The sequence below is a fragment of the Stenella coeruleoalba genome (assembly GCF_951394435.1).
Source record: "Stenella coeruleoalba genome assembly, chromosome: 12".
In the NCBI taxonomy this organism is placed as follows: Eukaryota; Metazoa; Chordata; class Mammalia; order Artiodactyla; family Delphinidae; genus Stenella; species Stenella coeruleoalba.
This window is the reverse complement of record NC_137158.1, coordinates 4,142,614-4,286,792: the sequence shown is the minus strand read 5'-3', so window position 1 is coordinate 4,286,792 and position 144,179 is coordinate 4,142,614.

Genomic DNA, 144,179 nt, shown 5'->3' with positions numbered 1-144,179 from the left:
AGGGTTGGTTTAATACTCAGGAAATCCTATATTATAGAGCAGTTGAAGAAAATTAAAGTGAGATTTGTGAGGAAAAGTAAAGATCTCTATCATCAGGTCCAAGCTGGCAAAAGTAGAATCATGGACAGGAGGTGGAGCCTGGAGCCTGGTATCAGACAGATATTGTCTTTCCTTTGAAAGGATTGAGAACAAATTACACAGTGGTGGTTGTGGAACACAAAAACTTAAAAATAAAAAGTTATGTTATCTTTATAAGAGGTACTGTGCTGAGTTTATAGAATTTTATAGTTATTATGAAATGACAATTCAGTTAAAAGCTTTGATTAATTTTAATTTTTCATAATCCCCTAATATTAATAATTGGAAAAATATTGTCATAATCGATAACCTTAGTGATTCGGTGAAACTAGTTTATAGAGTTTAACTTCAATTTAGTTTAATAGAACCTAAGGTAGAGAGCTATACCTGATGAAAGAACATTCCATTTCTTTATATTAAGTATCTTTCATCAATAAATTTGTACTTATGATCATGTTATATTAGTTATTTGTAGAATGTTCTTTAGAATATTTTTACTTTTGTAGTTTGTCAATAATAAATAACAATAGTATTTTTACAATTTATAAAAAGAATCAGTACTCTACCAAAGAGAATGTGAGATCCTTAATGATAGAATCAATAATTAGTTGATCAAAATGATATTATTTGATTATCTAAACATCATTAAATACATTTACTTTCACACTTTAAAAATATAGAACTGACTTTTTTTTATCCTATTTGAAATATAAAAGACAAAGCAATAATTTCTAAATGCTCTTATGCTTCATGCATCTGATGCATAACATGGTTTGATTGCAGTTCTACTGAGATTTCCCTACAACTCAAGTTATGTGTCCTTGATACTGTCTATATACATAGTAATAAAATATATGTGTAATAAAATATTTTTATTAAAATGTATTTTATAAAATAAATTTTATTTTAAAACTTATTTTTGAATAATTGTTATAAAAATGTACAAAATATAAATATTGTAAACAAAATATATCAGGACAACTACAAAAAAAAATTTTTAAGCTCTTTATTTTTGGCAAATGACTGGCAAAGAATTAAGTCATTAGCTACTCAGTATTTATGGATTCTGTTTGTCTAAACTCTTTGGCATGAAGGGAAGCAAAATATACCATCCTTAAACGTAGCTCTTTAGCATAATGATTATTGTGAGCTGGTTATTAAAAAAAAAAAAACTGCAGACATGGGAGAATTTCTGAAAAACCAAGTAGAAATTACCCTTCTGTAAGATACACTTACATTTGTTAGGGAAATTTACATTTGTAAGGGTGCTTCTCTTATTGTATGGGAAGAAGAGGATGAATGACTAAATCTCTGGAAGCTTTGATCAATGGAGAAGGCAAGGACTTAAATCTACACCAGACCCATACCCTTGGTGATTGTGCTTCCCTGGTAACTGCCCAGAACTGCCTCATCTCCACAGTGTTTTCTTCTGTCATTTGCTGGAGATGGTGTGAAGGCGATGGTTCGGGCCATTTAGAGAGTTATTCAGTTTTCCTGACTCTCTCCCAAGTGTATAGGAGGTATACTTGGTATTAAACTTCGGTTTGTTTTTCCGTTGTTAATCTGTCTTTCGTTACAGGGAAGGGTCTCAGACAAGAACCTAGAGGTGTAGATAGAAAATCATGTTTCCTCCCCTACAGTCATTTGCAACTAGTAACTTTTCCTGAGCCACTTGTCTCCCCTGTTAGATTTTCAGTTCCTTAGCAATGAGAGCAGTTACATCTCTATCTCCTTCCCTCCTGTCTGGAAGGCCTGCATTTCTTACTGGTTTCCATAATGTAAGTCTAGTTCCTCCTGAGGTCCCAGTAAAATAAGAGGATATCACGCCTTCCTTCTGTGCCTCTCCCCATAATTCACTTCCACACAAACACACAGAATTGTGTGACTATATATGAATATTCGACTAATATGTGTTTATATATATATTTAAGGTATTTATTTAGATTTCTTCGACACTTATGCGTTAGAATATTTAAATTGACCTTTAATTTTTTTTTAATTATTTCACTTTTTAGATAATTGCCATGTGATTTCATCTGCTCAAATAAAGTTCTATAAAGTAATTTTTTAAAGATAAACATGTAAAAAATTAGTTAATATCTAAATACTAATTTGGAATATACACTGGTATACTCAGTTCCTATGAACATTCATTCATATATTCTTTTTTTTTTTTTTCCTTTGCGGTACACGGGCCTCTCACTGTTGTGTCCTCTCCCATTGTGGAGCACAGGCTCCAGATGCACAGGCTCCACGGCCATGGCTCACGGACCCAGACGCTCCGCGGCATGTGAGATCTTCCCAGACTGGGGCACGAAACTGTGGCCCCTGCATTGGCAGGCGGACTCTCAACCACTGTGCCACCAGGGAAGCCCATCATTCATATATTCTAACTAAACCATCCCTTATTTTAAAGCTTAGAGGAACTTTTTTCTCCCTACCATCTTATACTTTCTTTAAACGAATGCATGTCAGAATACTGAGAAGTCCATTTTCCTATTTATCTTTCCAATAAAATGTATTTTTTCTTATAATTTCTCAGGTAAATTTAAATTCAATGTCATTAATATGTTTTTTAAAATAAAACAATTGTTTTTCTCATACAACTTGCAAATATTACTAATTTACCTATGATTATCAGTTATTTTAAATTATTCTATTAAAAGTTTTTTGAAAACATTTTGATTAGGATAATGTGTTGTGTAAAAATTTTGTTTTGTTAAAATAATCATATATTAGTTAATTTTTGCCTCAATGAGGCACCAAAGCAGAAATTTCTCAAACTAATTGGACCACTTACATGGAATCTCACATTTAAGTTTTGATGGTTTTCATATTTTGCTTATATGAAATGTTTACTCAGTATTTACAAGGTCTTTTAATTTAAAAAATAATTTGATCCAAAGTTATCTATCAGATAAAACTATTAAATTGGAAAATATATATTATAAACAGACAGACATTCTGCAAAGTAAAGTAGAGTTAAATAAATTTGAAGAAAATAATTTCTAGTAAGCACTCCACATGTTTTCATGAGTAAACCACTTGCCTAAGCTACTGCTATAAAATATAATGGGCAACAAAAAACCATATCAAATTTCCAAAGCAAAGGCCACACATGCAGCCATGAAAGAGTCCAATGAAAACAAACAAACAAACGCTCAAATCTTCCTCCAGGTAGGGTCTGTCAGCAAGTCATCCTCTCTCTCATTAATGAAGTGGAAAATTTGATTCAGCGCTTCTACTGACATTTTCCACACTCTACCTGAATCTCAGGTCATCTCTACCAAGTCCTCACACCTTTCATTCCATCTCTGTAGAGAGAAGTAGACCATTTACTATTTAATGCAGCAGAGAAATTTAATAGAATTAAGGTTGTTTTTCTGAAAGTCATCTCTTGTTTTGTCCTAGGAAGTAGCAAATTGTGAACCACAATATTAAAGCAAATGAATATATATATATATATATATATATATATATATATATATATATATATATATATATAGTTATGATTCTTTAAGGTTGAACTTTAAGCAGATTCCTGTGGGGGTTCATGCTGACCTCACTCTTGCATGAGAGGGAGAAGATTAAAAAGAACACAGAATAAATTAATTAAAAGAAAACAAAATATTGAAAAGATCTATACTGAGAGATTCTGTTTGCTAGAAAAAAATAAGTATTTTTATTAACTCCCAGTTAGGCAAAAAATACCTTATATTAGAATGATAACATAATTACATATGTATACACACATACATATGTAGCAAACTAAGGCGCAAAACATAATTAAATAGAAAAATACCAATGCAAAATAATATAAAAATAAAACAGCAAACTCTGATTAGGTTCTAATTATATAAGTGAATGCACAATCTAATTTTATGTGTAATAAGTGTAGTTAGTTCAGAAAAAGGAGAGATTGTGCATTTTGGTTCTTGTATTCATATTATCAAAATTACAGGTGAGGGGCTTCCATGGTGGCGCAGTGGTTGAGAGTCCACCTGCTGATGCAGGGGACACGGGTTCGTGCCCCAGTCCGGGAGGATCCCACATGCCACGGAGTGGCTGGGCCCGTGGGCCATGGCTGCTGAGCCTGCGCGTCTGGAGCCTGTGCTCCACAGTGGGAGAGGCCACAACAGTGAGAGGCCCAAGTACCGCAAAAAAAAAAAAAAAAAAAAAAAAAGTGAGGAGAATAATCTCTTGTTTACAAATATGCCTGAGTGCTAAAATATCTATGCCTTTACAAAAATTAGTACCCTCATAGATTTACTTGTAATAGTATTTACCATCATCTTTTTAATGTCAATGTTAAGGTTTTGCCAGTAACAGGCATTTAGGTCACTGCAATAGATTTGGAGACACAAACCATGTGAGACTTTGCACCTTCCTTTATGTACTGTAAAATCTAGTTAATTACCTTGTAGTCTTCTTAAAAGATAATAACCAAAAATGGAATATAGAATATAACCAAGGGTATAGTCAAAACCAGATTCTTCACTTTTTATAAAACCCAATTGTGATTGATATTGAAAGATGTATTGTGTTTCAAAACATGACTACATACACATATACACATTCTGTAGCTACACTTAACCACATTTTGTGATAATTCTCAATATGAATTCCTATTTGAAAAGAATATGAAGTATTTTTAAATTAGAGTCCAACAATTATTTTTTAAAAAAAGCTATTCAAGTACAAATGCAATGATGTATTTAAAAATATTTTTTAATCTAGGAAGTCTGAATCAAATGCTAGTTATTGGCAGATAGGTGTCTTTTCTACATCTAGTTGGTTTTGTGATATATGTTTTGCAATTTTTTAAAGCCAATTGGGAATAAAAATGTATCTGGGTATAAGCAGATAGTTGGAAATGACTTTAGAATTCATAAACTACTTAATCAAAACAGTTAAAGGTATTCAAATATACCTAAATTTAGAATAAAGTTAAATACATGCAAAGTATGTAGTACAATTCCAGCACATAAACATATTTATAACAAGAATATTAATATTAATTGTAAATATGCTTAATTTGATTTGTATAAACTCTGGTTAAGCTTTCAAACCATGTTAGTCTCTCAGATTTTATGCTCTACCAGCCTTCTAGCATATTAGAAAATCAAGCTCCTCTATCTCTACGTTCCAGGGAAATTACATTCCATCCTCCACAGCACTAAGCACTTGGTCAGTATGAAATCATGTGGATTTTCAATGCTCTGTAGGTTTTCATCAAAGAGATCTTTTGGGGACACACTTTCATTTTGAGGGAGGAGATAATTTATATATCTAGTTGAAACAGTATTGTTGGGCTGCAGCCAAACTCTGACTATGGTTTCTAATAAATATACTACTATCCTCATGGGACAGGGGCAGGATCATTTATAAGACAGCTTAAATCAATCCTTGGGAAAAATTTTTAATGTAATTATATCTTGGAAAGGGAGATAGGGTTTTTTGATAGGAAACTCAGTATTTAAAGTTTAAATTAAAAGAACAATTAAGATGAAAGATGCATTAAAATATAATATGGAGCATACAAAATAATAGGTGAATTTGTTGTCATTTTAGAGCACAAAAGGTGCAGAAACAGTTGATTGTCTCATCCCCAAATTCAGTTTTATTATCTTTTAAAAACTACAAATTATATGACTTAATATATATTCTTCCACAACTGTCAGTAACTTTCAATAATCTTTGAGAATCAAACTCGTTTACCTAAAATAAGATCTTACTTACCTGTGGTTAAGTAATAGTGGTGATTACTTAAAAATCATAGTGGTAATTTTTAAGTTAATTTAGAATTTCTGATTTTATATATACATATACACGTGTGTGTGTGTGTGTGTGTGTGTGTGTGTATAAATATTTTAGATGAAAGAGACATTATTTTGTATTCAATGTATGTGTGATCAGGTAGTACAACCTAACTTAAAGGGATATATTCCTGGAAATTTTCTAAAGAAATATGAGGCCAACAGAAAAAATATAGTGATAGGGAGATTGAGGCCATGTAATTAATTATACTTATTCAAATGAAAGAATAAATATATGTACTAAAAAAATAATACAAATAAAACATCTCAATTTTGTAGTACTGGGGATTTTAAATTATTTTTCTTGTCAATTTAAAACATAATATTGCTGTCTGTTCTATATAAAATATGTGCTCACTTATTAATCTTGCTTTGCTAATGGTAACATGCATCCTTAGAAGAATTTTGCCTGTATTTGGCATAAGTTTAAATAATTAATTTACTTCTAACATTATGTCATTCACATCAATAGACTTTACAATTCTCAATTCTAGAAACACAAATAGACTTGAATATTGGACAGGTTCCAGTTGACTTTCACTTAACAAATATGGCAAGGTTGAGGCAGTATTAAAACATCAACTCTGACGTTTGAAATTTCCCTTCCTAATCACTTTCCTTAGCTCATTTTATGATGCACAAAGAATTTACACCACAGAAACGAGACCTTGAGCAGCTTAGAGACTTTGCTCCATTCCTTTAAAGCATCATGACCTTGGTGTTATTATTGGAACAATGGTTTGGCGGAGAAGGCCATGAGTTGGAGACAGGAGATTTCCTATCTAGCTCTTCCATTCCCAGCTCTGCTCTTGTGTCCCTTCTGGGTCTAGGATGAAAATACGACTGTTTAAAACCCAAAATAGGACTCCTATTCACTACTAATGTCAGTGTTTAGAATGTGAAAAGACACAAGAGTATATCAACTTGAGCTTCCTTAAGCAAACCTCAACACCCACTGAAGCAACAACGTTATGATGAGGCTGCACAGATGGCTGTGAGCTGCAGTGGCAGCAAAGCTTTACCCGCTTCACCCCTTTGGTTTGCATGGTCTTGGGCTCACACACCTGGTTGGATCGAATGCATGACAGAAGTGTTTGAAGAACTATACTTCAGAGATAATTGAATCAATAGATAGTTCATGAATATTGTTAATGCTTTCAAGAATTAAATTTTAATTCAAATCGATTTTACTTCAAAGAACATATATTTAATTTTTTACAGTAAACTGCTTTAATATTTATTTTTACTGAAGATGAATCTTCATCAGACTCTATTTTCAAACATTACTTTCATGTTATTCTTAGTAACTGAGACCCTTACACGTGACAATATATATTTGGCACATATAAGCACAACTGTAATAGTATATGCCTTTCTATATAAGTTAACATGGTGATTTGAAGTATTATAATGTACTGAATTGCAAATATAATTCATTATAAATTATTTCATGTATGACTATTTTGTTTGGTTTCACTTACCATTCTCTATAATTCAGTCCATTATATTTGTGTTGCACATAATGAATTTTAAAGTCCCTTTACATGCATCATGTTATTTGATGTTTGCAAAAACCCTGTGCAGTAGAAATAATATATGTTATTCTGTACTGATGAAGAGCCAGCTCAGAGTGGTCAAAACACCTGATCAGGGACACACAGTTAGTGATTGACTGACCAGGATTCCAGCACACAAGTTTGTCCTTCATACTAAAATTCTTGAAACAAGAACACTAAAACACATTAGTACAGTGTTTCACTATTTTTGTATTCAGATGGAATCTTGAGTTTAAAAATGTATGACTCTAAGTGCACTTGTGTTTGTGTTTGTGTGGACAAAGATATAGATTAAATACACACAAATTAGAAAGACATTTGAAAGAAAGACTGGGAAAAAAAGCTTGAGAGACATGGCTTATATTCTTGGACCAAGCACAAGGAATTGAGACCTTCAAAGTTGGTCGATCACTTCAATGCTTTAAGCCTCAGTTTTCTCATCTGTAACAGGAGCTCTTTGGACTATGTGAGTGCTAATGTATCTTCTTATTCTACATGTCTATATCTTTCACTCTATGTCAAGGATGAATAAATGCCAATGACCAGACAATCAGCACTTGTTTTCATTGTCTCAGGCCTGAATTGTAACATATCATTTCATTAAAACTCATATTAATAAAGATTAAACCAAAATTTTATAGCATAGTTAATTTAGCCAAAATGATGTTTGTTGTCATGTGGATATTTGCAATGACTATTTGGATTTGATTACTATAGTACCTAAAGGATTCATCCTTTAATAAGTATTGTTTGACACCTATAACATGTGCCAAATTTTTTATAGTATCCATCTAGACTGAATAGATTGAAAGTTTCAGATTGATTATTCAACTAAATGTCATTGATTGGTCAGTTTTTCCCATGCTGGTAGTATCTTTAATCATAAATAACTAAATTTATTCAGGATTTCTCAGAAAGTGTCATCTGATTAACCAATCTTCTATAAGCTGTTTGTTTGTTTGATTGTTTAGGAAATTTTACAGGATATTGAGGTTATGTTCTTCACTTAGATAGTACCATAATTTCAAATCAAAATAGGGAACAGAGAGGGAGAAGTACTCTTTCTCCTGCAGTATTTCCCAAAATGGTTTCTGGGAAATATTTCTCCCATGAGATGTGTCTAAGGTCAAATAATTTTGGAAAATGTTAAAACCCCTCAGTGATGGACCTGCTACCATTTTTTTTTTTTTAACATCTTTATTGGAGTATAATTGCTTTACAATGGTATGTTAGTTTCAGCTTCACAACAAAATGAATCAGTTATATATATACATATATTCCCATATCTCTTCCCGCTTGCGTCTCCCTCCCTCCCACCCTCCCTATCCCACCCCTCCAGGCGGTCACAAAGCACCGAGCTGATCTCCCTGTGCTATGCGGCTGCTTCCCACTAGGTATCTACCTTACGTTTGGTAGTGTATATATGTCCATGCCTCTTTATCGCTTTGTCACCGTTTACACTTCCCCCTCCCCATAGCCTCAAGTCCATTCTCTAGTAAGTCTGTGTCTTTATTCCTGTTTCACCCCTAGGTTTTTCATGACATTTTTTTTTTTAAATTCCATATATATGTGTTAGCATACGGTATTTGTCTCTCTCTTTCTGACTTACTTCACTCTGTATGACAGACTCTAGGTCTATCCACCTCATTACAAATAGCTCAATTTCGTCTCTTTTTATGGCTGAGTAATATTCCATTGTATATATGTGCCACATCTTCTTTATCCATTCATCTGATGATGGACACTTAGGTTGTTTCCATCTCTGCTACCATTTTTTAATGCTCTAACTACAAAAGTAGACAAGCAGAAGTTACAGATTTCCCATTTAGATGTACTTTAATTTGCAGAGTATCTTGCAATACAATAGAAAAATGAACACTTTAAATACAATGGAGGGTAATTTAACTTAAAGATAAAATTATTTCAATAAGCTCACCATTTCTTTTCATTAATTTCCATTTAGTTCACTTATCCTTTAAACTATATTATACATTTTGCCTGAATTGTAAAAGAAGCTGTACTTTCTGTCATTGAAGTTGGAGCATTCCCTTGCAATATTCAAGGTGTAGCAAGATTCTCGTGTGTCTGGGGTCAGTGAGAGAGAGGAGAGCAGCCTGAGTTCAGAGACCTCACAGCATGCCAGATCATGCAGGGCCTTGTAAGCCTTATTACAATATGGGGTTTCAATTGCTAGGAGAGGTCATGGGAGGGTTTGGAACAAAAAAGTGTTATAATCTCTTCATACCTTGAAAGGATTTCCATGGTTTCTGTGTCATAAATAGATCACAACTAATATTGGAATGGATGATGGTGAGACTACCTTTTAAAAACTTTTTTGGGGGTCATTCTTAATAATCCCCTTTTTTTGGGGGGTTATACTTTTTGCGGGGGTTATTCCAAAGTTATAGTGAAAACAGGTAAAGCTGTAATTATTTACTTTTTACATAGCAATTTGTTTTGAGAATTAATGATGATATATTTTTCAATAGTTTAACAACAATTCCTGGTACAAAGGGAATGCTAAATATAAGTATATATCACATACATGTAAAAATCATCTCTTCAAGTGGGCAAGTATGGAGACACTGTATCTAGACAATTTGCTAAACTAGAGATATACAATTGCCAGCCTCGAATGAACTCTTGGAATTATCCAACAATTAAATTATTTATTATTCCTATTCTCTTTTACTCTTCAAGTTTTCTTGCTTTCTTAATTCTTCTAAAAATATTTGATTAATCCTTTGTCAGTTGCTTCATTTGCAAATATTTTCTCCCATTCTGAGGGTTGTCTTTTGGTCTTGTTTATGGTTTCCTTTGCTTTGCAAAAGCTTTTAAGTTTCATTAGGTCCCATTTGTTTATTTTGTTTTTATTTCCATTTCTCTAGGAGGTGGGTTAAAAAGGATCTTGCTGTGATTTATGTCATAGAGTGTTCTGCCTATGTTTTCCTCTAAGAGTTTGAGAGTTTCTGGCCTTACATTTAGGTCTTTAATCCATTTTGAGCTTATTTTTGTGTATGGTGTTAGAGAGTGATCTAATCTCATACTTTTACATGTACCTGTCCAGTTTTCCCAGCACCACTTATTGAAGAGGCTGTCCTTTCTCCACTGTACATTCCGGCCTCCTTTATCAAAGATAAGGTGACCATATGTGCATGGATTTATCTGTGGGCTTTCTATCCTGTTCCATTGATCTATATTTCTGTTTTTGTGCCAGTACCATGGTGTCTTGATTATTGTAGCTTTTTAGTAGAGTCTGAGGTCAGGAAGCCTGATTCTTCCAGCTCTGTTTTACTTTCTCAAGATTGCTTTGGCTATTTGGGGTCCTTTGTGCCCACACAAATTGTGAATTTTTTTGTTCTAGTTCTGTGAAAAATGCCATTGGTAGTTGGATAGGGATTGCATTGTATCTGTAGATTGCATTGGGTAGTAGAGTCATTCTCACAATGTTGATTCTTCCAATACAAGAACACGGTATATCTCTCCACCTGTTTGTAACATCTTTAATTTCTTTCATCAGTGTCTTATAGTTTTCTGCATACAGGTCTTTTGTCTCCTTAAGTAAGTTTATTCCTAGGTATTTTATTCTTTTTTGTTGCAATGGTAAATGGGCGTGTTTTCTTAATTTCTCTTTCAGATTTTCCATCATTAGTTTATAGGAATGCAAGAGATTTCTGTGAATTAATTTTGTATCCTGCTACTTTCCCAAATTCATTGATTAGCTCTAGCAGTTTTCTGGTAGCATCTTTAGCATTCTTTATGTATAGTATCATGTAACCTGCAAACAGTGACTGTTTTACTTCTTCTTTTCCGATTTGGATTCATTTTATTTCTTTTTGTCTCTGATTGTTGTGACTAAAACTTCCAAAACTATGTTGAATAATAGTGGTGAGAGTGGGCAACCTTGTCTTGCTCCTGACCTTAGTGGGAATGGTTTCAATTTTTCACCATTGAGGATGATGTTGGCTGTGGGTTTGTCATATATGGCCTTTATTATGTTGAGGAAAGTTCCCTCTATGCCTACTTTCTGAAGGGTTTGTATCATAAATTGGTGTTGAATTTTGTTGAAAGCTTTCTCTGCATCTATTGAGATGACCATATGGTTTTTCTCCTTCAATTTGTTAATATGGTATATCACACTGATTGATTTGCATATATTGAAGAATCCTTGCATTCCTGGAATAAGCTCCACTTGATAATGGTGTATGATCATTTTAAGGTGCTGTTAGATTCTGTTTGCTAGTATTTTATTGAGGACATTTTCATCTATGTTCATCAGTGATATTGGCCTATAGTTTCCTTTTATGTGACATCTTTGTCTGGTTTTGGTATCAGGGTGATGGTGGCCTCTAAAAACGAGTTTGGGAGTGTTCCTCCCTCTGTTACATTTTGGAAGGGCTTGAGAAGGATAGTTGTTGGCTCCTCTCTAAATGTTTGACAGAACTCTCCTGTGGGGACATCTGGTCCTGGGTTTTTGTTTGTTGGAAGATTTTTAATCACAGTTTCAATTTCAGTGCTTGTGATTGGTCTGTTTCTATTTTCTGTTTCTTCCTGGTTCAGTCTTGGAAGGTTGTGCTTATCTAAGAATTTGTCCATTTCTTCCAGGTTGTCCACTTCATTGGCATATAGATGCTTGTAGTAATCTCTCATGATCCTTTGTATTTCTGAAGTGTCACTTGTTACTTTTCGTTTTGCATGGAATATCTTTTTCTGTCCCCTCACTCTCAGTCTGTATGTGTCCCTATGTCTGAAGTGGGTCTCTTGTAGACCGCATACATAGAAGACTAATACAGGTCTGTCTTGTTTTTGTATCCATTCAGCCAGTCTATTTCTTTTGGTTGGAGCACTTAATCCATTTACATTTAAGGTAATTATTGACATGTATCTTCCTATTACCATTTTCCCAATTGTTTTGGGTTTGTTATTTTAGGTCTTTTCCTTCTCTTATATTTCCTGCCTAGAGAATTTCCTTTAGTATTTGTTGTAAAGCTGGTTTGGTGGGTGTTGAATTCTCTTAGCATTTTCTTCTCTGTAAAGGTTTTAATTTCTCCCTCGAATCTAAGTGAGATCCTTGCTGGGTAAAGTAATCTTCATTGTAGGCTTTTCCCTTTCATTATTTTAAATATGTCCTGCTACTCCCTTCTGGCTTGCAGAGTTTCTACTGAAAGATCAGCTGTTATGGGGAATCCCCAACCTTATGGGGATTCCCTTGTATGTTATTTTTGCTTTTCTGTTGCTGCTTTTAATAATTTTTCTTTGTATTTAATTTTTGATAGCTTGATTAATATGTCTTGGTGTGTTTCTCCTTGGATTTATACTGCATGGGACTCTCTGTGCTTCCTGGACTTGACTATTTCCTTTCCCATATTAGGGAAGTTTTCAACTATAATCTCTACATATCTTCTCATTCCCTTTTCTTTTCTCTTCTTCTTCTGGGACCCCTGTAATTCGAATGTTGGTGCATTTAATGTTGTCCCCGAGGCCTCTGAGATTGTCCTCAATTCTTTTCATTCTTTTTTCTTTATTCTGCTCTGGAGAAGTTATTTTCAATATTTTATCTTCCAGGTTACTTATCCATTCTTCTGTCTCAATATTTTTGCTATTGATTCCTTCCATGGAATCTTTAATTTCATTTTTTGTGTGTTTTTGCTGTTTAGTTCTTCTAGGTCCTTGTTAAACGTTTCTTTTATTTTCTCCATTCTATTTATGATTTTGGATCATCTTTACTATAATTACTCTGAATTCTTCTTCAGGTAGACTGTCTATTTCCTCTTCGTTTGTTTGGTCTGGTGGGTTTTTACCTTGCTCCTTCATCTGCTGCTTATTTCTCTGTCTTCTCATTTTGCTTAACTTACTGTGTTTGGTGTCTCCTTTTTGCATGTCACATGTTCATAGTTCCCATGGTTTTTGGTGTCTACCCCCAGTAGGTAAGGTTGCTTCAGTGGATTGTGTAGCCTTCTTGGTGGAGGGGACTAGTGCCTGTGTTCTGGTGGATGAGGGTGGATCTTGTCTTTCTGGTGGGCAGGACCACATCCGGTGGTGTGTTTTGGGGTGTCTGTGAACTTATTATGATTTTAGGCAGTCTCTCTGCTAATGGGTGGGGTTGTATTCCTGTCTTGCTAGTTGTTTGGTATAGGGTGCCCAGCACTGCAGCTTAATGGTCATTGAGTGTAGCTTGGTCTTACCATTGAGATGGAGATCTCTGGAAGATTTTCTCCCATTTGATATTACATGAGGCTGGGAGGTCTCTGGTGGACCACTGTCATGAACTTGGCTTTCCCACCTCAGCGGCTCAGGCCTGACACCTGGCAGGAGCACCACAACATTTTCAGCTACTTGGCTCAGAAGAAAAGGGAGAAAAATCAAGAAAGAAAAAAATTAAAAAATATAATGTTATTAAAATAAAAATATAAAAAAATTATTAAAAGTAAAAAATAAAAATGTAACAAAAAAATAAATAAGAAGAGAGCAACCATACCAAAAAATAAATCCTCCAATGATAACAAACACTAAAAATTATAGAACAACAACAACAAAAAGAACAGACAGAGCCCTAGGACAAATGGTAAAAACAAAGCTATATAGACAAAATCACAGAAAACATACACATACACAATCATAAAAAGAGAAAAAGAAAAAAAAGTATATATATATATATATATATATATATATATATATATATATATATATATGAAAAAGGAAGAGATCAACCAAGTCAATAACCAAATCTACTAAAGATAATAAGCTCTAAATAGTAAACTAAAATAAACATAAAACCAGAAAGAAATTAGATGCAGAAAGCAAACCCTAAATCTACATTTGCTCCCAAAGTCCACAGCCTCAATTTTGGGATGATCCATTGTCTATTCAGGTATTCCACAGATGTGGGGTACATCAAGTTGATTGTGGAGATTTAATCCACTGCTCCTGAGGCTGCTGGGAGAAATTTTCCTTTCTCTTCTTTGTTGGCACAGCTCTTGGGGTTCAGTTTTGGATTTGGCCCTGCCTCTGCATGTAGGTCTCCCGTGGGTGTCTTTTCCCCAACCAGAGAGGACGGGGTTAAAGTAACAGCTGATTAGGGGGCTCCAGCTCACTGAGACCGTAGGGAAGGAGGAGTATGGGATGCGGGTCAAGTCTGTGGCAGCAGAGGCCAGTGTGATGTTGCAACAGACTGAGGCATGCTGTGTGTTTTCATGGGGAAGTTGTCCCTGGATCACGGGACCCTGGCAGTGGCGGGCTGCACAGGTTCCCGGGAAGGTCTCAGGCTGGTGAGTGCTGGTCGGCACTGATCCTCTGTACAGGAATCTCTCCACTTTTGCCCTCCACACCCCTGTGGCTGTGTTCTCCTCCATGGCTCCAAAGCTTCCCCCCTCTGCCACCCACAGTCTCCACCCACGAAGGGGCTTCCTAGCATGTGGAAACATTTCCTCCTTCACAGGTCCCTCCCAGAGGTGCAGGTCCCATCCCTATTCTTTTGTCTCTGTTTTTTCTTTTTTCTTTTGCCTTACCCAGTTATGTGGGTAGTTTCTTGCCTTTTGGGAAGTCTGAGGTTTTCTGCCAGCATTCATTAGGTGTTCCACATAAAGATGTATTTTTGATGTATTTGTGGGGAGGAAGGTGATCTCCAAGTCTTACTCCTCCTCCATATTGAAGGTCCCTCTCTACATAGCACATGTTTTGATATGTGGTAACAGATACCCATATCCGTCTGTTTAGTTTAAAAAATTGTTTAACAATTCTTTGCTCATTTGTTTTGCCATATGAATTTAAGAATAAAATTTTCAGCTTCCATGAAAAAAATCCAATTGCTGTTTTGATTTTGAGTGCATTGTATTGAAATTTATAGATTAATTTAGGGACATTTAACAACCTAAAAATATTGAGTCTTTCTGCCCACAAGCACGTTGTGTCTCCCTAAGGAATCATGTGTATTTTACTTCCTTTATAAAGGTTTATATCTTTCTCTGTTAAGGTCTTACACAATCCTTGTTTGGTTTCTGGTCTCTATGACTTCATTCTGTTATACATCTTCTTAGCCAAGGACTTGAAAATATCACATTTTTAAAAACAATTTTAGATATTACCCACCCATAGCCAGTCCAACACAGGATCAAAACCAAAAGTTTGCAGGCATTTCAAACCGCATGAGGTTGGTATGCATTTGGACCAGTCTACAGAAATTGCTCTTGACATGACCAGTGATGGCCACCATATTGCAAAGCATAGTTGATAATGTTCATTCATCTTCCCAGTTCCATTTGATACAGATGATCTTCCAGCCTTTTAAAATACCTTAATCTGCCATTCATGACATTTTATTCTGACTTTCCTAAAAAAGAAAAAAAAACTGCCTCTCTTTGTCAGTCACTGTTTTCCCATATTATTTTACCATCTGGTCTGTAAGTATTAGAACTTTTCAGAACTCAGTCCTGGGAACTATTATTTTCTCTAACTGTAGTCTTTAAGGAGGAATCACTTCTATCTCCATGCTTTACTTTTCATCTATATACCATGACTGAAATTTATATCTGCAGTACCTTTATTTCTCTTATTATTCACAATTATACTATGCACAGCCTCTTCCCTGTATTCACTTGAATACATCACCATACCTTAAACTTCATGTATCTAAAGTTGAATTCATCATTACATCACCACATTTCAGTCCCTCCCACACTCTCCTCCTTCACGTCACCTCAGATGGTTCTACTTTGTGTTGATGCTCAGAACGGTTTCCTCTCTTCCTTGTGCTAGAATCCTGTATGACACTGTGATGATTAATTTGATGTCAACTCAACCAAACTACAAAGTGCCCAGATATTTGGTCAAACACTATTCTGGGTGTTTCTGTGAAGGTGCATTGGATGAGATTAACATTTAAATCTAAACTGAGTAAAACTTATATCCCTTCCTCATATGAGTGGACCTCCTCCAAGCAGTCCAATGACTAAATGAAACAAAAAGATTGACTCTTCCCTAAGTAAGAGAGAATTCATCTTGCTTGACAGCCTTATGGCTGGGATGTCAGCTTTTTTCCTGCCTTTCAACTCAAAGGGAACATCTGTTCTCCCTGGCCTTATGCTTTCAGCCTTCAGAGTGGAACCACACATGTGCTTTTCTGGCTCTCAGACCTTCAGACTCAGATGAAAAGTAAGTCATTGGTTCTCCTGGGTGTCAAGCTCAAGAACTTGACTCACCTGCACATCTTGGGACTTGCCAGACTTCATAATCATGTGAACCAATTACTTTTAATAAATCATATATGTATATGAAAATCCATACCAATATACATTCTATTGGTTTCTTAAGAATTCTGACTAAAACAACCACATTTCCCAGACTCCCTTGTCAGCATGATTTTTTATTCTACCAATAATAATAAGCATTAAAAGGAGATTTGAAAGGGGGAAACAGAAACATCGTATTTTACAGAAGCAGCTAAATCAGGTATGAAGGTGGAAATAAACAAAGGCCACCGAAATAAGAACAAGCAAAAGCTATTTATTCAGAGCTTGTTATAGCAAGAGAGTCAGAATCCTTCCATGCATTTGGCAGAGACTTAAAAACAGGAAAAGGAGTGGGGAAACTCTCTAGTGGAAAAAAGAGAAGGCTTCAGGTTTGCTCTCATTAGAAGCTGTGAGCATGGGAAAGCTGCAGTGTTAACTGGAACTCTCAAAACTTTAATATTTTTCATAAATTGTTCATTATGATCACAAATACAATTTTTTGTTTAATTCTGGTAATTAATTACACATTGATGAAGCTCTACATTTCATTAAGTAGCTAATATTATTAACTTTTATATATCTTTTTAATTAAAAACATAGGATTTCTCTTTTTTAAGTGTTTTCAGCATAAACTATAAAAATAGCACCTGTAAATATTAACTTGAGGGGGTGAATGCAATTTATAAATTTCTGAGATTCATTTTTTAATCCAAAACCAAACTCTACCAAAAAGGAAAGGTATTTGGAAATCTGAGAAAATAGAGGTAGGAAATATTTGTTGGTAATGTTGGTTCTAAAGCTTACTAGTACACATCCATCTAGAACTGTGGGGAGAGGATGCATTAGAGTCATTCCTGATCATTCTGTTTGTTAGATCTGTGCTCCTAGGCAGCATAATTTTATAAATAATCCTGACTTTCTCTTTTTGAAATCTGGGTTATTTTGCTGGAATTTTCACTTTTCCACATTTAACTGTAAGGTGTTCTTGATATATAGCTTGATAAAACAAGTGACAAATGTGATATTACATTGCTTTTTTAACTAATGCATCAGAGATTGTAGCTGTAATACTTCATGTTTTGATCTAATCTTGAAGAAAGGCTAAATCAGAAAAAGAAGAATTAGAGATAATTAATTCACCAGAGCATGGCGGAACAAAGCAAGTACTCTCACACCATGTACCATAGTAGGGATATCAAACAATTTAGGATCAAAGAAAAATATTATGGCTTTAGATCATTTGATTTAACAGGACTATGAAGGTCTTAAGATACATACAAGAATAAATATGAACACCATTATATTTTGAGTTATAATACTGACTACAATCTCAGGATTTTTATTTTAAATTATTTTTTGAATTTGTTCATTTTTTCTTAAGCAAATCATTATATATAACAAATTTTTTTAATGTTTTTATTTTATTTATTTATTTTTGGCTGGGTTGAGTCTTTGTTGCTGAGTGCAGGCTTTCTCTAGTTGTGGCAAGCTGGGGCTAGTCTTCATTGTAGTGTGTGGGTTTCTCATTGCAGTGGCTTCTCTTGTTGCAGAGCACAGGCTCTAGGCACATGGGTTTCAGTAGTTGTGGCACACATGCTCAGTAGTTGTGGCACAGGGGCTAGTTGCTCCATGACATGTGGGATCTTCGAGCTTGAACCCATGTCCCCTGCATTGGCAGATGGATTCTTAACCACTGTGCCACCAGAGAAGCCCTGTAAGTGAGTTAATTAAATTGAGTTTTATTTTTTTCATAAAATCAAAAAAATACCAAATTTTTAAGTCTTAAAAAGTCTAATTTTGTTTCTTATGAATTTTGCATAAAATGGTAACAGAAATAATATTAATAATAAGAAAAATGTACTTATATAGAGTGCTTAATAAGTGCATAGTATAGTTAAGCATTTTTTTTACATGTATTAATTCATTTAATATGTCACACAACACCTTACACAAAGTTAACCAGTTCCATCCTAGGTCATGATAAATCATACCATCACATCAGATCTTATTAATTGGGTTAATTAAGGTATAAAAATCAAGATGTTTTCAATGTTATTGATGAAACAAAATGTTAGCATATCATTTGGTTCTGATGGTGGCTCTTAATTCGATGGCTCGAGTCCATTTAGCCTCCTTGTCTTTCAGTCAGAATCTGGTGGCACCAGTGGGTTCCCACCCTTGGCACAGGTTCAGGGTCCACAGGTGCATGCCAACCTGGGTGCCAACTCTGAGCAGCATGCATAAGACCAAGAGTGAGTAGATCCTGTCCTGGCTTTAATATTCATGCTGGTTTTTACTGGTTATCTTGTTTTCCCTATCCATTTGAAACTGTGATATAATGCTCCTATCTGCATCCTAGAACTTGATTGTTTCCTCCAACATAATCTGAATTTTGAGATTCAAGCCTTCAGGTAGCTCCACCTTTCTGGTTCTGTCAGACTCTAGTGAACTCCCGGATGCAACATTTTATCTTCCTGTTTTCATCCAGTCAATCACAGAAGCCCAGCTCGAATGCTGAATTCAGTGCTGTCCTTTGTTTTTCACTCACTCATTCAGCTGCTGAGAAGCATTTATGAAGCATCCTTTGTATAACTCACACATGTTAAGTGTGGCAAATGCAATAGTGATAACATAGTCACTGTTCCATGTCTCTTGAACCATATAATGGAGAAACTCCTGCTCATTTCCCCTTATATGGAGGGTTTTTATTTCTGTCAGATTTCCTATCCTGAACTCTACTAGCATTCATTGTTTTTTCCTGATCAAGGGCCAATAAGATGCCACAAGGCTAAGGGTTTTAAAATAGCTGAATCAAATTGTAGTAAGTTATCCACACTTTTCATTGTGCCATAAGAAACACAGATTGGCCATGTATATTTCTAAGGCAGAGGAAATCTAAAAAATCAAAATTCTATCTTTCATTAGTGTTCCTAAAAATGGAGAGGCTGAATATCTTAACTAGCATATTGGAAGTTTGGAGGCAATCTAGTTCCTTTATTTCTCTAGGAAATATATTTATTGGAATTTTCAAAAGGAAATACGTGAGACAGACAATTTTTAATTGTGAGCAAAAAGAAGAAAATTTGTTATTGCCTTAATAAATTTTGCCCTTGCCCAAGCACTTTAAGTATACCATCTCCTTTAGAATGCAATGGGAATGTATGGTGTTTTTCTAGCCTTTCTTTTTCATGTACCAAGAAACAGAGTTGTAAAGCAGATACGTAACAGGGCTGAGGTTAACTAAGTGATGCTGTCAAGATGGCACATATATTTTATTACCTGAAAATAAAGTCACGAGGCATGGGAAACAAGGAGCAAGAATCCACTTTAATTCTTGGAGTGACATAAAAATTCTAGTTCTATAAGCTTCTTTAAAAATGTCCATTTTGTAACTTACAGTTTAAACCAAGGCTGCATTAACTCTTCTTAGAGAGTATATGTCGTAGGCTCTGTGCCATGTGTCTCTGCCACAACATTCAACTCCTGCTTGTAGCTCAAAACAGCCCTGGGCAATAAGTCAAGTACTTGGCTGTGTCCTGAGAAACCTTATGTACAATACAAGTGGTGGGCTGGATTTGGCCCAGGGCCCATGTAGTTGGCCTACATCTGCTTTGGAGCTGGATCGAATATTATGGGAGTTTAAAATTTGATAAACATTGAGAAATTCTTCTCTCAAAAAACTACATCCATTGGCCCACCAAACAAAGTGATTTGCAGCCTCTTCACATTTTAAGTGTCACCTGGCAAGTGATGAGACTATTGCCGATAACCTGATTATATTTGTTTTAGTTCCTTTGTAAAAACAGAAGCCTCAGTTAAAGCTTAGGTTTTAATGATTTGGGTGTGAGACACAAACACAAGGCAGTGAGACTGAGGAAAAACGTAAGGCAGGGGAAGGTAAGAAGCAAACACAAGAAGGTGTGATCCCAAGGTGGCTTCTCCATCATAAAGAAAATGTATTTCAGACTCACAAGGACAAACCTGGAGAGGGTGTACAGAAGAAATCTTTGCTTTGGTGTATTTCTCTGGAGGAAGTAACAGAAAACTAATTTATTAGTCAGTCCTGCTTTGTATTGTATTCTGTTGGTCAAAGTTTGTTACATAAGATTTTCATTTTCCTGGTCTTCTGAATTGAATTGCCCAGTATCTTATGCACCTTTTGCGGAAACCAGATTCTATCTCATGTTGTCTTCCCTTGAGTTTAGCCCATAGGTTTTGGATATTAGCCTTAGTTAATAAAAGCTAGTGATCTTAACAGAGTTGGTCACAGAATTTAATCAGAGCTAAGAGTAAGTGAACATCCAAAAGCAAGATCATGGGTCAGGTTGAGATCATTTTAAGTATAGCATAAAATGTGTCTAATATATTTCACTCCTTGAATTATTCAGACAGAATTGCTTATAATGCCATCTCATTATGCCTAGTTCCTGTACTACAATTTATTTTAAAGAAGAGTTACTTCCCCAGTAGGGAAGTTAACTGCAATGCCCCCTTCAAGGTGATGGCTGATTGTGATCTTCTAAATAAAACAAAAATGCCAATGAAACTATAATCCTTGCTTCTGTAGCTCCTCCGGAGTGATTAATTGATATTTATCATCTTCCCCCTGGATCATCCATTCTGGACTTCCCAAACTCTTGCAGTAGTATGTCAACTTCTCTGAGAAACTGGCCTAGAAAAAAAATCTAGAATTTAATCTCTTAAAAGCCTGAACCTTTAGAGGTTGCAATTTTATATTGTTATTGCTGAAATTTCCATAGAGAGATTTAAAGGAACAAGGAAGAAATGATACCGAGTGCATCTTCCACATCTTAGGTGTAATTGAGTAGTATCAAACATACTACCTCAACCTGCATTGTAAACACACTTTGTCTGCTGAATCTAATGGCACGAGAAGTCAAAGTGGTCAGACTATAATTACAGCTTCTATTTCAGTTAACTTTTAGTGTCCATAAGGGAGAGTACTGCTCAAAAACCAGAAACAGTCCATGTTTGTGAGGACAGAATTCCAGAAGTGGATTGTTTGGAGAAATATTTCATTTCTACTTTCATCCTTATTTCCTGGACTCACGTCAATTCACAATCTCATATATTGGCCATTATTTTAACATATATGGTACAACTATGCTGATGTCTCACCAGAGATTTTAGTAATCAATTACCAAACAATTTTCTTAGCCTGATTCTAGGTTACTGCACATGATACAACCAGTGAATCTCCTGGTCATAAACTCAATTGAACGAACACCTTTGTGTTGTAAAATTAGTCTCTTATTCTGAGATGATGTTGTATGAATTATCATGTTTATAGATAAGACATTGTGTAAAACTTCACTTGGAGCTGCTTATGCAGGTACTATGTGCCGAAAATCAAACCCAGATGCAGAGTAGTTATCAGTTCTGGTATGGATTAATGGCTTTCATCTAAGTTAGATCCAATGTATTTGGATTGCCACAGGTATCTGACTTTCCTCCCTGAGAGACAGTGCCATATCAGGGCTCAGATCTGATTATGCTCCTGTCAAGTCAAGCACAGGCCAATGGGAATCACTATATCAGTCCTGATGAGAATGTGTCAATATTCTTAGGCCATGAATAGCCTCCATCACTGCCACCAAGAACTCATGACCTTCCTGTGCTAACAGTGGGGAGATCTGAAGAGAAGCTGGATAACTTCTGAGAAATGTGTCATCTACTCTCTTTGAAGTTGAGAACAAATGTAGTACTTAGGGTTCTGTCTATTGAGAGGACTTCTGTTTATCATTGTCCTGTGTAGAGCTTTAATGAAGAAGTCTGCTTCTGAATAGCGCTGTTGCAAGCCAACCCACGTGTATTACACAAATATTTTCCTCTACCGTAAATTTGTCATAAGGAAACTCTCACTGGCCCTATAGTGTGAGTTAAGGAAGAGGCTTTAGTGAAACAAAGGAGGTTATTTGTAAGGCCTTCTCAACCTCCTGGAGTCTGACCAGAGTGCACTAGGACTAATGCAGAATAGATTGCTGCTGGGATTGCCCAACCTCAGGACTTTACATACCTAAAGACATCCATCTCATTGAAAGGCACTCAGTCCCATAGCCTGGCACTTATTTTTTACTATGGTCCAATAGCAGACATGGAATATTTTTTTAAGTGCTGAGAAAGAGAAAATGGCATAGCTGTTCTCCAGAAACCTAGGCATAGGTGCTCTCCAGAAACCTAGGGACATATCTATTTTGTTTTACCAATGACTCCACATACTCCTATTTCAATAGATGCCTGTAGCTTTATAAAATATGATGAATCATTTGGCCTGAGTGCCAGGGAATCTTGAACAGCCACACAGATATTCAAGTGGATATTCAAGTGCATATATGGTTATGCAGTGCCCTTTCTTCACTGGTATTCCATTTAATCCCAAAATGAGCAGCCTTCTGAGTCAACTGAAAAGTAAGTTGGGTCAGTGTTTCAAAATATTTCCTACCTACAAATCTGAACATCCTTATCAAGTGCTGTGCATTATGAACAGTGATGAGAGCTGAGAGGAGTGATGACACTTTTTCCTGGAAAAGGAACATTCCAGGATGCCCCAGGCCAAGAGACTGCCCCCCAAAATGTTACTAATAATTGGTTCCCAAATCTTCATGGTTTTCTCCTTCTCTCTGTCATGCATGGAATTATTAGAACATTTAGGGCACTTGCTATTTCTTTATCAGTAGTCTAATTAACAGGATATAATCTATAAATGGATCAGAGTGCTATTTTATGGAATGCCAAAGTAATTAATATTTTTGCAAACTACTTAGTGAGTTAAAGTAGGAGAATTAACAGTCTCAATGCAAGATTGTAAAGATATACTGTTGTCCATGTCATGTACAGATGAACTACTTTCGATTCTTCTAGCTTATAGATATGGAGAAGAAAAGATTCACTAATCAGTTGCTTCATATCAAATACCAGAATCTCTTTTGCTCCTCCAGTAGATACTTTTGTGCATTTGAGTCATTTAAGAAGCACACAAGAAACATCAAAGACTAATTTGGGGGAGATGTGGGAAGGTGAGGAATGCTGTCAGACAATGATATAAGTTTTTGTGACCATGTCTGGATAGATGGTCAGGGACTTGGAAGGAAAATGATCAGAAAGTTGGTGACAAGGAACTTTGGGGAAGAGGTATATGGATGGACCTCTCTGAATAGGAAAAATAAAAAGTGGTCATACTTGAGTCCCATGTAGATGTTTGCCTAAGGGTGACTTCAGCAGAGGAGGAGTATAATAATCAAGTGGATAGGATAACCTATTCTATGCATAACAGTCAGTCTCTGTCCCAAGCCACTTCAGTCATTGCCCCACAAGTTTATGAAAAAAGTGACTGTGGTGGCAGGGATGAAGGTTATGAATGGGCTCAACAACATGGACGTCCACTCACTGAGGCTGACCTTGTTACAGTCACTGATGAATGTTCAGTCTGCCAGCAGTGGAGATCAACACTGACTCCCCAATGTGACAACAATATCTGGTGATCAGCCAGCTCTCTGATGGCACATTGATTGTACCAGATCACTTAAATTATGGAAATGACAGTGTTTTGTCCTTATTGGAGTAGAAAATTACTTTGGATATAGATTTGCCTTCCCTGCCTGCAATGCTGCTGGCAAAACTACCATCTGTAGATTTATAGAATATCTTTTCCATTGTATATTCCACACATCGTTGCTTCTGATCAAGAAACTCATGTCACAAGAAATGAAGAGCAGCATTGGATCCAGGCTCATGGAATTCATTGGTCTTACCATGTTCACCATCATCCTGAAGCAACTGGCTTTATAGAGTGGTAGAATGGCCTTTTGGAAAGTCAGTTACAGTGCCAGCTAAGTAGTAGTACATTGAAAGGCTGGGACAAGATGGTTAGAAGGTTGTATGTGCTCTTAATCTGTGTTTAATATACTGTGCCATTTCTTTCATAGCAAAGATTCATGGGTCCAAGGATCAAGGTGTAGAAATGTGAGTGGCATTATTACCATTAGTGACCAACCAGAAAATTTTTGTTTCCTGTCTCCATAACCTTATGCTTCACTGGTCTAAAGGTCTTAGTTCTAAAGGGAAGAACTCTTCCACCAGTAGGGACCACAATGATTCCATTAAACTGGGAGCTAAAATGGCCAACCAACCACTTTAGACCCCTTATACCTCTAAATCAACAGGAAAAGAAGAGAGTTACTGGGCTGGCAGGGCTGATTGATTCTGATTACCAAAAAGAAATTAGGCCACCACTTCACAATGGAGCTAAGGAAGAATATGCCTGGAATACTAGATATCCCTTAGGGCATCTCTTAGTATTACCATGCCCTATGATCAAAGATAATGGAAAACTACAACAGTCCAATTTAGGTAAGACTACTAAAGTCCCAGATACTTTAGGAATGAAGATTCAGGTCAACTCACCAAGTAAAGAGCCACCACCAGCTGAGGTGCTTGCTAAGGAAAAAGGAAGCACAGTCATTCCCCTTTATCTGCAGGAGATATATTCCAAGACCCTCAGTGGATGCTTGAAACCATGGATAATGCCAGACCCTATATATACTCTTTCTTCTTATACATACAGACCTATGATAAAGTTTAGCTTATAAATTAGAAATAGTAAGAGAATACCTGAAATTCCAGCATCATTACTCTTGTGCTTTTGGGCCTTTATTAAATAAAATGAGGGTTACTAGAACACAAGCATTGTGATACTGCAACAGTCGATCAGAACTGAGAAGGTTACTAAGTGTGTAATGGGCAGGTATATATGCTGGACAAAGGGAGGCTTCATGTCCCAGGTGGGTTGGAGTGGGATGGAGTGGGACTACATGATATTTCCTCACACTACGCAGAATGACACACGATTTAAAACTTATGATTATTTCTGGAATTTTCCACTTAATATTTTTGAACTCTAATTGACGGTAGGTAACGGAAACTGATGAAAGCAAAATCCCCCATAAGGAGGGACCACTGTATAAAATGGAGAGTAGAAGAAGATAGTTATAAATACTACATAAGTATGGATGACACTAGCGCAGACATTAGGGCTTCGTTATGATTTCTTCCTTATTTTGTTGTGAATATGTTTGTATATTGTATCAGTCAGGTTCTCCCAAGAGAACCTGATATCCTCGTTCTCCAGTATATTATTTATACAGTGGGGCTGACAAGTCTGACATCTATTTGAGGGGCTGGTAAGCTGGAAACTCAGGCATGACTTCTGTGCTAGTCCTGTCTTCTGGAAACTTCAGTATTTTTGCACTTAAGCCTTTCAAATGATTGGATGAATCCAACTTATATTACTGAGGGTAATCGTCACTTAAAGTCAGCTGACTGAAAATGTGGATCACAGCTATAAAATACATATATGTGTAAATATAATATAATATAATATAATAATAAAATATCTTTAACTCCAATTTTTATCCCTTATCATCTAACATAAGCTATATTAATAACAGTTAAATTTATATCATAGTATTCAAGCTATAGGATTTCAAGGAGAAGATTGAACAACACCCAAGGAAGGATTAGTGGATTTTTAGTTGTATGCATCATAGTTGTATCAGGACTGAAGTAGGACTTTGTTAATGTCTTTATTTGGGGATTTAGTATAGTTTAAGAGATACATATGGATGCCAAGTTGACAAAGAGTAGACTGGGATGGTTGGTTTTATGTGTCAAATTAGCTAGGTTATAGTACCTAGGTATTCAATCAAATACTAATCTAGGTGTTGGTTTATAAACCTATATATGTATATACCTGTATCTACTTATCTATATCTCCATATCTATATCCTTATCTCCATTTCTATATTGTTCTACTTATAGATATATAGCTATATCTACCTATAGATGTATCTACATATCTATACCTATATCTATATCATCTCTCTATAAATATCTGTAAGTACAGGCACACCTCAGAGATATTGCCGGTTTGGATCCAGACAATTGCAATGTCAAGAAAGCAAGTCACACAAATGTTTTTGTTTCCCAGTGTAATGTACAAGTTATGTCTACACTATAATGTAGACTATTAAATGTGCAATAGCATTACGTCAAAAAATGATGTACGTAACTTAATTAAAAATAAAGGCTAAAGAATACTAACCATCATCTGAGCCATCAGAGAGTCATAATCTTTTTGTGATAGTGACAGCAAAGATCACTGATCACCATACATATATAATAATAATGAAAAATTTGAAATATTGCAAGAATTACTGAAATGTGACACAGAGACACAGAATGAGCAAAGACTGTTGGAAAAATGGTGCCATCAGACTTGCTTGACAGAGAGTTGCCACAAAGTTTAAATTGTAAAAGACAATATCTGCAAAGTGCAATAAAATTAGGTATGCCTATTTATCTATAGAGATAGAGATAATGAGATATACAGACATAGATATATCTCCAACTGATTCTGTTTCACTAGAAAACACTGACAGATACAGATATTGATGAAGAATGAAGATAAGGTGGAAGAATCCTAGATCACTCTAAAATCAAAGCAAGATGTAGCAAGGCCACCAGGGAGCCCTCAAGCCAAAGATGGCCATCAGAAGAATGTTGTGTCTGTCAGGAATGAGTCTCCGCTAGTATTTCTACTATGCTCAATTATTGGCTGAGAGCACCCTGCTAGAAGCATAGCCACAGTGAAAAAGCAGTGATGAATTTCAAAGCTCAGAGGTTGTGGTCTTTTTTCAATTAAGCTTCCTAGACTTAGGATCTGTGAGGTACATTGTCACAGCTGCTACAACACTGCATGTGGCACAGCAGGTATGATTTGTGTTACCACCTAATTCTATTAAGGTAGGCCATTCTTACTCCCCGTGATTTATAAAAATCTATCTATTCTAACCTCTGTGAGTAATTATATTGCTCTATAACAGTAGAATACCTTCTTTATAATTATGAGTTAAATGAGAAATTAAAGAATTTTATGGGGATGTTCTTAAGTTTTGAAATATATATACATATTTTTATATAAAAATACATGTAATTGTTCATATTTTAAGAATGTATATCCATCTTTGCATCCAAATTATACACTAATTTTTATTATCACTTTGCATATTTCAATTCTGTTACCCTTCATGTTTAATTGCATCTGCAATTAGAAAGAAGTAGCATTAAAATATGTAGGAAAAAATGAGACTGCAATATATTCAGGTTATGTCTAGGAATATTTTGATATGCAATCAAGTACTAAAATTTGAATACCCTTTGTCTATGAAATTATTTTTCTATAAAATTGGTGATCCATGTTCCTAATTGTAAGAGGATAGAATATTTGTGAACCAAGAAATTGGACTTTCTTAGAAATACTATAAATTGATTAGATACTACAATAATTCACTATGGTCAGTCCATCCTTCTCACCTATTCTTGTATCCTAAAGAAAATATTCTACCCAACCCATGACTTTCTAGATTAGCAATATACATGTTATAGTCATTACAAAAAGACACCTTATTTAAAAGTCTATAGTCATGAATTTTGTAAAAATCACATTGGATTTACCTCCTTTTTTTCATTGTAAATTATTCATGTATCCAAATTGATAAAAAAGTACAGTAGCTAAATTCAAATACTGGCCTGTAGTTCTTCTTTTTCAAAATATGATAATTTTCATACAACCCTTTCATATCAGGTTTCCAGAGTATAGTGATGCATATCAAGTACTATTCAATACCAGAAAAGTGCAATCAAAAAGGTAGCAGAGTAGGAAGATCCAGGCCCTTCTTCCCCACACAAATATATTGGTTTGGCAATAATTCATGGACAAATTACCTTTGTGAAAACTCCAGAAACTATTTGACTGCTCCTGCACTCCAGAAAAACAGGAACCTAGACTCACTGAAGCTGGTAGTGAGATCTGGGACTTCCTCTCACCAGCGTCCCTGTTCCTGGTACAGCATCATAAGATCAGAAAGAGACAACCTAGTTCCCAGCTTCTCCTAGGGGAAGGAAGGGTTTTGTTCACATGTCCAGTGCACAAACTTCTGAGGGGAATCCCCAGAAGACCAGCATCTGTCTTGCCAGTCTTGGAGTTTTGAGAGTCTAATTACCTAGGAGATAATGGAGATGGTAGCTTCAGCTGATAGATGCCTTAATCTTTTCTCCTACTCAACAGAGTGAGCAGATGAAAAATCCCACTTCTTCCTTCCCCCTGGGGAGTGAGAGACTTGAGTGTATCCAGTGCTCCAACTTCTCTGGGCTGTCCAAATAAATGACATCTGATTTTCCTGTCTTGGAGCTCTGACAGGCTCAGCACAGTGTGGCTGTATTGGGGGAGAATAGACATGGCGGATAGGACTGGTAGATGCCATAGCTACCCCTACTCCACTAAAGCTCAGCACAAAGTGAGGGAGGAAAAACACAGCTGCCTGGTTTTTCCTGGGTGGGGGTGGTGGGGACTAGTAGAGGCCCCTGGAATCTCTGGACAGGCTGATTTGTGGGGATCTTCTCCTTTGTGAGACTTGAAGACTGGGAGAGGTGCCTGCTTTGTCTAATGTAGAGACACAAACACAGAGAGTCAAGGAAAATGTAGGATCCAAAAAAACAAACATAAAAAAGATAAATCTCCAGAACCTAATGGAATGAATTTATATGATTTACATGACAAAATTGAAAATACTCTCATCACATCACATCTGATCACTTTGATCAACAAAGCCAAGAGAACAATGCATGGAAAAGAAAAAGATAGAAAATATAAAAAGTGTCAAACAGAAATCATGGAGTTGAAGAACACAATAATTGAACAGAAAAATTCACTAGAGGGGTTTAATATAAGAGTAACCAAGCAGAAGAACAGATCAGCAAACTCAACGTCAGGTCACTGAAAATAATTAAGTAAGGGAAGCAGAAAGAAACAAGATTGAAAAAGAGTGATGGTGGTTTGAGGGACTTATAGGACACCAACAAGCTGACTAATTATTGGAGTTTCAGAAGGAGAAGAGATGGAGAAAGCCCAGAAATCTTATTCAAAGTAGTAATGCGAGTAAACTTCCCAAATCAGTGGATGGAAATAGGCATTCAGATCCAAGAAACTCCAAAATCATCCAAATATTATAAATCCAAAGAAATCTGCATCAATGCACCTATAAGCAAATTGTCAAAAGCCACAGACAGAGGATTTTGTGAGAAGCAAGAGAAAATTGACTTGTTACATAGAAGGGAACCCCCTTATGCCTAAGAGCAAAATTTTCAACAGAAGTCTTGCAGGCCAGAAGAGAGAGGAATGATATATTCAAAATGCTGGAAAAAAAAAACAACTGCCAACTAAGAAAACTACATCCAGCAAAACTGTCTTTTAAAACTGAAAGAGAGATAAAGGCATTTGAAGACAAACAAAAACTGAGGGAGTTCATTACCACTAGACTTACCTTAGAAATGCTAAATGAGTTCTTCTTGCTGAAACAGAAGGACTCTAAACAACATACTAGCATAAGAAGATATGGAATTTGTTAACAAAGTAAATATATAGACAATGAATACTGAAATACTGTAATGATGTTTGATGATCAATTTCTATTCTAGTATACATGTTAAAAGATAAAAGTATTAATAATAACTACCAAGAATACACTAAAAGATACACAATATAAATAGATATAGATTGTGACAATATATGAAGGGGGAGATTATAGAGTTTTTGTATGTGAGTGAACATAAGTTTTTATCAGCTTAAAATAGACTGTTATGAGTATATCTTATGTAAATCCAAAGGCAATGGCCTCCCAAATACTTATAGCAGTTACACAGAAGAAAAAGACGAAATGTCAAGGCATATCAATATGAAAAATCAGCAAAACAAAAAGGAAAACAGCAAGAGAGAAAAAGACAGATGAAAGAACTACAAGAAAAAACAGAAAACAATTAACAAAATGGTAATGCTAAATCCTTTTCTATCTATCCATCTATGTATCTATCTATCTATTATCTATCATCTCTAAATATAAAATATATAGAACACTGAATGGATAACTGTATACTGTCTACAAGAAACACTTTATATTCAAGCACAAACATACAATAAAAGTAAAGGGATGGAAAAAGATATAACAAGAATATTTGGTAATCGAATGAATAGCTACACTTATATCATACAAAATAGACCTTAAGTTAAAAATATAACAAGAGACAAAAAAGGACATTATGTAATGATAAAAGAGTCAACCCACGAGGTAGATTTAACAATGATAAAAATACAGGCATACGTCAGAGGTATTGTGGGTTTAGTTCTAGACCATTGTAATTAAGCAGATATTGTAATAAAGCAAGTGACACATTATTTTTTTGGTTTCCCAGTGTATGTAAAAGTTATGTTTGCACTATAATGTAGTCTATTAAATGTGTAATAACATTATGTCTAAAAATACGATATACATAACTTAATTAAAAATATTTCATTGCTAAAAAGTGCTAACCATTATATAAGCCTTCATTGAGGCATAAACTTCCTGCTGGTGGAGGATCCTGCCTCCATGTTGGTGGTGCTGACGGGTCAGGGTTGTGGCTGCTGAAGCCTGGGCTGGCTGCGGCAGTTTCTTAAAAGACGACAGTGAAGTTTGCTGCGTCTATTGACTCTTCTTTTCATGAACAACTTCTCTGTAGCATACAATGTTGTTTGACAGCATTTTATCCACAGGAGAACTTATTTCAAAATTGGAGTCAATCTTCTCAAAACTTGTCACTGCTTTATCAACTAAGTTTACATAACAACATTTTGACTCCTTTATTGCCATTTCAACAGTCTCTACAGCATCCTCACCAGGAGTCCATTCCATCTCAGGAAACAAGTTTCTCTGCTCATCCATAAGAAGCAATTCGCATCTGTTCAAATTTTATCACGAAGTTGCAGCAATTCAGTTACATTTTCAGGCTCCACTTTCAATTCTAGCTCTCTTGCTATTTCTATATCTGCACTTCTTCCACTGAGGCCTTGAACCCCTCAAAATCATCCATGAGGTTTGGAATCAACATCTTCCAATCTCCTGTTGATGTTGACAGTTTGATATTTTCCCATGAATCATAGATGTTCTTCATGGCATCTGGAATGGTAAATCCTTTCCAGAAGGTTTTAAATTGACTTTGCAATTTAAGAATCCATCATAAGAATCACTATTTCTGACAGCTATAGCCTTACAAAACTATTTATTAAATAACTAGACTTAGAAGTTAAAATTACTACATGATCAATGGACTGCAGAATGGATGTTGTGTTAGCAGGTATAACAACAACATTAATCTCACTGTCCATCTCCAACAGAGCTCTTGGGTGACCAGGTGCATTGTCAATGAGTAGTAACATTTTGAAAGTAATCTTTTTTTTTTTTTTTTTTCTGAGCAGTAAGTCTCAATAGTAGGCTTAAAATATTCAGTAAACCACGTTGTAAATAGATGTACTGTCATCCAAGTTTTGTTTTTCCATTTATAGAGCACAGACAGAGTAGATGTGGCATAATTCTTAAAGACCCTAGGATTTTCAGAATAGTAATTGAGCACTAGCTTTAATTTAAAGTCGCCAGCTGCCTTAGCCCCTAACAAGAGAGTCAGCCTGTCCTTCAAAACTTTGAAGCCAGGCACTGACTTCTCCTTCCCAGCTATGAAGGGCCTGGGTGTTATCATTTTCCAATACAAGGCTGTCTTGTCAAACTGAAAATCTTTGATTACTGTAGCCACTTTCATTAATTTTCTTAAGTTGATTTTCTGGATAACTTGCTGCAGCTTCTGCCTCAGCACTTGCTGCTTCACCTTGCACTTTGATGTTATGAATATGGATTCTTTCCTTAAACCACATAAACCACCTCTGCTAGCTTCACACTTTTCTTCTGCAGCTTCCTTACTTCTCTCTGTCTTCACACAATTGAAGAGAGTTAAGACCTGTCTATGGATAGGCTTCAGCTTAAGGAAATATTGTGGATGGTTTGATCTTATCTCCAGACCATTAAAACTTTATCCATATCAACAATAAGTCTGTTTTGCTTTCTTATCATTCTTGTGTTCATTGTAGTAGCACTTTTAATTTCCTTCAAGATCAGTTCCGTTGCATTACTTGGCTAATTGTTTAGTTCAAGGGGCCTAGCTTTCTACTTATCTCAGCTTTCAACATGTCTTCCTCCTTAAGCTTATTCATTTCTATCTGTTGATTTAAGTGAGAGACATGTGGCTATTCCTTTCACTTGAACACAATAGAGGGCATTGTGGGATTATTAATTGGTGTAATTTCAATATTGTTGTGTCTCAGGGAATAGGGGAAACAAGGGATAGGGGAACTCCTGAATGGTGGAACCATCAGAACACAAACAACATTTATCTATTAATTCTTCAAAGAATTATGAAAATGTGACACAGATATATGAAGTGAGCTAATGCTTTTGCAAATTTGGTGCTGATAACCTTGCTGGATGAAGAGTTACCACAAAATTTCAATTTGTAAAAAATGCAATATCTGCATAGTACAATGAAATGAGGTGTGCCTGTTTATACACCTAACATCAGAGCAATCCTCTGTAAAGCAAATATTGACAGAACTAAAGGAAGGAATGTACAGTAATACAATATTAGAGAACTTCAATACCCAAAAGAATCATTTGCATTGATATGGGTATTCTATAATTTGAAGAGTTGTAAAATAATGAAAGAGGGAGATATCCCTCAATAGGACATCTCATGAAATAGAAAAACGATGAAAGATATTCCAGATGTGCTAGACAGGACATGCAGTAACCATTTTTTCTCATTTTAAATTCTTCCACATTTTTTTTCCAAAATGGGCTTTCAATATATAGCAGTGAACAAAATCAGACAAAAACCCTTGTCCTCATGGAGTTTAGATGCTAAGATTAAAATGTTTCCACAGTATTTTCTGCACCCTAAAAAAAAAAAATCAGGAAATAAACAAAATAAGCACTACATTCTCAATTAGATGTTATATTCACTATATATGAAGCAAATAAATTTGGAAATATCTATTTCCTTTTTAATGTGCATGGGACACTGTGATGTTTCAACAAAGATATAATTAAATGTTTACCATATATTTGCCAACTTGCTGTATATTGGTGAAGCACACAAAAAACATTCTTGCCACTTTAGGGAAGAGTTAAATGTGGAAGAATGGAAGTGGAGAGCAAAGTGTTCATAATGTATGTGTAGTTATACATATTTTCATGTGCTTCTTAATTTTGCAAAATATTTTTTTTCAAATTAATCTACTGTAGAATAGTGAATTAAAACCCAGGCTCTTAAAGATAAATGCTTGGATTCATATTCATACTCTGCCAAATCCCAGCTGTCAGACACTGGGGATGCTACTCTGGGACTCAGTTTCTTCATCTATCAAATGGGGCTAATAGTGCTGTCTCTTAAAAGTCCTGTGAGGCTTAGATAATTTATATATGTTAAGCACTTCAAAGAAAGATTAAGAGCCAATAATTGTTAATTATTATCAGTTCCCTCTTTTTTTATTGGTTTTCTTTTCTGATATCTATCTAAACAGGAAGATCATTGAGTACAGGGACCACTTCTACACGATCTGGAAACTCAAACATGGAAGTTGTTTAAGTTGAATTTTAACCAACTTGACTCAAATTTATACTCTTTCAACTTGTATGTTCTTGGATATATATATTTTTGGATTGCCTTCATGATCAACTTCTATAATTTACAACAATGATAATAAACTTCCATTGGGGCTTATTTATGCTATAATTACCTGTACTTGGTTGAAAGAAATAAATTTTACTTTGATGCCACTATACTTTAATTGTTAATTTCCAAATGTTAATTCATTTAAGCCTTTTTATTTTAACATATTAGTTTTCTTTAGGTTGAGTAAACTCACAGAATGCCTAAAATGGGCTGCATGGCTATAGTCCTGAAGAGAAAGTAGCAGTATTATTTAGAAATAGTTTTTCTTTTAACCTCTTTACATATCATTTCAAATGTAACTTTATTAACATACACGTAAACCCAAATTAATTCATTGTTAAAAATCCTTAAGTGACAAATTCATGTAGAGTAAGAAATATTGATTTTAGTGCTTTCAAAAATAAGATTAGGTTTCTATTTTTAAGAAAAAAAAAACACAGGTTTAGACAAACCTTTATCACTGATTGTTACTGTGATTATTAACTATGTCTCATGGAATGACAAGAAGTTATTAAAAACACAAGGTATAACATCTTTCCTAGGTTTACAATAGAAAAAAATAATATATGTTAGATATGTAGCACTTCTACATACGGTGTTTCCTTTGGTTTATAAGCCAATTTGCAAGGGCTAAGAGCAATAATTTTGCATTACTGTTGCATTGTAGTTAAGCAAACTGGGATTTAGAATACTTTGCAAATAAAGAAATCAATTCATATAATAGACACTGAGAGCACTGAATATAATGGAGCTGTTTTCCACAGAAGCTGAATATGATCTGGAATAATTGTATAATTTTTAGGGCTCTCCAGAGAAAGAAAGCACACACACATGCGTGCGCGCGCACACACACACACACACACACACACACACACACACACACATGCATAGGCCACTCTCCTTATCCCTGGGTTTTGCATCCACAGATTCATCCAACCTCAGATTAAAAATATTTGAAAAAATGATTCCAGTAAGTTCCAAAAAGCAAAATTTGTTGCATTCCAACAATAATTTATATAGCATTTACATTGTATTAGGTATTATAAGTAATCTACAGATGATTTGACGTGCATTGGAGGATGTGTGTAAGTTATATGCAAATACTACACTCTTTTATATGAGGAACTTGAACATTTGTAGACTTTTGTATCCTTGGGGGTCCTGGAACAAATGTCCCAATGATCTTGAGGGTTAGAGAGATGACACACTCTTTCTCCCTCTCTTTAAATATAAATATATTTACATATATATTTATAAAAATACATAAAGGGATTTATTATGATAATTGGCTCAGGTGATTGTGGGGGCTGAGGTGTCCCATGATTTGCTATCTGCAAGCTGGAGACCCAGGAAAACTGGTGTGTAGTTTAGTCTGAGTCCCGAGGTCTGAGAATCAGGGAGCATATGCTATAATTTTCAGTCCAGAGCAGGAGAGGACCAGTGTCCCAACACATTCAGGCACACAGCCATCCTCTGCTTGCTCTTTTCAGGCCCCACCAGAATAGATGAGCCCCACCCAGTGCACTACTCCCAGGCCAACCTCTCCCAGACACACAATCAATAGATATATTAAATTAATGATCATAAATCAAATCTTTAATTATTTTAAAGAAAGTATGACAGCAGCATACAGTGTGAACTGAAAGGTGTATGAAAGTTTGTTGAGTCTAAACTTTTATCCTCAGTGAGGGAATAAGTTCTCTAACTAATAAGTGCAGTGTCTGGCCCGGAATCTTGTTCTGCTGTTTTCTCATGAACTATTCTTCTTTTATACTATATTGTCTCTAAGAAAATTATTTTTGATGCAGAGAATTTTAAGGGAATTTATGGTGAAAAAGCAGTTAGTAACAACATGCATCCTTGTACATTTTCTTACCATTATATATAAAATGAAGGTAAATAGTTGTACTAATTTCAAAGGTTAAAGATTAAAAGAGTACTTGCCAATAAAATAACTCTTGTTCTGACATCTTTAAGAAATTGTTTCACTCTATACTAGAATTTCCATTTCAATATTTATTCACATTTTCTCCTGCAACATAAATTATCATTCATGCTTCCAGGACATTTCATCTGTCCTAATCCTAAATGAGACACCAGAGAGTTACTTATTCTTTTCTTTGCTAAGGTCTCATTTCTAGAGACCTTAAATTCACCATTTTTAAAAGTGCCTTCATGGCTGTGAGGATTAGCAATGACCTTTGTCTAACTACAGGCCTAATTTCTTAGAAGTAGATACATCTACATGAGAAATATGTACTTTCACATATAGAATGGGTACATCTATATGTAGAAAAGTCCTCATATTTGTAGGCAGGTTATGGAGTCGATCAGTCACATCTTACAAAGTTTAACTGAGACTTAGTTTGTGTCAGAATTTTGCTAAGGATTTTAATATATATCATCTCATTTAATGGTTCCAACATCCTTATGCCTTAATCCTTCCTTCTTTATTAGTTCCTTCCTTCCTTCCTTCATTCTGTCTGCCTTCTTTCCTTTTCTTTTATTTTTTCCTTCCTTCTCTTGCTGTAGCCTTTCTATAAATATTTTTCAGACTTAATATGCTAGGGAATGATCATATAGTTTTAGATTATTGCCTAAAGATTCCTACAATTAAAATTAATCTGCAATATATTTATTTTCTCATTTTGTATCTGTAGAAGTACTTGTAAGTCAGGATGGTAGAATTGTCTAAAAGTGCCAGGGGAAGTAGGGAAAAATTTCACAGAAATGGTGACCTGAAGGTGACCAGTGTGTCAGAGTGATTTTGAACCCTCAATTTATCAACACAAAGTGTATCATCTTGGATGAGTTATTTGATCTTTCTGACATCAGTTTGGTTCATCTTTAGACTGGAAAAAATAATATCCACCTGGATGACTAAGTAATAATTGAAAACAGTTTGTTTGATTTAGCTTCAAGCATGTGGTTTTCACTATGTAGCAAATTATGAGAACTCTGCCTATTAGATTGTGTGATAAGGCATACGGAGTAACATGTAGATGGAAGATGAAACAATCAAACAGGTTAGACTGTTAATTCCAGGTCACAGAAGGGTGAATATCTAAGTCTGATTTTCTGTACTGAGAGTAATACTCCTTCCACGCCAGCACAGCAATCTTAATTGTAAGGAACACTGGTCAGCTGTTGTCTTACTAAAGTCTCCTGAATGTAGGATTGAACTGCAACACTCTCTTTTCATACACACACTCACAAATACATGCAATAAGCATACTTTAAAAAGCTAATTTTAATTAAATATTTTCTCTGGCTTAAAATGGAATTATTTACATAATAGAGGAAGATTTCTCTCTAGAAGATAAAAATATCATATACCGTTAGTAGGAAAATAAGCAGGTGTGTTATTTTCTTAAAGCTCTTTTAAGTAATGTCGGGCATAATATATTATTATTGCAAACAATAAAAATAAAAGAAGCAGAGTCTAGTTACTGTTTGTCAATTTCATTGCCTGACTGTCAAAATGCAATTGTGATCTTTGTATGTAAGAAGTTAAAAACATCGTTAAAGAATTGATAAGAAAATGTCTCTTAATCACAAATAAAAACATTAGCTTTAAAGTATTTTAAGTACAGTCAGAGATGGTTCTGAAGTTTAGCTTCAAAGAAAGGTGAGGTAAATGGAGACTATGTGGATAATTAAACATTGCTTGCACCATAATTCTCACTGGAATAAAGAAGCCATTAAATTGAAATAATTACCTTGAGTAATATTATTTTACAACTAAAAGAATATACATTTCTAAATTGATAACACCAATGTGCACACACACACACACACACACACACACACACCTTGCTTTGGTAAGTATGATAAATGACACAGTTCAAATCTTATTATTGAAAAATATAGAATATCAGAGACAAAGGTTTGTGAGAGAAAAATAAACCAAGAAAAATCATATACAAAGAATTAGAAATAAGAATCTTATTGTACTTTTTATCCACAAAAATAAAGGAAATTAAATAATGTCTTTCCTGCAAGAAAATGATCTTCAGTCCACAACAGTCAAAAAAATATATATCAAAAGAGTAAATCTAATAATATTTTCTGATATTTCAGTTTTTACAAATGTGTCTCTCATTCACCATTGCTGAAAGGACTATTGGAAAATAATCACCAACAAAATAAGGAATCACATTGAGAAATATATGTGTTGTCCAACAACCAAGCATCCAGCAGAGAAGTAAGGTTAGAGGAATAGGCAGCATAATTTTGATAGGAAGTTCCAGAAAGACAGCTGGGCTTCCATCTGGAAAGAAGTCAGTTCAGATTCCTGAGATCCCAGATGGAAATTTACAGGGGAGAAACAAACAAGCAAACAAAAGTGGAATTACTTGCTAGACGTCATCATATTGACAAGGGTTTAATATTAAGTTCAAGAACTTTGAGGAAAAGTAAGACCTGCTTTTAAAAAATCCCCTTAAGAGAATAAAAATTTAAGCCACAGCCTGGGAGAAAATATTTGCGCATCATACATCCAGCAGAGGATTTGCATCTAGAAAATGTAAAGTGCTGTCAAATTTCAATAAGAAAGCAAACAACTCTATTAAGAGTAGGAAAAAGATTTGAACACATAATTTGCCAAAGAACATATGCAGATAGAAAATAAGTATTGAAAAGATGTTCAAGATTATTCGTAATTAAATCACAATGAGACACATGTTAGAACAACTAAAGTGTAAAAGACTGCCCATACCAAGTGTTGGAGATGATGTAGAATTGAAACCTCAAAAACTGTTGATGAAAATGTATAATGGTAAAACAACTTTGGAGAACATTTAGCATTTTCTTAAAAAAGTAAACGTGCACTAATCATGTGACTTATTCATCTCTTAGGCATTCATATATGACCAATAAAAATGTATGTCCACAAAAGCCTTGTAGTTGAATGTTTATAGCAGCTTTATTTGTAATAGACAATACCTGGAAACAACATCAATGCTCAACAACAGAAGAATGGATAAACAAATTGTGGTATATCTATATAATGGTTTATATATGTAGTAGTAGCTCACTCATGGTGAAAGTATACAACATCCTTTTCTTGCCTATTAGACAGATACTAATACATCTGAAAGTCCGGGAAAAAAAATAGTAAAATTCAATGTATAAATTGTGTTACAACTCTGATATATTGTCATTTCCATCCTCATAACAAGATAAAGCTGAACAAAATGAAAATTAGTGAGTTTTCTTAGGCCACCAGAAAACTGAGGTTGCAGGGCAAAGTGCCACCCTGAAAACTGAAAAGGTAAGTGAATAGAGAGAGTCATAGTAGAGATCTCTTATTTAGAGCAGAAACCACTGGAGGTATAAACTGGTAAGAACACTAAAATGGGAATTTCAGTGAATTGCTGAAGGCTGAGTATAGACTCATTTGAGAAGGAGAAACTCTTAGGAGCTGCAGTCTCAGGTGTGTCCCCATACTTTCATGAGTTGTACCTTTAGGAGATCCACCATGTTCTTACTATAAAAATTTGAAAATAATCCACTAGGGACACAGGCACGGGGATGGGAAGAGTAATCTTTTTGAAATAAGCCCAGATCTTCTTTATAATAAAAACTTACTCTCCAGGGAATAATTTACTGGGGTCTTGTCCCAGAAGTACAGGGAAAGACATTCCTTACATTCAGGACCCCTCTTGCCTTCCTTTCTCACATAAGATGGTGAAATTATATAAGAAGAATCTTTTGTAAAAGCTAAAGACTCAAGACACAGACTTAATAAAAGACTGAGATTTAATTGGAAGATGATAGAATTCTTGTCCTCCCTTAAACCTTGCCACTAAACCAACGGGGTCGAATTTAATAACAGTAGATTACAGCTAAAGAATGTGCCAGATACTTCCCTGTAGAGAAACGTTCCCTGTAGAGAAAGACTTAGAAAAAAAACAAAATAAAAAGAGAAAATGAAAACAAAGACACTAAAAGAATTTTAAGTCTTTGACAACTATAGGTACAGCAAACACTAAATAAAGCCAAAGTTCCAGTCAGATTAATATAGATTCTCACACTAAAGACCTATTTACCTCAGTCCCTGTAACTCAACACAATATGTTTAGGTTTCAACAAAAAGCTGCAAGGCATTCTGAATGGCAAGAATGAACACAGTCTGAAAAGACAAAGCAAGCATCCACAACCAAACTCAGATATGACAAAGATGTTGTAATTATCATACAGAGAATTTATAATAGTTATGAATAATATGTGAAGAACTGTAAATAGAAAGGAAGAAAGAATTCAAGAACAGATGGATAATTGAAGCAGAGAAGGAAACTCTAAGAAAGAATCAGAAAGAAATGCTAGAAGTCAAAAACACTGTAACACAAATAAAAAATGCTTTGATGGGTTCATTAGTAGACTGGAAACAATTGAAAAACTGAGGAAAGATCAATGAGCTTAATAATATACGAACATGTATATGTATAACTGATTCACTTTGTTATAAAGCAGAAACTAACACACCATTGTAAAGCAATTATACCCCAATAAAGATGTTAAAAAAAATTAAAAAAAAATTACAGTCTCCTAAAAAAAAATGATAATAATATACGAACAGAAACTTCCCAGATTAAAATACAAAGAGAAAAAAATGAACAAGAAAAATAGCAGAGTATCAAATGACCATAGGACAATTTCAAAAGCTGTGACATGTGTTTTGGAATATCAGAAGGAAAAGAGAGCACAGAACTGAAGAAATGGTTGAAGAAATAATGGCTGAGAACTTTCCAAAATTAATGACAGATGACAAACCACATATCTAGTAAGCTCAGAGGACACCAAACAAAATAAATACTATAAACAAAAATAAAACACCTCTATCTAGCCATTGCCATATACAAACTGCAGAAAATGATAGGGAAAATTTTGAATGAAGCAAGAGGGGTTAAAACACCTTACCTATACAGGAACAAGGATAAGAACTAGTTTCTCAACATAAACCAAAAAAACAAGAAGAGAGTGCTGTTATAAATTTGAAGAGTTAAAAGAAAAAAATTATTATACCCTAGAATTCTATACCCAGTAAAATTATACTTTAAAGGTGAAAGATAAAGACCTTCTCAGACCAACAATAATGAAAGACTCAATGCAGGTAGACTTGTTGGGCGAGAATGATATAAGGAAGTCTGTTAGGGAGAGTGAAATGATGTAGGTCAGAAACTCAGATTTACATAAGGAAAGGAAGAGGGTAGAAGAAGAAATAAATAAAGGTAAAACTTAAACTTCTTATTTTTCTTATTCTTTCTTGATCTAAAAATAGCTATTCAAAGTAATAATGGTAACAGTATATTTGGTGATATGGATGAGTTAAGTGAATGACAGTAATGTTGCAAGGGACAGGAGGGATACATTAAGACTACTCTGTTATAAGGTACAGGAGCTACCCATGAGGATTAATATTACTATTTAAAGGTGGAATTGGATTTGTTGAAAAAGTATATTGCAAATTCTGGAACAAGCAATAAAATTTATTACAAAAGTATAATTGATACTTTAAAAAGGAGACAAAAAGAATTATATGAAATACCCAATTAAAATCAGAACATATCAAAAGGAGACCTCTGAAAATGAGTGAAAAAAAGCCATTTTATCAGAATGGAGAAAAAAAAATTAGCATCATCTATATGGTGTCTACAAGAAGCTCAGTATAAATATAAAGACAAAGATAAGTTAAAAGTAAAGACATGGGAAAAGGTATACTGCACTACCACTAATCAAAAGAAAGCTGGAGTAGCTATATTAATTACAGATAAAGCATTTTTTTAAAAACAAAGGAAATTATCAGAAACAAATGTATTAGATAATAACAAAGGGATACTAGATTAAAAAAAGAGTCAATTCTCCCAGAAGACATAAGAATCCTTAACATATGTATCTAATAACAGTGTGTCAAATATTTTAGGCAATAACTGATGAAACTGAAAGAGAAAGAGTGAATTCACTATTACAGTTGGACACATCCAATACCCCTGTCAATAACTGATTAGTCAAGCAGGCAGAAACCTAATAAAGATATTATTGACCATTTCAGCACTATCAATCAACTTGATCTAATTATCATTGACAAAATGTCCCATCGGTCAACAGGAGAAGACACATTCTTTATGAGTACACATGGAACTTTCAATAAAATAGACCACATTCTAGACCCTAAAACACACCTGAACAAATTTGTAAAAATAAAACCATGCAAAGTATGCTCTTGAATTACAATGGAATAGAACTAGGATTCAGTATCACAAAGTTAGCTGGAAAATGTCCATATATTTAAAAATTTAACAATTCATTTTTCATCAAAGAGGAGTTCTTAAGAAAAATTTTAAAAATGATTTTGAACTAAATGTAAATGAAAATAGAACTTATCAAACTTTTGGGGATGCAGCAAAAGCAGTGCACAGAGGAAAACTCATAGCATTAAATGGATATATTGGAAAAGAGAAAAGTCTATGATCAGTAACTTAATCTTTTATCTTAGAACACTCAATAAAGAAGAACAATTTCAGCCTAAATGAGCAAAAGAAATGAAATAAAAATTAGAACAGACATCAATAAAATTAAAAACAAAGAAAATCAACAGTTGAAAAGCTCATTCTTTGAAAGACCAATAAAATTGAAAAAGACTTTAGCCAGGCAGGTAGAGAAAAAGAGAATAAACAAACTGTTAAAATCATAAATGAAATAGATGTGAACATTATTGTTATTATGAACATTAAAAGGATAATAAAGGGACAATAAAAACCACTTTATGACCCAATATCTGATAAGTTAGAGGAAATTAACCAAGTCCTTGAAAGATATAAACGCTCTAAACTCATGTAAGAAGATAGGTATAATCTGAATAGGCCTATATCTATTAAATATATTCAGTAATTAATGTCCTTCCACAAAATAAATCACCAGGCCCAGATGATTTCGCTGTTGAATTCTATCCGCTCTTCAATAAAAAAATGATGCCTATGCTACAAGATCTCTTCCAGATAATAAAAGCAGAGGGAACACTTCCTAGCTCATTCTCTGACTGGTGTTAACCTAATTCCCAAACTAGACAAGGACATTAAAATAAAGGAAAACTACATAATAATAGCTCTCATGAATATAGAAACAAAGTGCTCAACAAAATACTAGCAACTTGAATCAAACAATAAATAAAAATAATCATAAACCATGAAAAATTGGCATTTATTCCACATATGTAAAGCTGCCTCTAGATTTTAAAATTAAATAAATAGAACTCAACAGTCAGACAAAAGAACCCAGTTAAAAATGTGCAAAAGATCAGAAATCTGACCAGAGAAGATATACCTGTGAAAAATATTAAAAAGTACTCAACATCATTCATCATTATTGATTTCAAAATTAAAGCAACAATGAGATACCACTATACACCTACCTGAATGATTAAAATCCAAAGAATTTACAATACTAACTGCTGGCAAGGGTGCAGAGTAATGGAGACTCTCATTCATTGTTGGTAGGAATGAAAAATTGTACCACCACTTTGGAAAATTGTTTGGAAGTTTTTTTATAAAACTAAACACAGTCTTAGCCCATTCCAAACAACACAGTATGGAAATAAAAGGCAGGGGAAGGTGTGTGGGGAGTGTGAAACAGAGTAATTTTCAGCAGAGAAACCTGACAAACACTACCTCAAGCCAGGTGGCCAAGATTAACCTTAACAGTGATTAGTCATATTGACACTATGTACCTTCAACATGATGTGATGACAATAGAAATAGTGGAAACTGGATGCTGTGTTGTATACAAGAACACTGCACTCTTCCTGTAATTCTGTAAACCTGAAACTCTTCTATAAAAAAAACCTCTCTGTTAAAAATTAAACACATATATGTAAATAATGTGGCAACATAGAAGTAATTTCTTGAGGATAAAAAGATTAAAGAGTTGAATGTACAGTCTATGGGGTGTTGGACAGGCAAGTATTGATTCTGAGAGTGGAGGACTGCTTTCACTTCATTAAGTGCCTCATGAAATATCATTCTAATAATTTAAATTATTAAATGTTTTAACTTTAGTGATAATAAAATACAATTTGAGCATGTTCAGAAAACAATTTATTCTACACTTTTGTCACTTTAATAGAAGACACTTTATTTTGGCTATGTTAGGGTCACATACAATAGTCTGCTGTCTATATCATTTTTCACTGTCTTTGTGTTTTAATTCTTCTTTTTTTTTCACTTTCACAATATCTTTTTTAGTTCATTTTCTTTTTTTCCAGCAGTTTTGTTATGGCCCCTACTTTTACCCTTTCTTGACTGGAGTTTACTCTCCCTTTAACTTCCTTAAAACATTTAATAAGAAAGAATTGTCTTGAGTTTGTTTCTATGACAGTATTTTTTGTTTTATTTTCACACAAATTACATTGCAAATAGAACCACTTTTTCAGTTTAAGAGTGAGCATCCCAAATTCCGTACTCCTGTTTTGGTTTTCAAAGAGTAACTTATAAGCTTTATTTTAACATATAAGGTAAAACAGGATTTTCTTGATTTTATATATTTTGGTCTATATCTGAAATGACTCAAAGGAGGCCTTCTGTGGCCCTGTCCAGGTCAGTGTCATTGTCCACCATAGCCCCAATTTTTTTCTTTAGACATCTAGATATTCAGATCCTCAATGAATAGGGGACTCCAGCAGATTTCACTAGATTTAAAAATCATTCAACTTCAACAAGGGGTAATTATATTTCTAGTACATACTAAAATATTTAGGAAAGTCCAAGACTTCTATGGCATTTAACATTGCCAAGAAACAGATTTTAGAAAGAAAGGACTAGAAAGGTAGTTTCAACTCTCAAAACATTTTTGGCTATAAGTCACATATAGCTTCTGTTTTTTTTCATGTATTTTAGCTATATATTTCAATGAAAGGTCACTATTTTTAATTTTTATGGAAAATAAAATGCATAGACAATGGAAAGAAAGTTTCATTTAATTAAAAAGCGATTGAAAAATAAGATAATATTCTTAGTTAAATGTGAGGAGAAAGGAAGTCTATCATAAAGCATAATTTAACTAATTTTAATTTCACAAAAACTTTTCTGTTTCCTAAAAGCAAATAATTACATTGGTTAAATGCATGGTGTTATTGTGTCATCATTTTCTGTTTAACTTTAATATTTCAGCCTTCAGGAAATGGCAATCTTGCTGAGGTAGTATTTTAAAATTAGGATTAAATAATTTCTAACTCCTCAGGGTATATTCCAATGTGTCAACAATAATCTCTATAACTTTTAACAATACCTTATATGAAATGGAATGGTTTATACAGTTTAACCAACCACAAGACATAGAAAAGTTAATATAAAATTCATAATTGTAAATAAAATGATAGTCCTTAAGATGGTGACCCCTTTATACTTTATATTCTGTTAGTTACCAAGTATCATGAATTCTTCATTAGAAGTAAAACACATTGATTTTTCTTTCCATTCCCATTCCCATTTGGGGCTCAGGTATTATATATTAACTAGATTATGGCAGGTATAATTTACATGGTTTCATTAATTGTAGCTTTTCCTCATTGAAATTTCCTCATATCTAAAATGAAATTTTAATTCTACCTTGGTGACTTCTTTATTCACTCTCCTTTCCTCTTAAGCAATTTGTTTTTCAAAGAGTTTTCTACATTGAATTTTTCTCTTAACTTTTATAAACCCACCATCTAACTCTAACTTTCTTGTTCTTGTTACACCAATTAAGCTGCATGTAATCATCAAATTTAGTAAACTCACTACATCATTTATATAAATACTCACTCAATAAAAAATTGGAAATGTTTTCCTCCAAAAAGTGCAGTTATCTTGAAATATCTTCTTTCACCAATCTCTTGAACATTATTGTTATATTATCTGCCATCTTTCATCTGAGCCCCTTGGCTCACTCTTGTCTTCTATTTGTAACCAGGTTTTGAATATTCTTCTATGGTGGTTGTGTCTTCTCCATTACTTCTATCTCAACTTTAATTTTAAAAATTTACCATTCTTGCCCTTTTCTGGACTCCCTGCTAGGATTTTCATCCTCCATGCTGCTGGTAGCTATATTGGCATTTCCAAAACACATGAATTTTTCCCCACCCACAGTTTAGTCCAATCTGTGGTATCCCAAATGTGCCCTGGACACTCTAAATGTCAGGTACAGAACATTAGAAATTTTATATCTGTTCACTTATTTTCTACACTTCTAATTTTCATTTCTGTATATGTTTTATCAAGTATAACATAATTTATAAAAAGAAAAAGCTATTTATTGTGTAGATTGTACTTCATAATGGGGTGAAAAAAGAAAAAAAAATCACTGGTTATAGAATCAACTACAAACTCATTAAAAGCTTCCACAGTTCATGATATTATGTATTAAGCACAATGCAAATGTTACACACATTATTTCTAATCCTCACTCAGTTACCTTTTATTGAATGCCATCATAATCTGAACACTATAATAGGCATTTTATACTTAAATCAGTCTTTTCTTATATAAAATTTATTTGGTTGAATCAATTTCCTTTTTTTTAAAGGAGGTGATTTAAGATGATTTGTATATTGGAATGGGAGAAATATTATCTATGTTTCTTTAACAATTGAATCTAAGTTGGGCTTTTTCTGTTAGAGTAACCTAACTACTAAGCTACTGTAAAAGTGATACATCTCACATTATCTAAAATTCCTCAGTAGTTTTTCCTGTGAAATATTATCCTGGTAGCATTGCTGTTCAGTGATGTTAAGGTTGTTATTATGTACAATGGCTCCATCATAGTCGCTGGATTTCTAGGCTTCTTGGCTCAAGAATTTATAAGATGACAATATCACATGGGATGAAAATAATTCCTGAATTGAACTCTCGTATACACTGTGAACATCTGTATGTGTCTAGAAGTGAGCAGAGTGTCACTAAGCTTCTACTTTGGATGGGATTTGAAGAATGTCTTTATAAATGAAGAACAGAGTCACCCATCCTTATACCTAACTTTTTAATCCAAATCACAGCTTCTTATTCAAATACATCCATATGTGATGTTCATATTAATTTTGATCCTAATAAAATCCAAAGCACTTTGTTCTCAGCATATAGATGAAAATTGACCTCATAGAGATTTTTTCTGTTTGTTTTGTTTTGTTTTTTTCTTGGCTTGCTGTTTTATTTATTTTTCTTGAAATGGAAATACAATATATCAAGTCACTTTCTCTTAGAAAATATAAATGCACAATAATTAGGGTTGCAGAGAATTCTGAGAAACACAGGATTAGCCACACAGTAATGTGAGCTTACATCTGCAGCTAGTCTAAAAATATCACAGAGATCTAATTCTGTTTCAATGCAAATGTAATTTGCTGGTGACTGTGTTTGTTTCAAACCATCAATTACTTAATATTTTATTGTATTTTTTTAACTAGGCTACTGGGAAAATAATGCACCTGTGCAGGCTGATACTACTGTAAGATTGTGATTTACAAAAACAAAAATATTTCAATATTGCTTAGTGATTCTTCTATTTTTTCTTAATGAGCATTCACTCACATTTTCTTCCCTGTTTATTTCAAATCTTGTTAATCCCTCTCTTTCTTCCAAAAACACGATTTCCACCAATCACCTCTTATCTCACAGAGAAAATAGAAGATCCCACAAGAGAAATTCCCCAACTTCCTGCCACCAAAGTTACAAGCTGAATAATCTACAACAATCTTTCCTCTTTCCTCCTACCCTGCACTGTGTTCATTGCCATTTGCCTTCTTTCATTTGTTTTATTATTTCTTTAGGCATCCCTTCTTCACAATTTTAACAAGATCAAGACTTTCCAATCTTAAAATAACCTTCCAAAAATTTTACATACATACCGAAATACAAAAATATATGATAAGATTTAGAATCCTAGTCCAGATTCTCTGCTGTGCTCATATCTGTATACACCATTGATATCTGGATAGTTCTACAAGAAAGTCACTCAGGCACACTTCAAATTCAGTATATGCTTAAGTGATTCTGACATTCCTTCTCTCTTACCATCTTATTTTTGCACCTGTTATTCCTGGGTTTCCTTCTCTCTCCTTATGTCAGCAGCCTTCAAGACCTTATAATTCTAGCATTCACATATTTTTGGAGTCCACCAGCATCATTATATTTCTACTGTCACTGTAGTAATCATGCCATCCCTATTATTTCACTAGATTAGTGTTACTGACCCCTCCCAAAATTTTCAACTCTCCCAGGTGTACCCACAGATACATTCCTCACACTCCTACTAAACTGACATCCTTAAAATAAAATTTACTATTGTTAATCTGCTACAAAAAATCTACCAGAGACTCCCATTTTCCTTAGATAAAATGTGAGCTCCTTTACCAAAAATGCTGACCCCTTCTTGATATAATCTCTCTCTAAATTCAAAGCTTATATTTTATCATATGTTCTCTGCCCTTTACACTTAAAAGCTCAACTTCTCTCACTTCTTGGAAGGTATCCAGTGTCACACTCATTTCAAAATCTTTATACAGACTTTTTTCTCCTGGAATTCTCCTCCCTTGGCAATTTTCCTAGATGATTCCATTTCATTGTCCAAGTTCATCCTTCTTTCCTATTAAATGTCCCGGTTGCATGTTTTTATAGTGCTTTAGACTATTCTTTTGATAGTAACTTGATGATGTTGCTTGCCTAACCATCTACCTCCTTCATTAAGTTCTTAGTTCTTTACACTGATACCTAATTTCACTTGGTGATTGATGAATTCCTAGTACTTAGCATATTGTCTTTCACATTGATTGGGATCAAATATATTTGTTTAAGGTATTCTTTTAACCTTAGCAATATTTTCAATTGAAATCCAAAAGTTATGGTTAACATATTTTAAATGAACATGACTATACATAACTTTTAGTTGTAAGAAATTTATTATTTAACATTTTCCACATGAATATTAAGGTAGGGCTAGTATATTACTTATGTGAATTTGTATTTTACAGATTTATAATAGCCACAACTAAATTTGCAAAGTGGTAATTTATAACTCAAATTTAATTTCTACATGATTTACAATAGTCATCAAGATATTAGTTACCATAAATATCTGATATAAACTAACAAATTAATAACATAATATAATGGCATAAAATCAGTTAACAATTTTTAATTAATAGTCAAGGTATACTAGAGAATACTGGGATTTTGAAATTGACAAATGTGGATGTTGATTACTGAGTGAAATTGGACAATAATAAAAGCTACCATTTGATGAATGACTTGTATAGGTTTACATAGTCTAATTCAATCTTTAATTCTGCCCTGTTAATTCAATACTACTATATTAATTTCTTTAAATTAATCTTTTAAATATATTCTTACCTATATAACAGTGGAGGGAATTAAAACTCATGTGGCCTAAGAACATAGAAAAAATAAATAACATTGATCCAAAAATCCAAAGATTATGCTTTTACATTTATCTTTCTTTAGAAAATTTGAATTTTTTGTGAGGATTACAGCTTATTTCTTAAGTAGTAAAGTGATTTGCCAGAGAAAACCCTTAATGAGTGTTAGTTACTATTTTTTAAAATTATTTTAATATATTAAATCTCAAAATTCCTGTTTGTTTTCTTGCCCTCTGGCAGTAATGGTACCTTCCAACAGAATTGACCCCTGACCCCTCCTTCCACATCAGTGTTGAGTGATGAAGGAGAACGTTACTGCCACACTATTTCTATTTATCATCCTTCCATTAAACCATTTTATGTTTCCTTTTCCATCTTTACCTACCACCCTCCCACCATTCCTGCAGAAGTTGGGTGAAGACTCATTCTGAGTTTAGTCATTTGTATAACAGAATGTTCCATGAATATTTTACATATGTGGGAGCTCTCTCCTCTTGGATTACAAGAACATGTTTTGTCACCAACAGGCACCTTAAGCCTTATGTTTGTAAGAAAATATTACACAAACATTATATTTGAACCATTTTTATTCTTAGTTGTTTTTAAGATTTTTTTTCTAAAACTAATCAGAGAGAGATACTTGTATCTGAAAAAAAATTAAACCATCCATAAAAAAGGATCTTGACTATTGCTGTGTTTCAGTTATGCTGAAACTTGGTATAAAAGACTGTAGTACGTTGCTGGTTTAATTATGTAATTATACCGGCACTTTTCAGAAGCAGGTGAGTATATATGGCAGGATGAGATACAACGTACCTTGACCATATTTTTCCTGGCCTTGTTTCACAAAGAAGGTGACTAGCTGTTGGTGACACAGTTCTTGCAGAAAACAGGTAAGAATTTTCTATATCATTAAGTTAGGAAAAACTTCACTAACAATGTATTATTTTTCTGTTTTAAGGTATATTTTAAACAATTGAACTCTACTGTTTCTTGATCAAAATCCAGTCATCAAATCTACTTTCACTTTGGGAATAGAGAAAGAAAGCCAGTCCCCAGGAGTCCTTGAACAAAATATCTGCTTAGAATTTTCCAGCAATACTGAAAGCCCATTTTGCAGCAATTATTTATGACACTTTCATGATAGACTGTAAAACACAATTTCCCAAAATGACTGACAATTTAATTATGCTTGTGAGCCTGGTGGTTCTTCACAGCATGTTTATAAATGGAAGAACAACATGTAAACGGCACTTGACGGAAGAATGGCGTACACAGCCCTCAACATATGTGGTGAGTTGGACAGTGACAGAAAACATCTGCCTGGAGTTCTATGGGGATTGCTGGTTTGGAGATGTAAATACTAAAATGAATACTTCTGGCAATCAAGTTGTTCCCCAGATTTGCCCTTTGCAAATTCAATTAGGAGACATCCTTGTAATTTCTTCTGAACCATCTCTTCAATATCCAGAAATAAATGTGATGAATGTTTCTGAAGCATCATTCATTGACTGTCTGCAAAATACCACAACTGAAGATCAGTTACTTTTTGGTTGCAATCTAAAAGGAATGCACACTGTTAATTCTCAGTGGCTGAGTGTTGGGACACACTATTTCATCACAGTAATGCCAAGTGGTCCATCCCTTTGTCAACTGGGACTTCGACTAAATGTAACAGTGAAAGAGCAGTTCTGCCAGGAATATCTGAGTTCGGAGCTTTGCTCTGGGCATGGTACATGTCTTACTGAAATTTGGAGCAAGATATACAGCTGCCATTGCCAGCCTCCATTCTATGGGAAATACTGCCAGGAGCTGGATTCATGTTCCTTTAAGCCATGTAAAAATAATGGCAGTGGCATTAATAAAAGAGAAAAATGGAATAAGCAAGGATATGAATGTATCTGTCACCCACAAATTTCAGGTAAGTTTATTTTTTAAAGTAACATAATTCTATTAAAATAGTAAAATAGACTGAATTCATAAATGGTTAGTTACCAAAAAATAGGCTATGTTTTTAAGAATTTGGTAGATTTTTTTTAGAATGGGTTAAATTTTGATTCCAGGCATATAAAAATCCTATCAGGCATTCTTTTTTTTTTTTTTTTTTTCAGTACGCGGGCCTCTCACTGTTGTGGCCTCTCCCGTTGCAGAGCACAGGCTCCGGACGCACAGGCTCAGCGGCCATGGCTCACAGGCCTAGCCTCTCTGCAGCATGTGGGATCTTCCCGGACCCGGGCACGAACCCGTGTCCCCTGCATCAGCAGACGGACTCTCAACCACTGCACCACCAGGGAAGCCCCAGGCATTCTTTAAAATAAAAATTGTGCTTATTTAAAGAGGATATCTTAAAAACATATATGCTTTATCCTGAAATACCTATTTTTACATCTTTCCCCAAATCCACTCTTAATGTCTCATTCAAAAAAAAAAAAAAGATTATCAGAATAATATGTTTTAGTCATTAAATGAAATCCGCAAGGTTATGGTATTTGGGGCAAGCAGTTCTGGGTGATAATGTAGAAATGAAGTGTGGCTCTAAGTCGAGGATAATAAGGACACACATTATTGGGACGAAGGTTTGAAGTTGCTTAGGAGAGTTGGAGAAGAAAGGATGATTGTGAACCCAAAGTAATGTTCTCAATGGTGTTGGTGTGGCACCTATAAAGTAATTGATAAATCAGAAGAACAAGGAGGGAAAGAGAGTGATATAATTATCAACTGTTTTTTTTTAAATTATTAACCGGTTTTTATAAGCTAAATGAGAGGCAATGATGACAAACGTTTGCAAAGGAAGATATTTGGTGAGTGGATGAAGCAAAAAGAAGGGCAACCTAAAAACAGTGTAAATAAACTAGGTTACCTGAGGCTGAAGTGAGGATTTAAGGGAAATAGACTATTCCTATTTGAAAGTTTACTAAGGAAGTTGGGTCATCAGAGAAAAATGAAGAGGAACTTTGAGAAATGTAGGGAATATTTGACATTTGGGAATGTGTGAAAGAATTTCTTTCAATTACAGTTTCAGAGACCTGGCATGGAGAGTTACAAAGGTAAAAGGAGGATGATCTAACAAAGGGAAATGCCTGGCATTGGCAATGACGGGATGAGAAAACACGCAACAGACTAACAGCACATTTTGGTCAGGAGAGGGGAAGGGGGGTGAGAAGCAGATGTGACTGGAGCCAACTGGGCTCAGTGATATAACTGCAATTTTGTAGGGCATGCCTTAGGAGGATTCAATAGGGTTGCTCTTCTGTGTGACAGGGAAGACTCCCTTGAAGCTAGATTTGAGGAGACTGTGTGATAAAGTATAATGGAAGAACTCTATAAGCCATTTTAGGCTCCAAAATTCACCTAAGCCAATCATTTAAAATGTAATTTAGGCTCTTTAGGGAAGAAGTACTGAGGCTATTTCAGAAGTTAATCCCAGCATTATCAACTGGGCATCCTCTCTGTATAACTGGGATCAAATTCGCATTTGACTCTACTGGCAGGGGTGATAAAAGATGTAAGTTAACCTGACTCATAGTATATCAGATAATTAAAATTAAAACAGGTCAGCAAAAATAAATAAATAAATAAAAGCACTCAAATATCTGATTTAGGGTGAATGGAGAAATAATTTAATCCAGAGCTTCTAAAGTATACGTTTTAAACCATCCAAAGAACTTTAGAGAATATTTGACCAGAAAATTTCTACTACCTACATAATATTAACTGGCATAGATATAATCATAAATCATGGAATATTATTTCAATTAGTTATCATAATTGCATAGAATGGTTTTATCCCAATGTTTATTTCTTTGTTTATTAGAAACACAGCAGTTGATAATGTAAATAATCAAATTTTAAACTCTATAAAAGTATCTAACATTATTTATTTTTTAAGACATTGAGCACATACCATGACACCACTCTAATTATGCACAATTACTTCAATTTTAAACCTTAAAAGATACAGAAATATGTAGGATTACCAAGAAACTGTGAATGTTCACTGTACTAGTTTGTTAGTGCTGCCATAACAAAGAACAGTGTGAGTGGCTTCAACATTAGAAGTTTATTTTCTCAAAGTTCTAGAGATTAAGTGGTCCCAATCAAGGTGTCAGGAGGATTGGTTTCTCTAAGGCCTCTCTCCTTGGTCCATGGTCAGCCATTTCTCTCTGTGTTTTCACATCCCTTTTCTCTGTAGTGCCTGTGCATCCTCTCCTTATAAGGACAGAAGTCATTTTTGATTAGGACCCAAACTAGTGACCTCATTTAACATTTATTACCTCTTTAAAGACCCTGTCTCCAAGTAAGTCACACTATGAGGTTATGGGGGTTAGGATTTCAACATAAGAATTTTTTTGTGGGGGTGGTCACAATTTAGCTATTACATCCACTAGGACTGAAAGAGAACATGACCTATTGAACATACCACTGATACTCTAGCTTTTGCGTATGGAAATATTTTGGGACACAATTACTTATTGTAATTACTTATTACTTAGATTTTCATTGTGTTGGGGATTGTTTGGAGGTAAGTTAAAGATGAAAAGTTCTGCATTAGTGAGGTAGAGATGTCAGTGTATAAAGAATTTCAAAAGCATCAACTGGTGAAAACTGCTCACAAATTAAATTAAGAATTCAATTAGAATGGGGGAAGTGGCAGGCTTATTGCCAAATCATGTGCAACTGTTTTGTAGTGACATTTGTCCATGTGTCATGCCCTGGAATTTTGTTAGCACATTCCTCTAAGAAGGATATTATGAGATGATCAACTACATAGAAATATATGCTATGCAAGGTTGTGTTTTTCTGTGTAGTAGGACCATGATAGCTTGTACAAGTGGGATTTGGAAAACTTGTTACAGTAGCAAAGAAAGTGTAGAATTTAGAAGCTTGTGCATGGCTTCTGAGAATCCAAGCAGTCTTCCCTCTTTTCTTCCAAATACTTTTAGATTAGATTAGATTTGATATGAATTGATTTGATTTGATTTTACTGTGGAGAGAATGATTAATATGAGGAATTAATACAAGGTTTACCCTCAAACAAAATTTTAAGTGTATAATATATTACTGTTGACAAAAGGTGCAATGTTGCACAACAGGTCTGTACATTTTATTTTTCTTGCTTAACTGAAACTTTATGCCCTGGTTCCTCTTCAGATATATAATACTTTCACATTTTCCTTGTTTGAATCATTACCTTGGCTAGGTAGTAGGGCTAAGATACAATATATTATACATTTGAATGTGTCACTTTGTATATTACCACAGCAATGCTCCAGCATATGTTGAAGAATTAATACTTACATATATTAATATTATCTACATGATTAACACATTCAAATTATTATAAAAAATTAACTAGAGCTCAAATATCACCAATCAGAAAAATATTTTAATATTATATTATGCAATGAAAGGATGGAAAAACTGATGTCAAATTTATTAAAATTAAATTTTGTTTCCATTTAAATCCATCATCATGAAGCACTATGTCTTAGAATTACACTATTCAAAATTTTTCTATTATTCATTATTAAAAATTTGGGAAAAATCTATGACTTTAATTAACTATATAAATATAATGTACATATTTTAATCTAGTTGAAACATTAATTTTCTTTTATTTTTATAGGCATAAATTGTTCAGAAATAATTGGGCAGTGTCAACCACATATCTGTTTCCATAGGAACTGCAGAAATATTACTGCAAATAGTTTCATTTGTGATTGTGAGGAACCATTTTCAGGTAAAAATACACATATATGTATGTATGCATACATACACACAAATAATTTTAATTTTGTCATTTATTTCAAATTAGACTTGAAATGTTTCATTTATTACTGAAAAATACAAGTTTAGTGGTTCTATACTCTGAGTTTTTTGAAGAATAAATTTAAGAGATCAATTTGTTTAACAATTAAATGATTATTCTGCTAAATATTGATATTTCATAATATATGAAGAGTTTAGCCATCAATTGAACAGTTTTTGTTTGTTTGTTTTTTTACTATAAAATATATTTTGTTCTTAGGTACTAAAATATGTTTACAAAGGTATATTTTGCCCGTAATTTGCAAAATTATATCTCTATTATTTCCTTATGTAACAGGTCAGTACAGACAAATCCCCTTTCATGAAGCATAAAAATGTTTTATTCCTTCTCAAATAAACTTAAAGATGTCAATAAAATCACTGTTTAAACCAATAGTTTCTTAACTTTTGATTAAATATTTAACAATGAAACTGTGTTTAAACCACTCTTATCTCATCTTTTTTTTTTTTTTTTTTTTTCGGTACGTGGGCCTCTCACTGTTGTGGCCTCTCCCGTCGCGGAGCACAGGCTCCGGACGCACAGGCTCAGCGGCCATAGCTCACGGACCCAGCCGCTCCGCGGCATGTGGGCTCTTCCTGGACTGGGGCACGAACCCGTGTCCCCTGCATCCGCAGGCAGACTCTCAACCAGTACGCCACCAGGGAAACCCTGATCTCATCTTTGAACCCTTCCACAGTTTCCCATTTTCTGGGAAATATAACTCACCATCAGTGTATTTGTCCCTCTTCAAAATGTCTTTGGGTAGTGGTGTTTCCGGCCACAATTAGGTACCTAAAGACTCCTTTCATGGGAGTGAAACAAAAGTTAAGTGTCTCCCAAACTGCAGAAAGTGATAACTCCCAGTGTTTCTCTTGCAGATCCTTCCATGTAACCTAATTGAGAGAGATTTGAGAGTCTGGTAGAATGTATCAGCCACTGCCAATGGTAGGAGGGATTGGTAGCAGTGCAGGTGGTAAGAACTCCAACAACTGTCTTCAAAGAAATGTTTTCAGGGCTTTTCCCTTCAGGTCATTTATTTCCTGAGATAGGTTATGAGTTGTTAGGTGTTTTATAATAGCTTACCATATCCTGCAGGTGTATGAAGAATATATAATTTATCTCCCAAACCATGGCATTTTTGAACAAAACAGGTAGCTAAAAGGAGTTACAAATATATAATATTTGAAATATTTATTTATTCTTTGGCAAGTTGGTTTCATTAAATAGGCAGACAAATAATGTAGCTCTATTCAAAAAATTAATTTCTAAAATTCCTTCCAAAGACAATAATTGTAACTTGGTCTCTGCAAATCAAAAGGACATTTTAAAACATACTTTATATTGATTGTCTGAAACATTACAAAATAATATAAGCAGAAACTATATTTACACTTATTTTTCTGAAGAATGAGTATTTTTTCAATATTGTCTTATAATTATAAATTTTTATAAACTATCTATACCCTCTTCAAAGTTGCATTTATGACTAATAAATTTGAAGTCATTTAATGCCTTCAGTTTAATCTTCTCCTAACAGTGCCATCTTGAGAACATTTTCACCGAACATATTTTGAAGTTCTTGCTAACCTCAAAGGAAAATCTGCTAAATGTTAAGTATTCCCAATTATATTTTTTTGTATAAAATACATCAATAAAGTATGTCCATAGGAGCTATATTTTATTCTATTCAAAATTATTTTTTGACAAACATTTTCAAAGAGAATCCTCAGGAAATAAATGGTCTCTATGTATGATTCCTTTGAATGTTTGGCAAAATTTAGGTGCTTCAATTTATTTCCACTATGTCCTAGCACAAAAAAATAATCTGTGAAATATAGGATTTTTGTCAAATGTTGTTCCCCATAAGTCCAGCTATTTCAAAGCCTAGTTATAACATTTATGATCTCGAGCACTTCTGAATTCATTGAGCTTAAGTTTTTCATTGTATTGTGCAAGAATAAGCTTTAATGTCTTTTTAAAAATAAGTACATTTCACTAAAACTTTCAAACACCAGTCTTTTGTTCTTGATATATTGTTTTTTTGGTTAAATGTTTGTAACTCATTTTGAATGGGATGCAACCGAAACTTACAATATTTTCACTAAAATGCCAAAACCTCCCTGAAATACTGGATTTATTTTCAAAGTCATTCTTCACAAGTTTAAGCATTTCTAAAATTTAAATGATAACGGACAGCAGCAAAAGAAAGCACATTTTGCTATGTTACATTATTTTCAATATCAGCTTTATTCCAAAAATTTTAGTCTGTTGTCCTGTGAATATTTTAAATTATTTGTAAATTTTGTAACTATAGATTCTATTCCACTTGTGTGAGCATCAAAACTGGTTTGCTTTAAAACTATGAATTATGTATGAACCACAATAAACTCCAAGTACATTTTTTTCCATCCTTTTCTCAACTCGATCAAACAATGTATATATCATTATAAACTTAACAAAATTTATACTTATAATTTTAGCACAAGAGCACATAACTTTATCTTCGAACATTTTTAGCGAATTTTCAATAGCATTCCTAATATTGTCAGATACCTTGCCTTCAACAGAACAAAACTGTTATTGAAATAAACTGATTATGTATTTGAAACCTCTGACTTTACTAGTATAGACTGGTATCTTTTATCTTTGTGTCAATTTATTCTGCTAACTGAGCCAACACATTTATAACAATCGCTTTACTTTTAGTATGTACAGAGAAACTTGCAATAGAAAGTTAGGAAAATAATTTTGCTATAGTTGTGTTATCTAAGTGAAAATACATGCTTCACAGAGTGATATGTAAGAATACCTTCTTATCTGAACTTAACTCATCAATGTGAGGGAGTCTTTTAAAATAATTACTAACATTTAAATAGATGCTGATGGTTTTTGAACTAAAACGTGTCTTCTGGTTTCATGTAGTCAGTGATGTCAACATACTCAGCAGTGGATCATTAAAGTGACATAGTTTAGGAGTAAACTCCATATTCATTACCAACTTTCTAGGGAAACAAATTTGAAACATACTTTTTGTTAAAAAAATAATTTTTGATATCATTTCATTTAAAGTATTTATTGTAAAATAAGAAATAAATATCAGAAAACAATAAAATACAGTAGTTGTATATTTATACCAGAAGATTGCAAACTTTTTCCTGAAAAGGATCAGATAGTAAATATTTTATACTTTCTGAGCCATATGGTATCTGTCAAGGTAACTCAACTCTGCTATTGAGTTAGTAGCGTGAAAGCATCCATAGACATACATAAATGAATGAATTCTCTTATGTTTCAATAAAACTTTATTTACAAAATCAGGTGGAAGGTCATATTTGGCTCACAGTTGTAATTTACTAACCCCTGATTTATACCATAGAACAAACGATCAACTCTATAGCAAAGACATATAGACTCTCTACAAACTCCATGACAGAAATGTTTGTCCTCAGCTTGTCTCTCATATAAAACATAGACATAATCCATAATTTCCTGTGGTCCCTCTGACCCAGCTTACTTGCAGTGAGCAGCTTTAGATCTTTCTCCTCCAAGCTAAGAAGGAGGTGACTATTTGTGGCAGCTTGGTTTTCAAAATCCACAAGCGGCCCTATATGAGAGATATAATACCCTTTGTATCTGAAAATGACTGAGAAAAGAGAGGTAGTTATCACTGGTTAACTTGCAAGTTTGTCCTCATGTTCAAATAAAATACTGCTTATGTATCCTAGAAAAGACCATGGCTGAATCTAAAGTACAAAGTAGAGATATATCAAACCCATTTGCTTACTTTAATGCAACTGTGAATATTACTTGGTTAGAAAATGCAGGAAAAATGGTCATTTGATAATTGGGGAGAATTTATATCTCAGAAATAGTGTCCCACACTCCATGAGCATAAACTTGTGTTATTGTGGAAAAAATAGGATGATGACTTTATTAGAAGACCTAGTAACAATAATAGATTGAGATTTTTTTTTTTGGTATGTATTGTATTATTCTGTGACTTAAAGCCTTAGCCAAAAATGTGCAGGAAGTATCACATTTTTAAAACATAAAATATGTATGTAGACATGCATGTACGTATGTATGTAGGTATCTATCAAACATCTATCTATGTATCTATCCTTCTATATATGCAATTATCTTATATATATACTTTCTAATTAATTTCTTCAAAAACCTTTAGGAACAAATATATGTATAATCTTTTTGCTCAGTGTGATGATCTGTGCATATTACTACATATTATCTGATATGTGAAGCAGGATTCACAAATAAATTGAGACTATAGTTTTCTAAAGAATCATATTAAAGGTCATAAACTTGGTATTTCCAATGTCTCATTAATCAGTTATTATTACATAAATTAACTTTTATGGTAAAGTCCCACTGCTCTTGAGTTTCACTCCAGACTGGGAATTTTGGAACTCATTTCTTTCGGAAATGTATAGCTATCATGCTAGAAGCAGTTTAATAATCTATATCTAATGCAAATTTAAATCAAGATGGCAAAGAAATAATGTGGAATACATCAATCATATTTTAAAACTAGTGATACTTTAGGAAAAACAGATTCCTGATTTTTAAGACACCTCAAATATTGTGTTAAAATATACACTACCAAATGTTAAAGACCTAAATGTAAGGCCAGACACTATCAAACTCTTAGAGGAAAACATAGGCAGAACACTCTGTGACATAAATTACAGCAAGATCCTTTGTGACCCACCTCCTAGAGAAATGGAAATAAAAACAAAAATAAACAAATGGGACCTAATGAAACTTAAAAGCTTTTGCTCAGCAAAGGAAACCATAAACAAGACCAAAAGACAACCCTCAGAATGGGAGAAAATATTTGCAAATGAAGCAACTGACAAAGTATTAATCTCCAAAATTTACAAGCAGCTCATGCAGCTCAATAACAAAAAACCAAACAACCCAATCCAAAAATGGGCAGAAGACCCAAATAGACACTTCGCCAAAGAAGATATACAGATTGCCAACAAACATATGAAAGAATGCTCAACATCATTAATCATTAGAGAAATGCAAATCAAGACTACAATGAGATATCATCTCACACAGGTCAGAATGGCTATCATCAAAAATTCTACAGACAGGGCTTCCCTGGTGGCGCAGTGGTTGAGAGTCCACCCGCTGATGCAGGGGACACGGGTTCGTGCTCCAGTCCAGGAAGATCCCACAGGCCACGGAGCAGCTAGGCCCGTGAGCCACAGCCACTGAGCCTGCACGTCCGGAGCCTGTGCTCTGCAATGGGAGAAGCCACGACAGTGAGAGACCCGCCTACCACACACACACACAAAATCTACAGACAATAAATGTTGGAGAGGGTGTGGAGGAAAGGGAACCCACTTGCACTGTTGGGGGGAATGTAAATTGATACAGCCACTATGGAGAACAGTATGGAGGTTCCTTAAAAAACTAAAAATAGAACTACCATACAACCCAGCAATCCCACTACTGGGCATATACCCTGAGAAAACCATAATTCAAAAAGAGTCATGTACCAATATGTTCATTGCAGCTCTATTTACAATAGCCAGGACATGGAAGCAACCTAAGTGTCCATCAACAGATGAATGGATAAAGAAGATGTGGCACATATATACAATAGAATATTACTCAGCCATAAAAAGAAACAAAATTGAGTTATTTGTAGTGAGGTGGATGGACATAGAGTCTGTCATACAGAGTGAAGTAAGTCAGAAAGAGAAAAACAAATATCATATGCTAACACATATATATGGAATCTAAGGGGGAAAAAAAAGGTCATGAAGAACCTAGGGTTAAGAAGGGAATAAAGACACATACCTACTAGTGAATGGACTTGAGAATATGGGGAGGGGGAAGGGTAACATGTGACAAGGTGAGAGAGTGGCATGGACATATATACACTACCAAACATAAAATAGATAGCTAGTGGGAAGCAGCAGCCATATAGCACATGGAGATCAGCTCGGTGCTTAATGACCACCTAGTGGTGTGGGATAGGGAGGGTGGGAGGGAGGGAGATGCAAGAGGGAAGAGATATGGGAACATATGTCTATGTATAACTGATTCACTTTGTTATAAAGCAGAAAGTAACACACCATTGTAAAGCAATTATACTCAATAAAGATGTTAAAACAAAAAACAGAAAACAAAACCTGGAAAAAAACCCACAAAATACCGATAGCTAGTGGGAAGCAGCCACATAGCACAGGGAGATGAGCTCGGTGCTTTGTGACCACGTACAGGGGTGGGATAGGGAGGGTGGGAGGGAGGGAGTCGCAAGAGGGAAGAGATATGGTGATATAGGTATATGTATAGCTGTTTCACTTTATTGTAAAGCAGAAACTAACACACCATTGTAAAGCAATTATACTCCAATAAAGTTGTTAAAAAAAAAAGAATAATTAGCCATGAGGTAAACCTACATTCACAAACCTTATAAAAGTAAAATTAAGGAGTAAAGATCTATTCTAAAACTGTATGAAAATGTATTCTTCATTGTAATTCCAAACTTGAAAATGTTATACAAGATTTATGTATCTATTATAAAATGATCTCTAATTTTATAACTTCATAAGGTTTATTGCAAAAAAAATTTCATGTATTTTTGGAGCAATTCAAGGAACTATTAAAATTCTCCTGGTCTGTTCCATATTTTCAAATATGATTTTGATATAGTATCAAGTGATTGTCAGAAAATAAGCTCACAGTCTTAGTTTAAGGCTAAGTTACAGCTGCAAGATAATAATTTTAGTTTCAGGATTCAAGAACGTTTATTTGCAAGGCATGCTGTGATCTCTATACCCAAGGTGAATGATTTTTGGAAAACATTGCATTGCATTGGAGGAATAAGTATTTTTCAGGATGTGATAACCCCCGGTATCATTCTGACTGATAAGAGGTCTAATCTGATGAGTGAAGATTGCTGTAAGACATTTCATTAGCAGTTTAAAGCAGAAAGAAGGCAGAAAAGCTTTCAAGGTAAAGTAAATTCCCCCATTTTCAAAATCCCTAGCAGTGGGTAGAATTTATGGAGAATAGTATTTTGTCCATGGATAGGAAAGGTAGTAGGAGCTAAATCAGATATCACTTTTTTTTCATTTTTAATAATTGAACTTTAATCCTATTTGAAACTCAGTTCTGGTAGAGGCTAGAAAACTAATCTCAGTCCACTCTCCACTCCACCCTAGCTCTAACCCCCTGACACGTAGAGAACTGACCTAGTCCTGCTCTCATAAGTATAATTTGTTAAGTATTGTGGATAATTAATCATGTCACACGAGCCAATAGGCACACTACATGTACAATCAACTCTATGGCTTCCCATTCATACAACTTAGAGTTAAAATTATGGCAAATAGTTACACAAACTACACACTTAATGATGCAAATAATGTTCTTAGGTGTTGACTAGGAAGGCTGTTATGTACTTTGGATTGTTATTTATATCATAACACCTTACTTTTGTTGTATTTTTCTTCTTGATTCTCTGGTCACTGCAATCACTATCAGCACTGATAGTGACCCATATTTCTAAGCACAGCATAATCCACAGTAACATAACACCAGAAAAGCAAAGGCTCTCTATCCAATTACTAACAGGAAGGATTTCCTTTGCTACCCTACTCCAGCCTGATGGACTGAAGCTTCCTTTGTACCTTCTGTATTTTTGTGTGTCCTTCCATTGTGATAAATTCTCCTTTGACTGACTGGCAAAGCAATGCATCCAACTCCTCCCCATCCCACCGTAAGTTGTCTCAAGACAATTTGTGTGCCAACTAAGTATCTGGTATATCTTATTTATTTAATAAGTTGTAATTATTGATAACTATGAGATCTCAGGATGATCATTATTATTTTTTATATCTTGTGTATGAATGAGAGTATAAATTGATTACAAACAAAAAGTCTTGAATGCTCAATAAAGCATATAATTTAGCTAAATTAATGAAACATATATGTTGTGCCAATTTGAATGCCCTCTCATTATTATTCAATAAATAGAACATTTATTAACTACTATTTATTATGTGCCATTTTTTGTCTTTTTTTTTGTCTTTTTTTTTTAATGTGTCTTTCTTTTTATCAGAAAACAAGTCCATGAAATAATCTCATCTCTATTTTACTTTTTGAGGAAATGTTGGAAATAGAGTCAAAATTTGGATTATTTTACTGTAGTGATATTGATCTTAAACCAATGTTATGCTGTATCGCTAGTTTATTCAGTGAAAAGATAACTAAATAATAATGGTGCAGTGTCAGTGTAATTTGTGTAGTATCCTATAGACCTTGAGAATGAATATGACTTACTCATTTTGTCATCTTTAAGTTGTCTCTCTTTATTGATGTGTAGAAAAATTTTATATATCCTGATAGAAGTAATTAGTATATGGGTATTACAAATACTTTCAGCCTGTGGCTTGTCTTTTCATCTTTTAATCCATATTTTTTTTTATACATTTGTTTCTTTTTTTTAAATTAAGGGTACTTTAATTTATTTATTTATTTTTGGCTGTGTTGGGTCTTCATTTCTGTACGAGGGCTTTCTCTAGTTGTGGCAAGCGGGGGCCACTCTTCATCGCGGTGCGCGGACCTCTCACTATCGCGGCCTCTCTTGTTGCGGAGCACAGGCTCCAGACGCGCAGGCTCAGTAGCTGTGGCTCACGGGCCTAGTTGCTCCGCGGCATGTGGGATCTTCCCAGACCAGGTCTCGAACCCATGTCCCCTGCATTAGTAGGCAGATTCTCAACCACTGCGCCACCAGGGAAGCCCTAATCCATATATTTTGATGAGCAGATGTTTTATAAGTTGATGAAGTCCAATTTATATATATTGTTTTATTTTTATGTTAAGTGGGTGTTATGTTTCTTTAGGAAAAATTTACATATCCCAAAGACATAAAGATATTCTCCTATGTTTCTCCTAGAAGATTTACAGTTTTAGCCTCTCTGTTTAGGTTGATGATTTATTCAAAGTTAAGTTTTGTGATTCATATAGAATCAACATTCTTTTTTCTTTCTCATATAAAGAGATCTAGTTATTCAGCAGAATTGAGGAAAACTCTCTTTACCCCTGGATTTGTTTGGCATATTTGTCAAAAACCAATGAAGCATACATGTGTGTGTCCATTTCTACATTCTCTATTCTATTCCATCAATCTGTCTGTCCTCCTTTTAGCCAATAACACCCTCTCTTGATTTGTATAGATATATAATGAAACGAGGTCATGTAGCATGAGTTTTCCAACTTCCTTTTTTTATCAAGATTGTTTTGGCTATTATATATCCTGTGCTTTTCCATATAAATCTTAGAATAACTTGAAATTTTATCTAAAAATTTCTGCTAGTCTTTTAATATGGACTGTTTTGAATCTATTGTTCAATTTTGGGAGGACAACAACTTATCAATATTCAATTTTCTAATCTATGAGCATGATATATGGCTCTAATTATTTAGGACTTTACTAATCTCTCAGCAATATGCTATAATTTTCAGGGGAAAGTAAATACACATTAAAATGACTTGGTTAAATTTTAAAGTATTTTAATATTTTTGATGATAGTATAATTGTTTTAAATTTTTTCTAATAATTTGCTGTTATATATAGACATATAATTACCATGTACTCTAAGTCCATGTTAAATGCATTTAGTAGTTCCAATTATTCCCTGAGATTCCTTAGGATTTTCTGTGTAAACAATTTTATTGTCTGTAAATAAATTTCTTTTTATATATTCCTTTCTAATATAATACTTATGATTTTATTTGATTACCTGGCTAGGTCCTCAGATACAATGTTTAAAAACAAAGGGGGCATCCTTCCCTTTTTCTTTTTTTTTTTTTAATTTTTCTTGGAATATAGTTGATTTACAATGTTGTGTTAGTTTCAGGTGTACAGCAAAGTGAATCTGTTATAAATATACATATATCCACTCTTTTTCAGATTATTTTCCCCTATAGGCCATTACAGAGTATTGAGTAGAATTCCCTGTGCTATACAGTACATCCTTGTTAGTTATCTATTTTATATATAGTAGTGTGTTTATGTCAATCTCAATCTTCCAATTTATCCCTCCTCCACCCTTACCCCTGGTAACCATAAGTTTGTTTTCTACTTCTGTAACTCTATTTCTGTTTTGTAGATAAGTTCATTTGTACGCTTTTTTTAAGATTCCACATATAAGCAATATCATATGATATTTATCATTCTCTGTCTTACTTATTTCACTCAATATGAGAATCTCTAGGTCCATCCATGTTGCTGCAAATGTCATCATTTCATTATTTTTTATGGCTAAGTAATATGCGATTATAGATATGTACCACATCTTCTTTATCCATTCATATGTTGATGGACATTTAGGTTGCTTCCACATTCTGGCTATTGTAAATAGTGTTGCAATGAACATTGAGGTGCATGTATCTTTTCGAATTATGGTTTTCTCCAGATATATCACTGGGAGTGGGATTGGTGGATCATATGGTAGCTCTATTTTTAGGTTTTTAAGGATCCTTCACACTGTTCTCCATAGTGTCTGTCCCAGTTTACATTCACACCAACAGTGTAGGAGGACTCTGTTTTCTCCACCCACTCTCCAGCATTTATTGTTCACAATATTTTTTTTTTTTTTGCGGTACACGGGCCTCTCACTTTTGTGGCCTCTCCCGTTGTGGAGCACAGGCTCCGGATGTGCAGGCTCAGCAGCCATGGCTCACGGGCCCAGCCGCTCCACAGCATGTGGGATCTTCCCGAACTGGGGCACGAACCCGTGTCCCCTGCATCGGCAGGCGGACTCTCAACCACTGCACCACCAGGGAAGCCCCTGTTCACAGATTTTTTGATGATGGCCATTCTGACTGGTGTGAAGTGATACCTCATTGTAGTTTTGATTTGCATTTCTCTAATAAATAGTGATGTCAACATCTTTTCATGCGCTATTTACATTTTTCTTGATGTTAAGTATTCGGTATTTCATCAAGTCTAATGTTAGCTGTATGTTTTACATAGACATTGTTGTCAAATAAAGAGAGTCTCTTTCTATTTATAGTCTGTTGATAATTTTTATGAGAATTGGACAATTAATTTTGTCAAATGTTTTCACTGCACCTATTGAGATGATTTTATGATGTTTCAATTAAATTTTGTGGTTTTCTAATGTCTTCAGTTAATTCATGAATTACAGATTTTCATATCTAAACTAACCTTGCATTCCTGGGCTATAACTCAATTGGACATGATAAATTATTATTTTTACATGCTCTGTGTTTAGTTGGTAATATTTTGTTAAATTCTTTTTCAGTTATATTCATGTAGGATATTGATATTTCGTTTTCTAGAATTATTTCTTTATGTTGATACATAATGGTTAACCTGAACTCTACATTTTGAAAAGATATATAAATTTGGTATTAATTTCTTGCCTAAATGTTTGATATCACTCATTAGTGAAATCACTTAAACTGTAATATATTTATTGAAAAATTTTGGATAAATTGAATTATTTTAACAGAGGCAGATACATTAATATTTTCCAATTCTTGTCAGATTTCAGAAGTTATTCTATTCAAGGAAGTTTTTCATAACATATTAGCTGTTGGGCTTTCAGCATAATGTTCATAATATTATCTTATTGCTCTTTTAATATCTGTGGGATCAGAAGTAATGTCCATTATTTCATTCATGATAGTCCTTTTTCTTTTATCAACATCATAGGATTTTCTTAATATTGTTGATCTTTGCAATGTACCAAACATTAACTTAGCTAATTTCCTTTATTGTTTTCTATTTCACTCATTTCTTCTTATTATTCTCTCTACTGACTTTGGGTTTAATGTACTCATGTTTTCTGGTTTTAATACAGAGGCAATTTATTGACTTGATACTCCTGTCCTCTGGCCTTCAATGCTTCTCATAAAAAGTCAATTATCATTTGCATTATTTTTCCCTCAGATATGTCTTTTTTTCTCTAGCTGATTTAATGATATTATATTTTGAATACTGACTATACTTTGCCTAAAAGTGATTTTTGCTGTATTTGTTGTACATGGAGACTGCCAAGGTTTTTGTATTTGTAAAGTAATTTTTTAATCATATTTGGAAAGCTTTAAGCCACTATTTTATTTTTTTATCTTTTATTTTCTTACTTTTATTTTTTATGTTTCCAATTAAATTTATTAATTAATTAATTAATTAATTTTAACATATTTATTAGAGTATAATTGCTTTTCAATGGTGTGTTAGTTTCTGCTTTATAACAAAGTGAATCAGTTATACATATACATATGTCCCCATATCTCTTCCGTCATGTGTCTCCCTCCCTCCCACCCTCCATATCCCACCCCTCTAGATGGCCACAAAGTACCGAGCTGATCTCCCTGTGCTATGCGGCTGCTTCCAACTAGAGATCTATTTTATGTTTGGTAGTGTATATATGTCCATGCCAATCTCTCACTTTGTCACAGCTTACCCTTCCCCCTCCCCATATCCTCAAGTCCATTCTCTAGTAGGTCTGCCTCTTTATTCCCATATTGCCCCTAGGTTCTTCATGACCATTTTTTTTTCTTTTTTTAGATTCAATATATATGTGTTAGCATATGGTATTTGATTTTCTCTTTCTGACTTAACTGCACTCTGTATGACAGACTCTAGGTCCATTGACCTCACTACAAATAACTCAGTTTTGTTTCTTTTTATGGCTGAGTAATATTTCATTGTATACATGTGCGGCATCTTCTTAATCCATTCATCTGTCAATGGGCACTTAGGTTGCTTCCGTGTCCTGGCTATTGTAAATAGAGCTGCAATGAAAATTTTGGTACATGACTCTTTTTGAATTATGGTTTTCACATGGCATATGACCAGTAGTTGGATTGCTGGGTCATATACTAGTTCTATTTTTAGTTTTCTAAGGAACGTTCATACTATTCTCCATAGTGGCTGTATCAATTTACATTCCCCTCAACAGTGCAAGAGGGTTCCCTTTTCTCCACACCCTCTCCAGCACTTATTGTTTATAGATTTTTTCATGATGGCCATTCTGACTGGTGTGAGATGATATCTCATTGTAGTTTTGATTTGCATTTCTCTAATGATTAATGATGTTGAGCATCCTTTCATGTCTTTGTTGGCAATCTATATATCTTCTTTGGAGAAATGTCTATTTAGGGTTTCTGTCCATTTTTGGATTGGTTTGCTTGTTGTTGTTTTTTTTAAATATTGAGCTGCATGAACTGATTGTAAATTTTGGAGATTTATCCTTCGTCAGTTGCTTCACTTGTAAATATTTTCTCCCATCCTGAGGGCTCTCTTTCCATCTTGTTTATGGTTTCCTTTCTTTGCAAAAGGTTTTAAGTTTCATTAGGTCTCATTTGTTTATTTTTGTTTTCATTTCCATTTCTCTAGGAGGTGGGTCAAAAATGATCTTGCTGTGATTTATGTCATAGAATGTTCTGCCTATGTTTTCATCTAAGAGTTTGATGGTGTCTGACCTTACATTTAAGTCTTTAATCCATTTTGAATTTATTTTTGTGTATGGTGTTAGGGAGTATTCTAATTTCATATTTTATATGTAGCTGTCCAGTTTTCACAGCACCACTCATTGAAAAGACTGTCTTTTCTCCACTATATATTCTTGCCTCCTTTATCAAAGATAAGGTGACCGTATGTGAATGGGTGTATCTCTGGACTTTCTATCCTGTTTCATTGATCTATATTTCTGTTTTTGTGTCAGTACCATGGTGTCTTGATTACTCTAGCTTTGTAGTATAGTCTGAAGTCAGTGAGCCTGATGCCTCCAGCTCCATTTTTCTTTCTCAAGATTGATTTTTTTATTCGTGGTCTTTTGTGTTTCCATACAAATTGTAAATTTTTTTGTTCTAGTTCTGTGAAAAATGTCAGGGGTAGTTTGATAGGGATTGTATTGAATCTGTAGATTGCTTTGGGTAGTAAAGTCATTTTAACAATGTTGATTCTTCCAATCCAAGAACATGGTATATATCTCCATCTATTTGTATCACATTTCATTACTTTCATCAGTGTCTTATAATTTTCTGCATACAGGTCATTTGTCTCCTTAAGTAGCTTTATTTCTAGATATTTTATTCTTTTGTTGCAATGGTAAATGGGAGTGTTTTCTTAATTTCACTTTCAGATTTTTCATCATTAACGTATAGGAATGCAAGAGATTTCTGCGCATTAATTTTGTATCCTGCTACTTTCCCAAATTCATTGATTAGCTCTAGTAGTTTTCTGGTAGGATCTTTAGCATTCTATATGTACAGTATCATGTCATCTGAAAACAGTGACAGCTTTACTTCTTCTTTTCTGATTTGGATTCCTTTTTTTCTTTTTCCCCTCTGATTGCTGTGGCTAAAACTTCCAAAACTATTTTGAAAAGTATTGGTGAGAGTGGGCAGCCTTCTCTTCTTCCTTATCTTAGTGGAAATGGTTTCAGTTTTTCACCATTGAGGACAATGTTGGCTGTGGGTTTTTCATATATGATCTCTATTATGTTGAGGAAAGTTCCCTCTATGCCTACTTTCTGCAGGGTGTTTATCATTAATGGGTGTTGAATTTTGTTGAAATCTTTCTCTGCATCTATTGAGATAATCATATTGTTTTTCTCCTTCAATTTTTTAATATGTTATATCATGTTGATTGATTTGCACATATTGAAGAATCCTTGCATTCCTGGGATAAACCCCACTTTATCATAGTGTATGATCCTTTTAATGGTGCTTTTGGATTCTTTTTGCTACTATTTTGTTGAGGATTTTTGCATCTACGTTCATCAATGATATTGGCCTGTAGTTTTCTTTCTTTGTGACATCTTTGTCTGGTTTTGGTATCAGAGTGATGGTGGCCTTGTAGAATGTGTTTGGGAGTGTTCTTTCCTCTGCTATATTTTGGAAGAATTTGAGAAGGATAGGTGTTAGCTCTTCCCTAATTGTTTGGTAGAATTCACCTGTGAAGCCATCTGGTCCTGGGCTATTTTTTGTTGGAAGATTTTTAATCACAGTTTTAACTTCAGTGCTTGTGATAGGTCGGTTCATATTTTCTATTTCTTCCTGGTTCAGTCTTGGCAGGTTGTGCATTTCTAAGATTTTTTTCCATTTCTTCCTGGTTGTCCATTTTATTGCCATATAGTTGCTTGTAGTAATCTCTCATGCTACTTTGTATTTCTGCAGTGTCAGTTGTTACTTCTCCTTTTTTAATTTCTAAATCTGTTGATATGAGTCTTCTCCCTTATTTTCTTGATACGTCTGGCTAATGGTTTATCTCTTTTTTTTTATGTTCTGAAGAATCAGCTTTCAGTTTTTTTGATCTTTGCTATCATTTCCTTCATTTATTTCTGATCTGAACTTTATGATTTCTTTCCTTCTGCTAACTTTTGGATTTTTTTTTGTTCTTTCTCTAATTGCTTTAGGTGTAAGGTTAGGTTGTTTATTTGAGATTTTTCTTGTTTCTTAAGGTAGGATTGTATTGCTATAAACTTCCCTCTTAGAACTACTTTTGCTGCATCACAAAGGTTTTAGGTCGTCATCTTTTCATTGTCATTTGTTTCCAGGTATTTTTTTCATTTCCTCTTTGATATCTTCACTGATCTCTTGGTTATTAAGTAATGTGTTGTTTAGCCTCCATGTGTTTGTATTTCTTACAGATTTTTTTCCTGTAATTGATATCTGGTCTCATAGCATTGTGGTCAGAAAAGATACTTGATATGATTTCAATTTTCTTAAATTTACCAAGGCCTGATTTGTGACCCAAGATATGATCTATCCTGGAGAATGTTCCATGAGCACTTGAGAAAATGTGTATTCTGTTGTTTTTGGATGGAATGTCCTATAAATATCATTTAAGTTCATCTTGTTTAATGTGTTATTTAAAGCTTGTGTTTCCTTATTTATTTTCATTTTGAATGAACTGTCCATTGGTGAAAGTGGGGTGTTAAAGTTCCCTACAATGATTGTGTTACTGTTGATTACCCCTTTTTCGGCTGTTAGTATTTGCCTTATGTATTGAGGTGCTCTTATGTTGGGTGTATAATTATTTACAATTTTTATATCTTCTTCTTGGATTAATCCCTTGATCATTATGTAGCGTTCTTCTTTGTCTCTTGTAGTAGTTTTTTTTTTTTAAAGTCTATTTTGTCTGCTATGAGAATTGCTACTGCAGCTTTCTTTTGATTTCCATTTCCATAGAATATCTTTTTCAATCCCCTTACTTACAGTCTGTATGTGTCCCTAGTTCTGAAGTGGGTCTCTTGTAGACAGCATGTATACAGGTCTTGCTTTTGTATCCATTCAGCCAGTCTGTGTCTTTTACTGGGAGCATTTAATCCATTTACACTTAAGGTAATTATCAATATGTATGTTCCTATTACCATTTTCTTAATTGTTTTGGGTTTATTAGTGTAAGTCTTTTCCTTCTCTTGTGTTTCCGGCCTAGAGAAGTTCCTTTAGCAATTCTTGTAAAGCTGGTTTGGTGGTGCTGAATTCTCTTAGATTTTGCTTGTCTGTAAAGGTTTTAATTTGTCTCTCAAATCTGAATGAGATCCTTGCTGTGTAGAGTAATCTTGGTTGGTTTTTCTCCTTCATCACTTTAAATATGTCCTACCTTTCCCTTCTGGGTTGCAGAGTTTCTGCTGAAAGATCAGCTGTTAACGTTATGGATATTTCCTTATGTGTTATTTGTTGTTTTTCCCTTGCTGCTTATAATATTTTTTCTTTGTATTTAATTTTTGATAGTTTGAATAATATGTGTCTTGGCATGTTTATCCTTGCATTTATCCTGGATGGGACTCTCTATGCTTCCTGGACTTGATTAACTGCTCCCTTTCCCGTATTAGGGAATTTTCCAACTATAATCTCTTCAAATATTTTCTTAGTCCCTTTCTTTTTCTCTTCTTCTTCTGGACCCCTGTAATTCTAAGTTGATGCATTTAATGTTGTCCCAGGGGTCTCTGAGACTATCCTCAATTATTTCATTCTTTTTTTTCTTCTTTTTTTTTTATTCTGCTCTGCAGTAGTTATTTCCACTATTTTATCTTCCAGGTCACTTAACGTTTCTTCTGCCTCAGTTATTCTGCTATTGATTCCTTCTAGAGAATTTTTAATTTCATTTATTTTGTTGTTCATCACTGTTTGTTTGCTCTGTAGTTCTTCTAGGTCCTTGTTAAATGTTTCTTTTTTTTCTCCATTCTGTTTCCAAGATTTTGTGTCATCTTTACTATCATTATTCTGAATTCTTTTTCAGATAGACTCCCTATTTCTTCTTCATTTGTTAGGTCTGGTGGGTTTTTGCCTTGCTCCTTCATCTGCTGTGTGTTTCTCTGTCTTCTCATTTTGCTTAACTTACTGTGTTTGGGGTCTCCGTTTTGCAGGCTGCAGGTTCATAGTTCTCATTGTGTTTGATGTCTGTCCCCAGTGGCTAGGTTTGTTCAGTGGGTTGTGTAGTCTTCCTGGTGGATGGGACTAGTGCCTGTTCTGGTGGATGAGGCTAGATCTTGTCTTTCTGGTGGGCAGGTACAAATTTGGGGTGTCTTTGACCTTATTATGATTTTAGGCAGACCCTCTGTTAATGGATTGGGTTGTTTTCCTGTCCTGCTAGTTGTTTGGCATATGGTATCCATTACTGTAGCTTGCTGGCCGTTGAGTGGAGCTGGGTCTTGGCTTTGAGATGGAGATCTCTGAGAAATTTTCGCCATTTGATATTATGTGGTGCTTGGAGTTCTCCTGTGGACCAGTGTCCTGAACTTGGCTCTCTCACCTCTGTGGCACAGCCCTGCAGCACCAAAAGCCTGTCCTCCACATAGCACAGAATAAAAGGGAGGATAAAATGAAAGAAAGAAAGAAGAAAATAAAATAAAGTTATTAAAATAAAATATAATTATTAAGAAAAAAAAATTTTAAGTATTAAAAAAAAATTGGACAGACAGAGCCCTAGGACAAATGGTAAAAGCAAAGCTATACAGACAAAATCACACAAAGAAGCATACACATACACACTCACAAAAACAGAAAAAGGGAAATATATATATATATATATATATATATATATATATATATATATATATATATATATATATAGTTAATCCCAAAGTCCACCTACTCGATTTGGGATGGTTCGTTGTCTATTCAGGTATTCCACAGATGCAGGGTACATCAAGTTGATTATGGAGATTTAATCCACTGCTCCTGAGGCTGCTGGGAGAGATTTCCCTTTCTGTTCTTTTCTCGCACAGCTCCAGGGGTTCAGCTTTGGAATTGTACCCGTCTCGTTGTGTAGGTGACCTGAGGGCATCCGTTCTTTGCTCAGACAGGACGGGGTTAAAGGAGAAGCTGATTCAGGGGCTCTGGCTCACTCAGGTCACGGGGAGGGAGGGATATGGATGAGGGTCAAGCCTGTGACGGCAGAGGCCGGCATGACATTGCACCAACCTGAGGCGCGCCCTGCATTCTCCCGGGGAAGTTGTCCCTGGATCCCGGGACCCTGGCAGTGGCGGGCTGCACAGGATCCCTGGGAAGAGAGGTGTGGACAGTGACCTGTGCAGCAGCCTTAGCATCTCATACCTGTCTCTCGGGTCCGTGCTGATAGCTGTGGCTGGTGCCCGTCTCTGGAGCTCTTTAAATGGCACTCTTAATCCCCTCTCCTCGTGCACCAGGAAACAAAGAGGGAAGAAAAAGTCTGTTGCCTCTTCGGCAGGTCCAGCCTTTTCCCCGACTCCCTCCCGGCTAGCCGTGGTGCACTAATCCCCTGCAGGCTGTGTTCACGCCACCAACCCCAGTTCTCTCCCTGCGCTCCGACCGAAGCCCAAACCTCAGCTCCCAGCACCCCCTGCCCCAGTGAGTGAGCAGACGAGCCTCTCGGACTGGTGAGTGCCGGTCGGCACCGATCCTCTGTGCGGAAATCTCTCCGCTTTGCCCTCCGCACCCCTGTTGCTGTGCTCTCCTCTGTGGTCCCAAAGCTTCCCAATCTGCCACCCGCAGTCTCCGCCCACGAAGGGGCTTCTAGTGTATGGAAACCTTTCCTCCTTCACAGCTCTCTCCCACTGGTGCGGGTCACGTCCCTATTCTTTGTCTCTGTTTTTTCTTTTTTTCTTTTGCCCTACCCAGGTATGTGGGGAGTTTCTTGCCTTTGGGGAGGTCTGAGGTCTTCTGCCAGCATTCAGTGGGTGTTCTGTAGGAGTTGTTCCACATGTAGATGTATTTGTAGGGAGGAAGGTGATTTCCACGTCTTACTCTTCTGTCATCTTGAAGCTCTTCCCCTAAGCCACTATTTTAAATTATTTTTTTTACCTGCCAAAATCTCTCTCCTTTCCTTCTACAATTGAAAATATGATAGACACCTTATTATTGTCCTACTTGTCACTCTGGCTCTGTTCCCTTTAGTTCAGTCATTCTTATTGTCTCTGTTCCCCAGATTAACTCCTGTTTATATATGTATGTGTATATATATATATACTTATATATGTGTATATATATATATACACATATATATGTATATATATATGTATATATATATATGAAGGACTTTTTGTAGTTTTTGCTTGGGTGTTTTTATGAAGTTTTACATTTTTTTTGTGAGTTCAATCCATAAAATCTCTTCTACCACTATCACGATCACAAGTGTCAGTACTTCTCTTGTGTGCTCTTTCGGTTTTTTGTTTTGTTTTTTAATCTCCAAGATTTTTCTCTGTTTATGGTGAATAAGGTAACTTTTCAGGGACCCTAAACAAGGATCTTCAGGTAAACACATCTCATTTTAAGCATCAAATATGTATAATTAGGCATAAACTTCAATTTCCGGCAAAGTGATCCTAACTCCACTTTACATAATATGTTAATTATTTTTAAATGAAATTTACAATTTTAAATGAGACAGCTTTTGTAAATGGAGCACTGTCAAGAAGCTGAACTTTTGGGGAAAAAGAATGGAGTAGATATGATAAATATGTTATGTCCTGCCCAAATAATTTTTCCTAGTACAACCAATTTAATTTTCTAAATATACCTTTGTAAATGCTATTTTCTTTCTCAAAAGACTTTAATTACATTATTTTTGGTTATGTTACATAGCAGAGAGATGAACTTGAGAGTTATATAAATTTGGTCATTAGATTCTATAAGAGTGAAATACATATTTTAGCCATATAATCTTTGGTTACTTCATCTACAGAATGAAGGAAATATAGCACACCTTCCCTCTTGCTGTGTAGAATGAATGAGATAGGAAATGCATCCCATGTTTGGTTAGTAGAACATAGCTATTAGACTTGAGCAGACTTGTTTTCCAAGACCATCTTTCAACTCCCTGCCTCCCTGACTTTTAGAATATTCTTTAAGCTTTCTATATTTTAATTTCTGATCTTTAAAATTTTGATAATTATAAATATTTATTTAATGAGTCTTTCTGTGAATTAAATGAAATAGTCCATGCTAAATACTTAGTAAAATGACAGACAGATAATAAACATTCAATTAATTTTAGCTGTTCTTATTTTTGCTATTGTTTGATATAGCAAATCTTCATCCAATATTTATTTTTTCTATCTTACTAATGCAGTTAAACACAGTCTCCTTTATTCTAGCATTTGAGTATTTATACAATTGTCTTCTACCTACTTTTATAAACTTATTTTTCAATATTCCTCTAAACCAGTCATCTGCTCTAATCTAATAGCTCTAAGTGGTTGTATTATGAACAAGTCATACACGTTCACATATTCTCTGCAGTAGCTAGTATTTTTTACCTTCTCTAGAATGAAGTCTTTCTTCCTTTCCCTTACTTCTCCATAAATTACTTCCTTTACTCTTTTTGATTTACAAAGGTCTTGGCAGCAAGGCCTATGGTCTAGCCTAATTTACAGGACTATTTTATAGCAAATATAAGGTATTGAATAAATGTTTCATAATCGAGAAAGTGAAAGATAGGTGCTTGCTCTTAATCTTATAGAAATTTCAAAGTATTATGATTCTTTTCAGACAGATATACTTCAGAATAAGTATGAGGCAAACTTTTTTTTTTTTCAATTTGGATCTGGAGTCAAGGTTTATATTTGAGTATTCTACGCTTTTCTTGTCATATATAAAATGGAAAGGGTCACAGTTTTCACTACATGTTTTATTAGGTCACTGAAAGGAACATTGGAAGAAATACACCATTTCTTAAAAATGAAAGGTAAGGTCTTGCTACAAACAGCCATGTAGATAATATGAATACCTGCTTATCTTTGACTCAGAATGTCTTCAGTTTACATACCAACTATGAAAATTGCATGATTGCTTTCTTTCTAAAGTGAAAAAAGTATAATAACTACTTTTATCCTTCTAATATTGAATGCACCGATGCCTAACCCTATAGAATGTTGAATTGGCTATCATTAGTGACAGATGTTCTGTACATTGCAGTAACACTGCCTATATAATTGTGATAATTTTCCACTTCTGATTTGTCAGTTTCAATGATTTAAAAATCACTTGATGACTGCCTGAAAATGACTGATGTTTTGCCTCTATTGAGTAATTTCTGCTGGTACAGTGTAAGTCTTTTTTAATGAGTTCTTGAATTCTGTTGAAGTCTGTATGTCTTAATTCTTTGTTCAACTAAACAGGTGTGACAATTTACAGAATTCCATGCAGAAACTCTCTAATTGCTCAATCTTGGGACTTCAAAATGTGTTTTATGGAGAAAAGCCATAAACTTATTTTTTAGATACAGAAACATTTTTGAACATATGGCTTCAAATTTTAGCTAGTGAAAAAACTTGAAAATGAATATCCAGAAAGTTACACTTACCAAATGATTTAACTTTAATCTATAGATAAGTTTTTTATCCTATTTTCTCTCTCTTTTTTTTAGGTTTAATTAATTAATTAATTTATTTATTTACATCTTTATTTGAGTATAATTGCTTTACAATGTTGTGTTAGTTTCTGCTTTATAACAAAGTGAATCAGTTATACATATACATATGTTCCTGTATCTCTTCCCTCTTGCATCTCCCTCCCTCCCACCCTCCCTATCCCACCACTCTAGGTGGTCACAGAGCACTGAGCTGATCTCCCTGTGCTATGCAGCTGTTTCCCCCTAGCAATCTATTTTATGTTTGGTAGTGTATATATGTCCATGCCACTCTCTCATTTTGTCACAGCTTACCCTTCCTCCTCCCCGTATCCTCAAGTCCATTCTCTAGTAGCTCTGTGTCTTCTTTATTCCTGTCTTAACCCTAGGTTCTTCATGACATTTGTTTTTTCTTAGCTTCCATATATAAGTGTTAGCATACGGTATTTGTCTTTCTCTTTCTGACTTACTTCACTCTGTATGACGGACTCTAGGTCCATCCACCTCACTACAAATAACTCAATTTCATTTCTTTTTATGGCTAAATAATATTCCATTGTATATATGTGCCACATCTTCTTTACCCATTAATCCGATGATGGAAAATTAGGTTGCTTCCATCTCCTGGCTATGGTAAATAGAACTGCAATGAACATTATGGTACATGACTCTTTATGAATTATGGTTTTCCCAGGGTATATGCCCAGTACTGGTATTGATTGTTCATATGGTAGTTCTATTTGTAGTTTTTTAAGGAACCCCCATACTGTTCTCCATAGTGGCTTTACCAAGTCACATTCCCACCAGCAGTGCAAGAGTCTTCCCTTTTCTCCACATCCTCTCTAGCATTTACTGGTTCTAGATTTTTTGATCATGGCCATTCTGACCGGTGTGAGATGATATCTCATTGTAGTCTTGATTTGCATTTCTCTAATGATTAATGATGTTGAGCATTCTTTCATGTGTTTGTTGGCAATCTGTATATCTCCTTTGGAGAAATGTCTATTTATGTCTTCCACCCATTTTTTGATTGGGTTGTTCGTTTTTTGATATTGAACTGCATGTGTTGTTTGTATATTTTGGAGGTTAATCCTTTGTCAGTCGCTTCATTTGCAAATATTTTCTCCCATTCTGAGGGTTGTCTTTTGGTCTTGTTTATGGTTTCCTTTGTTGTGCAAAAGCTTTGAAGTTTCATTAGGTCCCATTTGTTTATTTTTGTTTTTATTTCCATTGCTCTAGGAGGTGGGTCAAAAAGGATCTTGCTGTGATTTATGTCATAGAGTGTTCTGTCTATGTTTTCCTCTAAGAGTTTGATAGTTTCTGGCCTTACATTTAGGTCTTTAATCCATTTTGAGCTTATTTTTGTGTATGGTCTTAGGGAGTGTTCTAATCTCATATTTTTACATGTGCCTGTCCAGTTTTCCCAGCACTACTTGTTGAAGAGGCTGTCCTTTCTCCACTGTACATTCCTGCCTCTTTAGCAAAGATAAGGTGACCATATGTCCGTGGGTTTATCTCTGGGCTTTGTATCCTGTTCCATTAATCTATCTTTCTGTTTTTGTGCCAGTACCATACTGTCTTGATTACTGTAGCTTTGTAGTATAGTCTGCAATCAGGGAGCCTGATTCCTCCAGCTCCGTTTTTCTTTCTCAAGATTGCTTTGGCTATTCAGGGTCTTTTGTGTTTCCGTACAAATTGTGAAATTTTTTGTTCTACCTCTGTGAAAAATGCCAGTGGTAGTTTAAGGATTGCATTGAATCTGTAGATGGCTTTGGGTAGTAGAGTCATTTTCACAATGTTGATTCTTCCAATCCAAGAGCATGATATATCTCTCCATCTATTTTTATCATATTTAATTTCTTTCATTAGTGTCTTATAATTTTCTGCATACAGGTCCTATTTTCTGTTTTATACTCAATGATATTACAGTTTCAGATGCTGTCTATAATTCCCAATGCAAGAATTGCTAAAGTATCATTATAAACATCCCTTTCAATATATATGATCATAATTAATATATTTAATATGCTGACTTTATTACAGTTATCAAAATTTCCACTTTTTGCACAGTCTTCAACACTATGGCCAGGCGTACCCAAAAGCTGTGTTAAGGCCTGCAGTAGATTGAAGAGAAATATTTGCAAATAATTAATACATTTTGATACCAAATTGTGCCTCTATTCAGTGGAATTCTTCTTCAAGCTAAAGAGCAACGTTAAAAACAATGAGACAATAAATTAAGATGTACATTTTAATAAGATATCAATTGAGTAATTTTGGGAAAAATTGAACTTATTTTCTGTCACTTGTACATTAGATTTGATTCTAGCAGTGTCTCTCTCCCTATATATGGCAGATTTACTGTAATGGCTATACTTGATATACTGGATATACTAAAGCTTAGATACTTTAAGTAGCACTTTTCACAGAGTTTATTCTGTTTTCTAATAGACTGCAAACAGCATGCATTAAGGCAGATTAGCCCATCATTTGGTGTTTAAGGACCAAGATTTCACTTCACGTGAAGGTTTGCAAGGAAATGAAGCTTTTCTAATCCCATCACCCCTACTTCTTGGAAAGCAACAGCTACTCAAGAGAACAATCCTAATACTCCTGCCCTGAGAAAGTGTCTCTTAACTCATTATTGTTCATAGATATTATACTTGTAAAATGAAGAATTTCATTCGATATTGTGGGAACTACATAGCAAACATCACTCTTAGCCTTCTGAATTCAATTCAGAAGGTCAGATCAATGATATTTTTTTAGTTATTATTTTCTGAGCTTAGGACACAATACTTGAATAAATTAAATTGCTTCACAAAGTTATGATAATGCAGAGGTGTGTGTGTGTGTATGTGTGTGTGTGTGTGTGTGTGTGTGTAGGTGGGGACTAAAATTTTTAAAATGAGTCTGAACTTTAGGTGAGGTATAACAATATATGTCATGTAAATCTTTTCAAAAGCCAGTAAAATTCTGATCAGATCTGAGATGTTAATTTCAAAATATTGCTGTATTCTTTTCAGCATTTACTCATAGAAAATTCACTCTCTGGCTACATATCATTAATTAAATATAAATTTATTTCCAAAGGAACATCTTTTACCCCTAACAGAATTTTGATAGTGTAGAAATATGTATAAATTTGACCTTATGATCTTGAGTTTTCAAGAGTTTATTTTAGGCTTTGAAATATCTTCAGTGAGTGAACTCACTGCTCCACCAGGTATATATAAGACCAATGGCAGAAAGATGGAAGATGACAAGTATTGACTAACTGAAGGGAAGTAGCTTTGGTAGCTGACTGTATCAGTCTAGTGTCTTGAAGTTTGTAAAATGTTTTTCTGTGCATATGGCACTCAGTGCTCACAGCTACCCTTTGAGGAAAGAAATGCAATAATCATTAGATATGTAATATATATTAGACAGTTAGGTAGACAGACACTGACTGGCAGGTGGTTACTTCTTCTAAGACAGAGTTTTAATTTCTTAGCAACATTTATTTTGAATGTTGATAAAATATTCTGGGGAAAAAAAAAACCCACTCACAAGCATATTTCCTTCCCCCACCTTTGATCTATATCTTCTCATCCTCAGACAAAAGAGAAGTCTATTTTAACGGTTTTTTTTTTTAATATTCTCAAGAGCTCTCATTCTTTTTTAAATTTTTCTTCCTCTACTGTTCTCTTCAGACATTTCTGCTCTTTTAATTCTTATGCTCTTAACATCTTCTACTACCTCATGGGGCTTTTACTGCTTATCTATTGCTGTGTAACAAAAGAACCCTAAAGTTAGTGGCTTACACCAATGATCACATTTATTTCTGTTCATGAGTCAGCAATTTGACTTTGTCTTTTCTCTGATAATTGTCATTGGGGGTGGCTCCTAGGCTGGGTGCTAGAATCATCTGAAGATTGCTTATATTCTTTAGCTAGAACTTCACAGTATTTGCTTGCTCTCAGCTGAGAACTTACCTGTGCTGTTGTATGGAACACTTCCATGGACCCTCTTACCATATCCACATGGCATTAGGTTCCACACTATGGTACCAGGATTCCACAACAAGCTTCCAGAGCAAAGAATGAACTCTATCACCTCTTATGACCTAGCCTCAGAAGTGACAAAATAATTCTCTCTACATTCTATGTGCTGAGGATGTTATAAAAGCTCAATTGGGTTGAAGGGAGAGGGAAGGTTCTCGAAGACCACGTTCAGTTGGAAATATTCCTGCAGCCATTTTTGATAAGTCACAAAACACTTTTTTTTATCCTGTGAAACCTAAGTGATTTTCTGCCTTCCTCTTCTGCTTGGTATAGAGAAAGGCATTCACTCTACCATAAAATGTGTACCATGAGGCCATTATTTCTTCCTCTCAGCCAACAATTGCATTTAGCAGACTACTGTTTTAACCATATCTCTCAAAATCTTTCTTTGAGCTCCATGCCACCTCACATTAGACTGGCTAATGATTTTGGCATTGTCATTTACTGTCTTCTTGGTTATTCATCATTAATTGATGGATCCAGCACCTAGTTTATAATGTTTCTTTCCATTGTAAATCCTATTTTCACTATGTTAAGATCTTACTGCAAATTCTTTGACTTCTTCAACTCCAAGGAATATCACAATCATTTTACTGTAGCAACACACACCCACAAAGATGCCAAGGACTTATCATCCTCCAATATTAAGTTATTCTTCTAATTCTTTCAGTTTTTTAATCCTTCTGCATTTCTGTTTTGGAGCTTAAGTTATTTTTTTTTTCCTGTGGAGGCTATTTTTTTTGATAGAAAACTATGTTTTTAAGTTCAAGGACTTAGAAATGATCCCATGTCTGATGTTTATTAATCTTGACCAAGAAACATAATTAACTTTTCTAAAGTTATGTTTCTTCATGTGCAGCAGTTGAAAGACAAAACAAACAAAAAGAGCATTATTCTGAAGTGTGTGTTAAATCTTGTATATATCAATAAAATTCTAGCATCTAGAAGGCACTAGATTATTGTTAGTTTCCTCTTGTGTAATGTTTTTTTCTTCCATAATAATCAAAACCTAGGTGTCACACTTCTAGTATATCCTGCGATGCATACTGTTATATTTGGATTTTCAGATCATGTGTTTTCTCTGCTCATTTTCAAGGCTACTGATCACTGGTGGAGAAAATGTCAACCTTTTGTACGGATTTACAAGCATGTGTGTAGTCTTCAGACTCAGTAGTACCCTCAATACTGATTTGCTTTCTTTGTTAAGTGCTTAAAAGCACACGCCTCTGATTGCCTTTTCCAAAATATCAAAGTTATTTTTGTTGTTCAACTTCCCTAAAGTTTTCCTCACCCCACCTCCAGGCACCAGATAAATTTTATCTTCCTTACAGAAAGAACGCAGCAAGTATGATATCCATTAACTTTTATCTATAAAGATATGTTCCCATTTATGTGTTATATATATGAGTGGTATACTGTAGTGAATTTTAAATAATTTGTAATTCATGATCAATGCAGAGTTCTTCAAAAAAATTCAAGGCATATTACTCAAAAGCTCATTAAAATTTGTAAGAACTTGTAGGAAATTTTTTAAGTCAAAATATGTTTTGCAAACTTTCCCATAAGAATGTAAGTTTCTGGGCTTCCCTGGTGGTGCAGTGGTTGAGAGTCTTCCTGCTGATACAGGGGACATGAGTTCGTGTCCTGGTCTGGGACGATCCCACATGCCATGGAGCAACTAGGCCCGTGAGCCATGGCCATTGATCCTGCGCATCTGGAGCCTGTGCTCTGCAACGGGAGAGGCCACAACAGTGAGAGGCCCATGTACTGCAAAAAAAGTAAATAAATAAATAAATAAATAATAAAGAATGTAAGTTTCTGAATTTATAATTATATAAAAAATATAATTTGTAAAATATTTATAAAATTTCTCTCCTTTTCTTATCACCATAGCACACTGCCTTTCAAGAGAACATGTGGATCTTCCAAATAAATCTATATTCTTCCAGGGTGGTTATGTTTACTAGACCTAGATTACATCCAGACTTTTTAAAAAAATAATAATGTTGTATTCCATGTCCACATTTGTACACCACTTCTTATAAGTATCTTCCAACTCTGGGATTTTGTTTTTGAGCAAAAATTAACCAAAAACATATTACAGTGTGCCTCATGATTACCTTCAAAGGGCATAGAATTTGGCAACATAATGTTAGATTGCATATGAAGAATATGCTATTTGATTAGTAATTAGATAATGTGAATCAAGACCATGTATATGGTAATTAAATGCATTCATCTACTTAAAAATATTTTTTTCTCTGTGTGATGAGATCTCTTAGGATTTACTCTCTCAACAACTTTCTATATAACATGCAGTAGTGATAATTATATTTATCACATGGTACACTGCATCCCTAGTGCTTACTTGTCTTACAACTAAAAGTTTGTACCTTTCGACCACCTTCATCCAATCCCCCCTCCCCCACCCTCCTCAGATAATCTCGAGTCTGATCTCTTTTTCTTTGAGTATGTTTGTTTGCTTTTGAAGTATATTTGACCTACAACAATATGTTAGTTCCTGTCACACAACAGCAATTCTATGTTTGTATAGATTTCAAAATGATCACCAGAATAATTGTGGTAACCATCTGTTGCCATACAAAGATACTGCATAGTTATTCACTACATTCCTCACACTGTACATTTCATACCTTTCACTCATTTCTTATGAAACTGGAAGTTGTTATCTCTTAATCTCCCTCACCTATTTCTTTCCTCCTTCTATCTCCCTCCCCTCTGGTAACCACCAATTTGTTCTCTGTATCTATAATGGTGTTTCTGTTTTGTTATGTTTGTTGATTTGTTTTTTTAGATTCCACATATAATTAAAATCATACAGTATTTTCCTTTCTCTGTCTGGCTTATTTCATTTAGCATAATACCCTCTAGGTCCATCTATGCTATCACAAATGTCAAGATCTCATTCTTCTTATGGCTGAGTAATATTCCATTGTGTATATATATATATATATATATATGTGTGTGTGTGTGTGTGTGTGTGTGTGTGTGTGTGTGTGTCTTTATCCATTCATATGCTGATGGACACTTAGGTTGCTTCCATATCTTGGTTATTGCAAATGACGCTGCAATGAACATAAGGGTGCCTATATGTTTTCTAATCAGTGTTTTCTCTTTCTTCAGATAAATACCCAGGAGTAGAATTGCTGGATCATATGATAGTTTTATTTTTAATTTTTTGGGGAATCTCAATACTGTTTTCTATAGTGTCTACATTCCCACCAACAGTGCACAAGGGTTCCCTTTTCTCCATATCTTCACCAACACTTGTTATTTGTTACCTTTTTGATAATAGCCATTCTGACAGACGTGAGGTGATATCTCATTTTGGTTTTAATTTGCAAATCCCTGATGATTAGTGATACTGAGCATCTTTTCATATGCTTGTTGGTCATCTATATATCTTCTTTGGAAAAAAAAAATGTTTGTTCAGATCCTCTGCCCATTTTTTAATTGTTTTTTTTTTTTTATGTTGAGTTGTATGAATTCTTTGTATATTTTGGATATTAATCCCTTATCAGATAAGTCATTTGCATATATCTTCTCCCATTTAGTAAGTGGCCTTTTCACTTTGTTAATAGTTTCCTTCACTGTGCAAAAGCTTTTAAGTTTTATGTAGTCCCATTTGTTTATATTTGCTTTTTTTTCCCAAGCCTGAGACAGATCAAAAAAAAAAAAAAAATACTGTTAAGACTGATATCAAACCATTTATTGCCTGTGTTTTTTCTAGAATTCTTATGGTTTTAGATCTTACATTTAAGTCTCTAATCCATCTTGAATTTATCTCTGTGTATGATGTGGGAGAGTAATTGAGTTTGGTTTGAATGTAGCTAACCAGGTTTCCTAACACCACTTATTGAAGAGGCTGTTTCTTTTCCCTATTGTATATTCTTGCCTCCTTTGTCATAGATTAATTGTCCATTTAAGTGTGAGTTCATTTCTGTTCCATTGATCAATGTGTCTGTTTTGCTGTCAGTACCATACTTTTTTTTTTTAATTTTTATTGGAGTATAGTTTCTTTACAATGTTGTGTTATTTTCTGCTGTACAGCAAAGTGAATCAGTTATATATATATACATATATCCACTTTTTTTTTAGATTTCCTTCCCATTTAGGTCACCATGTATAGTACCATACTGTTTTGATTGCTGCAGTTTTTTAAATATTTTTTTTTAAGGAAGAATGTTACCTTCAGCTTTGTTCTTCTTTCTTAACATGATTTTGGCTATTCAGGATCTTTTCTGTCTTCATATAAAATTTAAAATTATTTGCTCTAATTCTGTGAAATACGCTATTATCTATATAGAAAAGATATTAATAGCATAAAACATAACATAAACCAACAAAATATCTACTGCCATTTTGATCTTAAATTTAGTTTCTGATTAAGTTTTATTCAGAGCTAAAATAATGAGAAAATTTTATGAAATATAAATGTTAAAATAGATATTCTATGATGTTTACATGACATGGTACTATTTCCCTATTTTGAGGTTAAAAATGTCCTAAAATGTTTTATTAGAAATAGAGTAGTTATTTGTATAACCACATGGTTCCCATTGAGAGCAAAATACAAAAATCTGTGATCCAAAGTAGAGAAAAAAAAAAGCAGTGAACTTCTATTTTCCATAACATTTTATTTTATACTCAGGAATATTTTTCTTTCCAATTTCTCTGGATTCCGTGATACTGGGGCCATACCACTGTGAATTTTTAAATTTTTGAGTAAATGTTCTTTCTGAATAATAGTAGATTTCAGTGTCAGTTACCCAGATATCAAAACAGGAGTTAGAGAAGAGCTGGTGATACAAGCTGAGCAAGTTGTCTTAAGACCTGAAAACCACTAATTTCTCCCCTCTTCCCAATTCAATTTACAGCCCTGTTTCTAGCGTTCATCCACATTCATCTTCATTTTACTTTCAGCTCTTACAAACTTTCTATGCTGTCTTTTTCATATCTCCACCTTTACCTTCAAAACTGCATAATATATCCACATCCATATTCCTACAGGGATTTAGCATCTAGGCAACAATTTCCCTTTTTGAAAGAACACTTAATAACTTTTTCATTCATGTGGATGACACTTCAAATACTAGAGGCTTATGATTCACTCAATCTCTTTTTTTATGCTAACTCTTTACACCAGTGTTTTTATCAGCTCAGTTGCTTTCCAATTTCAAATTGTTTTTGTGTTTTTGGATTAGCTAACACAATTTTAATCAAATATTGAGGTCTAATACTTAAATGAATATTATTTTTAATGCAAAGAAGTATTGGAATGCATATGGAGATTGAACAGGTTGTATCAAGAACATCAAGATTTTCAATTTTAAAGCCAATCTGATATTTTAAACTCATGTAGATTAAATAATAATAATCAAAGTGCTGATCATTAATTTTTATTTACTATATGCTGGATGTTGTGTTAATCATATTTTATGCATTGTTTACAAGTAATTTTCAAAATGGTACTATATAATAACTCCCAGTATACTTCCCTTTATATCTATTAGAGAAAAGTAAGCTCAGAAAGCTTTTATGAGTTTGAAAATTTCTCAGAACCTTAGCTAATTATTGGTAGAAGTAAGGTTTTTAAAGATTAATGATACTAGGGATTTTTCTTCTTAATGCTCAGTTGGAGATAGCATTTAAGTCTCTGGCATAGACCTTTCTGTTGCTTGTCAATAGTCCTTTAAAGCAGGTACTTTTAAAGGAAGATGGTGTCATCACAAAGTCTTCTAGAAACACCCATTTGCTTAGAAGGTGTTATTATATACCCAATCTATAATATATATCATTTTTAAAATTCATAAGTAAATTTTTAAATGCCACATGGAAGATGCTTGTGCATTTTCCTTTGATATAATTTTAAGTCACAGTGCAATCTGGCAATTTCTAAACTTAGGCTAAAGCTAGGGAGTTAAAATCTTTCAAAATTTACTTACATCATTTCCTTAACAGATGCTTGGCAAAAGAGATGGCTATGTATAGCTAAGGAAGAAAGTTCTTTATGGATAATGAGAGATTTGTTGAAGTTTGAATTTCTCAGGATTATTTCAACTAACTGTTTATCTTTTTATGCTGAATTGTATTCACAAGTATTAATGAAAAATTGTTCCCTCTTTGAGAAGTACAAAATCAATATTTTAAAGAAATAAACAATAAGAATGATTTTAAAGGGAAAAATAATATTCTTATTTCCCAGGAAGTTCATGTGACTCTAATAAATTTGAAAAAGTGAACATTTTTTTCATACTTTGATTTTTTTATCCTGTCTTTAGATTTATTGAGCTGAAATATTTAATGACAACATACACAGGGATATTATGTTCTTGAAAAATTCAATGGATAATAAATATATCTATTTATATTTATCATATTAGAAATATTTTAATATGTTATGAAGAATTAAATGTGTAAGTGAAAGGATTATACTGAAATAAAACTAATCTGTTATAAATATAAAATAAATTTATAATTTATTACAAATATAAAATAAAAGTAATAATAATTTCTTAGATTTTCTATGTCTAAACAACGTACAACATTATTATCATTTTATTGTAATTTACTTAAAGGTTCAAAAGGTTGTTGGTGCCCTACTGCTTGCAATATAATGCTTAATGGAGTCATGAGCTTATAGCATTTAGCAAATAAAAATACAAAAATCCAGTTAAATTTGAATTCCAGATAAACAATGGATTTTCCTATATAGAATGGCACATTCTTATTCTGAAAAAAATTCTCTGAAATTCAAATCTAATTGTATGTTATATTATTATCTGGCACCCTAGAAGGGAATTTGAATTTTGATTTTGTTTCTTTTTGCTTCAAGAGAAAAATAAATTTGACCAAAGAAGTAAGGAGAGGTATCCAAGATCAATCAGGTAGTTTTGTTTCTCCAAATAAATCACATAGATATTAAGTATTAAATATATTAAGTACTAAAATATTCTTGATGCCATGTCACAAAGAATCCTAGTGTTTCAACAGCTGTGAAAGACATTAAAGATGAGTTTCAGGGACCTGGATGAGATATTTTTGTGGAGAAGAATTTTGGTTTGTATTTCTTGAAACCTGGCAACCACAGAGAACTGAAATTGCTCCTTAGGGAGTCTCCTTCTCCAGTGTTCCAATGGGGCTTACTCTACATTGTAATCATGTGTATATGGATATGTATGTTTCCTCTTGTTCCTTTCTGAATTTAAGGGGAACTGGAATATAAGGGAATCAAACAGAGAAAGGTGGTTATATTCAGCTTCTCTCAGGCAAAATAGGATTATGCATCAAGAAAATATATGACCTTAAAAACCTGGAAATAGGCTATAAGTCAGTCCTAGACTTCTTCCTTGGTGCACAGAACATTTCTTAACTAAATCCGTCAGCTAGCCCAACTGGGTGGTAGCATAAGGAAATACCTAGGTTAAGTAGTAGAAAACCTCCCTCTTCCTTGCCCAAGAAAGCATGAGGATGCTTTGGAAATGGAGATAAAATATAAAATAAGTCAGATGCATATGTCAATTTCTCTTTTCCTGGCTTTGGCTCTGCAAGGGAAGGAATTGGTCCCTTAGACAAGAGAGGAGGTACAGAAGGTATAACTGAGCAAGGGCTTGCTTGCTTCTGCAGAAAGCCAAACTCTGACCACAGCAAAGTAAGGGTTTATTGCAGGATGCCAAGCTAGGGAGTGGGGACAAGCCTCAGATCCATCCCCACTCATCCTCTGAGTTCGGGGGTTCTCAACGGGGAAGAACAAAGATTAACCATGGTCTTGTGACATTTCTTAATCGTAGTTTCAGGAGTCAGGATGTCTCTGGTTTAGGATTCTCTGGAAAGGTGGTCTATGCTCAGGGTCTTGGGAGTTCATCTTGCCCTGGAGAAACAATCTGAGTTTGAAAGTTAATCATGATATCTATAGTAGCAATTTTAGTCACCTGACATGGTTAATTAGTATTCAGTTAGCACAGGAGTGAGGCCAGAGGGAACAAGAAAGGGAATAAAATTTTGAATAAAGAGATTAACCATAAACTTGGTAAAGGAACTGAGTTTTAGGGGGACTCGGTTTCAGGAAGAGAGGAGATCTGTTGCCAAGACTCCCTGTTTAAGGTTTTGAAAACGGCACATCAAAAAACTGGCTGTCTCTTATCAGGGTAAAATGTCACAAGAAGACTCAAGGTTTTACTTTCCTTATCCACCCTCCTTTCTTCTATGGTGTAAATCCAACAGAAAAGTCACTAAGGTTCTGTCTGGAGACTACAGTGGAGAGACCTGGGCAGGTACATGGTCCCATAGTGCCATTAATCTGACTTAATTTCAAGGGTAACATTTACAGTGTAGCTATTAACCCCTTCTAACTTTTAGATATTGTAAATATATTCCTCAACCTATTAACATTGCCCAATGCACATTTCATTGAAAAATAATCTATACTCCATCAATTTTTACTAATACAGTTTTTGTAGTATGTTTTAATTATGTCTGGACAATTACCCCTACACATTATTATTATTTTCTAATGCTAATTTACCCATTTGTGGCTCTTATACTTAACTATATAAATCATTTAAAGAATTTCAATATGTGAAATTTTATGTGACCCAAATTAGCAGAGTAATTTGGAGAAAATGGACATTGTGTTAATTCATGGCACCTGATAAAGTGGAATACTTCTTCATTTATTCAAAGTTATTAATGTCCTTTATTATAGTTTTTCTCATAGGGATCTTGTATGTGTACTCGTGTGTGTACATATTTATATGAGTTGTGTGTCAGATAGTTTTTGTTACTCTAGTGAATAGCTCATTTATGAATACATTTTGTAATTGTTAACATTTTAGTAAGGAAATGGCATTGAGTGTTGTACGTTAATTTTGTATCCTGCAACACTGTGCAACTCATGTTAATTGAGTAATTTATCTGTTCATTATATGCATTTTCTTTTGGTAAATAATTTAATTTTTCTATAAATAGTTATAATACTAACATTTCCCTTACTATTCTTATATCAAATATATCTGTGTGTACTTGTCCCTAATTCATTTATTTCTTTACTGCAGGCTAAGACCTGTTTACTCAAAAGCCTGGTGGTGTCAAACTAAAGTTTTCCCATATCCAATTATTTTAAATATAGCTGAAACAAACCGATTATTAGCCATTTAAAACTTGTCTGCTCTGTATAACCTGGGAAACTATATCCAGCATCTACAGGCCATTGAGATGTTATGGCCTTACAGTGATAAAACCCCAAGCCACTACATCCTTCAGATCTCTCTGACTCCCAAGACTCCCCACAATGCTGCTGAGTGGCATCACTTAAGGAAACAAGCACCCTCTCTCACTCTTCTCTTCCCCAGGATTTCCCTCACCTTCCATCTCTTCTGGACCTGGTCTTCTTTCCTTAAGCCTCTGAGAGCTCTCCTGTTGTGAGGGACTTGCCCCTGCAGGCAACCCTTCCAAGCACCATCTAATAAAGTTTGGTGTGTGCTACTGCCTGTTGGCATTTCTTTTTCTTTGTTTAGTCCCCAGTTTTCTCAAACCCCTACATAATTCTTATTTCCTTTTTATTATTTTTTCTTATTGAATTGACCAAGACCTCCAGGTCTGTAATAAATAGTTGTGGTAATAGTGTTATGGAACTCAGGTTTTACGGCTTGCCACTCAAAGGCAATAATCAAGAGGCACATGTTGGTAGAAAGGAAAGTTGCTTTAATCAGAGGAGCAGGAAATCTGGGGAGAAGGTGGACTCATGTCCTGAGACCAACATCTAAGATTCTGAGGCATGACAATTTTTAAAGGAAAAAAGGGGAAACAATCTCAGTTGATCATTAAGGTAGGAGGTCAGATTCTTCATCATTTTTCCACAGTGGGCAGACCTACTGACTTCTCCTGATCGTCCTCTGGATGCAAGCTTGTCCACATGGTCCACCTGCAAATTTGCTAAGGGGGAAGCTAGGGGTAGAGAGTCAGTCATTCTTTAACTACTTACTTTTTCATTATTACTCTATCCAGGAAAGGAATCAACAAGTAAGTCAAGGCATTGTGTACAGTCAGTAGATCAGAAGTCAGGAGTTAGGTTAAATGTTACCTAGTGATCTCATTTTTATGATAAAGGTCTAAGGGGAACAGAAATAGGTGAGCAAGAAAGGAGCAAAGTGCTGCTTACAATAGTGGGGTTTTTGACTGTGTTCCTGATGTTAAAGGGAACTAATCTAAAACTCTCCATTTTATATAATATTTGCATTGGCCAATATATTTTCCATGATTTAGTTTCAAGTGTCCTAAGTGGATTTGTTCCTCATAGTGGTATATATTATATTTTGTTTTATGGGTTCTCTTTCTTTCAACTAATTTGCATTATTGTCATAATTTATGCTTTTGGTTTCAACTTTTTCTTTTTCCTATTTAAGTTCAGTTTGTTTTATTTGGCATTTTTTTGTTTATCTTTCATGTCACATTTTGGAAAATGATTCATCCCATACTTAATCTTACCACTAATTTCTTTGTTTTTTAATACACTCTTTTATTTTGGTTGTGTTGGGTCTTTGTTACCATGTGCAGGCTTTCTCTAGTTGTGGTGAGCAGGGGTTATTCTTCATTGTGGTGTGTGGGCTTCTCATTGCAATGGCTTCTCTTGTTGCAGAGCACAGACTCTAGGTGTATGGGCTTCAGTAGCTGTGGCATTTGGGCTCAATAGTTGTGGCTCATGGGCTCTAGAGCACAGGCTCAATAGTTGTGGCACACAGGTTTAGCTGTTCTGCCGCATGTGGGATCTTCCCAGACCAGGGATAGAACCCGTGTCCCCTGCATTGGTAGGTGGGTTCTTAACCACTGCACCACCAAGGAAGTCCCTTAATACACTTTTTAAATTATATGTATTTCTAAATGTCAATAATGAAACATCTTTTTTAATGCATCTGCAATAAAAAAAGTATATATAAAATTCTTCAATAAAATCTTTAACTCATATTTATTGTCTCCATTACCTCAATTCCCTTTCTTATGCCCAATTTTTATTCTTATTTGGAATCATATAATAAGTAAATAATCATACATGACAAGGTAATAATGGGCTGGGGCAATTGTTTAAATTTGTTTTGTCTATCATACATCCCACTTTGCCTAGGACACTAAATGTAATTAAAATTTATTTTGCTAATTCTCTGTTCTATTACATATTTTCTTTCTCAAATTGTATGATTTTCTTTTGATATTCAAAGAATTTCCTCTATTTCATCTTTTAAAAATTGATTTTTTTGCAATGTTAATTTTGTTGTTTCTAACACTGTTGCCAATTTAATTCTATTTGTATTTGTCCATGAACTCTAACATGTTCATCTCCTCCTTTTCCACTTCATTCTCTTATAATATTTTTTCCTATTGATATTTTTCTCTTTCCATTTTATAGACAGCATATGTTCTTGGATAGTAAGAAGTTTTATTTATTCATACTGTACATTGTTTTCTCATTTATGTGTTTCAGTACTCAAGTAAATAGTAATTTTCTCTATTTTTGGATCACTTAGTCATAAATTATTGCTGCTAATTTTTCAACATTACCTAAAGAAGTAAAAGCAACACCTATTCAGGAATTTTTAATTATCAGTTCATAAGGTTGCTTTAGCCACGCTCTCTCTTCATATGGGTGATGGCTGAATAAATTTCTCAGTCCCACACACCTGGAGCAAAAGTTAAGTTCCCAGCCTAGTCAGTGGTTTTTGTTAGACCTCCATAGGAACTCTGCACTACTATGGTCAGTTTTGCTTTTGTCACCGATTGATCTTACTTTCATACTCCGAACCTAGAGAGTGCATGAAGAACTAAGTTTCAACACTATACCCCTGCATACTCACATAAAGTATTTTAGGGAGTTGCTGTTTCTGAATAGATGGAACAAGATTGGGGAAAAGAAGGGATTGAGTAGAGATAGGGCTCTGATCTATTAAGAGGCAACTTGTAAGTATAGACTTTAGGTTGACAAATTAGGGATCAAAAACTAGAAAATGTGTGACTCCCTATCTTCTTTTAGGTGATATAAAGACAAATTGTAGACAAATTGTTTTTATCCTGGTTCCATTAGCCTTGCTGTAGAAATTCAGCTTTGGGATTCAGTTGTACTACAAATACTAGTCTTATTTTCAATTTTCACAGGTATATTTGACAGGTTTTGGGGAATATTTTATCAGTGATTACAACTAAGACATCATTTAAGCCAGACAATATAATTTTCTATTTTGTGGTCCATAAAATTTAACACTAAATAAATGATACAGTCAAGGGAAACATTTTTTTAAAAATCTACCCTTTGTAGCTTTTCATCTAATCCCAACAAGTTATATCAAAAGCTCTTCTTGGTTTCAGCTCTCCATACCTCCATGTTCTTGGTTGTATGTCTAAAACTTCAATTTAAATGCATGCATATGTGCACTTTTGAATGAGCTGTGCACTAAAGGGAGCTGACTTATTGTGTAGACTTATGTTACATGACAATTCATATCCATTTATGAGAATCTAATAAGCTATAAAAAATTGAAAATATCACTGAAATCTGAAGAAAATGATTTTCTCTAGGATAAAGATGAAAGAAACAAATCACATGTTTGTATGGAATCAAAGTTTTTAAAAGCATATATTATACACTTAAGAGGTAATTTGAAGTATATCCCAAATGTTTCAGACTCAGTGATCCTTTAGATTTTTTTTTGTATTTTTAACTTTATTTTATTCTTTATATTTTTGTATATTTAATCACAAAATTTTTGGAATATTTTGACTCATGTTTAAAGAAAGCAAACTCTTTTCATAAACATTTTACCCAATATATGATCATAACCTATTGTATTTTATATGCAATATAAAATATTTTATGCACAAATGAATTCATCCATTCTCCTCCTTCACTGGACAAATATTTACTGGTCACCTGTATGTTAAGCATTATACCAGGCACTTGGAGACATCAGTGAATAAAACAGACCAATATTTCTGCTCTCAGAGATATTACATTCTATTGGACACAAATAGAAATAATAAGTAAAAATATATAAAGGAAATAACTTTACATTAATAAATGATAAGTGAATAAAAATAGAAAAGCAATATGAGACGATCAGCAAATGCTGAGTGACAGAGGGTACCAATTTTATACAAGGTGGTCAAGAGAGATATCATGTAAAAAATGACATTTGAGCACAGATTTGAAGGATGTAAGGCATTTAACCACAGCAGATGATGAGGAAGAAAGTTCTGGACAAAAGAAACAGCTAGTGCAATATCCCTAAAGGAAGAGTGTGTATGGGGTATAATTAGAAAAGTGGGAGTACGATGAAATAAAGTCAGAAAAATAAATGAATCCGATTCTCAGAGCACATCTGAAGGACTTTCATTCTGACCCTGATATAGGGAGCCCCTGAAGCATTTTGAGCAGAGAAGCAAAATGGCCTGATATTTCAGAAGGATGATTCTTGCTGCTGAGATGAGAGTGGAACACAGCAGGGCTGAGGCAGAAGTAAGGAATCCTGCAGCAATAATCCAGAGCTGGGAAATCAAATTCTTCATGAAAGAATATCATTTTGAATATTTGTAAATCAAAAATAATTTAATTATTGAATCATAAAATAGAAACTGTCAGCAAATTTAACTGCAACTAATGAGATTGGAAAGTGTGTATATGCTAAAAATTTGACATACTGACAACATATAATAATGATAATTAAAAGTACACATAGTTTAAAATGTAAATCATATAACTCATAATTTAAAGTATCTCTTGTGAGGTAATAAAGAGTTTTAAATTCAGTGAGAGATTACATTAAATTATAAACTTAGAAGCTCTTGTGAAACTTAAGAATCATAGTGTGAAATCAAAGTACAGTGATGATAATCATGGGATATTTCAGCAGTTGACTTATGTAGAAGTTGTTTCTGTATGGGAATAGGCAAATACAAAATTCAAGGATAAATGATATTTAAAATATGGTTTAATAATACTACTTTCTATCCTCATTCATTGAAATGTATTTTTTAGTTTTTATTTTTAAAGTAACATACAGTAAAATTGGCTGTGTGTGTTTTGCAATTCTATGAATTTTAACACATAACATAGATTTCTATAATCACCATTACAATTAGAATGCAAAACAGTTTCCGTCACCCCCAAAACTTCCTTGGTGCTATTCCTTTTTAGTCACATTCTCCCCCATCCAGAACCCTGGCAACCACTGTTCAATTCTTTGTCATTATAGTTTGTATTTTCAAGAGCATCATATAAAGGAATAATGCATTGCATAAGCTTTAGAGACTGGGTTCTTTCCCCCATCATATCTTAGAGATCTATCCAAGGACTGCATGAAGACATAGTTCATTCCTTTTTACTGCTGAGTGGTATCCAATTATGTAGATGTACCAAAGTTTATGTATCCATTCATTTAAGGACATTTGAGTGATTTGCATTTTTTATGATTATAGATAAAACTGCTATAAGCATTCATGTAAAGGACTTATGTTTCATTCTCTAGGGTAATAAGATTTTATTTTATATGGTAAATACTTGAGAATAGCATTAGTAGGTCATATGGCAGTGAATGTTTAACTTTATGAGAAACTGTCAAACCATTTACCAAAGTGGCTGTCCTATATTCTCACTTCCCACCAGTAATGTATGAGTCCTTGTTAGTTGGCATTTCCAGTAACACTGTTGTTGTAATGTTTCTTTATTTTTTTTTTTTGGCTTTTAGCCATTCTAATAAGGGAGCAGTGATAACTCATTGTGGTGCAAGATATTTTAAAAGTCAGATTTAATTTTTTTTCAATAACCTTGAAACTTGAGAAGGGGTAATGACTTTAAACATTTCATGGCTGATCAAGGGAAAACCCAGGATCACTAGGTGGCAGGAATACACAGAGACCTTCATTTGGGTTTGGTTAGTATTACAAGTGAGAAGACCTTTATCTCACATCAGGAGACTTTTCAGAGGCAGGAGCTCAGAGTGACAACCCAGAAGGCAAAGAGGGTCAAGAAACTCCTGGGGAAGAGGGATGCGGAGAAGGGCCTCACATGTCTGGATGGTGTCCCTCAGCAGCGCAGCTGGGAGTCTCCAGGGCAGGGAACTAGGGGTCTTTTGTAGTCCCAGGTTATGTCTTACCTATGGTTTGCAAATGTCAGTACACTTTTGCTCTGTATATAATGCAGGGAGGCTTTAATTTGCTAAAATAATGCTTATTGGGGGCTATATGCAAAGCAATTGGATGTGAAAAAATTTAAGTCAGGCACTGGTGGGCTTTTGAGCTAATGGTCTCAGCTTGCTGTCAAGAAGTAAATAATATAGGGGCCAATATACAGGAATCACCTTTGGCTGACAGAGGAAACAGAGCTATAGAGTCTTATAGATGATATGATTCAATCAATCATATGAATCATGTAACACTTTCTGTAAAAAATCATAACATTTTACTAATGTTTGAGAAAGTAAAATTGGAAGATAAGAAAATGAAACATTTTTCGATAACTTCTTTCTTAATGTTTGATATAGAAACAAAATTTGATCCTCATATTTGAAGATAGTATTATTGACCATTTAGTAAACTTTCTTACCTAAAAGTAGAGCTATTCCAAGACTTTTGAAGGAATGCATTGTGTAAATGGAAGAGTTTCTCAATTTAATGTTATAGTTTAAGCCTGTGGAAGTCTGTGTGTGTGTGTGTGTGTGTGTGTGTGTGTGTGTGTGTAGCTATTGATACATATTACAAATTAATTTGACAACCCTTGTGTCATTTAAGAATCTCATTGATTATTCAGGCCAAAATATCACTAAGTATCACCAAAACACATTTTTGTGTACTTGACAGGGGAAGTGGCCAAGGGAAGATCTGGGTACACTGAAACCGGCTTTTGGCTCTGGATCAGTATCAATCTGAATAGATTCAGCTAACAGTTATTTAATCTCCTTCCTCCTATTGTTAACACTGTAATTATTTACAAATGGCCTGGTGATAGTGCGCACATTTCCAGGGCTGGGGAGATGAGATAAACAGTTCACAAACATGGAGCATTTCCCTTGCTTTCTGAACCATATAGAGTGCAAACACAGAAAAAAATAATAAAGATGGAAGACCTTGAGACTTTAATATGGTATGATGACATAAGCCACATTTTCATTCTGCATTTAAAAAAATGTAACATTTGTATTATGGCAAGTATACATGTATATTTTGTACATAGAAATCTTTGTCTTTCTTTTGTGGATTTATTAAATTAGATATTAATTTACAAAGATGTGATTATCTCTAGGGGGATAACATTTGATGAGAATAAAGTTTAGGAGACACAATAATCCATGGAGATTTTCTTCTCTCTTTCCCACTAATTGCCTGGATATTTTCTTTCTTTCTTCCTTTCCTCCTCCCTCCCTCTCTCTCTCCCTCTGTCCCTCTCTCCTTCCTTCCTTCCTTCCTTCCTTCCTTCCTTTCTTTTTCTTTCTTTCTTTCTTTCTTTCTTTCTTTCTTTCTTTCTTTCTTTCTTTCTTTCTTCCTTCCTTCCTTCCTTCCTTCCTTTCTTTTTCTCTCTCTCTCCCTCTCTTTCTTTCTTTCTTCCTTTCTTCCTTTCTTTCTTTTTTCTCTCTCTCTCCCTCTCTTTCTTTCTCTCTTCCTTCCTTCCTTCCTTTCTTTCTTTCTTTCTTTCTTTCTTTCTTTCTTTCTTTCTTTCTTTCTTTCTTTCTTTCTTTCTTTCTTTCTTTCTTTCTTTCTTCCTTCCTTCCTTCCTTCCTTCCTTCCTTTCTTTCTTTCTTTTTCTTTCTCTCTCTCTCCCTCTCTCTCTCCCTCTCTTTCTTTCTTTCTTTCTTTCTTTCTTTCTTTCTTTCTTTCTTTCTTTCTTTCTTTTTTCTTTCTTTCTTTCTTTCCTTATTTCTATCCCCATTCCTTTTTTCCTCTTTGGACCATCACTGAGAAGAATTTAAGGGAGAATTAACTATAATACAGTGACCACTCCCCAGAAATGAGAAATTTATTATACTATTGACACCTCCTAACTATAAGATTATTTTCCACTATTTTAGTTTCTTTGAATATTTCACAGTTTTCTTTTTTTTTTTTAAATAAAGCTCTATGTGTACAGATGTTTGAGATATTTGGAAGAGTATAATATAAAGACCTTTTATTCACTCATTCATTTAGCAAATAGTTATTAAGTATCTACTATGTGTCAGGCACTTCTCGCCTTATCACCTTTGAAAAAACTGTACAAGAATATTTTATTTTCTTCTTCCTTTACATTAAATTTGAAGATTTAGTATATTTGATTATCTCCAATATTATATACATCCTCATCTTACTAATTTGCATTATTCTTAATATTGATGCTGAAAGCTAAAATAATTGGTTCTTTAGTCATTTTGTTTCACATTTAAATTATTAAGGTCTCTAGATTCAACTTGCCCATCTATACAAGATAACGTAAAGATAATGAGAACAATTATTTTGAATTAATATCACTGGCATTTAAACATCACTTGAAAATGTTAATTGAATATACCTTATCTCTGTGACATATGCACTCAGCACATCTATCTCACTCTTTCATATACTGTTACAGATGGCTTTTCAAACCAGAAGGTGTAGTCTTGATAATTAACTTTGGCAAATTTCACTTAGCAGGAATCATCTTATCAGCTCTTGACAACTGTGTATATAATTCTATCATAGCAGAAACTTATTCTCTCTGATTTTTTTAAATGGTAAAATTATGAAGGCAATTTTTAGGAACATATCTTCTCAAATATCAACCCTATTAAAATTCTATAAATTTCTTTATTTTTAAATATTTTTGGTGTGATTATTTTGCAAGTACATTTTTCTAATTACAGAGATATGACTTGGCAAATCGCTCTATTATTGCAGTTTGAATTTATATACATATTTAAACAAATACAAGTAACTGCACATTTTTAGATGCTATTTAGATTTAAAATAGCTCTGGCAATGGTCTTTAACTTGAAACTTTGCAATTTTGCCTCAGTTCCTGGCAAACTACAATATTTCTAATGGGTAATAAAAATAATATCCTTTATCTACCCAAACTATTTTCAACAATCATGTAAGATAAGTGTATGTGTGCTTTGTGGACAAATATAAAAATATAGTTTATACTGTGGATACCTCAAATTTATGCAAACCCTGAATTTAATGGAAACCTCATTTTTGAACAGTTATTTTAACAAACACACGTGACTTCTTTTCAGCTTTGAAGTGATACATGGAAATTGGAAGAGAAAATTAGTCAAAAAGATCTGGAATCATTTGTGAGGGAGCCTTATTTAGATCAGCATCAATTATGCTGTTTTTAAGGATTTTTACCTTGTGGCTTTCATTTGCCAGCCAGGATTCCCATGAATATTCCTTGTGTTTAGGCTGGGGACCAAGTAGGGGACAAGCATAGAAGGTGGGGGTGGAAGGGAAGGGTAAGATAAGAACTGAGATAAAAAGATGAATCCATGGTCTCTACCTTAGAATGAGTCACAGGTTGGTGGATAAAGTAGACAAAAGACACATGGTAGAGAAGTTCATGGGTGCCATAACTGATATTGATTATGTAATTTCTGCATAATCAGATTTGAATTTTAGAGGATAATTAAAAGTTTGAGAGGTTGCAATAAACCTGGTTATAACAATTTAAAGATACAAGCCTGAGCTAGCATTGCCAGTAAGAAAGGGACAATGCTTCATGTACATGTTAAGAATCAACATGATTATGTTTAAGTTGAATTTGTAGGGGAAAATGTTAATTTTCTACAATAACTTTCAGCTTGTTTCACCAATATTGTAACATACTGGAGTAAGCTTGAATTTGTTTTCATTCATCAGAATATTATGTTATGCAAGCATAACCAAACAACATCAATGACTTAGGAAAAGAAAAAAAACTCTTCCACTCATACCAGCACAACAGCAAGCTTAGCTGACATTCCAAGGCAACCATCAGGTAAAGAGAGTTCAGCATTGCATTTCCACATCAACCAAGATTGCTGTTACATTGAAAGAGTGTCCTGGAGGCTTCTACCTGCAATTAAGTGCTTTCATCCTTATGGAACATATGTGCCATATGCACAAATTTCTTTGGCTAAAACCAATCACAAGCCATATCTAATCTCAAGGAGGTAAAAAGCTTCAATATCTATCTTCATGTGCTCAGGAGAACCAGAAATATTGGTAAAATGCACTAATGTCACAATAGTTTTGAAGTCAGAAACACTTGAGTTTCAAGACCAGCTCTGCCTAAGTTTCTATATTCACAAAATGAGAATATTGATATTCTTCATAGATTTGAGGATAAAATGCAAAAGTCTGTGTAAATTTCTTGGTCAGTTACTCTACAACTGGTGCAATCGGTAGGTGTAGGGTGCTAGAATATTTAAATGCATACTGTGTGAATGTGAAATTTGAACATTGATCTTGTCCCCACACACAAAACACATCTTTGAAAATTTGTTCTTCACCTTTTTAGTTTATATAAAAGCAGACTGTAATTATACTATGTGATTGGAAATAAATATAGATGAACATGTAATCAATCTCAATTTGTGTATCTATAAAGATTTCCCTGGGCTTCATAGCTTAATTTGTTTTTGAAGACCTATGGATCTTATCTGTGATTTGATACCCTTCAAATTTTTCTTTAAAAGAAGGTCTCCTGTTAGATTGCCTTTGTTAAAGTTTGTTGATGTTTCATGGATCGTTACTCATTTTTGGATCCAACAGATTTAGATATTCTCTGATTACTGATATGGATCTAAGGACCTGACACACACAAGTATAATGATTTACCGCATGGACATGTCTGCATATCTTAGACCTGAATGCTATTTCTTTTTGCTAACACATAATTCCCTGAGGCTGGATGATGCACAGAAAGCTCCTCAATGCAGCACTTCACCTCAGTGCTTACCCTGGGCCATTTTCCACTGATTCCACTAGCATCGTGCTAATCTTCCAAATGACATTTTGACTGTAGACAGATGCCAGTTTCAATTATGCAATATTTCTAAAATTAGGAATACAGATTGAAAATGCCCAGTGAATTCAACTAATTACAGATTACTATCTTGAGTGAGGTAATACATTACAAGCTATAATGTAATTAATCTTACCTTAGTGGCTTCTATAAACAAGTCTGATATACACCAACAAGCTTAATTATTTCAAGCAGATAAATCTGGTTTGATATTAGAACATCTCATTTAATTTAGAATAATTTAATTTAGTAAAAAGTCATTTATGTTCATATTTCTGTTCTTTAAAATGTTTTTCATTTCTTACAATCAAAAAAAACTTTTTTAATCAAAGTGATAAACACATTTCTTAAATTTTAGAACGTGACAGCCTTATTATTGGAAAAGTTTATCATACTCTGCTATTTGTTTACTTAGTTGCTGTTAATGAATTAACATTCATTTTACACTTGAATATCAGGAATTGTTATAAATTTGTGACATGTATTATCTTATTTAATTAAATTATTACTACATTTTATTAAGGATTGCATATAGATACATTGAAAACTCATATTAGTAAAGCTTCTCTAATTTTCTTAATGTTTTCAAATTAAGAAAAATATTTAAATTCCTTTTAAACACTTAACAGGGCCAAAGATGTAAAATTATTTTAAATGTATAGTTAAAATAAATCTTTCATTTATAATAAACCTTTGAGTGAATTTTAACTAGCATAAAAATTAACCTGCAATCATTGCTCTTTATGAAGGTAAAAATGTTAAAATATGCATTTAAATTAAAGAAGGAAAAGGTAGAGATCAGTACCTATATTTAAGAAGCAGTGCTCATTAGGAGAATTTTCTCACTGTGGAGACAGCAAGTGAAAAACTCACAGCAGCTTTAACTCTCAAACAATTATATGTATCTTTGTTTATTGTACATGAACAAGTTCTTCAAGCTAATGACAAAAGTAGGATCTCTGAGGTTAAAAATATGACAAAATTGTATATTTCTATAATTCTAAAGACTGTGATAAATTATCATGCAAATATTTATTTATTAAGCATTTACAGTGGAAGGAAAATTATTAAGTACCACTGAAGAGACATCTGAGTTATTACTGGGGTGCCAATTAATACATTTTGGTTGAGGTAATAAGTATAACTTATTTAAATTAAAGTGTTATGAAAATGTTGTCAAAATGTGTGTGTGGTGTGTATATAAACAAAGTAAAGGTATTCTATTAGTCATCCTCAAATGTTTAAATTGTGCTGCTAATAAACACCATAGGCATGAGTTTTTATTATCTTTCTTTACTTTGCACCAGAATTAAAAGCCTTCTTATTCCCCATGCTTAGAGTTGATTATGCCAACTCAAAGGAAAATGAAGCTTTCTTTCTTCAAATTAATGTAGAAAATACCCAAGAAATTAAAGAATGAATAATAGCAGCACTTTTACTAGTAGTTATATTTACAGGTACTTCCAAAGAGGGAAAAAAAAGCAAAAGCATTTTAAAAATTTGTCAATAAAAATCAGGTTTATACAGTAGTACCTGACGCAGGGATAAAATTTATAGTGAAGCTCAAATATATTTTGAATAAAACAAAAAAATACCATAGAATTGTGAGTTTTGAGTATATCAACAATTTCCATAACAACTATGAGCTAAGACAACGTCTTGTTTTACAACAAAAGTCATCCGCAGAAGTCCAGAGATGGGAGATATTTCTTGGGTGTTGGGTGTGTAGATGCAGCGCCCACATTCCTCACAGAGGGTCTTAATGCCCCAGCTGGGAGTTGCTTACCCAAGGTCACACCCTTCGCAGGTCAGGGCCCAGTCATTCCCACTCCAAACAGGACCACTCTGATGTGGCATCTTTAGCTGCAGACATCCCTAGGTCAGCAGAGGCTCTGTCCACTGGGTGGCGCTCCACCTCTAATTCTGTCCAGGGCAGGTCCTCCCCGCCCTTCTCTCTTCCACGTACTCACTCTGCTTCTATCTCATTTCATAAATACAATTTCACTGGAAAAAATAATGGCATATGACATCCGACTTCCTAAGAATGATCTCTTTTTTCCCTAGATTTAGGGTGGTTGTTATATTTACTCATATTTGGTTTTCTGTAAGCAACTATGGAGCACAGGCACAGAGGAATCTGGAATGAAAATTGTAAAATCTGTGATATCTGTGGTGCCTTTGGAGGAACTAATAGTCCAGGATTCTGATGGCAGTAATCTCACTAGTCAGAAACCAATAAAAGCCAGGTTTGTTTTCAAACTGTGTAAGAATGGCAGAATTAGACGTTCACTCTGAAAATAAGTGTAAAATTTAGACATATATTCTGTTTTTCACACTTCCCTCAAAAGACAGCAGAGTCGTTAGCATCTTCTGTTTTACACACTATTTTGAAATCTGCCTATGATCACAGAATTCTGTGATGTGCTAAAGGCCTTATAATATGCAGCTTTTAAAATTTCAATTAGCAAGTGCTAATTAGCATCAAAAATGAGGAAAAGGTCCCAGAGAGGTTGTAAGAAAACAAGGGGGATAAAAAATTGAGATGCCAAAGAAAGAAAATTACTTCAAAGCAGAAGAGGGAAGAATAGAAGGACAGGAAGTGAGAGAAGAGAGAACTGAAGGAGTAAAGGACTTGTTCTGAGGAGAGGAAGGGAAGGAACATGGAAAATCTATTCTTTGAAAGGCTTGTTTTTCTTGGCTTTACTTTCAAACAAGACTGAAAATTTTTTCTGTTTGTTTGATTTAATCAAGTTTTATTTCTTGTCATTTTACCTCACAGTTGAATGTGAACAGAATGAAATTCAAATCAGCTACTAGTAGTTTTCTATTTTCAGTTAATAATTATAGACAACAACATATACCAACTTTATTCTCAGTTTCCTTCTTGTATTAAATTGTACACATTGCAATACAAAAGTATAGACTTTTGAGAAAGTTGATAAAATGCAATGCTTTTTTTTTATTATAAACATTTCAGAAAAATCCCAAATGAAATTATTTTCTTTTATGAGTTAACGACTCAAAGACTTTAATTAAAAAAATCCTTCACAGATCCCATGCGCACCCAATGAGGCCAAAGTCACATAATTGGCTATCTAAGCTATAGGCAGCTGGAGACAATTTCTCAAATTCCTTATCGGAAGAAAGCCAGAATAGACAGCAGGAAGACAATACGCCATGGAGAACATAGCTGGAGCCATGATTTAGTAAAAGGAAACAACGGAAGTCTCATAAGGCAAAGTGGAGCAGATGGTCCCAAGAATCTCTTGGACGAGGTTATTATTTTTTCTTAGGCCATAGTTTATGATGGAAAGCAAATGCACTGGGAACAAGTTAACTGGTGCATATGGATGTGGGTGTTAGTTTCCTAAGGTGAGAATCAAATTCACAAACCTAACATTTAATCAGAACAGCTGTTTCTAACTCACGAGTCATGCGCTATTGCTTCCAGATAATATGCCATACGATTTCCAGTCAAATGCTGCTGAGGAATAGAAACAACAGAATGGAGTGAATGGCACTGAGTCAGACTTGCTTCTCTCCAGATAGTCAGGGAAATAACCCTTTTAACCAAGACATTAAAGAAAAAAGGAGTGCAAATCTTCTAACCTGCTTATGTGATGCAGTCATACTCCACTGCTGATAACACACCTTAAAAACTGCACTCAAATTAATGTCACAATATGGAAGATACAAACATGATGAACACCAAGGCAGATTATGTAACGATGCTGCAGGAAATCATATGTTGTGGACACAGCTTCATTGCATGAAATAATTTGGCTGAAATACAGACGAGTTTGTTTTGACCATTATTTTCATCAGGGCTTAATCTGTTATTTGTTGTCTAATGTAGTTACTAAAAACATTGCATTTGCAATTGCCAAATTGCTAAGAGAACTTAAAAAAATCATTGCAAGAATTAAAATTATACTTTCCCAAACTGTATTTGTGTGTCTGTGTGAGTACATGAGTGTGTATATATGTACATATGTGTGTAGATAAATAAAATAACCCATCACATTTATCTTTGAAGACCATGAAGAAGTGTTAATACAATAAAGATGTGCCCTGACACAGTGTCATGTCGATGAGGCATGATGGGTTAGTGCTGGGCTGTCACAGCCTGAAAACCAACACATTCCAGGACTGAATTCTCAGTGAATATTAATAAAATGTTTCACACTTTAAGGATGATTTCTGTTTTCTCTTACAATTTGAACTACTTATCACATAAATGAATTATGCTTTCAATAGTATACAGTACAACCATGTGGTACGATGTCATACGTGGTCATTTTAGTCACCTAACATCTTTATCCTCATTTTCCTTTGAATATTGTCCAAATTCCTCAGTGACATGGGGTGTGTATGTATGTGAGACTACAATTCCCATAAAGTGCATCTGGAAAAGTGTGGGCAGGGTGGGGGAGGGGTTTGGTTTGCCCTGTTGCAAGGACTAGGGCTTGCTACTGGAATTTAATTGATGGGGACCAATGATGTTAAACCTCTCCCTCCAAAATTGCCATCAACAACAAAGAATTGTCCAGTATGCCAGTAGTGCCTCTGATAGAGGAAATTTCATCAGACTCTAAGCTTAGATCTGCCATCTATTCACAAACTCTGCACCGAGGCAAACCGAACATGCTGCTTTCTTTAACTTGGGTCTTTGTATGCCATTTCCTCTTCCTGAATTGTTTTTCTCTTCTCCCACTCTCTGTCATAACGAAGCTAGACAACTAACTCATTTTTTTCCAATTACAATCCACATGGCTTTTTCTTAGTAAAATGTCCCATAAGTCCGTCATGTTTCATTACAAGCATACCTTGTTTTATTGTGTTTTGTTTATTGCAATTCATAGATACTGTATTGTTTTTTTAACAAATTGAAGGCTTATGGCAACCCTGGGTCAAGCAAGTCCATTGGCATTATTTTTCCAAAAGCATTTGCTCATCTTGTGTCTCTGTGTCACATTTTGGTAATTCTCGCCATGTTTCAAACTTTTTAATTATTATTATATTTGTTATGGTGATCTGTGATCGATGATCTTTGATGTTACTACTGTAATTGTTTTGGGGCGCCACGAACAACACCCACGTAAGAGGGCAAACTTAATAGATAAATGATGTGTGTGTTCTGACTGTTTCACCCACCGGCCATTCCCCATCTCTCCCTCCCACTCTCTCCCTGGGCCTCTCTGTTCCCTGTGACACAACAATATTGAAATTAGGCCAATTAATAACCCTACTACTGATGTAAACTGTGATGAAACATTTACTCTTGTGAAACCTTAATAAAGATTTAATGTTTCTGAATTTCAATTTACAAAGTTTATAAAATTTATAAAATGTTTACAAAATGAAGCAAGTAGCTATCTAGTGAGTATTCTGTGAGGATCAGGTTTGGTTATATAATGGCTTAAGACAATTTCAGGAGTGTGGGGTTTCTCAATAACTAGTAATTAATATTATACGAGAGCCATACACAGCATTTTTAGCATGTCTTTGTTCTGCCTGGCCTTTACCCCTAAAGTTTAAACTTTGAAACCTTTAAATCTTGAAAGAACTAAAATTTCTTCCATTTTTCTGTATTCAAAAATATATAAGGGCTCCCCTGGTGGCGCAGTGGTTGAGAGTCCACCTACCGATGCAGGGGACACGGGTTCGTGCCCCGGTCCGGGAAGATCCCACATGCCACGGAGCGGCTGGGCCCATGAGCCATGGCCACTGAGCCTGCGCGTCCGGAACCTGTGCCCGGCAATGGGAGAGGCCACAACAGTGAGAGGTCCGCGTACCACACAAAAAAAAATTATATATATATATATAACTTGTTTATTATGTTTCATATATTATATTTTGATTTTTGCTGTAGTGACATGTTTGTTTCTTGTTCTATTTCATGGGCAAGTTTAGATTTAGACCACATGAACACTACTTTAAAATGTCTTTTGATGATTTAGCATGGATTCAGGAATATAACAAAATGCAATCAAGAGCAACGTCTTGCTTTTTCATTGCCTTTTGTTAGTGTGACATTTTTTCCCTCTGGCTTTTTCAGCTTTCTGCGAAGTTAATAGTTTTTCAACTCTTCGATGCCTGATATCTTGTCTTGCCATTAATCACTGCGAAGTTAACAGCTAACATACCTCTCAGTATTATCTTGAGTTTAACTCTGTCTACACAGCAATTAATCAAAGTCATGAAAACAGAGGATGGTACCTCTTCAAATCAAAGCATTTAAAAATAAATATATGTTGTTCAAATTTTCAGACCTAGAAAATCCTTTTGATTCAAACAATTTTCTCTTTGAAGTAAGTGTACTTTAAGGATAATATCGAGTGAAATTTTCCTTGATGAAACAGTATTAATTAAGCATAATTTTTGAAAGACATTTTGCAAAATAAAAATGCATATCTTGACTAGGTTCATTAGATGTTTATTGTTTTTCTAATGTGCTGCTATAAGTTTTTATCTGTCAATATTCATATGTCATATCTTAACACATTTTTAATAAAAGAGGAGCTATAAAACTGCTATACATGTGATAAATTGGGTTATCAATTGGTCCGTTAACTGCTTGGAGCAACAAGAAAAATAGCTTCATGATTGTTTCAAGACTGTTGGGGGTTAAAACTATTTTTTACACTGTGTGAAAATTTTCAAAGTCTATAGCTTTGGGGTCAAACTTTTATTTCCCCTAAATTATGGGTAGTAATCATAAATCTTATTGATACTATAAGTTAACTGGGAGATATTTATGTGAAAAGTTTTGTTCAATTATATCATGAAATTGTGCTAGAAAATAGTTTAGGCTTCAAACAGTCAGTAGCTAGGTTAACTTGTTAAAAAATTACCTTTAAAAAGTAAATTTCACAGAATATAGGTAGAATAGACAGAGTGAAATATAAGGATTCTGGAGATGGACAAATATGAAACAGTGAAATGTTATTCCTACATTAAGGCAAAGAGTTTAAAAGAATAGTTTTTCAGTTTACTGCTGTTGTCAAGACTGTGTCTTAGGGCAGCATTCATATTAATAACCCATAATTTTGTAATTTTCAGCATTTTTAACACATCTTTATTGTCATATAAACTTTTTCTAATCAAAAATAACTTTAAGTGAATCTAAACTCATACCAAGGAGAAAAGCATTAAATGTAGAAAGGATTTAAAACTTAGCAAGTTAAAAAATAAAAGTAACAGACAAATTGAATTTTATGGTATTAAAAAATGTTGAATGAGGTAATTACATTTATAATATCTTTCTCTCTTCTTTATACAATTATTAGGAGCTCTAGAGTTAGATATAATAGATGAATATTATTATCCATCTATAATAAATTTACTTAAACTATGGGCTAGTGAAAAGCAGGCCTTAGACACTTTTCATGTGATTAGTACATAGAATTAATAAAAGTGAACATTTTCCTTCCAAAAAGTTATGAGAAACGTTCAAACATGGTGGATAGCTGAAAATGGACCCTTGGATTCTTAAATTAGGAAAAGCCAAATAAACTTGAACACAAATAATTATCAAAACATTAACAACAAAAATTAACCAAGGTGTTTGAAAGACACTTTTAAACTATGGACTTGGCAGGAATTCAGTTCATTTTCAATTGCTAAAGCAGCATTTCTTCTTGAGGTCCTTTGTCAGATTAATAGAGAGAAAATTGATATACACAACCTATGTGAATATTTGAATGTTAAGAGTAAAAACTATGTGTATATATATATATATATATATATATATATATATATATATACACACATAGATGCTTCTGGCATCTCAGTATAAATGTGATCAAATAGTTCATATTCTTTAATATTTTATAGATGTTGTTACTTTGTTATGCAGTAAATGAATTAGAAAAAATGGTCTAATAGGCTCAGTAGCTGAACACTTTATAATTGCAACTAACAATATTTACACTAAAATATTAATCTTGGCTAGAGTAGAAATTCCCAATATAGCAGACCTCAGGTAGATGGCATACCAGAATACTTGCCTCAATATGCAGGGAAGCATAGAGGATATTTTGTGAGATTTTCTTTATACCATGTAAATATATTAACATTAGATAATACCAGAAGCAGTCAGATGTGTGTTTCTTAAAGTATCTCCTTCAAACCTTACTATGATGCTACTGTCATTCTCTTTTTTATAGATTAAAAAACAAAGAATCAGAAGTACTCAGTAATGTGTTCAAAGTCAGGTAGCTTTTGGGTTTTTTTGTTTGTTTGATTTTTGTTTTGGGGCCACGCCACACAGCATGCAGGTATTAGTTCCCAGACCAGGCATCGAACTGCGTGCACCCTGCAGTGGAGTGGAGACGCAGAGTCTTAACAACTGGACCACGAGGGCAGTCTCCTTGTAGCTTTCTGTGTCTGTGAGGGGCTGAAATACAGCCTCTCTGCAAACTGCCTATTTCGCTAAACTGCACAGTACCCTGCTCTCTTCATGTGAGTGGCTGAGGCAAAATAAATCCCACTTGTGTGTGTGCCCTCTTTACATAGCACCCCTTCTTGTGAAGGAGGGGGAATAAAAATATCCATTAAATCACCCCTAAACTAGGTGACTTGATTCTGAGACCCAGCCTATACCTGTTTTACATCAAAACTAGGTAATGCATTTTAAATGTGCAAAGCAAAATTTTACTGCAGAAATATTTATGCAAAATAAACTTTAAAAGTAGGAACTGAAATTAACAAAAGAGCTATCTGGAGAACATACTGAAGAATAGTGACTCTGGTGTATGATGGGAATATATATGCCTAAAGAAAAGAGCTTGAACAGCAATTTTCAGTAATGTGAATAGAATCAGTGGCTTTCTAAAAAAGCTTTATTCATTAAGTTTTAGACCCAGGCATAGAAACTCTTTAACCATTGAACCTTCCTTTAATGAATATTATTAAAGTCTATAATTGCTATTGCTATTGTTACTTATTCCCTGTACCTTAATTACTAAAAATGTCTCTGATCCTATGAATATGAGGAAAAACTTTCAGGAACTAACTTGAAGATTAGCTTCAGATTTGGTCATTTAACTTAAGACTTATATTTAATATTATTGAAAGTAAGAAACATAAGTATTAATTAATTTTCAGAATTAAAGCAAAACAGTAATTTATATCAGCATGAAGTCATAAATAGCTCTATCATGGGTGAATTAAGAAAAAAAAACTTAGGTTCTTTTTTTTTTTTTCTTCTTTTTTTCGGTACGCGGGCCTCTCACTGTTGTGGCCTCTCCCGTTGCGGAGCACAAGCTCCGGACGCGCAGGCTCAGCGGCCATGGCTCACGGGCCCAGCCGCTCCACGGCATGTGGGATCTTCCCGAACCGGGGCATGAACCCGTGTCCCCTGCATCAGCAGGCGGACTCTCAACCACTGCGCCACCAGGGAAGCCCAAAACTTAGGTTCTTAAAGTTTAGAATGCATCAGAATTTTTTTCAGAGTTTAGAATTCTGAGTCCATATAATCCCAACCTAGTAATCAAAATCAGTAGGCCTGCTGTGTAATCTGAGTAATCAGACTATGGACAGGAAGGTATAGATGCTTCGATGCAGACTAAAGCCTCAGGTGTTTCATCATACACTCTGAGAAATGTTGAGCTAGCTGGTCCTTTAAACAGCGGACTCTAACAACTGGGCAAATTAGAGGTTTGTAGGATTAAGAAGAAAACACAATGTTGTTAATAGTTTTAAGAAAAAAATGTACGCCTGCTTCAATTATATTTTAATTATTAACATTATGAAAAATCAAGTTATCACTGTGGGTATAGAAAGTCTCAGTCATCCATTCTTTCATTTAGTTAATATGCATTTTCTATCATGTTTATCCCAGGCACTGGTAAGAGATACAGTGGAGAACAGGAGAGTTAGGGTCCCTGTATTGATGTAGATGTCAGTCTCAAGAGAAAGATTGCCATCTCACTGTCAGAAAGCAAGCAAAGGGCTTCCCTCGTGGCGCAGTGATTGAGAGTCCGCCTGCCGAGGCAGGGGACACGGATTCGTGTCCCGGTCCGGGAAGATCCCACATGCCGCGGAGCTGCTGGGCCCGTGAGCCGTGGCCGCTGAGCCTGCGCGTCCGGAACCTGTGCTCCGCAACGGGAGAGGCCACAACAGTGAGAGGCCCGCGTACCGCAAAAATAAAAAAAGCAGGCAAAAATGAAATAAAATAAAAATTCTTGTTGGGTTTATAGCAAAAAGAAACTAGGTTTTCAGTTACAAAAGAGTAGTATTTGAAAGGGAAATCTGCTCAATACTCTCTAATAACCTAAATGGGAAAATAATTTGAAAAAGAATAGATACATGGGTATGTATAACTGAATCACTTTGCTGTACACCTGAAAGTAACACAACATTGTTAATCAACTATACTCCAGTATGAAATTTTTAAAAAATAAAAAATTTTAAATCTACATAATACCTGATAAGCTCAGAGCAAAGTGAAAGAGTTTCAAAAAAAAAAAAAAAGAAAGAAAGAAAGAAAGTTGACCATGTCATAGAAAAAAACAAAAAAAAACCCCACAAAACCTCTCAGGACCTTTCTGAGGAAATTCTGGTCAGTTCTCCAAGCAAGCAAATTAGGCAGCTTTGTGTGTGACCTCTGCATGGCCTTGAGAGGCTGCCCCCAGCTATGCTTGCACAAGAGTCAGGAAATAGTATTCCTGAGCGTCCTAGCAAAGGTCCACTCATTTCTCCAGGTCTCTGGCACTTCTCTCTACAAACGGAAGAATTTTGGCTAGATCCATATTTATTTCCTTTCAGTTTTAGTTATTTTTTATGTTAATTTTGCTCATTTTAGCTTATTTCACAGACTCCACGTTTAAATGGTGTTAAGGAAATGAAACAGTTTTCCTCAGAATATTATGCATTACAATTATAGCAACGTAATCTTTCAAAAGATGTAAAGCGTACCAGAATGTACACAGTTGTGATTTGCAGTTGTCTGCCAGCACAGAAAACAGTTGAAGCACTGAATTACTTTAGCTCATTTTTGTAAATCCTAGAAAGGTTTTGTGATGCCATCTCATGACACTCATGGCTTCTAAAATAGGGTTCTATCAGAGTGTATTTTCAAATAAAAATTTGAGACACTTGGAGAATATTGTTCATGGACTTTCTTAAACAGAATGGATATACATATACATATAGTGTCAAAATATAGTGTAAAATGTATAAAAAATAAAAGTTCCTTACAAAAATATAAATGCTGAAAGTGATATAAAATTTAAAAAAAAATGCTAAAACTATTTTCAATAGCCAAGACATGGAAGCAAACTAAGTGTCTATCAACAGATGATTGGTCAAGGAAAATGTGAGATATATATATATGACTAATACTCAGTCATTAAAAATAATGAAATAATGCAGCAACAAGAATGGACATAGAGATTATCATATTTACTAAGTGAAGTAAGTCAGACAAAGACAAATATCATGATATCACTTATATTTACAAAACAGGAACAAACACAGATGTAGAAAATGAGGGATAAATTAGGAGTTTGAGATTAGCAGATATAAACTACTATATATAAAACAGATAAACAACAAGGTCTTACTGTATAGCACAAGAAACTATATTCAATATATTGAAATATACCATAATGGAAAGGAATCTGAAAACAAAACAAATATATATATATATATCTGAATCATTTTGCTATCACCAGAAAATAACACAACATTGAAAATCAACTATATATATTTCAATTTAAAAAAATCAGAAACAAAAACAAAAGAAAAAAATGCTAAAGAAAAATAGTGGGCGTTGTATAAATCATGCTATGTGAGTCTGAAACATTGACACTAATAAATACAAACAAAAGTAGTATGCTGCAAGAAATGTGATCAACAAAGGATACATTTATTATTGCTCTTTGGCTCAGAAAACATGAGAAACGAAGATGTTAGTGAGTTTATCAAATGAATATTATCATTCCTCCAAAAGCTTGTATTTAGTTCCTATGATATATTAGATTCTTTTGTTGAGCTACGTAGATGAATGTTCCTCAGACACTTGTCTTCCTGGTGAAGTAAAGAAATATAAAATAATATCACTAGTCCTAAAGAAGACATTTTTCAAAGATTTTTTTGACATACCTCAAACTGCTTTCAGTGCACAAGGATATAATATAAGAACAAGCAGAGTTTTCAGGTTTATGAATAAGCTTGATGAGAATGTTTTGGAGATGTGGGAAAGGCACATTAGAAAATTACGTGTGAGCCATAAAGTAGAAGGCATCATAAGAATGCGCATCCTATAAGTCATATGCCCCAAACTTTATAACCTGGATTTTTTTCTTGATATTATAATAAGTATTCAAAATTGGGGAAATTTTCATCTCCCAAAGTTTAGAAACTGTACTAAATAAAAGTCAAAAGATTTCTTTTACTGAAGGACTTCCAGGTTGTTTACATACTGGCATGTGTTGTACACACCAAGATGGGTTACAGTAGCAATATGGTATTGAATCCAGCAAGACTTGTCTTAATCTTATTTCATCTTGGAGACCTATTTCCATAGAACACTCTGTTCCATTCAGGACTGTTTAGAAGTCACCTGTATAGAGTAAAATTGCTTAAAAGACAACTGGAACTGCAGTTTTACCCTTATCTTAAGCTTTTCTGTAATCATGCGTTCTTTCCTTTGACTTTTACAAGCAATTATGTGCTTTATTCACATTGAACCACTTATCATTATTCTAAAAATTCTATCACCCTTTAATCTTCATAATGCTGTTCCTTGTGTCTGAAATACCTTTTTTTCTACTTAACAAGCTCCTGTTAACTGCAATATCATCTTTTCTCTTTGGATTTTTCTGGCTTCTATCAACAGTTTCCTTATTTGTATTTTCTTAGCACTTTAGAGATAGATCCATTACAGCATTTCTAATCTCATACTATTCTATGTCTATGAATGCTTGTTGAATTTAATTTTATTAAGATGCAGAAATGAGAACTGGGTAAGCCTAGGATTGAAATTGTGAGTACATAGCTGAGTCAGAAAAAGTATAAATATACCCCAAAAGAAGAATGCTTTATTTAGAAGGCAAACTTGAAATTTACAGAAAGCATAAAGCCAGAGAGTCTTTTATCAGATGTTCACATAAAGGAGACATTGGCAACATTGAGTTATAACACTAAAACAAGAATAATTCTTCCCCAATTGTACGCTGCTGTTGAGAATGCAAAATCATGCAGCAGGTGAGGAAAAAAGTGTGGAGGTTCTTCAAAAAATTAAAAATAAAACTACCATTGAGGTCAGGGTCCCAAAGAAGATATTTTGACCCCTGTGTTCATTGCATAGTTATTCACAATAGCCAAGATATGGAAACAAGCTAAATGCCCATCGATAGATGAGTGGATAAAGAAAATGAGATAAACACATAAAATAGCATATAGTTCAGCATTTAAAAAGGAAGAAATCTTACAATGTACAATAACACAAATGAACCTGGAGAATATTATGCTAAGGGAAATAAGTTAGTCACAGAAGGACAAATACTGCATGATTCAACTAATATGATGAATTTAAAATAGTCAAACTTATAGAAGCAGAAAGTAGAATGGTGGTTGCCAGGGGTTTGGAGAGGGGAATAAGCATTGTTCAAAGGGTATAAAGTTTCACTGATTCAAGATAAATAACTTCTAGAGATCTACTGTAAAACATAGTAACTCTAGCTAATAATAATATATTAAATTTTAAGATATAAATCTCGTATTAACTGATCTTATAAAAGCATACATTGTGATCTTTAATCTTTCAACTACAGTAATATGTGAATACACTATTATGTGGGTTAAATAAATTTCATACTTAAATGTCATATAATAACCAATTAAAATTGGTCGCTTTTCTTTTCAATTTCCCATCCTATCTGTGATAATCAAGATCAAAGAAACTATCCATGTAAAAACTACATGCTGAAGAAAGTATAATATTTCCTCTTATGCCCTTCAACTATCATCTGGGTTTAATGTTTATGCATGCATTGGGAAATGTCCTAACACAAAAACAGTTTAAAGCCCTTGTCACCATTACATAACACTATTTAATGTTTTCCTACTTTACCCCTGTAAATAATTTCTGACACTCAGAACATTCATAATTGCAGTTGTCAGGACATTAATTTATTATTTTGAAACAAATTTTCTATTTAATACTACTTTAGTGAAACAGCAGGGTTGTATAAATTGAGTAAAATCATCCTCAAAATGTTCAAATGTAGTATAGACGAAGAAAACAAAAAGGAAAACACAAATGTTAAATTTTCTCCTTATGGGCTTCCCTGGTGGCGCAGTGGTTGAGAGTCCGCCTGCCGATGCAGGGGACAGGGATTCGTGCCCCAGTCCGGGAAGATCCCACATGCCACGGAGCGGCTTGGCCCGTGCGCCATGGCCGCTGAGCCTGAGCGTCCGGAGCCTGTGCTCCACAATGGGAGAGGCCACAACAGCGAGAGGCCCGCGTACTGAAAAAAAAAAAAAAAAAAAAAAATTTCTCCTTATAAGTAGGTTTTCTATTCTGCCATTGACATTTTAACCATCCCACCCCCAATACCATACTCTCTTAATTACTATAGATTTATAAAGTATATACCTCTAAATATCTGATAATATCTGTCTCCCTTCTTGCTTGATAAAAGTTTTCTTGGCTATTCTTGATTCTGCCTTTGAGTACCAGCTTGTAGGGTTTTTATTAGAACTTCCTTAAATTTGTAGATTGATTGTAGGGAGAATAGTTTCTATAAGATATTAAGTATTATATCCATATCTATTCCTACATTTATTTAAATAACACTTTTGACTTGTAAGAAATATTTTGTAATTATCACAGATGTCTTGAATATCTTTTTCTCAAATTGTTTGCTAAAATTGAATAAGAAATGTATCTATTTTACACTGACAATTTATTCAGCAAACTCCATGTACACCTTCTTCCAAAAGACTGTCTTTTTCAACGTGGATTTATGATATGGTACAGGGTTTCCCACCATTTGTAGTGGAACACTGCTGTGTCACAAATAGGTTACAATTGTGCAAGATATTGACCTGAATCTTTTAGTAATTTTTGCATATCCCCTGAGATGAATACTGCTGAGAAGGACTGAGTAGACAATCATAACATCATTTGTTCTTTTCTTTTTATTCACATCACATTGTTCAGTCTGAGTCCCTCAGGACAACATTGAATAGATGCGGTGATTGCAGTCTTCCTTCTCTTGCTCTGTATTTTTAAAGAAAATGTTTATAATGCTTCACCATTAAACATAAAGTGTGTTGTTGTTGTTAGTAAATACATTATCAGATTTAGGAATTCCCCTTTCATTCTTAATGTTCTGGCATTTTACATGCAGAGTTTGTGGAATTTTATTAAGTATCGTTTTTCCTGCATTGAATAAGATAATTCTGTGATTTTGTTTCCTTAGGCTGCTAATGTGACCAATTACATCAGTAACTGTGTTTGCTGCTAGACTCTTCTTGTATTCTTAGACATAATGCATTTTTTAAATAAAATGTTATAGTCAGTGTGAAAATTTTATTTAATATTTTTACTTATAGATAATTGTATAATCACATGCAGTTGTAAGAAATAGTATATAATGACCCCATGTACCCTTCATCCTGTTTTCCACTTGTTAAGAATTTAATCTCTCCTTCCCTTTACACTTCTTAGCCATTCTGTCAATGACTGTAAAAATGTTTACATAATTATTTACTTAAAATTTTTCCTGATTTTTGTCTTCTTTTAAATAATATACACTTTGTACTCAGATATATAAAGAAAAACTCAATCAGGTAAGCAGTGAAAATAGAACTAAGAAATGGCAAATACTGAAGTGTGAAGCATTACAATCTTTGACTTACAATACTATCTTTAAGTCTCATTAAACCTTGACTTTCATAAATAAATAAGATTACAATGGCATTTTCATTTACTCTAGCACAAGTGTAACATTTCATTGTATAGGTAACATTCAAAAATACTGACAACTTTTTGTTTTATAACTCTGTAACTTAATCAGTTAATGAAGCACATTCATATAGAATTTGTCTTCAATTTTTTTTCCCTTAAATTAGTGAGAAAACCTCAGTTAATTAAACATAAAATTTAGGGACTTTAGGTTCAAATGTGATGTTAATGCATTCATTTATTCATAATTCAAACTGACCCAGCAACAATGCACAATATAAACCTTGCAGAATATTAGCCTTTTAGCCCTTAAGAGCATGGGTATAACAAGTATTAAGCAGGCCTTGAATGCTAGAGATAACTGAGTTATAAAATTTCAGAAAATAAAGAGAAGATTTTGACTGAATTAAGGAAAGTAGGTCTTCACAGAGAAGTAAGAATATAAATAAAGCCTTAAAATATTGACATAGTTTTCACGTAAAGGGGACATTTCAGATGATTTAAGGAGTGGCACACATCAGTGTTTCTAATAGTATGTGATTTGTCCAGCAAAGGAATGAGGAAGGGGACAGATTCAGGTCTCCATCATGCAGCTTCTCAAAAGTGATACAGTTTAAAGACAGCTTGCTTCTTTAGGTAAAACATATGCAAATGTTGGAAAGCACCCATTATAATTTTTTTGTTTTGCTTTTTAATATTGCCCTTTCTATCTGCAACATATTATGTTCTCCGCCACCTGTGGGTAATGGTTCATTCCTCATCAAGACCCAGTAACATTTAGCAAAACTTGGCTCCCAAGGACCCTTGCCACGAAACCCTCCCCATTACTCCCCAGCCACTTGGCCCTATTTCATTTTTACTGAAGCGTTATTCACTCAAAAGGGCAGGTTTATAGGGGAAGATGATGAGATCAGCTGGGGTTACATTGAAACTCTGACTCTCAAGAGGGCATGTGCTTAACAGTAGGAAATACAGCTCTGTGATATCACTGTGTAAACTACCAACGTGATTTGAAGAGGATCTGTAATTCATATTTCAAATCTCATTGTCAAAACAAAGCATGTTACTTCAACTCATTAATTTTTCCTCTGGGCCAAAACAAGGATTAAAAGTAAATGAAATAAATTGAAGAGACAAAACTAAATCTATTTAAAGTAGAAAGTAAGTGTATATTCAAATTTTAAAAGTCATTTCAAAGTTCCTTCTGGTACTAGTTTTTATTAGAAAATATCCTTATAAAGTCATCATCTCATTAACAACTCCTGAAATAGTTCTATTTTCTTGCCTTTAGGAAATTTATACATCTATCCCTAAGAGCCTCTAGGCTGACCCAAATTTTTAGATGTTTTACAGTCACTGACCCTCACTGGGTGTTATTACTTTCATCTCTAATATAATGAGTTTGGACATGATTTAATTATTTCTGGGATTTTTCCAACCTCAAACATTCTCTAAGTCACAATTTCATAGCACTAAAAAGAATTGCCTATGAAGAAAATGTTAATATCCAGATTTTCCGATATACTCCAAACTTTTGTATCTCATTGTCAACTTGATATGTTTCCTTGAATGCTCATTAGTGTGTCATGTCTTAAATTCAACAGGCCCCAAAACAAACATCATGTATTCCTTCCCCTATTCCTACCTTAATTATTATCAGTCCACTCTTCTAGTTGGTCACGGCAAAAAACTTGCATTTATCCTTGACTTCTCTCTTCTCTTACTTCTAAACTGAATCCCTCAGAAAATCCTGTTACCCCTGCCAACAAAATGTAATTAAAATCTGTCTGATTTTCACTACTTCGTTTGCTACCATCTCAGTGCCGTCATCTTTCCTGACCTATTCTCCTAATGAATCACTCTTCCTCTGCCTTAGACTCTAACAGCAGCAAGAATTATTCTGTTTAAATGTGAATCAGATCATGTCACTCTGCTAAAAACTTCCACTTAATAGCTGTCTTCATCACTATAACCGGAACCTGTAAGATGTCACCTACATGGTCTGACCTCCATCTCTGACCTCACCTCCCATCTCACCACTCCTTCTCTTACCCTTTTGTAGTCTTACTCACCTTGTTGATCTGTAGAGTGGGCATTTCCTGACCACATTATTTTAAAATAAACTGTATGTCCGCACTTGAACACTCCTCATCCTCTCTTTTGCTTTTTTTTCACTGTCACCAATTAACTTGCTATAGGTTGTAATAATAATAATAATAAGTATGTATATATATATATGTATATATTTACTCTTCTCTTCAACCCATGGAAAACTCATGGAAGGGATAATTTTTATCTGTTTTCTTCATTTTTCTATCTCCAGTGCCTTAGAAAAACACCTAACACAAAATAACATCATGATTTTTATACCAATGACTAACTCAGGGGGAAAAAAGCCTGTTCATGAAATTTTTATTTCAATACTGTCTTATGAAAAGCTTAATATTTACTCTGAAAATACTGCAATATTCCTTTAATGTTCCCTTTACAACTTTGAGCAATACTCATCTGCTTAGATTCATAGAACTAAAGATTTTAATTAAGTGGATTTGGAGTATGCCATTATTACTGGATGTTTTCTTATTTTCCAGAAGGAATCTGGTGAAGGATTTTACTTTATTGTATTCCATATTTAAAAAAAAAATACAATACAACAACTTACCAGAGATATTAGCTTGACACTGTTAAGTGTAAACATTATGAAACGTTTATATTTGAACTTTGAAAATTTAGGCAAGTTCATAAAATGATGAAGTACATTTAATTTTGTAGTTGTTTCTTCATGCATTTAATTTGAGTTTTAATAAGTTAGGCTTTATTACTGGAATTACTAGTTTAACGTAGCAAAGCCAACTTTGACTTCATACTTCATTTTATTTAATGGGTGTTTGGAGATAATCTGATCCTGATATTACTTAATAACACTTATTTCTCAATCAGATGTAATCAAGAACACAATTTGATCAAACTATTTTTCAGTATTTGATAATGTTTCCACCAATAATACATGACTTTCATAATTAATGAACAAATATATTTGATAAATATAATACATTCAAAATATCTGAAGAAGAAATCTATTCAGAACAGGAACACTGTAGCCAATATTACACAATATATTATTCATTTTATCATAATTATCATACACATATTAGTTGACCTCCTAGGATATGGTAGTATCACTCAAGGAGAAAACTTGAATAGAATAAAACTGATTTTAGCACAGAGTATGGAGGAGTATCAGCAATTAAAGTGAAAATGAAATGTGAGGCACTGAGACACTAATATGAAGGCATTGAGAAGGAACAATGTAAGAGGTAGACGGTGATGTTCAGAAGTCAAGGTGAAGGAACATTCAGAACATAAGGCATGGGGAGTGACTTCAGAGAGATGGCAGAATGGGAAGTCCCAGTCCTTTTCCCCAAAAAGCAACACTGATTTAAAAATAGCATATGGATTAAAATACCTCCAAATTCAAGTTAACTAGTTATAGTATGCTGATGAGCTCAAACCTGATAGCAACCACATGGAACAGGGAGGAAACACAATTTCACTTTATCCACAGAATCCCCTCTCCCAAGTTGGCACAGCTCAGCACCAAGGAAGCTCACCTTGCCCATGAATTCTCCCATGGGAGAAAGAGAGTGGAGCCTGGATCCCACATCCTTGGCTTTCAGCATATTTACCTCAGGAAAAATGGTGGTGCTTACCATGGTCAGTGTAGCTCCAAAAACATGAAAGAAGGCACACAACTCAGGTAGGAGGGAGAGATGTGGAGCATGCACATCCATTAGAAAAGTTTGAGAGTTTCCCAGACTCTCTAGGTGGGCTGATCATTGAAGTCTTCTCCCTGTCAAAGCCTGTCTATAAGGACTGGGAAAGAGGTGTCTGTTTCTACAAATATGTAGATGTGACATGATTGTTTCTTGTAGAAACATGTAGAATGAGAGAAATAATATGACCCAACAAAAACCGTATCTCCAGCAACCAAGCCTAAGGAAATGGAGATGTATGAATTGCTTGCAAAAGAGTTCAATATAATCATCTTAAAGAAGCTTAGCAAATCAAAATAGAACACAGATGCACAACTAAACAAATCAGAAAAATTATAGGTAAAAAAATGAGGTTATAAACAATGAGAAGGCATAAAAATAAATAAATAAATTCTGGGGCCGAGGAATACAACTAAAAATTTAATAGAGAGCTTCAATATCTGACTTGGTCAAACAGAAGAATGAATCAGTGAACCTGAACACAAGTCTTTTGAAATTATTCAATCAGAGAGGCAGAATGAATAAAAAAGAGTAAAGGAAGCCTAAGGGTCTCATGAGACACCTCAAATGAACAGATATACATTGTATGGAAGTTCCAGGAGGGTAAGAGGGAGAAAGGTGCAGAAAGCTTAAAAAAATAGTGCCCCCAAACTTTCCAAATTTGGGGAAGGAAGTAGCCACAAGATTCGTGAAGTCCAAAGGACCCCAAAAATGAAACAGAAGTCTACAATGAGACACATTATAACCAAATTGTCAAAAGTCAAAGACAGAGAATGAATTTTGAAAACAGCAAGAGAAAATTCTCTAATCATGCACAAAGGAAATCCCCATAAAACCATCAGCGTATTTCTTAGCAGAAATATTTTAGACCAGAGGGAGTGGAATGATATATTCAAAGTACTGAAAAGAAAAAAACAAAAACAAAAACTATGAACCAAGGATATTAGACTTGGCAAAACTGTCCTCCAAAAATGAAGAAAACAAAAATATTTTTTTAGACACACACACACACACACACACACACACACACTAGAACTGTTTTAAAACCATACTAAAGGAAACTCTTTAAGTTGACAAACAGCAAAATGAAAGTCTATGAAAGTATAAAATTCACTGATAAAGGTAAATATATAGACAAACATAGAATACTCTCATACTGTAATATTGGGTTTTATTAACCCTTTTTTAATTTTACTATAGAAGTTAAAAGACAAGCATATAGACTCATAAATATAAGCTGCTTATGGAAGCTTTGTGGTAACCACAAAGAAAAGATACATAAAGACATATAAATTGAACTCCCTAATCAAATAAATAAAGTGACTGAATGGATAAAAATATAACAAATAGTTATATGCTATTTACGAGAGACTTATTTTAGATATAAGTAAACATACAGGCTGAAAGCAAAGGGATGGAAATGGATATTCCATGCAAAAAGTAAACAAAAGAGCAAGAATGGAATTACTTATATCAGGAAAAGTAGACTTTGAGTGAAAAACTGTCACAAGAGACAGAGAAGGATGTTATATAATGATAGAAGAGTCAATTTAGGAGGGCAATCAGACATCAGAGCACCTAAATATGTAAGGCAAACAGTGATAGAATTGAAGGGAGAAATGAACAGGAATATAATAGTAGGAGACTTCAAGACCCCACTTTCAATAATGCATAGAACAACCAGACAGAAAATCAATAAAGAAACAATGCACTTGAACAATGCCATATACAAATGGCCCTATGAGATATATACAGAGTATTCCACTCCAAAACAGTAGAATTCATATTCTTCTCAAGAACAAACAGATCTTCCTCCAGAAGAGATCACATGTTAGGTCACAAAACAAGTCTTAACAAATTTATAAAGATTGAAATCTTATTATTTCAAATATATTTGCTGACCAAAATGAAATGAAACTAGAAATGCATAACAGAAAGAAAATTGGAACATTCACAAATATGTGGATATTAAACATCATGCTCATGACCAACCAATAGATCAAAGAAAAAATTAAAAGGTAAAAAAAAAAAATCAGAAAATGTTCTGAGATAAATGAAAATGAAAACACAATATACCAATACTTATGGGAGACATCAGAGGCATTATTAAGAGGGAAGATTATATTGGAAACACCTACATCAAAAATGAAGAAAGATTTCAAATAAACAACCTAACTTTAGACCTCATTGAACTAGAAGAATAAATTAAGCCAAAAATTATGAAAGGAAGGAAATAATAAAAATTAGAGCAAAATAAACAAAATAAATAACAGAAAAATAGTAAAAAAAATATCAAAATAAGAGTTGGTTTTCTAAAAGATAAACAGAACTGACAAGTCTTAATCAGACCAAGAAAAAATAGAGAAGACTCAAATAAATGAAATCAGAAATGAAAGAGAAGAACTTACAGCTGATATCACAGAAATAAAAAGGCTCATAAGAGGCTACTATAAACAATTTCATGCCAACATACTGGATAACTCTGAAATAATGGCTTAATTCCTAGAAACACACAACCTAAAAAGACTAAATCTTGAAGAAATAGAAAATCTAAAGAGATTAATAACTAGTAGAGATTTAATCAGTAATCAAAAACTTCCAAGCAAAGAAAATCCCAGGACCACATGGCTTCACTGGTTAATTCTATCAAATATTTAAAGAATTACTACCAAGCGTTCTCAAACTCCTTCTAAAATTGAAGAGAAAAGAACACTTCCAAAGCCATTTTATAAAGGCAGGATTACCCACTTAACAAAGCCAAGCAAAGGTACTACAAATAAAGAATATGACAGATCAATATCCCTGATGAACATACAGAACATACAGAATGCAGAATTTTTCAACAAAACTCTAGTCAATCAAATTCAACAGGATAATACACCATAATCAAGTGGGATTTATCCTTTAGATGCAGGCATGATTCAACAAATACAAATCAATTTACTTGATACACCATATTAATATAATGAAAGATAAAAATCACATGATTATCTCAATAGATGCAGAAAAAAAGCATTTGCTGTAATTCAACACTCTTGTATTGTAAAAACTCTTAACCATGTAGGTATACAAGGAATATAACTCAATATGATAATGGACATATATGACAAGCCCAAAGCTAACATCATGTTCAATTAAGAAAAATAAAAGCCATCTCAAAGATCAATAGTAAGTCAAAAATGGCCCCTCTCACCACTTCTATGCAACAGAGTAGTGGAAGTGCTAGCCAAAACAACTAGGGAAGAAAAAGAAATAGGATTCCAAATTGGAAAGGAGTAAATACATCCCCTTTTGCAGACACCATGATCTTATATGTAGTAAGCCCTAAGGCCCCATAAAAAAGTATTAGAGCTAATAAACAAATTCAGTAAAGTTACAAGATATGAAATAAATATGCAAAAATTTGTTTCTATACACAGACAATTAACTATCTGAGGGGCTTCCCTGGTGGTGCAGTGGTTGGGAATCTGCCTGCCAATACAGGGAACATGGGTTTGAGCCCTTGTCTTGGAAGATCCCACATGCTGTGTAGCAACCAAACCCGTGCACCACAACTACTGAGCCCACACAGCTAGAGCCCATGCTCTGCAACAAACCACTGCAATGAGAAGTCCGTGAACCACAAGGAAGAGTAACCCCCACTCGCTGCAACTAGAGAAACCCTGGGCACAGCAAAAAAGACCCAATGCAGCCAAAAATAAATAAATAAATTTATTTTTAAAAAACTATCTGAGAAGGAAATTAAAGAAATAATCCTGTTTACAGTAACATCAAAAAGAATAAAGTACCTAGAAATAAACTTAAAAAAAGAGGTGAAAGATGTACCCTGAAAAGTGAAGAAAGCAATTAAAGATTACAGAAATAAGTGGAAATATGTATTTATATACTGGAAGACTTAAAGTGTTAAAATGTCCATACTAACCAAAACAATCTACAGATTCAATGTAATCCTCACCAAAATCACACTGCTATTTTTTATAGATAAAGACAGCCAAAAATACACATAGAATCACAAAGAGTCCTGAAAAACCAGAGAAATATTAAGAGAGAACAAAACTGGAGGCATCCCACTTCTTGATTTCCAAATGTATTGCAAAACTACAGTAATCAAAACTACAGTACTAGCTTAAAATAGACCTATAGATAAATGGAACAAATAGAGAGACTGGAAATAAACACACATATATGCAGTCAACTGATCTTCAACAAAGGAGCAAGAATACAAAATGGGGTAAGCATAGTCTCTTCAACAATGGGTGTTGGGAAAACTGGATATCCACATTCAAAAGAATGAAACCGGACCCTTACCTTACACCATATGCAAAAATCACCTTAAAATGGATTAAAGACTTAAACATAAGACTTGAAACTAAAAGCCTCTGGAAGAAAACATAGCGGAAACATTTTTGACATTGCTCTTGGCAAATACTCCCTGGATATAACACTAAAAACACAGGAAACAAACCCAATAATAGATAAGTGGAACTATATCAAACTAAAAACTTCTGCACAAAGAATCAATAAAATTAAAAATCAACCTATGGAATGGGAGAATATATTTGCAAACCATATATCTGATAAGGTGTTTATATACAGAATATAGAAAGAACTCCTACAACTCAATAGCAAAATATAAATAAATAACCCAATTTAAAAATGAGCAAAAGTCTTTTTTTTAACTTTTTATTTTATATTGAAGTATAGTTGATTAACAATATTGTGTTAGTTTCAGGTGTACAATGAGCAAAACTCTTAAATAGACATTTTTTCCAAAGAGGACATACAGGGTTTCCCTGGTGGCGCAGTGGTTGAGAGTCCGCCTGCCGATGCAGGGGACACGGGTTCGTGCCCCGGTCCGGGAAGATCCCACATGCCGCAGAGCGGCTGGGCCCATAAGCCACGGCTGCTGGGCCTGCGTGTCCGGAGCCTGTGCTCTGCAATGGGAGAGGCCACAGCAGTGAGAAGCCCGCATACCACACAAAAAAAGTACATACAAATGGCCAACAGGTATATGAAAAGGTGTTCAGCATTACTAATCATCAAGGAAATGCAGATCAAAACAATGAGATATCACTTTACACTTATTAGAATGGCTATTATCAAAAGAACAGAAGATAAGTGTTGGAGTGGATATGGAGGAATTGGAAATCTTGTACACTGTTGATGAGAATATAAAATGGTGCAACTGTCATGGAAAAGAGTATGAAGGGTCCTAAAAGTATTAAAAATAGAACTACTATATGATCTAGCAATTCCACTTCTCAGTATATAGCCAAAATAATTGACATCAGGATCCTAAAGAAGAGATTTTTACTCTAGTGTTCACTGCATAATTATTCACAATAGCCTAGATATGGAAAACACCTAAATGCCCAGTGACAGATGAATAAAGAAAATATGGTATACAATTTCAATGGAATGTTATTCAGCCTTTAAATAGAAGGAAATCCTGACATATACAGCAACATGAATGAACCTGGAGGACATTATACTAAGTAAACCAAGCCAGTCACAGGACGAAAAATACTGCATAATTCCACCTATACAAGATATTTAAAATAGTCAAATTCATAGAAACAGAGTGTAGAAAGGTCTTTTCCAAAAGCTGAAGGAGATGAAAATAGGAGGTTTTTTTTTCCCAAAGACTATAAAATTTCAGTTTTGCAAGATGAATAAATTTTAGTGGTCTGTTGTAAAACACAGTGCCCATACTTAATAATACTGTACTATACACATAAAACTTTTAAGATAGTACAGCTCATGTTAAGTGTTCACAATTTTTAAAAAAATGTAGGGAACAATCCACACTTTAATTGCTGCTCTGCTGACAGGTAAATTACAAAAACACTGAAAGTGTCATTGGATTCTGTGGTATGATGATGGTTAGTGATCTTGTCCACACCTGAAATCATGGAAAGAAAATCTAGAGTTGAAGCAGTGGACATAGAAAATTCAAGAAATTTGACTCTGAGTTAAGTTAACTTGGGGAGGTGCAAGACAAAATTAGTATGATCTCTGGTTAAACTCAGGACATACAGGTGGAACCCTGGGTCAAACACAATGCTTTTACCATTTATAGCTGTGCCAATTTAAGCAAATGACACAACTTCCTTATACTTCATTTTCCTAAAGTATAATGGTAGTAATACAACCACCTGATGGAGCGGAGGAATAAAGCAGCTATCTGTGTAAAGATGGTAGAACTCTGCCAAAATGTTATTATAAACTATTAAGTAATATTGTCATTACAATAATTAAAAATGACCTTTCTCTGCCTATCAAGTGGTATTTTCTTCATGTATTTTACAGGATGTTTTCCTCAGCTACAAATTATTTTTACTTATTTCCTGGGAATTCACTCTAAGTAAGAAAGAATTCTTTACCCCTGGTATTTCTCACGACAATGCCGATTATTCTCTTCCCCTTCCCTTAGTCAAGTGCCCAAATTGTCTTCTTAGGTTGTAAACTGGAGGGTCGTTTCTTCCAAAGTAAATTAGCAGACTGAGGAGTGAGTCTGCAGTCAGAGAAGAGAGCATCTTAGAAAGTGTATTTTATTACCTAACACTTCTCTTTATGGACATCGGAGTGATTTACTATTTGTACTTTTATTTCTTAGATTTTGCTATTATAAATAATGTTATCATATAAATATGAATCTTTGTATATATCATTGATTATTTTTGTGGTCAAATTTAGAATAAAATTTTAGATATAAAACTATTAGGTCAAAAATATGAACATTTTAATGATTCTTGAAAGTGATTCTTGAAATATGCATACTAAGAAATTTCCTTCACGATTTGGCAAGAAAATTTATAATCTTACTACTGGTATATAAAACAGGTCATCAATACTACCCTCACTACAGTGCTTAATATCATTACAAAAATTAGAATAAATTTGCTAACTTGTTTATGTTCTCATTTGATATGCATAATATCTTATTTTAATTTGCATTTTATTACTAAGGAAAGAAAAATCACTTTATTTTTTATTTTCTGATCATAAAATATAATATGCATGTTTTGTTTTAATTATATATCCTATTCTTTACATGGACTACCTAAGTGAAAACACACCTAAGTGAAATATATAATTTTGAATTTCCTGTTTTCATTAACTACAATTTCTTAAATAATATTCTGAATATGATAAACCACATACTGTATTTCCATGGCATTAATTTTTTCAAATATGAAAGACTATCTTCTGTAATTTCCATTATAAAGTGATTCACATCCAATATTGAACAAAATACTACTACATCAAAATGTAGTCTCTCTTATTATTGCATGTTTCTAATCATTGCGTGTATTTTATGTTGACTCAAATATGACGCTTATCCTAACAAGCATTTCTAGTTCTACTCCTGTAGTGAAACAGGTTAATTATATTTTTCATGCATATGTCTATTTTTATATTTTAAAATAATGTACCTCTAATCTTATACCTTCAATGTTAAAACTTTTTAGTTCCTTAAATTGTCTTATGTGATTTTCTGAAATTAAAACTTTTGAGTATACTACATTCTTAATGTTTCAGAACAAAGTACTCTTATAAGTTTTAATCTTGGTTATATCCATGTACACAATTAAATATTGCATTCAAAATATCTTTTCATGGTGGTTTAGTACAAGGTTAAGTACCAGAGACATTGGTTCCACACCAGGGTCCTGCACTACTAACCTTGTTACTATTAGGAGTATACTGATGAGGAATCGCTAATCTGACCATCAGGTGCTTCCACTAGAAAAAGGACATACATGTTTCTTCTTCCCTGAGCTTCCATAAGGATCAAATAATTAAGATTGTATATGCAAAATAGTTACCACAATATTTTCTTCATAAAATAACCTAGTTATTGCAGGGTCTTATGGGACCCAAATATGATTACTTTAAACATTTTCTTTCCTATTCTGTACAAGTTTGAACAGTTCCAAGACTATGTTAGATTACCAGGGCAATTACATTTACATGATCGATTTGGGTCAAGCTCCCAGTATAAAGAACAAAGTCCCTGTTCTTTAAAACATGAATCTAAGTATCAAATGCGACAGGTTTCTCAGTAGAGAACATAAAACATTTCTGAATGAGGAATTGTTAGAGATTTGAAAATGGGTGCAAAGAGAGTTGGCGTTACATCCTGCTAATGGCTTTTAGCTGAGTATAACTACCTCTGTTCTTGAGAGTCCATCATTCAATTCGCTTCCTTGGACTTTCCACTTGCCCTCCCCTTAGAGTATCTGTCACCGGCTCCTAACACCTTTGTCCAAATTTACTGTCTCTTTTCTTTCACCTTTTCCTTGTCCTCCTTTACCAGGGCCAAAAACAAATGTCTCAGCTGACCAGTTTTTTTAGCTTCATTATTGCCTTGGCTCATGCTGACATATATACACTCAAGGAGAATTTAAGTAGCTTTTAAGCAAGATAGTTTCCCATGGAAAATTTTGTTTCTAAGAAGAATCTGCAGGAAGCTATATATATAATTTTTACTCCTGTGAAATAGTAAGCTATAAACTTATAGCAGCTGCTACTGCTGGTGCTACTTTAATGTATTGGTACTCATATCAATATATTTTAACTACATTGCACTTCTCTTCTACAAAGAGATGGGGTTTCTCAAAAAAACTATTGTCAGTCTGTATTTGTTTGATCCATTGGTTATATACATATTTAACCTGAAATCTATGAATCTTTATTCTTTTTTTCTTATATTTTATTCTGTTGGTTTTAGTCTAAAAATCTGAAGAGTAAGTCAAGTCTTGATCCTGGGATGACCACATTGTCAATCATTTTGTCCCTTCTTGTTCAAAAATAATTTTAGATTATAAGTCCCTTTATCTTTGGGTAATTGGAATTACTAATAAGGAAAAATAGGACTCTTTCAGGGCCTTGCTTTTGTGGAGGCACCTGAATTTAGACAAGTCCCTCAGCAATCTTTTATCTTGACACTGGGCCAACATGTAAATCTGTATTAGGAAAATCTTATTTATCTTTCCTTTCTTCTAGGAGGTCTATAGTAAACTTCTACAATTAAACTGCTTTTGCTTGTTTGGTTAATACCTTTTTGAGATATAATTGACACACAATATTATATTAGTTTTAGATGTACAACATAATGATCCGATATATGCATTTATTGTGAAATGATCACCATAAAAAGTCTAGCAAAACTACTTTCTATTTCTTTTCAGTAATTAGAACTAAATTTGTGATTGGTGTATTTTCCATGCTCAGTTTAATGAAATTACAGTTCTTGAAATTCGACATAGTTTGAAAATAGTGAATTACATAGACTTTGGGTGGACAGCTAGAGACCTAACCATACATTTAGAAGTGTTTCTAAAAGAAAAATATAATGTTTGGTGTATGGAGAATGGAGAGGGAAGAATACGGAAAAAGTACAATTGCCCTCTGTTAGTGTCACTCCCTTACCAGATAAATGTTAAGAAAACCTAGACTCAGAGTTGGAGCTTTTACTAATTCAAGTTAATTAACTCGCTTACGGTATGCACAATGATATGGTATGGTATTGCAGTAATGCCTGCAATATTCTGACAATAGAGGAAGTTCAATATTGGTTTTATTTATTGTTCCCATGAAGGGAATTATCCAAGATCAACAATAAATGACATAACTAAGATATATCCAAGTTTGATCAAGATCTTAGTGTCTTTTTCAAACACAAAACTACAGCAGATCATTCCAAAAATAAGGGAAAGAAAGAGGAGCTAGAAATAATAGAAGACTTATAAAGAAATTCATATGACAGCTGTCATTTCAGCTGTAATAGTGAAATCTAGAAGATTGTGGAATAGCATTATCAGTGTTCTGAAAGAAAATTACTCCTAATTTAGAATTGTTTACTTAGATATCTTTCAAAAAAGAAAAGTGAATATGAGGGTGAGGAGATTATCAGAAAAATGAAAAAAATGAAAGATTTAAATTAGGACTTCTAAAATATACACTCAGGAAGAAAGGACAAGACGTCAGAAGAAATATATAAGAATCAAGAAGGCAGATTTTTACATGAAAAATGCAAACGAATCTAAAAACATATATTGGATAAAGTAGTTTACTCTGTAAGATGGATCAAGCAAGGGAAGTGGATATAATCTTATTATATAACAATCAATGTTATTCTATACACTTTTAATGGGCTTGTTAGAACACACAATTTAAAAAGAAATGTTTTCTAGTATGAATACAAATATATAGGTTAACTATAGGACAAATCTAATATGAGATAGGAAAGCATATCTAGATCTTAATACATTTAGACATGTATAAATATATTAAGAGATATAACATTTTCATGCACAAGAAGACTATCTTAATTATGTCAATTAACTTTCAGTTTGATCTATAATTTCAGTGTAATTTGAATCAATATCTTAAAAGGAATTTACCGGGCTTCCCTGGTGGCGCAGTGGTTGAGAGTCCACCTGCCGATGCAGGGGACATGGGTTCGTGCCCCAGTCTGGGAGGATCCCACATGCTGCGGAGCGGCTGGGCCTGTGAGCCATGGCCGCTGAGCCTGCATGTCCGGAACCTGTGCTCCACAACGGGAGAGGCCACAACAGTGAGAGGCCCACGTACCACAAAAAAAAAAAAAAAAAAAGGAATTTACCAAGCAATTTGATAAGATGATTGCAAACTCTGATTGGTTGGCCAGGTGATGGTTGTTATGCACCCCAGCAAGAAATGGACTGACTTGACCTCACAGATGTCAAGACCCATTACGAAGGTAGAAACAGGACACAGGTTATCCCCACACCAATTAAAGGAGAAAAAGGAGGTCAAACTTAAAAAATAGAGCAGAAGAGTGAGACCACCCTATGGTGAATACTACTTTTTAACACACACAAACAAAAACACAAGTACATATACACAAATAAAATTCACATTCAAAATATTAAAGCTAAAAGAAAATATTAATATATTTGATACCTTAATATTAAGAACTTCTAATAATTAAAACACAAAAAAGTTTAAACAGAGTCACAAAATAGAACTTTCAATACATGTAAAAATTAAAAGATTAGTACTTAGGTTGTATATTAAATCACATAAATTATTAAGAAAAGACTTGCAACTCATTAACTTCTGTTTAAACCCCTATAACAAAATTCTTACATTATAATACATACTCTAATTTTTTTGCATATGTTTTTAAAAGAGAATATTATAGAAGTATACACAGCAAAAGAAAAACACAATCCAATTTATTCATTTGTATTTTCTTTGTTCCCCACAATTAACTTTCATAAAATCAGCTTTGATAGAGAGAAACAGGACAATTTAAAAAGTGGAGATAACAAAAGAAAAAAACAAAAAGAAGTGGACTACATTGACTAAAAATCTTCTGCACAGCAAAAGAAGCCATCAATGAAATGAAAAGGCAAGATATGGTATCAGATAAAATTTGCAAACCCTGTATCTGATAAGGGGTTAGTAGTAAAAAATATATAACAGATTTCTACAACTCTTAGCAACAACAGCAACAACAAAATAACCCAATTTAAAAAAAATGAGCAAAGGACCTGAATAGACGTTTCTCCAAAGAAGACAAACAAATGACCAATACATAAATGAAAAAGTGCTCAACATCGCTAATCATCAGGGGAATGCAAACAAAAACCTCAATGAGATATCACCTCACACCTGTTAAGATGGCTATCATTTTTAAAAAAAGATAAAAAGTAGAGATGACAGCAGGACAGTCCCCTCAGGAAAACGTGCTTCAGTGAGTATGGAATGGGAGAATTGATCTGCTCAATCTACAGGCATTATATCACATTGACTGTGATCCAGAGTAGGGCAATCATGTTTTCCACGTTGTTTTAACATTTAGAAGAATGTAATTTATTTAACTATTAATTTACTTCCATATGTAATAGCCACTAAACACAAGGTTATTTCTGTATTTTATCTAATAACCAGCCAAAGAAATAGCAATTTGGTTTAACACAAGGAGGAAAAAGTTAAAATAGTAATAATAATGTTAAAAATAAAATAGAACTTCTGTTTATTCTGATTTATTTAGAAGTCTTTGTATTATAATCACTAGTTTGTTTTATGCATTTGAGTTTGGTGGGTAAATATAGTCATAAAAAATATTACATCTCTGGCATTAGTATTCCAGAAAGAAAATTGTATTGTCATAAACGCTCAAGTGTTCCAAAACTTGTTGGGACCAGTCATATCCATAACCAGGCTTTGGTGAAGACTGAAAAAGTAGTATAAGTACAGTCCCTAACCAAGAACTATAAACATTTGCCCTTCAAAGCCAGCATTTTATGAAACTTTAAAGGCCAACATTTTATAAAAGAGTCTTTTGGCCTCTATTCATTTTTCAAACTTTTTATGGAAAAGGGAAAGTCACATGAGAAGAAATCAAAGCATACCAAATTTGGTTTAGACACGTTAGTTGTTGTTTCTGCCTCTAATAAAACACACAGACTACTAGTGAAGCTTATCATCTGTTAAAAGGCAGAAATATCCCCCTCAACAATTATAGAAAAACAAAAAGACTTCAATTACCTACTTGGTCTCTTTGCTCTCATGGTTCTATTGGTTTCTGATATTCCTTAATATGAGTAAATTACAGCTACTGTTTAAATATGCTCTCAAAAGACAAAAAAAAGATATCTATGGAGGACAAAGTTTTGAACCAGAAATCACATTTCAAAATTTTATTTGTTTTACTTAGGTACATTTACTAAGTATATTTAAAATTAGTTATGCAATTGTCCTCACTGGTTACAGAGAACATATATATGGCAGAATTAGTTTGCAATTCAAGGTTTTTTAAATGTAAAGTTTTCAGTCATTATTCATATATAAAAAGAATGTTTCCCCACCCTTTTGAAAGAATAAGTAACCACAGTATTAAACAGTACCTTTGTAATCAAACATATATTTATACAATTAAAGGCTTTGCAATTGACCAAAATGATTGGTCAAAGCAGAGCTTTGTAACTGAAATGCACATTAAATGATAGTAGCCATTGGATTTTCTTTGTTTATAAATGTTTAGAACAACACTCTTAGATATAGAGACACCAAAGAAGAAAAACAACCTATAAGTTTATTTATGGTTTACCTTCCTGGCATGAATTACATTTTAGCAGAAAATGTAGAGGATTTTTTAAACATATTTATTGAACTATGATTGCTTTACAATGGTGTGTTAGTTCCTTCTTTATAACAAAGTGAAACTGATATACATATACTTATATCCCCATACCTCCTCCCTCTTGTGTCTCCCTCCCATAATGTAGAGGAATTTATATGCATTTAAAGTTGGAAAGGTAGAGAGCAGTTGAAGACATAATATTTCTGCAATGTTCAGACAGATGTGATGGATCCATTATCTATACACACCTAAATTAATACATAACACATCATCTGAATACCAAAGTATTTGAATATTTCTGTGATAGAAACAAAATTCCAAAGCATTTATAGAATTGAGATATATTCCCTAAGACAACTCCTCTAAAAAATGTAATTGTGTACTGATTCATAAAAAGAGATGGATATGATGAAATATAAAACAGAGACTTTTGATTAAAACATAGAAACATAGTTTTCAAATATAACAGGATGAATGTGCTTATTTAATATTGTATATTAAAAACAAGGTTTGGTGGCCCAAAAAGATGGGAAAGGACATGTCAAGGGAAGTTTTGTTTCTGAGAGCATAGAATGAAGAGCACAGGAGAAGTATTTATTTTCTGTTGAAAGTGTTTTTGTGGAAAGTAAAGCTAGAATAAAGAAAAACTGAGATAATACATAGATCATTAGATAAATCTTAAGAGCAAGGTTAGATGAGAAAAAGGGAGACTGAAAATAGAAATAAAATCATTGTGGGGCACAATGAAAGGAAAGCAATGGATTGTTAATTTCCTGACAATTTACTGAGAAGAATGGTGCCCCCAGTCAGTAAGGAGGCAAGTAAGATTTTAAATATAGGAAAAACTTTTGCAATCTCAGTTTGAGTTAGTAGGGTGGGAGGCTGCCAGGGCACAAGTTTTCATCAGTTCATTACATATTAGGTATACAGGAGGAATGGTGCCCTAAGAAATCTGGGCTTAAATTTGACTGAAATAGGGATAATTGAAGAAAAGAAGCACAAGAACCCAAAAGAAAAATTTGAAACCATGCAGGAAATTGAGAAATTGATGGGATTTATTTATCCAACAGACAAAAGAAAAATCATTCTAGAGATTAAAATAAACCCCAAGAAATAGTGGAGAAATTAAAAACCTAGAAAGAGAGATAAAATGGATAGGCCAGTTTCTAAGGAAAGTACTATGGAAGCACAGAAGGTTGGGGTCATAGTTGGGGACAGGGAAACCTATTTCGTGACTGGGCTGGGCCTGGATGAATGCAAGGGTGAATCAGTTGGGTGACTATAAGGGTGGAGGGAAATCTAGTTCAAAGAGAAAACAAAAGTCGATGCTTGACAATGTGGGGTCCAGCATCATTAGCAGCACCTGGGAGGTAATTGGAAATGAAAATTCTCAACTTTGGGTATCGAACGCAGGCCCACTGAATCACGAGCTTTGGAAAAGAGGTCCAGCAATTTGTACTCACAAACCCTCCAGTGATTTTGAGGTTGGCTAACATTTGATTACCAATAACACAAGCAAACACCGAGAGACAAGAAAGAACATCTTACTGTCACATATAATAGAAGTTATTTTTTAATCATTTATTTTCCTTTCAATTTTGCACATGTACTTTTAATCACATATTTTTTTAATTGCATGTAATGTTATGAAAACAAAGTTCTCACAAAGTAAAATCCCACATAACTAGGACATGGACCGAGAACTAAAATATTCCCAACAATCCAGGAGCTCTCTTCACACCCCTTCCCACTAATAATCCCCCACCCTAGACTGCCAAAGATAGAGACTCTCCTGAATGTTTATAATTTAGTTTTCTGTTCCTTCATTTGGTCTTTATAAGGATGGGATTTTTCACTATGTTCTCTATACTGTCTAACCTTTTATTTTCATGTGGCTTGTGAGAGTTTACATTTAGTTAAATGTATGATTGTATGCTTTTTAATTGTATATGGTCATTATTTAGACAATTTCTAGCTTGAGACGCTTATGAATGATTCCAGTATAAGCGTTCCTGCACTAGTTTTTGTGGCTTCTTTATAAGAATATATATATATATATATATATATATATATATATATGTGTGTGTGTGTGTATATATGTATATATATATACATATATACACCTATATATAGGTGTATATATGTATACCTACTACATATATGTATGCACTATATATAGTGTGTATACACTCTATATATGTTGCAGTCATGTTTAATATATTTGTTAAATGTTGGTAATTAATAACAGATCATTTCCAAAGTGATTGTGCTAACTTACACTCCTATTAGCATGTATGAATTTCCCTTTTCTATACAAGCACACATCACTCTGCAGGTCACCCATTTTTATTATAGTCACTCTTGAAAATACACAGCAGTGCTTTATTTTGGTTCAATTTTTATATCTATATTAACTAATAAGAGTGGGTGCTTTGAATCTTTATTGGTAATTTGATTTTTTGTGTGAAGAACCTATTTAAGTTCTTTTTTGATTGTTTTATGTATATACATATATGTATGTGTATCTAGAGAGTTTTTGTAATATACAATCATAATATATACACATAGGTATAATTTACATATTTGTATTCATTTGCAGGCATTTCTAATATACTCTGCATTTGCTAGTTATCAGTGTTAAAAGTGTTTTGTCCCTTTCTCTTATTCAGTTTTCAACCTTTAAATGGTGTCTTTGAACTAATAGATGTTCTTATTTTTTTCTTTTATCTTTATTAGAGTATAATTGCTTTACAATGGTGTGCTAGTTTCTGCTTTATAACAAAGTGAATCAGTTATACATATACATATGTTCCCATATCTCTTCCCTCTTGCGTCTCCCTCCCTCCCATCCTCCATATCCCAACATTCTAGGTGGTCACAAAGCACCGAGCTGATCTCCCTGTGCTATGGGGCTGCTTCCCACTAGCTATCTATTTTACATTTGGTAGTGTATATATGTCCATGCCACTCTCTCACTTTGTCAGAGCTTACCCTTCCCCCTCCCCATATCCTCAAGTCCATTCTCTAGTAGGTTGGTGTCTTTATTCCTATCTTACCCCTAGGTTCTTCATGATATTTTTTCCCTTAAATTCCATATATATATGTGTGTGTGTGTGTGTGTGTGTGTGTGTGTGTGTGTGTGTGTGTGTTAGCATACAGTATTTTTCTTTCTCTTTCTGACTTACTTCACTCTGTATGACAGACTCTAGGTCCATCCACCTCATTACAAATAGCTCAGTTTCGTTTCTTTTTATGGCTGAGTAATATTCCATTGTATATATGTGCCACATCTTCTTTATTCATTCATCAGATGTTGGACACTTAGGTGGCTTCCATCTCCTGGCTATTGTAAATAGAGCTGCAATGAACATTTTGGTACATAACTCTTTTTGAATTATGGTTTTCTCAGGGTATATGCCCAGTGGTGAGTTTTCTGGGTCATATGGTAGCTCTATTTGTAGTTTTTTAAGGAACCTCCATACTGTTCTCCATTGTGGCTGTACCAATTCACATTCCCACCAGCAGTGCAAGAGTGTTCCCTTTTCTCCACACCCTCTCCAGCATTTATTGTTTCTAGATTTTTTGATGATGGTCATTCTTACTGGTGTGAGATGATATCTCATTGTAGTTTTGATTTGCATTTCTCAAATGATCAATGATGTTGAGCATTCTTTCATGTGTTTGTTGGCAATCTATATATCTTCTTTGGAGAAATGTCTATTTAGGTCTTCTGTCCATTTTTGGATTGGGTTGTTTGTTTTTTTTATTATTGAGCTGCATGAGCTGCTTGTAAATTTTGGAGATTAATCATTTGTCAGTTGCTTCTTTGCAAATAATTTCTCCCATTTTGAAGGTTGTCTTTTCATCTTGTTTATGGTTTCCTTTGCTGTGCAAAAGCTTTGAAGCTTCATTAGGTCCCATTTGTTTATTTTTGTTTTTCTTTCCATTTCTCTGGGAGGTGGGTCAAAAAGGATCTTGCTGTGATTTATGTCATAGAGTGTTCTGCCTATGTTTTCCTCTAAGAGTTTTATAGCTTCTGGCCTTACATTTAGGTCTTTAATCCATTTTGAGCTTATTTTTGTGTATGGTGTTAGGGAGAATTCTAATTTCATACTTTTACATGTACCTGTCCAGTTTTCCAAGAACTGCTTATTGAAGAAGCTGTCTATTCTCCACTTTACATTGCTGCCTCCTTTATCAAAGATAAGGTGACCACATGTGCATGGGTTTATCTCTGGGCTTTCTATCCTGTTCCATTGATCAATATTTCTGTTTTTGTGCCAGTACCATATTGTCTTGATTACTGTAGCTTTGTAGTATAGTCTGAAGTCAGGGAGCCTGATTCCTCCAGCTCCATTTTTTCATTCTCAAGATTGCTTTGGCTATTCGGGGTCTTTTGTGTTTCCATACAAATTGTGAATTTTTTTGTTCTACTTCTGTGAAAAATGCTAGTGGTAGTTTGAAAGGGATTGCATTGAATCTGTAGATTGCTTTGGGTAGTAGAGTCATTTCCACAATGTTGATTCTTCCAATTCAAGAACATGGTATATCTCTCCATCTATTTGTATCATCTTTAATTTCTTTCATCAGTGTCATAAGTTTCTGCATACAGGTCTTTTGTCTCCTTAGGTAGGTTTATTCCTAGATATTTTATTCTTTTTATTGCAATGGTAAATGGGAGTGTTTTCTTGATTTCACTTTCAGGTTTTCATCATTAGTGTATAGGAATGCCGGAGATTTCTGTGCATTAATTTTGTATCCTGCTACTTTACCAAATTCATTGATTAGCTCTAGTAGTTTTCTAGTAGCATCTTTAGGATTCTCTATAGTATCATGTCATCTGCAAACACTGACTGCTTTACTTCTTGTTTTCCGATTTGGATTCCTTTTATTTCCTTTTCTTCTCTGATTGCTGTGGCTAAAACTTCCAAAACTATGTTGAATAAGGTGGTGAGAGTGGGCAACCTTGTCTTGTTCCTGATCTTAGTGGAAATGCTTTCAGTTTTTCACCATTGAGGACAATGTTGGCTGTGGCTTTGTCATATGTGGCCTTTATTATGTTGAGGAAAGTTCCCTGTATGGCTACTTTCTGCAGGGTATTAACCATACATGGGTGTTGAATTTTGTCAAAAGCTTTCTCTGCATCTATTGAGACGATCATATGGTTTTTCTCCTTCAATTTGTTAATATGGTGTTTCACGTTGATTGATTTGCATATATTGAATAATCCTTGTATTCCTGGAATAAACCCCACTTGATCATGTTGTATGATCCTTTTAATATGCTGTTGGATTCTGTTTTCTAGTATTCTATTGAGGATTTTTGCATCTATGTTCATCAGTGATTTTGGCCTGTAGTTTTCTTTCTTTGTAACATCGTTGTCTGGTTTTGGTATCAGGGTGATGGTGGCGTTGTAGAATGAGTTTGGGAGTGTTCCTCCCTCTGCTATATTTTGGAGGAGTTTGAGAAGGATAAGCGTTAGCTCTTCTGTAAATGTTTGATAGAATTTGCGTGCGAAGCCATCTGGTCCTGGGCTTTTGTTTGTGGAAGATTTTTAATCACAGTTTCAATTTCAGTGCTTGTGATTGGTCAGTTCATGTCTTTTATTTCTTCCTGATTCAGTCTTGGCAGGTTGTACGTTTCTAAGAATTTGTCTATTTCTTCCAGGTTGTCCATTTTATTGACATAGAATTGCTTGTAGTAATCTCTCATGATCCTTTGTATTTCTGCAGTGTCAGTTGTTACTTCTCCTTTTTCATTTCTAATTTTATTGATTTGAGCCTTCTCCCTTTTTTTCTAGATAAGACTGGCTAATGGTTTATCAATTTTTTTATCTTCTCAAAGAACCAGCTTTTAGATTTATTGATATTTGCTATCACTTCCTTCATTTCTTTTCATTTATTTCTGATCTGATCTTTATGATTTCTTTCCTTCTGCTAACTTTGGTTTTTTTTTTTTCCTTCTTCTTTCTCTAATTGTTTTACGTGCAAGTTTAGGTTGTTTATTCGAGATATTTCCTGTTTCTTAAGGTAGAACTGTATTGCTATAAACTTCCCTCTTAGAATTGCTTTTGCTGCATCCCATAGGTTTTGGGTTGTTGTGTCTTCATTGTCATTTGCTTCTAGGTATGTTTTGATTTCTCCTTTGACTTTTCAGTGATCATTTTGTTATTAAGTAGTGTATTGTTTAGTCTCCATGTGTTTGTATTTTTTACAGATATTTTCCTGTAATTGATATATAGTCTCATAGTGTTGTGGCCGGAAAAGATACTTGATACAATTGCAATTTTCTTAAATTTATGAAGGCTTGATTTGTGACCCAAGATATGATCTACCCCGGAGAATGTTCCACGAGCACTTGAGAAAAATGTGTATTCTGTTGTTTTTGGATGGAATGTCCTATAAATATCAATTAAGTCCATCTTGTTTAATGTATCATTTAAAGCTTGTGTTTCCTTATTTATTTTCATTTAGGATGGTCTGTCCATTGGTGAAAGTGGAGTGTTAAAGTCCCCTACTATGAATGTGCTACTGTCAATTTCCCCTTTTATGGCTGTTAATATTTGCCTTATGTACTGAGGTGCTCCTGTGTTGGGTGCACAAATATTTACAATTATATCTTCTTCTTGGATTAATCCCTTGATCATTATGTAGTGTCCTTCTTTGTCTCTTCTAATAGTCTTTATTTTGAAGTCTATTTTGTCTGATACGAGAATAGCTACTCCAGCTTTCTTTTGCTTTCCATTTGCATGGAATATGTTTTTCCACCCCGTCACTTAAGTCTATATGTGTCTCTAGGTCTGAAGTGGGTCTCTTGTAGACAGCATATATACAGGTCTTGTTTTTGTATCCATTCAGCCAGTGTGTGCCCTTGGTGGGAGCATTTAATCCATTTACATTTAAGGTAATTATCGATATGTATGTTCCTATTACCATTTTCTTAATTTTTGGGGGTTTGTTATTACAGGTTTTTTTCCTTCTCTTGTGTTTCTCACCTAGAGAAGATCCTTTAGCACTTGTTGTAAAGACGGTTTGGTGGTGCTGAACTCTCTCAGCTTTTGCTTGTCTGTAAAGTTTCTAATTTCTCCATCAAATCTGAATGAGAAACTTGCTGGGGAGAGTAATATTGGTTGTAGGATTTTCTCCTTCATCACTTTAAATATGTCCTGCCTGTCCCTTCTGGCTTGCAGAGTTTCTGCTGAAAGTTCAGCTCTTAACCTTATGGGGATTCCCTTGTGTGTTATTTTTTGTTTTTCCTTTGCTGCTTTTAATATGTTTTCTTTGTATTTAATTTTTGCCAGTTTGATTAATGTGTGTCTTGGCATGTTTCTCCTTGGATTTATCCTGTATGGTACTCTCTGTGCTTCCTGGACTTGATTAACTATCTCCTTTCCCATATTAGGGAAGTTTTCAACTATAATTTCTTCAAATATTTTCTCAGTTCCTTTCTTTTACTCTTCTTCTTCTGGAACCCCTATAATTTGAATGTTGGTGTGTTTAATGTTGTCCCAGAGGTCTCTGAGACTGTCCTCAGTTCTTTTCATTCTTTTTTCTTTATTCTGCTCTGCAATAGTTATTTCCACTAGTTTATCTTCCAGGTCACTTATCTGTTCTTCTGCCTCAGTTATTCTGCTATTGATCCCATCTAGAGTATTTTTCATTTCATTTATTGTGTTGTTCATCATTGCTTGTTTCATCTTTAGTTGTTCTAGGTCCTTGTTAAATGTTTCTTTCATTTTCTCTATTCTATTTCCAAGATTTTGGATCATCTTTACTATCATTATTATGAATTATTTTTCAGGTATACTACCTATTTCCTCTTCATCTGTTAGGTCTGGTGGGTTTTTATCTTGCTCCTTCATCTGCTGTGTATTTTTCTGCCTTCTCATTTTGCTTATCTTACTGTGTTTGGGGTCTCCTTTTTGCACACTGCAAGTTCGTAGTTCCTGTTGTTTTTGGTGTCTGTCCCCAGGGGCTAAAGCTGATTCAGTGCGTTGTGTAGGCTTCCTGGTAGAGGAGTCTAGTGCCTGTGTTCTGGTGGATGAGCCTGGATCTTGTCTTTCTGGTGGGCAGGTCCATGTCTTGTGGTGTGTTTTGGGGTGTCTGTGGACTTATTATGATTTTAGGCAACCTCTCTGCTAATGGGTGGGGTTGTGTTCCTGTCTTGCTAGTTGTTTGCCATAGGGTGTCCAGTACTGTAGCTTGCTGGTTGTTGAGTGAAGCTGGGTGTTGGTGTTGAGATGGAGCTCTCTGGGAGATTTTCCCCATTTAATATTATGTTGAGCTGGGAGGTCTCTTGTGAACCAGTGTCCTGAAGTTGGCTCTCCCACCTCAGAGGCACAGCACTGACTGCTGGCTGCAGCACCAAGAGCCTTTCATCCACATGGCTCAGAATAAAAGGGAGAAAAAGTAGAAAGAAAGAAAGAAAGAAAGAAAGAAAGAAAGAAAGAAAGAAAGAAAGAAAGAAAGAAAGAAAGAAAGAAAGAAAGAAAGAGGTTAAAATAAAATAAAATGAAGTAAGGTAAAATAAAATAAAATTATTAAAATAAAAATTATTAAGAAAAAAAAATTTAAGTAAAATGAAAAAAAAACCGGACGAATAGAACTCTACGACAAATGGTGAAAGCAAAGCTATACAGACAAAATCTCACACAGAAGCATACACATACACACTCACAAAAAGAGGAAAAGGGGAAAAATAATAAATCTTGCTGTCAAAGTCCACCTCCTCAATTTGGGATGATTCATTGTCTATTCAGGTATTCCACAGATGCAGGGTACATCAAGTTGATTGCGGAAATTTAAGTCGCTGCTCCTGAGGCTGTTGGGAGTGATTTCCCTTTCTCTTCTGTGTTCGAACAGCTCCTGGGGTTCAGCTTTGGATGTGGCCCCGCCTCTGCGGGTAGGTCGCCAGAGGGCGTCTGTTCTTCGCTCAGACAGGATGGGGTTAAAGGAGCCGCTGATTTGGGGACTCTGGATCACTCAGGCAGGGGGGAGGGAGGGGTACAGATGCTGGGTGAGCCTGCGGCGGCAGAGGCCACTGTGACGTTGCACCAGCCTGAGGCGCAACGTCCGTTCTCCCGGGGAAGTTGTCCCTGTATCCCGGGACCCTGGCAGTGGCAGGCTGCACAGGCTCCCCAGAATGCAAGTGTGGATAGTGACCTGTGCTCGCACACAGGCTTCTTGGTGGCGGTAGCAGCAGCCCTAGCGTCTCTTGCCCTTCTCTGGGGTCCGCGCTTTTAGCTGCGGCTCGCGCCCATCTCTGGAGCTCCTTTAAGCAGCGCTCTTAATCCCCTCTCCTCAGCGCACCAGGAAACAAAAGGGGAAGAAAAAGTCTCTTGCCCCTTCGACAGCTCCAGACTTTTCCCCGGACTCCCTCCCGGCCAGTCAATGGCACTAACCCCTTGAGGCTGTGTTCACGCCTCCAACCCCGGTCCTCTCCCTGCACTCTTACCGAAGCCTGAGCCTGAGCTCCCAGCCCCGCTCGCCCCGGCGGGTGAGCAGACAAGCCTCTCGGGCTTGTGAGTGCCGGTCGGCACTGATCCTCTGTGCGGGAGTCTCTCCGCTTTGCCCCGCACCCCTGTTGCTGTGCTCTCCTCCGCGACCCTGAAGCTTTCCCCCTCCGCCACCCGCAGTCTCCGCCCGCGAAGGGGCTTCTAGGGTGTGGAAACCTTTCCTACTTCACGGCTCCCTCCCACTGGTGCAGGTCCCATCCCTATTCTTTTGCCTCTGTTTATTCTTTTTTCTTTTGCCCTATCCAGGTACGTGGGGACTTTCTTGCCTTTTGGGAGGTCTGAGGTCTTCTGCCAGCATTAAGTAGGTGTTCTGCAGGAGTTGTTCCACGTGTAGATGTGTTTCTGATGTATCTGTGGGGAGGAAGG